General features: G+C 38.0%; 3 protein-coding genes and 1 long non-coding RNA gene across 4 annotated transcripts; all 4 read right to left on the minus strand.

Annotated features, from left to right (window-relative positions):
- Positions 1–8,861: 8,861 nt before the first annotated feature.
- LOC120535779 (C-C motif chemokine 3-like) lies at positions 8,862–33,698 on the minus strand. Its single transcript, XM_039763839.1, has 4 exons — positions 33,604–33,698; positions 32,937–33,054; positions 31,205–31,229; positions 8,862–9,546 (listed from the first exon to the last, which is right to left on the minus strand). Exons 1-4 carry the CDS (start codon positions 33,665–33,667, stop codon positions 9,472–9,474), a joined length of 282 nt encoding a protein of 93 aa, XP_039619773.1. The 5' UTR covers positions 33,668–33,698; the 3' UTR covers positions 8,862–9,471.
- LOC120535780 lies at positions 10,472–12,263 on the minus strand. Its single transcript, XR_005634971.1, has 3 exons — positions 12,161–12,263; positions 11,500–11,617; positions 10,472–10,483 (listed from the first exon to the last, which is right to left on the minus strand). It is a non-coding gene; the product is annotated as an uncharacterized LOC120535780 (long non-coding RNA).
- A 7,559-nt stretch (positions 33,699–41,257) lies between the features above and the next one.
- Positions 41,258–61,541, minus strand: LOC120535003 (C-C motif chemokine 3-like). Its single transcript, XM_039762510.1, has 5 exons — positions 61,503–61,541; positions 50,426–50,453; positions 44,255–44,326; positions 43,488–43,605; positions 41,258–41,930 (listed from the first exon to the last, which is right to left on the minus strand). The coding sequence occupies exons 1-5, from the start codon at positions 61,518–61,520 to the stop codon at positions 41,843–41,845; spliced, it is 324 nt and encodes a 107-aa protein (XP_039618444.1). The 5' UTR covers positions 61,521–61,541; the 3' UTR covers positions 41,258–41,842.
- Positions 61,542–82,780: 21,239 nt separating this feature from the next.
- LOC120535004 (C-C motif chemokine 5-like) lies at positions 82,781–87,516 on the minus strand. The gene is made up of 3 exons (XM_039762511.1): positions 87,270–87,516; positions 86,846–86,966; positions 82,781–83,829 (listed from the first exon to the last, which is right to left on the minus strand). Exons 1-3 carry the CDS (start codon positions 87,337–87,339, stop codon positions 83,718–83,720), a joined length of 303 nt encoding a protein of 100 aa, XP_039618445.1. The 5' UTR covers positions 87,340–87,516; the 3' UTR covers positions 82,781–83,717.
- Positions 87,517–144,179: the final 56,663 nt, after the last annotated feature.

The raw sequence follows: 144,179 nt of genomic DNA on the forward strand, positions 1-144,179 counted from the left end.
TACTGAACAAACCGATTTTTGTAAAGAGTTAAGATGGTACAGGAAAAAATAAACAAGGATTGCAAAAGCAATAGAATATCTGAATGTGAGGCATTGCTTTTAATATTGATATTAATGAGTGATGAATAACTAAATATAAAATATGATTTGGACAAAAGAGAACCCGCACCAGTTTTTTTTTTTTTTATAGTAGCCTTCTTCATTTTACAGGGCATCAAAATCCTAATATATTGACCCGGTCTGTGATAAAGCAGTGTAAGCTAGCAATGCAGCAAAGGCAGCTGTATGAGGCACAGTTGCCCAAAAATACTATGTGGATTTCAGAGCTCTCATCCAAGCCAGTACAAAAAAGATTTTCATATAAGATTGCTGCTTAAATATATTGTACAGCCGGCACTTCCGCCACGCTGGGCGTGGCCAAGTATGCCGGGAACACCAGGTGCTCATCCGGGTCAGCTATAAAAGGGGCCGCCTCCCTTCATTCAGGGCTGGAGTCGGGTGGAAGGAGGACGAAGCAGTGGAGAGTGGAGGCGGCCGAGAAAGGCATTGTGGCCAGGACTTTGTGTTTGGATTTGGGGTTTGTGCACGTGACTGGGTCTGTGTGACCAATGAACTGGGGTCTTTGTGACCATAATTATTCTTGTAAATATTGTAAATAAACGTGTGGTGGTTGAAAACAACATGTCCGCCTGTCTGTGCCGGGTGCGTTCACATCTGGCGTAGCCGGCAGGATGCTCCGCCTGTTTCAAGGCGGAGACCTGCTCAAAAAATATTGTTGTGGGACGGCCCGGTGCAGCAGGGACCCCACCCACGCACACGCGGGTGCTGCGTGCACACAGCCCCGCTGGGTAAAGGAACCCCACGGACCGCCAGGGTCCGCAGGAGGGCCGTTATTCCCTGATGCGGGCGGGCGGCGTGCATTGGAGGAGTGCAGCGGCTCACGATCGCGCTGTTGCTGGAGGCGCCGGGGCGGCATGGCGTCCAGAGAGGCCACGCCGAGGACGCTTCCTCGGTTAGACGGGACCTGGGAGGTGAGTTCCCTGCCTATCGGCAGCCGGCCCTTGGGGGCCGGGCGTGTGTTTTGTTTTCCAGGCAGGGACCTCCGGATCCGCGTCAGTGGCGGGCGATGCTGGTTTGCGGGCTCCGGTAGGGGCGGCAGCCGCGAGGGCTGCGGAGGAAGAGACGCTGCAGCTCGAAAGGTGCTGGCAACAGCAAGGCTGCCGGCAAGCACGCCGCCGCCGCAGAAGGAGCCAAGATGGCCGCGACCAGAAGTCCCTCCCCTGACAGGCACGCGATTGGACGGTGTGTCTTGTGTGCCCGCCGATGACTGCAGAGAGGCGGGACCAAGGAATGTCCATCACGGGCAGGGGAGACCCGATTGGGCCGGAGGAAAGGCCCACAGGAAGTGGCGGCGTGGAGGCTGACAGACAGGTAGGCTCCGTCGGTTAACTTCCTGTCTTTGCCGGCTGCTCTGGCGGAGCTGGGCGTCCCTTCAGCCCGTGGAGCAGCGTGTATTACAGATGCTACGTGCCCTCCGGGCTGAGGTGCTGGAACTGGAGAGGAAGGCGCCGCGGCGCTGAAACGTTTCGATCGACAACGGGACGGCGCGACGCTGGAATCTCCAGCCGGAGAGGTACGGCGGAGACGGTGAGTACAGCCGACTCCATAGCATGCGGGAGGGTCTGTTGAAAAAGGCTGTGATGATAACGATCAGTTCCGAGTAAGCAGCCCTCCGACAGGAGGTGCGGCGCCGCGGGCTGTATGCGCGGCGAGGGGGGAGTCCGAGAGGACGCTGAATGGACACGGGCTGCTAAGTGCCCGGGTCCTAGCGCCTCCGCCCGAGTCGGCTGCGTCTTGCGCCGCACTATAGGGACGCAGACGGGACAGAGGCGCCTTTTATTCCATAAGGAGTCTCAAACCGTCATGGCGTCCCAGAGTGAACGGAGGAATAAGAGGCTGGGTGCCGATTCCTCCGATATGTTGCGGACGCAGACGGAAAGGGGCTCGTGTTGGTTATCGGAGTCGCATATCGTCAAGGCGTCCGAAAGTGAAGGGAGGATTAAGCGGCTGGGTGCCGCCTCCTCCAATACAGTGAGACGCGTTGCTGGGTGCACGCGTGCGGCTGGCCGCCCTCTGAGGGAGCAGAGGGAATCCCTGAGGCCGGCGGTGAGAGAGCAGGCGGTGCCGACAGTTCGCTTATCGAGAGGGACACGGAAGCGCGGAGAGGGTGCCGATCAGGCAAGTGCCGGGGTGCCGGTTGGAGGGGGGAACGCTGCCCGTGCGTGGCACGAGCTGGGTGCTTTGGCAGCGGTTCTGCCCCTGTATTCTCTTTTGTAGGGACGGACCCCGGGCGAGTTGAAGGAACCCCTTCGTGGCGGAACAGCCCTCTGATGTCGGGCCGTCTGCAGAATGATCTCTCTGCCGGTGCGCAGGTGCGCTCACAGCTGGAGGAGCCAACGGGGGAACAAGTGGCTCGGAACAAAGGGGCGTGGAGGTCCCGGAGGGGGTGCCTACCGAGGAGGCCCCGGGGTGCCGGTAAAAGGGGGGAGCACAACCTGTGCGGGCGCAGGGATGCACCATGGGTTGGTGCTCAGATTGTGTCTCCGCCCCTGTCCCTGCTAGGAGTGCGGGGCCGGACCCCGGCTATCCTCGAGTGGGACCCGTTTCGGGGCTCTGCTGCCCTCGCGGGACGGGTCGCTCTTTCCCACGAGTGGTCTTCGCTGGCTGTGGGGCACTGTCAGGGATGCCAGGGGCCATGACCCGCCGGGACGCCAGGAGGGACGGAAGAGGGTCAGAGCCCTGCCTGGACCACGTGGGGTTTGCCTTCCGGGTTGCTTTGGGGCCACGGGTCAAGGGCATGGAAGCCCTTCCCTGTAGGGAGCCCGTGGTCACCGCCAGGAGGCGCCCAATGCCTTGGGGACTTGTTTCCCCAGCACTCCTGCCACACCAGGAAGTGCTGGGGGGAAGATTTATGACGGCGCCCGGAGAGCAGCCGGGAGGACAGCCGGCACTTCCGCCACGCTGGGGCGTGGCCAACGAAGGTATGCCGGGAACACCAGGTGCTCATCCGGGTCAGCTATAAAAGGGGCCGCCTCCCTTCATTCAGGGCTGGAGTCGGGTGGAAGGAGGACGAAGCAGTGGAGAGTGGAGGCGCCCAAGAAAGGCATTGTGGCCAGGACTTTGTGTTTGGATTTGGGGTTTGTGCACGTGACTGGGTCTGTGTGACCAATGAACTGGGGTCTTTGTGACCATAATTATTCTTGTAAATATTGTAAATAAACGTGTGGTGGTTGAAAAACAACATGTCCGCCTGTCTGTGCCCGCGTGCCGTTCACAATATTTGGACTGGATGCATTATTAATTATGCAGCTGATAGTTTTAGAAGTATAAGGTTGTAGAAGGAAGATTTCCAAAAGTAAAGAAACAGAGAGTCACAAGATTTTGAACTTAAAACTATGGGCTTACTTTTCAGTAATTGTGCCAAAAGAGAATTATCTCTGCTGGAAAGAGAAGATATAAGAGAAGAAAAACTTGTGGTGTAAAATGTAATTTAATGGAGAAAACAGAAGGTAGTGTGACACCTCTAGACACCTTAACTTAAAGTGGGGGTCGTTGGGACTACTTCAACTACCGTCAACGTGCAGCATCCACCTGAAATTATTTATTAGGTGCTGAAGTGGTGAAAGAGAAAGTTAGCAAAAGAGCAAAAGAGAGACAGGGAATGATGGGGAAGCTAGAATGACCAGGCCACCCTACTCTTTTTGAAAAATGCCCAGGGATCTTTCATGACTAGAGAGTTTCAGGACCTCGGTTTTACATCTCATCTGAAGGACAGCTCCATTTTGACAGCACAGTGTCCCTGTCCCTGCTCTGGGGCATATGGATCCACGTTCAAACCACAAGGTAAGGGCTCCCTGCTGGTGTCACCCACACCTTTGCGTTAAAAGGCAGGTTTAGTCTTAGTAGACAGAGAAGGAGAAAAGTTTAAAAGAGCATGCTGATTAAAAGAAAATGAGGAGGATGGAATCGAAAATGTGGGCCTCAGCGATTGAAACATTTTGAGTTCCGAGTCTTCAAAAATCTCACCAAGGGCAATGATGCCATACTCTACCCAGCCCAGGAATGAAATACGGTTACCTTATGTAAACTGACTGGGCTTATTAAAAATGGGAGTATGTGAATGCAGACTTTGGGTGGGGACTACGTGTTTATCTACAGTACTTTGCGAAAAACTGTGTCCATGTTACAGTTTAATAGGCCTTAATCATTGCATTGTTGTTTTCATTTCACAAAGGTAAAGGAAATAAAGGGAAGTAGGAACCTTCACAGAGTCAGAATTGATTTTAATTAACTCTTCCAGAACAGAAGGAACTTCTGACAAAATAACGGATCATGAAGCAGTGATGCGTTAAACTGCCAGTTAGCTGCATGGGTTGGTAGAGAAGGAATAAAGTTTGGACAAGGCACATTTGAGGTCTATAAAAAATAATGAGACCAGCCAGGCAGATAGAGATAAGACAAGTGAGAGAGACACACAAAACTAAAGTCTAGTCTTAAGTGAGAGTATTGTTGAGAAGAGTAAAATGAGAATTCTGTAGCAGAGGGATTGAGCAACGAAAAGGAGTCAGTCAAGTTGAAGTCAGCTACAAATTCTGCAACGTGCCCGGGTGAAGTGAGGGGCATGTTGATGCAGTGAGGAGCAGAGTTTATCTAATAATGAATTCATGTAAGAACTGCATCCACACCAAGAATTAGTTCATAACCTTCAAGGCTTAGAAGTTGGTTATTTACAGAAGTAAAAAAGAGAGACTGTCAATGGCTTGGAGTGTGGATATCAACTATTTTTATGGTTTGGCTGGTCCCTCAAAGATCAAATGCCAAATGCCACCAATAGTCATATTCACCATTATCTTTCAATCCAACCCTTTTTAAATACATTTCCTAACCTTTAAAAATTGTTTTCCCTCAGGTGAAGGCTGAATTCTTGTTTTGTTAGATTTTGTATTTTCTCTGTTTTCTTTTTTCTTTCTAGAATGACTTTGAAGTAATTTATTGTATAAGTTCTGTAGATGTTACTTTAATGAAATGAGGGTGACATGTGGGTTCCGACATCCTCTAATAGGAATTATGCTCACAGCCTATCACCATGTAGCTTAATTGGCATGCCACAATGGGAAGCGCTGCCATTGGTGCCCTGTGCTCTTCACAGATGAGAGCAGGTTGACACTGAGCACATGTGACCGACATGAAAGACTCTGTGGTGAATGTTATGCAGTCTGCAACATCATCTAGCATGACTGGTTTGGCAATGGATCAGTGATGGTCTAAGGGAGGCATATCCTTGGAGGGTTACACAGACCCCCACATGCTAGGCAATAGTATCCTGACTGCTGTTAGGTATCAGTATGAGATCTTCAGAGTCATTGTCAGATCTTTTGCTGATGCAGTGGGCCCTGGGTTCCTCCTGGTGCAGGACAATGCTTGGTGTCATGTGGCCAGAGTATGTAGGCAGTTTCTGGATGACAAAAGCATTGATGCCATTGACAGACCCCCAAGTTTCCCAGAACTGAATCCAATTGAGGACCTCTGGGACATTATATATTAATGCATCAAACGCCACCAAACAGCACCGCAGACTGTCCAGGAGTTCACTGATGCCCTGACTAAGGTATGGGAGGAAATCCCCCAGGACACCATCCATCATCTCGTCAGAAGCATACCCAGATGCTGTTGGGAGTGCATACAAGTACGTGGGAGCCATTACGTACTACTGAGGCGCATTATGCGTTGCAGTGATGAAATTCATGGAAGTTGGATCAGCCTTTGATTTGAATTTTTGACTTTGATGTTCAGTGTGATGTTGAATCCAGCCTAAATGCTTTGGTGATTTTGGTTTCCTTTGATTGTTGTTACATCATTTTGTGCTCAACGGGTTACATAGTATTACTCAGTAAAGATTTTCCACTTCAAAATTTCATTCATTGAGATCCAACGTATGATTTAAGTGATCCCTTCATTTTTTGGGTACCTTATTTTATTATGTAAAGTGCTTTAAGTAGTGTAAAAAGCGTTATATAAATGTAAAGAATCATTAATTCTTATTATTAAAATCCAGAATGTGACAAGACGAGATGTGTATTGTCTTCTTTTACATTTTCCAGTTTTCCTTCTTCACCATATACTGGAATTTTCACTATTAGTCCTTTTTCAAGATGGGAATAAAAGAAATTCTTTGGCTTCTTAAATTCTCAAACACCTTTCCAACAAGCCTTACCATGTTTTCTGAAGATTATGTTTTCTGCCTCACTCCTCACTGTCTCGTACAATGCGGCCTCAGAGAGCTTAAACAACTCGGTACATCCACATAAAAAACGACAAGGGGTGAGCGAGCTATCTTGAAGGCTTTTGCTGGATGTACTTCGTTGTAAACTGAAATATATACAAAAGAAACATACAGGCATTTACATGTGTACAATCAAAGACAATAAAGAATGATTTACAAAGCAATACATAGCAGACAGTGTACATTAAACAATAAAGCTTTAAAAGACACTTACAAGGCGTGATTTCCACGGTTGGATCAAGACGAAGAGAAGCACGTAGACAGAGGTTTAAATTGCTGTGTACCACAACTAACCAGACACAGGGGTTTATATACCCTAAGAATTCACTGCCGATCCACATTAGACAGGCCTCCTCACTGCCTAATTTTAAGTCTGCTCTTAAGACTTACCTTTTTGGTTTGGCGTTTGATCCTGTGAGCAGTTGATTTTACTCTGTGTAAACTCTGTTTAGTTGTTTTTACTATGTTTTAATTTATTTTATTTATTGTATTATATCTACTTATTTATTAGTTTGTTTTGTTTAAAATTCATTTTAGTCTATGTTCAGCACTTTGTTCAGTGGCTGTTGTAGGTAAAGTGCTTTATAAATAAAGTTGACTTGACGTGACTTGACTAAGGATATGTTTTGGACGTGACCGAAACAAGAGATAAAGGGGTGCCTACGTGAGACACATGGGGTGTATTGTAGTCAAATGTTTATTATGGGACCTACGTGCTTTACGTGAGTTTCATAGACTTTTATAGTACCACTGTGAGTGTGGGACGTGACTGACTGGTGTGTTAATAAATGACAAGATGAAGGGGGAGCACAGTTCAACAAATAACAGTCTCAACTAGCAAGATGTGTGGCAGAACATTATGCTTGAAGTGGTGGAGCAAGCTGCGTGAGAGTTGATTATTACTATTAAATATGATTTTCACTTTTTGATTACATAATGATTATATTGAATGACTTCTGTCCTTGTTAACTGCTTTTGTGTTTAGCTCTTTAAGAAAACGTTTAAATTAAAGTCTCTTGGTCTGTGACCCAGTCCTGCTGCCACTTTAGCACAAGATTAAGCATTAATTAGAGAACCAGTATAATCTAGCCTAGCAAAATCCTGACTCCAAGAGTCCTGTTTATCAATAACTAGCAAGGACATGAGAAATTAAATTAATCACACACTTCTGTAATTTTCAAGTTTATTTAAGAAGTGTTACCACCATCTATAACTCATTTATCTGTTTCCATGTACTGAGGGGCACCATGTTTGCGTCAATAAAGATATTCTTCCCATCTTGAACTGACTTAGTAATTTAACTTTGGCACTGTAATGTCAAAATTAATATATGAATAACATAAGGCAAAGGAGTGGCAATGCCACATATGGGATGTGGGACTAGAAAAGTTCAATCTCAGGGAAAATTAACCAAAATTGACAAATTCAATGTTTATCAATCCCAAAACATCTACCCACCCAGCAGTACCCAGGGAATTCTATAATAATATAGTGAAATTTTCATGTCTGTGGTGGAATTATCTGTATACCTAATGTTAGTGTTGACCATTAGCACCACAGATATACTCTTAGGTCCTCATCCAATACCAGAAGGAATAGTTTAGTCAAAGATAACAGTAATGGCAAGGGCCACAATAGAATAGTAAGACAGTAAAAGCAATGGAAACTGTTTAGTTGCAGCAGGCCCTGAAGACTGCCATAATTAAAACTCACACAATAGTACACTATGTAGTCAGCTGTTCTAACGTGTGTGTGTATGTTTGAGAGAGAGACATTGAAATCGGGAGTCTTTAGTTTTTATTTAAAAGTTAACCATGACAGGGAATTTCTAGCGTTGGTTGATAGTTCAGTTCTTCATTTGGAAGCCATGTAAAGAAAAAACACGAAAACTGCAGCAGTTTTATTTAATATTGGTAATTATTAGGAAGGTGTTATTGTTTTAATATTATATCACTATAATAAAGACATTCAGTTTTATGATTTTACTTGTCAAAATTAAGAGTTAGAAATCCCCTGAAACTTTAGATTTAATAACTGGAGCAAAATCTGAATGCTACATAGTCCTGATTATGTTTTGTGACTCTTGACACCAGACGGCAGGAAATAGGAGACCAGTTATAAAATGTTACAGCAAACCTCGTTATGGCCTTAATGTGTGTATTTTACATTAAAATAAAATACTATTTGTTGTCTGATACAGTCTCTAAACTATTTGTTTCTTTGTCAATTGACTATTGACAAAAATATTATTCTATTTGTTCTTGCCATTATGACCCTTTAAATACTGAATTTATTTCACATATTTCATCAAATCACTATTACAGTTCTGCGGTGGGTTGGCACCCTGCCCAGGATTGGTTCCTGCCTTGTGCCCTGTGTTGGCTGGGATTGGCTCCAGCAGACCCCCGTGACCCTGTATTCGGATTCAGCGGGTTAGAAACTGGATGGACTATTACAGTTTGAAATATTATGGACAATTTTGATCATCTACTGAATAAATTCAGAGAACTAATCAATCTTTGTTAAAGTGACTGTTTATTAAAAGAGAAACTTTACTGTATGTAGTGAACTTTACAGTAAGAGATTCATATACTGTAAAACAAAAATACTTCAGAAAATTCAAATTCATAATATTACAAAGTAGCAGTGGTAATAATAACAAGATGATGGAAAATAGAATAAAGCAATACATTTAATTTAAATTAAGTAAGAATAAATTGAAAATTAAAAATGAGACACACATTACAGTATCATACAGTTTGTTGAATTCAAAATTTAATATAAAAAATCATTAAAGGTTATTATCCTTTACATTTTAAAGCAATTCATATGCTCTTATACCCTAACTATAAATAGGATTTAAAGTGTCTGTACATTTACATGGCATATCTGTGTAACAGAAAGAATTTTGCATTTACATAAATGTAAGACAACAAAGAGTGGATCACTGATCCCAAAGAAGATTCTTATTCTCTTTTCTACAGATGTTTATTTACTCCCATCACAACAGCCATTGGATTTTGTTTTGGTGCCTCCATCATGCAGCCTTTTGATTAGTCTTTCACAGGATTATACGATTTTGTAAAATATCTGAGGGTTTCCTGTCTAAATCTCCATCTTCCTCATCATTAATTTTTGTTTTGTGATGTAGTAAATTCTTCAATGCGTTTCTTTACCCATTCTTCATTTGGCTTTGCACAAATGTTGAGAAGCAAAACATATTAAAATATTTATCATTCAGCCATATGAAAAATAGATTTAGTGCTATGTTAAAATCCGTAAAACAAATAAAACAGAATAGAAATAATCTTCACATATAGAACAAACTAGATAACTAATTTTGCTTACAAACCCACACTGAGAACAAGAATCTTTAGTGAGTGTGTGTAGTTGTACAGAGGGGGGTCACATCACTTGAACTGTGAGGACCCGCTTTAAAACTTTGCACAGCCTTCCAGGGTGCCAGCTGACATTGTTACCTTTGCCTGGTGTGTATTAATAAAATATTTTTACTAACTTTAATTATATCTCTGTCTTCAGTCACAAGAAATGACACTAGAGAAAAAGTGTCCACAGTTTTCTGGCGCCCAACGTGGGGCAGGAGACGGCCGGCTGACTCCTCGAGCGGGAGATCTCAGCGATCTGTCTTCTTGAAGCAGACTGCCGCTACAGTGTACACCGGCAGCAGAGTAAGCAGCTCCGATAAAAGTTAGGACTGCCCTGTCCTGAGACGACTCCTGCGTGAGGAGTCCCCGGTCTCCTTCTGGTACAACCACGGTGACTGAGAAGGATTTTCCTGACAGAGCTGACTAACACCCAGGCTGGGGTAAGTAACCCGGAGGTTTCCGTAAAAAGATAAGCTGGGGGCGGGCTTGCTGTAGAGTATAAAAGTGACCGGGAATAGTAAATGGAAAAGAAATACCTTGTTTTAGGTCACTCCTGTTGGGAAAGATAGTATAGAACACTATCCTCTGGGAATTAAAAAAGGGGGATTTAGGACGGGATCCGGTGCGTGGCACACCCATAAACCCGGACAAATCTATTGGACAGAGGATAGAGCATAGAATAGAGCAACTTCAATGCTACGTTCTCTGGCATTGAAGTTAAAATTTAATTCCTTGTTAAATGTTAGTGTGAAATCTGAAACACAGAAAAATGTTCAGTAGAAGCAAAACATATTAAAATATTTATCATTCAGCCATATGAAAATAGATTTAGTGCTATGTTAAAATCCAAAGCAAATAAAACAGAATAGAAATAATCTTCACATATAGAACAAACTAGATAACTAATTTTGCTTACAAACCCACACTGAGAACAGGAATGAGTGAGTGTGTGTAGTTGTACAGAGGGGGTCACATCACTTGAACTGTGAGGACAAAACTTTGCACAGCCTTCCAGGGTGCCAGCTGACATTGAAAGAGCAACTTCAATGCTACGTTCTCTGGCATTGAAGTTAAAATTTAATTCAGTTCAATTTAATTCAATACAGTAAGCTTGAATGATTAAGGTGAAATTCGACTGAACAACACACTCAACACACTCCCCATAGGCTAGCTATGTAGCCTGTTAACAGTTTGTTTGGTTAATTGTATATATCTTAAGGCTCCAGTTACCCTATTAATTACATTTCTCATGGGAATTAATATTTCTGTGATGACCCATCTAATGCAAATGTTGCTTTGCCCACATCTGCTGTCAGTGGATGAAATTCACTAGACCCTTTCAAAACTAATTCTTAGCATCTCACTGTTCATAGTCTATTTTTATTTTATTTAGTTTTGCACTTTTCTTAGCTTCTTAAAATAATATTATGTTTAAGGTAAACACCTCCATCTGTTTATCATCAAATTCCAGAGATTTAAGATCCAAACTATGCAATGCTTCTTGTTTTTTGTTTTTAAATAATGCACATATTTTTAATCATATAATATGATCCATCTTAGTTATTCATGAAGATAACTTTATATTTCTCTCTATCTTTTGTTATTAGATCATGTATCAATGATCCTAAATAACAACTAAGTCTTAAAATCTCTAATAATAAGTGCAACAACAATTCCACCTGATTTACATATCTAATAAATAAAATGCTTCTATTGTACAATATTGAAATAAATTGCAGAACAGTACAATTGCACATCCAATATACTTACATCACTCCAGCTATAGGACATTGGTCACTTGTTACTTCAAAACGTTCAATTGTTCTTATCGGTAGTGGTTTGGTTATGAACTTAAAGCAGCATTCTTTAGGAGTGTGTACTGCTTGACCTGTAAAGAAAGCAGGGAAAAAATCAGATTACTTTATATACTGAAAGTACTTAATGTATAAAGTTGAATGTGTGTGTTTGTGTGTATGTATAACTAATATGCAAATCCACCCTGTTGAATCTATGTCAACTGGAATTTCAGTAATAACTATTGTAATAGTGCTATAGAATTTTTAATAATATGGTGGAATAAAAGGTACAGTTTAGAATAACATTGAAAGTAATACATTAACAATTTCAGTTTCTCAGCTTTGGTTTCAATGTGAAAAATTATTCACTTTTGGTACACCATTTTACTGACCTATTAACATAAGAAACAGTGTAGTAAAAAAATTAATGCATTTTGAGATGATGATTGTGCAGAAATAAACAGTAAATCTGCATTTTTATTTCTCTTTTTTTGTTAAGACATGTTACAACTGCAGTTATACCAATAAAATAAAAAGATAAAATGAATTAAACACTGGCTCATATTTAGATTAATACTACTAACATCTGACACTGTGCCAGACCACAAGTCATTGCAAAGCCCAGGCTGACTTACTTGCTTTGATTTCCTGTGCCATGCACAGCAGTGCAATGACAATGGTGAACAGAGTGCTTTTCATTTTCAGAACTTCAGCTGTTAGGAGATCCTTGCTGATGGTGTTAGCTGTTTTCTGTCTCAAGTGGGAGCACGGCCACTATTTAAGAGCACGAGAGGGAACTTCCACATGTTACATAAAGAATATTCTTGGAATAAAGCTTTCAAGGAAAGAAAGCAGTTGGAGAAGAAGCAGAAAGAGAAAGTTACAGATTTCCAATGTACTCACAGTTCTTTATTTTCTCTAAATAAATTTCTCTGAAAACGGACATAAACAGAAATGCTTAGTTAAAATGAATTTTAATAACAATACTCACTGCCTATATATATATATATATATATATATATATATATATATATATATATATATATACTGTATATATATATATACTGTATATATATACAGTACAGGCCAAAAGTTTGGACACACCTCCTCATTCAATGTGTTTTCTTTATTTTCATGACCATTTACATTGGTAGATTCTCACTGAAGGCATCAAAACTATGAATGAACACATGTGGAGTTATGTACTTAACAAAAAAAGGTGAAATAACTGAAAACATGTTTTATATTCTAGTTTCTTCAAAATAGCCACCCTTTGCTCTGATTACTGCTTTACACACTCTTGGCATTCTCTCGATGAGCTTCAACAGGTAGTCACCTGAAATTAAACCAAGATCCCCAAGCCACCAGATGAAGCCCTCCATGCAATGTGGAGATGCCCCAAATTTCAGCAAGGCAACATGGACTATGGAGTGTTAATACACAGCCCTGCTGGATGTCAGGGCTGCCAGGGGACTCTGTAGGGAGGCACAGAGATGTTTGTTTTCCATACAGCCCCAAAGTACATCCCAGTTACATGGTTGGAAGAAATAAAGTGCTTCCAGGCTGATTGGTTATTGATTTATTGTTTATTATTGTGTTTATGAGTATAGTGGAGTGGAGGGTGCTTTGTGCACATTATTGTTCAAATAAATTTAATATCTGGACTTTTACCTGGTGTCTGGCATCTGGTCTAAGGGTTCAAGAGGACGACAGCGCCCCCTATCTGTAACAGTGACGTAGCCGGCAGGATTCTCTGGCCGTCAGTTTGGCAGAGCACCTGTATAAAAAAAATTCTGTGGACAGAGAACCCCAAGAAGACAGCGTTAAGTCACACAGAACAATCACCAAAACCCACCTTTACCAAGTCTGTAATAGGTAAAAAGAAGACAAAGCAAAGTGCCAGCACATGCGGTGGTCTAGGACTCAATCTTGCCTGTGCTCAAGACGGGCTATGGAGTGGCTATGCGTTTCAGGAGAAGTGTCCGGAAGAAGACGACTGCTACGAGGTATGTGCCGGGAGCGAACTTGAAAACCTTTTTGAAATAACGCATTTTGTCCCGTGTTCATACCTCATAGAGATGCATCCGGAGGCTCTGCGGGAAGCAGGAGACACTCCCGAAGATGGTGGTGAGCTCTCATTAGAGCCGACAAGAATAAAGATGGACTTCCGCATGTTGGGTGCCGGCGAGGAACACGTGACCTGCCCTGAAGGACTCTGGGAAGGAGAAGGTCAGTGTACCACTGCGGACGACTTCACCCATAAGAAGATGGACTTGGGCTTTCCGATGGAGAAGGGGGAGGCAAGCGAAACACCGCTCACCCCACGAGAAGGTAAGGAGGGCCGGGAAATGCCTGGTCAGTTTGCAGACAAATTAATAAAGGCAAACCGCAGCCCGCCAAAGATGGCAACCTGGTCCTCAGCCAAAGAGAACTTCAGTTCCCAGAAGCCTTCATGCAACCCAAAAGAGCACATACCTGAAGTAGACGTGCTCATTGGCTCCCGGCTGGATGGCAAGGCAAGTGATAGTTTAAGCATGCCTCCGGCCGAAATATCCAGTGTTATGGACTTGCGCGAGCTGGAAAAATTAATCCAGCCCGTAAGTAGTTTTCCACAGATTTTAATGGCCATAAAGAAGATCATCGAGGAACTGGGAGAGACGGCTGAAATGCCTTTGAGGAAGGTAAACGAGTACCTGTGGAGGATCAGTCGAGAGCCTCCAGTATTAAATAATGGGACGGTACAGGTAAGCGAGACCTGTACCGTACATAATAGAGGGGCGCAGAGTGACACAGGCCCGTGGTTAATCCATAGCGGGTGCCAAGATAGCTGCGAGCCCTACAAGGGAGTTTGGAACCTTAACAGAGCAGTCGGGGGAAGGGTCGATCAAGCCGGAGCAGCTGGATGGTGCTGCCTCCCGGAGCGACGCAATTCTGAAGACCCGACCCATATTATGTCTAAATCTAAAGGAGTGCAGACAGGAAAGGGTCTCTCTTTATCACATAGAGAGACTCAGACTGTGGAAAAGCCCCAGAGCAAAAAGGGGATCCCAATTGAGAAACGGGGGTCTCCTGATAAAATAAAAAAGGGAGCTGAAAGCTCAAGGGCGGCTGGTGAACCCTCCTTAGAGGAAAAAGGGGCGGGCCAGAATTTCCGAGGTGCTTAGAGTCTCGCAGAGGGATACAAACCGGGGGGCGGCGGCTCTGCTACGAATGCTGCCAGCCAGGCCATATATGGCGAAGTTGTCCGAGGAGGACAGGGGATCAAAGAACTCATTTTTATAATGTTCCTCCTAGGTTCTCACGGGCATGTTTATGACAGTGCCAAGGCCTAATCAATGGATCCACTTGGAGAAAGATGTCCCTCGCCGGGCTGGCCGCTCCGAATCATGGTTCTTCGCTGGGGGGGAGTATTGTGGACTATGGCCCGCAGTTTATCCTGGCCAAAACCCCCAAGCCGCCAGATGGAGCCCTCCCTGCAACGTGGAGATACCTTGAATTCCAGCAAGGCATCATGGACTATGGAGTTTTAATACACAGCCCTGCTGGATAACGTCAGGGCTGTCAGGGGAGATTGCAGGGAGGCACAGAGATATTTGTTTTCCATACAGCCCGGAAGTACCTCTGGGCTGACGAAGAAAAGGAGTTTTTACCTGACCCGGAAGTGCTGGATAATCAAATGGACTGAGGGGTCAAGGAATATAAGAGACTGTGGGAGATCCCAGACGGGCGAGCTGAGTTGGGAGGAAGGGAACAATGCATCTGGGAGTGGAGGATTGGTTATTGATTTATTGTTTATTATTGTGTTTATGAGTATAGTGGAGTGGAGAGTGCTTTGTGCACATTATTGTTCAAATAAATTTAATATTTGGACTTTTACCTGGTGTCTGGCATCTGGTCTGAGGGTTCAAGGGGACAACAGCGCCCTCTATCTCTCACTATATATATATATACTTTTGGAAAAATGTTTATTCAGTGGTGAACTGCCTAAATGCATATGTCATGTCTACAAAGAAGTCTGGTTACTCCAAGATGATCTTGTTGTTGTGTGAACATTGATAGACTGCCATCCCTTCCATAAGTAGTTCTCTCTTATACTTGATGCTACCAGCACAGACTGTGTGTCCTTTGCAACTTAACTTTCACAATGAGGTTTTATGATTAAATGGAGGAGCGAAAGATCAGAGTTTTGTTAAATGTTATTATTTAAGTTTAAATTGTAATATTGACTACCTGAGAATGGGCTTCCAAGAGCAGAAGGGCATGGTATGGGACAGAGAGTGAGCCCATTATAAGCCATACATGAGAAGGATAACTCTGGTAAATGGATGAAGATCAACAGAAACTCATCAGGGCAGTAAGAACAAAATAAGAACGATATTAGGGAAGGTTCAAAGGAAGCTCAATGAGCTCTAACAGGATGGACTTGTTTTTTTTTTAATTTTATTTTTTGCATTGCATCCTTCACTGAGCAATGTGACAAGTTCTCAGGTATCCTGGAAGTATAAACTTTACAAATTACTAAGTAAAATTTTTTTTGCATATAAAGACACTAATTTGTTACAACACACAGAAAACAAATAAGAAATTGATTAACATACATGGAAATCAAGAATAGTTGTCCAGTATTTCATTGTTTGAACTACAGTATGACCAGTTGGCAACAGAGGAGAGGAAAATAAAAACTCCAGACAGCAGCACACCTGGGGCCTCACGTATAAACGGTGCGTATGAACAAAAGTGTTGCGTACTCCTGTTTACACGCTCAAATCGCGATGTATAAAACCTAAATTTGGCATAAAGCAATGCACATTTTCACACCAGCTAAATGCTTGGTGTATGCAAGTTCTCCGCTCGGTTTAGCAAACTGGCGGCACCCAGTGTCAAAGCAGTGCTTTTGTTCCAGTGTGGTTTCCCTTTCTTTTTAGATCCACATCCCTGACGCGGCTTTACACTGAAATTAACTGCATCTATATATATAATTCACTAAAGCAAGACACCCATGGAAAGGCAAGACACCCATGGAAAGCACGCCGGAAGGGGCGTGGATTCACTAAGCCGCCGAAAACTCGGACTCCACCAACTCCAAGACCATTGGATACGATGACAACTCGCAGAGCCACGGCCACCAACCCAGACGCGGTGACACAGAAAAAACGGCATCATTTATATTCGTCTGTCGTAGAGGCCACATGCACCTCTGACCAACGCTGACTGTTCATAGAGGCATGTTTCTCACAGAGGTGAATCGCCATATTCAGCGTGTAAAACGGTTTGCGAGGGGGTATCCCATGGGATCCTTAAAACATTCCTTTACAACTAAGGTTAAAACACAATGAAGTGAGCAGTCTTTAAAAAAACGAGTTTTCGGTTATGACGCACAACCGCGTGCACCATAGCAAACTGTTTTACACGCTACATACAGCAAATCGCATCCGTGACAAACAAGTGTCTTCTTAGATGCTCCTGCACTTTGTACACACCCCACTCCCACCTCGCTACCATCGTGGTCAGGTGTCTTGGTGGATTATATATAGAAAGGCAGCCAAAACCGCACAGAGCAATGAAAAGTCTACGTGAGTCACAGGTGCATCTGGATTGTGCAAAGGCGACAACGACTCGAGTGATGAGTTGGAGGTGGGCACATGAGAAGGCAGTGCATACTGAATGAGAAATCACCACACTAGCATGACGGAGGGAGCAGAATGGACTTCCTTCTCCTCTCCTCCCGTTCCACCCTCCGCGCCTGAGCGTCACACGGATGATTGTATGTTGGTTCATTCCGTGCATTGTTACAATGTTGCTTTTCTTGCTGATTTATTACATTACAGATTTTTCAAATGTTAATTTTCTCCCTGTGCTTAAAAATCATTAAAAAACCAGCCTGATTATGCGGTGTATGGTACGCCACGGGTTGGCTAGTATTGTTTATTACTTTAAGGCATCTGATTGTAATTAACCTGCAACAATATAATGGTCCATGGAATGGCCAAACTATTTCAAATACCACAGCTGCTTTAGCGTTGTTGAAATGAAATGCAGCAAAATACATTTGTTACATTATACAGATAAAATGTTAACATCATTTAAATAATCTATATAATTAAAAATTAAACATGTGAGAACACGGTGGCGTAGCACTAGCAACGATCTGGTGCCCCATTCAGGGATTGTTCCTGTCTAGCGCTGTATTCTTGCTGGGGCTGGCGTGACACTGGAAGGATAGATGGACAGAATAATTAAACTTCTACTATGAGGATATTTCAATGTTCCTTAAAAGTTTTGAAGAATCAGAGTTCTAAGCTTACAGGTTGCTTAACATCTACTGTATTACAGAGCTGATTGTGTGGCGATTGGTTACTTGGAGAAAGAAAAGGAAGGACAGGAATTGGAGATTAGTGCATTCGAAAGAGACAGTACTGCTGCAATAAATTATTTCTTCGAAGGTCACGCAGCAAGCATCTTGCAGAAGGCAGGAACAAACTCTGGACAGGGTGCCAGCTCGTCACTATTACTGCGCCACCGTGTTCCCATGTTTAATAACATGCTTTAACTACTATCATCATGAAAATGATATCAAGTATATATCTCCATATTTTAATTATTCAGAGAGCTGTAATATCACAAATGTAATGGATTCTGTGTCCTGTCAGAGGAAGAGAAAGCCCATTTAAGAAGCACGTAGTGATTCACACACATAGAAGAACACATACAAAACAAAGCATTTAACGTGTTACTTTAGTTACGATGGTATTTGAGAAACTAGTAAATTAAACGATTTAAAGATGAAGTTTATGATGTTCAACTTTAATGACAAAATAAACTATGTGATTAAAGTGGAAATTTTGAGATTAAAGTTGACATTTCAAGTTTTGTTCTCATTGTGTCCCTAATTTTTTTCCTTTTCTCTGTACCCTAATAAGCTTTCATATGACACTCAGATGGTGGGCTACGACTCGCCTTTTTCTTTTTTATTTCCGGCACTGTGTGACTTTGTGAACTTGAGCTTCTGAGTTTCTCCAACAGTCTATGTCACTCGATCAACTTCCTTTTGTTGTTTATACCACTGTTTAAACCAACAAATAGTACATTTTTACTTGCCTCCACTTGGAATTCACTGAAATTCTTCTATTTTTCCCCATGCTTTTGCCATTGCCTTTTTAGCTTAAGGGCTATTTATATTGATTTGCATATTCAAAGAGGCATAATTCAGAGAGGAGTTTGGGTGGGGCAGCAGGCGTGTGCACATGCGCTACTTTTCAAGTACAATACCACAGCTTCCGTGGTGTAGCGGTAAGATCTGCTGACTTATAACCCAGAGGTCGTGAGTTCAAAACTGCCTCCCCGGCAAATTTACTGTTTTCAGTAGTGAGCTGCTCTTATTGTTAATATTATACAATAAAAACATACATTTGATTTTTGTCTGTAACAGCTGGTGTAAATTTATAGAACTTGTAAAAGTTAGCATTTTTTTTCACTTTTATTCTCTCAGTCGCGATCACGATACAACACCAAAACCCCGCCCAGTATGGAGGAATATTTCGGACAAAATGAAATAAATAAATAAATGCTTAAATAAATAAAAGTACTGTGAAATGTGAGCATAAATAAATAAATGTGTCATGAAATGAGAGCCTTAATAAATAAATATGTCATGAAATGAGAGTATAAATAAATGTTTCACGAAATATGTTTTTCGTTGCTTATTTATTTATTTCATTTTGTCCGTAACATTCCTGCAAACCGTCATGAAATACGCTTGAAATAAAACTGTCACTTTCACTCATCAAAGTTGAGAGGGTGGGCTCTAACACGCCCTCTAGTTACTGATTGGTGAATCGATAGCACAAGAGTTAATTAGAAAAATGCTTACTACTGCCGATGAAATGGATTCTGCCGAAGATATTACGTATTTCAGAGAGAATTGAAGATTTATCGGAAGAAATTAGAATGTTGGCGGCCCTTTTAGACTCCGATATAGATGAAACTGTTTTTGAAATTATCGAAGAACAGGTGGAACAGACTCTACTACACTCCAGTTCAGGTGATGCAGTACCCTGCTCTGGACGTCCATCCTTTGACATTCCAGCTGAGTCAATAGAACACCTTCTGTTATGCGGTTTAAAATTACAACAGATTGCAGATCTTTATGATGTATCAGAGAAGACGATCACAAGGCGAATGAGCCAGTTTGATATACGGTAAGCTGCAACAGCTCTATTAGTTTAGGTACTTTGACATGGAATGCCCAAAGCAGCTCCACCTAATATTTTGAACTGAACAACTTTACCACTGATCAGAGCTGTACAGTTGTTTGAAAAAGTAGCTGCGAATATGCAACTGACTTTTTACCCGTAAAACAAGGGTCAAATACTCAGTTCTAAAAGGGCCGCCAACATTGTAATTTCTTCCGATAAATCTTCAATTCTCTCTCTGAAATACGTAATATCTTCGGCAGAATCCATTTAATCGGCAGTAGTAAGCATTTTTCTAATTAATTCTTGTGCTATCGATTCACCAATCAGTAACTAGAGGGCGTGTTAGAGCCCACCCTCTCAACTTTGACGAGTAAAAGTGACAGTTTTATTTCAAGCCGTATTTCATGACGGTTTGCAGGAATGTTACAGACAAAATGAAATAAATAAATAAGCAACGAAAAACATATTTCGTGACACATTTATTTATTTATGCTCTCATTTCATGACATATTTATTTATCAAGGCTCTCATTTCATGACACATTTATTTATTTATGCTCACATTTCACAGTACTTTTATTTATTTACGCATTTATTTATTTATTTCATTTTGTCCGAAATATTCCTCCATAGACCAGATCTGACGCGGTTGCTTTTTATCTGAAACTGAGAATAACTGTAGATGTGAGTGGTGTTTTGAGACAACAGAACTGGAAATTCTCTGATCTGGAGGGATAAAAGCTGACACACAAATGCTGGTGAATCTGCCTCCTTCGTATCTCACGGTCACTTGAATTTTTATCTTTTTATTCAGTTTTATTGAGTGTTCCTACTCACGCTGAATTAGTATGCACCTTATGGTCCATGATATCAAAGCCGCACTAACAAAAAAATAGAGACATACTGTAGGTATATATGATATTTGGAATAACTCATTTTATGACATGTATAGTACATTTCAGAAAACATTGTGGCACTGATGCAACATTATTCATATTATTCATATTGTCACAGATGTCCGGGGACACTGCATGGCCGGGACGCCTGGATAGTCAACGACTTGGACAATGGTACTCATCGGCCACGAGAGGGCAGCCGCCCGGGGCTATTTGGGGGCCACAGGGACGGAGCTGGGACGCTCTTTATGAGAGGACGTGGCCACCGCCAGGGGGCGCCCGGACAGTTAGAGAAGCCTGTGGAAGTGCTGCCAGAAGTAATTCCGAGGACACCCGGAGTGCTTCCAGGTGCTTCCTGAGGAGCTTGTGGCGGAAGCACCAACTGTGTAGCTGGAAGTCCTCCGGGTGTTCTTGCTCCTTTTCCCCCCAGCACTTCCTGGTGTGGCGGAAGTGCTGAAGTCCAGGGCTCCTAAGGCACTGGGGCGCCCCCTGGCGGTGACCACGGGCCCCTACAGGGTTGAGCTTCCAAGCCCCCAACCCGTGGCCCCCAAAGCAACCAGGGTGGTGGACCCCGCGTGATCCCAGATGGGCGCACGCCCACTTCCGGTCCCACAAGGCGTCCCGGCCGGGTCATCGCCCCTGGCATCCTTGACAATATTCATTTGCATGCCTTTCTGCACTTGTAATCAGTGACCGTGTTTTTTTTCTGATCTTGCCAGTGTCCACATTTTGGTGCACATTACTGTTTCTTTTGTACTCCAGGACATGCAGAGAAAAGAACAGTACAGAGAGGTCAGTTCTGCGCTATATGCAATCATCATATTCAAATGTTAACAGTTCCCACACACCCAAGGACCGTCCTTTCTACGTTTACGACATGTGTACCTGTTGCAATGTACACACTTCTCTCTATGCTGTGGCTTCTATTACACATCTGAAAAAAAGAGACAATATATGTGACATTTTGAAGAAATCATTTTATGACCTGAATAGTACCAATCACAAAACATCGTTGCACTAATGCAATATTATTTATCTGCAGGGAGAAAAATAAAATATGTGGGTAGCGACAGTGCCCCCTCTCACCTTGGTGGGTTATCACATCATGCTAACACACATGCGTGACATCACATATACTAATTACTTAAAATATAGACAAATCAATTTATGATGCAAATTTCAAATGAAGAATACCACAGTATGTACCTACTATAAAGAGCACTCTTACTTGATATCACTCAAAGTAAGAAAGAATACAGAATACAGTGAAACATGGATCAGTAGTAGGGCTGCCAGATTAGAAAATTAGAAACAACACTCTTAAAATCTCTCTATATTACTATATATATAAATTTATACATGCCCCCTACACACCCAGACCAATATATTATATAAAAGTACATATATAAGTTAAAAACATAAAGCAAGGATTTTAAGGGGTTATGAGGAAAACAAAAGTAAAATCATCTGAAAATTATTTACTGAAAGTGCAATTGCATACATCACAGTTTGTTTCAAAACAGCTTCTGCCTTTATTGATAAATGTCCATTCTGGAATATTCATCATGAAATTTCCGCTTATGTTTTGGCATCTTGGGATGGATGGATGGATTAGTTTTTAAGTTAGAAAAAAAGTGGGCCGTGGCAAGTAGTAACAACACACTTGGTTGACAGTGTATGTTGCAATGCTAACACAGAACTACACAGCAGTGCGGCTGGAGAGCAAAACAGTAACAGTGTCGCTGTCCTCAGCCAACCATAGCAACTGAACAAGTTACAAACAGGCAGCAAACACTAGTTTCCTTGTTACATTTGGATTATTTTCATCAAGAGAATCTGAGAAAAGAAAGTATAATTACTTATAAAGTTACAACTAAGTACCATAAGAAGGTAGTAAAAATATATTTTTATTCCGAATTTTGAAATGAACTAAATACGGAACATTTGGGTGTCCCTGAAAGGGCAGTATGGGACAGGTGACAAAATTATCAATTATGGGACATGTCCTGTATATAAGGCATGTCTGGCAACCCTAATCAGTAGTGACAGTGCAGCAGTATTAAATGAAATAGCACTTCTGAATTACAATTGTGTTCATTTGGTTTGCCAAGTTAAAAAAAAAAGCGGTAGTTTAGTGAGTATTTTCTCAAGTCGTTTAAAATGTAAAGATACTAGTTTTGGCACTTTCATTTCCTTTGAGTATCTTGCTGTAGTTATTCAAGCAGTGTCACAGTCTCTCGTATTGAACGTTTATAGACCCCCAAAATATAATGAGTCCTTTTAAAAGCAGTAGTCAACTTAATAATAACTAATTATGATAGGTTCCTAAATGTAGGGGATTTCAGTTTTCATGTGGATATTTAGTGTGACCCCAAAGCAAGATAATTTATTAACATCTAAGAAAGTAAGTAAACAAAGTTTATTTATAAAGCACCTTTTGCAGACAAGTCACAATGCTCTATACCATAAAAGAGAAAAAGAAAAAGAATAAGATGAAGTTATACCACACATAGACAAACTGAGGTACACCTTAGAATAAAATCTAACAAATACATTAGGTAAATTAAAATAAAAAAAACAGAAATAAATCCATCCATCCATTTTCTAACCCGCTGAATCCAAATACAGGGTCACGGGGGTCTGCTGGAGCCAATCCCAGCCAACACAGGGCACAAGGCAGGAACCAATCCTGGGCAGGGTGCCAACCCACCGCAGAAACAGAAATAAATTCAAAATAAAATTAACAACAATTAGATCCTAAGCAAAAGCCTGACTAAACAAGTAGGTTTTCAACTGTTTTTTTAAAAAAGTCCACAGAGTCAGCCATACGAATGTGAAGACTGAGATTCTTCCAAATCTGCGATGCAAAAAATTGAGTTTTGGAGTGATATGAATAACTACACTGACTCTTCCGGATCAAATCCATTTGAAGAAAGCTGCCCTTTTTGCTCTGTACTTGCCACGCTCAAATGCAGACATTGAATGGCTCTTCAGTCAAATGAGTGATGTCAAGTCAAAGTTAAGAAACAGAATGTCATTGGACACTGTCAATTCTATACTTCTGTTGCTGTATGGAGTGAAGCTGGCTCTTGACACCTCTAACCAACACAAACTATTGCATGAAGTTCTACAGCAGTTTGGCACCACAGCAGCTTTAAGGTCACTCCATTCTCTTCAACTGGTTCCAGTTCAGTGACAACTACACCATCCTCTTCTGCTGGTTTCAGCTCACTGGCAATGTAGTTGGACAGTGAAGATGAAGAGCATTTCCTTGCCTGTCTATGACCATATTTACAAGTGCAAAATTTTTTGAGTGTTTTACTAAAGTTTCTCATTAATAAGAATACAGTAGTTAATTGTTAAATGAAAAAAAGTAAAACTTTGTTATATTTTAAAATAAGAAAATTATATGGTCATAAAAAATGGTCATGTTTACATTACATTTACAAAAAGAAAATAGGCCTATGTGATGATAAATCAAATCTAAACTAACAAATCTAGGATTATATTTTTTCAAAGAGACAGTTCATTTGTATAATTAATTTCATTTTAGTTCATTTGGGCAATTTCACATTTTTGCATGATGGTGTCATCACGTGATGACATCATGCCATCTAGCAACTTTAAGTACAAATCGACCTGCCAATAGCAACTTCCTCTGAAGATTTGTTAGCGACACTGTTCCAAATGTCAATTCACGATTAGCAGAGTTAGCAGCAATGGCCCGTGAGTGATCTGTTTCACCGTGGTGCACGCCCATCAAAGCAGCAGTGAAACAGAGACGTGTACCTCTTGGGATCACAGCTGCCTCATGTACAGATCCAGAATTCTTGGCTGAAATTCCAGCCCTGTAATCACCTGTACAGTTTATGATGACATAAATAAACGTTTTTATTGCAATTTGTAATTATTCTTTTTATAATGTATTATTTATGTGTAAAACATACACACATGCACCACCCACTGATGACCCCAGACACACACACACACATGCACAAAACATTCATCTGAAGAACTGTTTGCTAGGTTACTTACATCATCTCACAGGAAAACAAAACAGGAAAAGCAAATTGAGTTGGATTATCTTATAATCAAAGTGTAGGTCATCTTATGCATGAAAAGTTAACACCTTCTATATTATTTGAACAATGTGAGCAATTAGTTCAGTTGCATCAGTGGATGATGCAAGTATTTAAATTTTACACATAAATAATTCTCATAAAAAACAAGGACAAGTTACAATAAACAGGTTTATTCATCTCTGCATAAATTATGTACAGGCGATTACAGGGCTAGGGTTTCTTTTTTTTTTTTTAACCAGCCTGTCAGTAACACAGATGACACATGCATATGTAATGTATGTGTAGTTGTGCTGTCATCATTCATGGCTTTTTTTTTTAAATATATATATATTTATTTTTCTTTTAAATAGGTTTGTTATAGTCACAGACAGGACCAGGGGAAAACAAAAACAAAAGAAAAAGGAAGAAAGTGGGGAAAGAGTCAGATGGTGGACAATGGAAGAAAAGATAAAAAGGAGGATAGAGAGAGGAGGAGACAAAACAAAACACCGACAATCTGCTTCAATACCTGTTGAGAGGAGAAAAAAAAAAAACAAAAAAAGAAACAGGCAAAAACACAGCAACCAACATCTGTATCAATCACAGTGATTAATAAATATTAAATGTTATTGAACAGCACATAGTACTAATATTACAGGATAGGATTAGAGGGAGCCACTAGGCAAGACAGTGTGTGTCTGTGATTACCTGATTATACACACATGTTCACCTGTGTGCACACCCGTATATGTGAGCGCACTTGTATTCATAAGGTTCTTCCATGTAAATGTCTAATAGTGTAATAGTGTGTGTGGGGAACAGCAGCCCTGCTACCCAGGACCCGAAGCAGATATGTAGGAGACCCATGCCCCAGACATCCAGAGAAACTCCCGGACACAGGAGTCCTAGGTGGATCCACGCAGGGATGACTGCAGCCCCCACTCAGAAAAGAGCAGAGGAGAGCCCCGGAGGAAGGTCATCCAGCAGCCACTGTGCCAAAGCCCTGGGGGGCCATGGTGGCGAGCCCGCGGGCCCCGTCGGCAGTCGGCCGCACCAGGGAGGACCGGGCCCTGTGCCCCGGGATCCAAGAGCCCCCCGCCCACCAGCAGGGGCCTGACACAGCTGTGAGGTCCAGGTCCCGCCAAGCAATCGCTGGGAGTGAGCCAGCACCCACCCGAGTATCCAGCCCAGGACATCGAGAACCGCCAACACAACAGCGGTAGGGGGGATCATCCACCGGCTGGGGTTGGGAGAGTAAGGCCCCCTCCCCTGAGGGAGCTGGCGATGTTTTGAGTGAGGTGGAGTCTAAGATCTGACCTGACACAAAGACATAGACATACAGGCACACGTATAGGGCTAGGGTTTCAACTGAGCATTCTGGGATCTGTGCATGAGGAAACCTCAATCCTAGAAACAGTAAGTGGCTGGCATCTCCATTTTACTGCTGCTTCGATAGGCACGCACCACGGGAGTACTCATAGTCCAGTTATGCAGATTATTTCAATACATTAATGATTACATTTTCTTAGAATCAGCGATTGTGTCTTTGTTTATAAATCTTCAACAAGGTACTTCACAGGTAAATTCCAGGAATAGTATGGGGGACTCCTGTATAGCATGGGGGTGTGCGTTATTTCTGTTTTCAAAATGCTATTTCTGTTGAGAAGTTTATTTCCATTTTAGCTTTCGTGGATTTTGTGCTCTCAGTTTTTGTCAATTTCACAATCCATCTTTTTAATGCTGTCACTTTTTACCCTCTGTATTTTTATTGTTAATTTCATGGTCTCACTTTTTCTTAGTTTCACATTCTCACTTTTTAATGTTAACTTCATGCTCTGGATATGTATTCTTAATTATATGACTGAATTTTTATTGCTAACTTCACACTCTCTTTTGTTCATTTTACATGCTCACTTTTTAATGTTAATTTCATACTCTCATCTTTTATTCTTAATCTGAACCTCTCACTATTTGTTAATTACTAGGCTGACCCGCCTTTTAAGTTGACCACTTCTTAAGGCAATTCAATATGTAGATCAATTTGATATTTTATACAAACTCATTAATTTGGTTATATTACATTTAAGCGGTATTACTTTAATACTCGTAGTTTCTGTTATTTTTGTGATGAAATTTAAACTTTTTTTCTATATTGAGGTCGCCCTTTTGAACCCCCGTGATATTTACGACGCGGTGTGGCATTTGTACTCCATCAACATTAATTATTTCCAGAGACGTAATTTTGTCTATTTTTCCAGCGCATCGCACACAAAAGCAAGGGAACGATGGGAGCGCCAGAACTCTGCTCACAGCATGTCACTTCGTACCGCAAGCTGCAAGTAGTAAGTCTGTGATAAGTGGAATACCGCTACGCTTTCCACTCACGGGATGGAAGGACAATTCCGACAGCTTTTATATAGTAAGAAAGAAGAAGAAGATATCACACAGTCTGGAGTAGAAAATCATCTTTTACCTGGAAAAACGAAACTACAAATCCCATCGTGCATTGCAAAATGGACAGGGTGTGTGTGAAACTCCGCGCCTGCGTAGCACTCACGGGACGGAAGGACAATCCCGACCGCTTTTATATAAAAGGATGTGCTCTCACATGTTAATGTTAATTTCACATTCTTTTCTTTGCTTTTCTATTTTGCTCTTTGAAACAGCAGTTTTTCAGAATTTAAATGACTAAATAAACAGTTTATTCTTGTTACGTTTCAATCAGGTTTTATAACAAATCAAAGTACAGAAACTGAACTACTTAAAATAGTAAATGACTTGCTGGTTAGTGCAGATAGAGGCTGCCTATCTGTTCTTGGTATACTAGACCTAAATATAGCATTTGATACCATAGACCATAATATTCTAGTAAATATCCAATGTTTGAATAGGAGGGCATAAACTGGTTACAGTCTTATTTAGCTGGTAGAAAATGATTTGTTCGCTGTGGTGATTATAGTTCAGTAATCTATGATATTGTTTATGATGTACCACAAGAATCTATTCTTAAACCACTATTATTTTCAATCTTCATACTCCCATTTGGCCAGATGATCTCAAAAAAAAAAGTGAATGTTTCAATCTTTGTGCTCCTATTAGGTGAGATTATCTCAAAACACAAGGTGGACTACCACATCCATCCAGATGACATGCAGCTTTACTTATCTATATCATCTGAAATCCTGAAGCTTTTTGCTCTCCAAACCGAATGTGTATCTTGTATTTCTGAATTGATGAGTAGTAATTTTCTTAAGATAAATAAGGAAAACACTGAAATCTTAATTGTTAATAAAATTAGAAATAAACTTGGTCCCGTAGCATTAAAAGTTAAGTCAGAAGTAATGAATTTAGATGTAATCATGAACTTTTGACCTAAACTTTAAATCACATATTAATTCTATTACTAAAATTACATTAAAAATACATTTTTCCATTTCAGGAACATTATAAAAGTTAGACATAACATTGCAAAAGGCTGAGAAATTAATTCATGCTTTTGTTTTTAGTCAGCTAGATTACTGTAATGGATTCCTAACTGGTCTTCCTAAGAAAGTCACCAAAAGTTTGCAGTTACTTCAGAATGCAGTTGCAAGAATCATGAGCAGAAAAAGAAAATTTGAAAACATCTTACCAATTTTAGCATGATTTCTCAGGTTACATGTGTCCTTTAGAATTGACTTTATAATACTACTAATGGTATTTAAAGACTTAATTAATCTTGCTTCTTCCCATATTTTGGTGTCTCTATTCCCCTAATTTCAAGATTGTAACCTTAGATTTTCTAATAGTAATCTGCTTATTATTTCAAGAGCCAAGCATTAAATAGAGTAGTGAGGAAGCCTTTTCTGTTATGCACCAAAAATATAGAATACTTAAAAAAAAGAGAGAGATACACCAGGCTAACATTTTGGTTCTTTTTAAAAATCTCCTAAAAACACATTTTCATAATTTGGCTTTTTTGTAGCTACATTTTAGTTCTATCTATACTAATAAAAGGCAAAGCCCTCACTGACTGACTGACTGACTGACTGACTGACTGACTGACTCACTCACTCACTCACTCACTCACTCACTCACTCACTCATCACTAATTCTCCAACTTCCCGTGTAGGTAGAAGGCTGAAATGTGGCAGGCTCATTCCTTACAGCTTACTTACAAAAGTTAAGAAGGTTTCATTTTGAAATTCTACACGTAACGGTCATAACGGTCGACTACGTCTGCCATGATGAACTTTCTTATTTATGGCCCGATCTTCATGAAATTTGGTAGGCGGCTTCCCTGCGCTAACAGAAACCGACGTACGCACTTATTTTGGTGGTATGACGCCACTGTCGGCCACCATATTGAACTTTCCAACGTCACTAATTCTCCAACTTCCCGTGTAGGTAGAAGGCTGAAATTTGGCAGGCTCATTCCTTACAGCTTACTTACAAAAGTTAAGCAGGTTTCGTTTCAAAATTCTACATGTAATGGTCATAATGGTCGACAACGTCCGCCATGTTGAACTTTCTTATTTATGGCCCCATCTTCACGAAATTTGGTAGGCGGTTTCCCTGTGCTAACCGAAACCAATGCACATACTTATTTTGGTGGTATGACGCCACTGTCGGCCGCCATATTGAATTTTCCAACGGTCTTTGTTACTCATGCGGCCATCTTCAAGAAATTTGGTACGCGGGTTCCGAACGCTAACTAAATCCTACTTACGTACTTATATACGTCCATAGCCTGCGGCTCGGTCACTGTGTTGTTGGCTGCCTGCCTATATAAGGCCGTCCATCACTCCGGTCTCTATATTCCCTTCCTTGCTTCTCCATGGGATTCACGTCTCCCTGCTGATAACTGCAGCCTTTTTATTTAATCCACGGCTTCTCTGCTGTTTTATTGTTCATTTATTATGATTATAGTTATTGTGTAGGTATTTCAGACTTATTTTACATTGTTCAGGTACCCATTTCCATTATCATTCCAACCGTACCCCTATTAACATGTCTTTCGAGGTGATCACCATCGATCAAAGAACTGTCACTTACCGAGTGGTTTCCATGCCCGGATATGGCACCTGCCTTTTCCATTCTCTTTGTTACATATTGCACGGCCATATTAGGTTCATTCTTGATATCTGGAGGAACTGTGTCTTATGTATTGAATGACTGGGATAGGTTCAAGATGTGGACTGATGATGGTATAGGAAATAATTATACTACACAGGAGCACTAGAAGAGTGAAATGCTTAAGCCCTTCACCTATGGTTCTGCATGTGAGTTGATGGCTGCCGCCCAATTGTTCGGTTGTCGCTTTCAAGTGTCCTGAAATGGCCAAATATTTTACACCTTTCGACAACCGCCAATGCCTCTTAAACATCTTAGATTCACAGGGGACAATTTCAGTAGTGGACACTTTGATGTTTATGAATGTTTAAACTCTCAAAAGCTGGATGTGAAGTTATCGATGAAACCGGTTGTATGCTTACAATGCTTGACAGATGCCGAATGTCACTTCAACACAAGTCCTGCAAATACTGTCGTAATTGAAACAAACCATGAAACTCAAACTGATTATGACAGCAGCAATCCAAGCTGTGAGATTTGAAACAAGATTACTTTTCAAATGGCAAACTGTACATTGCATGCTCAAGAGTAAGCTCAGCGCACAGCTTGGTCATATTACAACCGGAAGGCCGAACTGACAATGTGGTATACAAAGATATCCTTAAGAAATAATTATTGGTATATTTTCCCTCAGTTTAAAAAGGTTTAATTTTCTTCTTAATAAAAATTTTAAGGCAGTACTTCGCTGCTGCGAAGCGCGGGTATTTTGCTAGTCCTTAATAAACTAGATATGCATAGAATAATTATACTCTTCAGTGAATCTACAATTATTATTAATCTTTACTTTTCTTTGTTTTCTTTTCTGGTTCTTCTTGTGGTGGTGTTCTGTGCCACCACCTCCTGATCAAAGTCCTATGCAGCAGTCTTTGATGTTTGATTTAAACCAGATACCCCAACTTGTCCCAAGATCCACTTCATCAAATACTCTTAGAAAAAGCTTAAACAAATATTAAAGAACTGCTTATGAAATGTATGTTAATTAGAATGGCCAGTAAGGACTGGACAGTCTTTTGGCCTGGAGCCCCTACCAATTTTGTTTTTTTCACCAGTTGATTGGATTTTTTTTTTCTGTGTCCACCCTGGTCACTTGACCTTATCATTGGACTCACATTTCGAGAACTTTGCATTTGCATAAATTTAGGACAACAAAGAGTGGATCGCTGATCTAAATGAAGATTCTTATTCTCTTTTCTACAGATGTTTATTTACTCCCATCACAACAGCCATTGGATTTTGTTTTGGTGCCTCCATCATGCAGCCTTTTGATTAGCCTTTCACAGGATTATACGATTTTGTAAAATATCTGAGGGTTTCCTGTCTAAATCTCCATCTTCCTCATCATTAATTCTTGTTTTGTGATGTAGTAAATTCTTCAATCCATTTCTTTACCCATTCTTCATTTGGCTTTGCACAAATGTTGAGACCCCTTTTAGTGTGAAATCTGAAACACAGAAAAATGTTCAGTAGAAGCAAAACATATTAAAATATTTATCATTCAGCCATATGAAAAATAGATTTAGTGCTATGTTAAAATCCGTAAAACAAATAAAATAGAATAGAAATAATCTTCACATATAGAACAAACTAGATAACTAATTTTGCTTACAAACGCACACTGAGAACAGGAATCTTTAGTGAGTGTGTGTAGTTGTACAGAGGGGGGTCACATCACTTGAACTGTGAGGACCCGCTTTAAAACTTTGCACAGCCTTCCAGGGTGCCAGCTGACATTGAAAGAGCAACTTCAATGCTACGTTCTCTGGCACTGAAGTTCAAATTCAATTCAGTTCAATTTAATTCAATACAGTAAGCTTTAATAATTAAGGTGAAATTCAGTTGAATAACACACTCCCCAAAGGCTAGCTATGTAGTCTGTTAACAGTTTGTTTGGTTAATTGTATATATCTTAAGGCTCCAGTTACCCTATTAATTACATTTCTCATGGGAATTAATATTTCTGTGATGACCCATCTAATGCAAATGCTGCTTTGCCCACATCTGCTGTCAGTGGAACAAATTCATATTCCCTCTTTATCACTAGACCCTTTCAAAACTTATTCTTAGCATCTCATGGCTCATTGTCCATTTTTATTTTATTTAGTTTTGCATTTTTATTGGCTTCTTAAAATAACATTAAATTAATAAATATTAAATAGCCATATACTGTACACTTGCTATAAAGTCTTCAGGCCATCATTTAAGTATATCTTCTAGGAGGTCCAGGTGCCCTAGTGTTCTTTCCTTGTGCTTTTCCCTCCATTTTCTGAACTTGCTTATTTAAATTCTGGGTTATCCTTTGTCCCATTGTTGTGTTATACTGAGATGTTCTTCATTCTTACTGGCCTCAAAGTTTTTGCAGATCTGCAGATTGCTTTCTACTCCAGGTTTCTTTAAGGAAAACACCTCCATTTATTTATCATTCCAGAGGATTAACTTTCAAGCCTTATTTCATTTTTTTAAATAATACAAGTACAGTATTTTAATTTTTATTTTATGTAAAGTTGGACAGTTTAACATCTGTGGCAGAGCGACGGGCATTAAGCAAACTCCTGTCAATCATGAATAATCCACTGCATCCACTGAACAGTGTCATCTCCAGGCAGAGGAGTAGCTTCAGTGACAGACTAAGGAGATCGTTCCTCTTCAATTCAATTCAATTCCACCCGGGGGAGTAAATGCTAACATTAATTTTCTTTTTCTTTTTTTTTTCATTTTTTTCATTTTTATTACTATTTAATTTAATATTGTTTCTTTGTATCAGTATACTGCTGCTGGATTATGTGAATTTTCCCTTGGGATTAATAAAGTATCTATCTATCTATCTATCTATCTATCTATCTATCTATCTATCTATCTATCTATCTATATATCTATCTATCTATCTATCTATTTTAAATCTTATAATATGCTCCATCTTAGTTATTTTGAATTAGAAATTCAAATTCACAATGATAACTTTATGATATCTCTCTGTTATGTTATTAAATCATGTATCAATGATCCTAAATAACAACTAAGTCTTAAAATCTCTAATAATAAGTGCAACAACAATTCCACCTGATTTACATGTCTAATAAATAAAATGTTTCTATTGTACAATATTGAAATAAATTGCAGAACAGTAAAATTGCACATCCAACATACTTACATCACTCCAGCTATAGGACATTGGTCACTTGTTACTTCAAAACGTTCAATTGTTCTTATCGGTAGTGGTTTGGTTGTGAACCTAAAGCAGCATTCTTTAGGAGTGTGTACTGGCTCACCTGTAAAGAAAGCAGTGAAAAAATCAGATTACTTTATATACTGGAAGTACTTAATATATAAAGCTGAATGTGCGTGTGTGTGTTTGTGTGTATGTATGTCTGATATGCAAACCCACCCTGGTGAATCTATGTCAACTGGAATTTCAGTAATGATTATTGTAATAGTGCTATAGAATTTTTAATAATATGGTGGAATAAAAGGCATATTTTGGAATAATATTGAAAGAAATACATTAACAATTTCAGTTTCTCAGCTTTGGTTTCAATATGAATAATTATTCACTTTTGGTGCACCATTTTACTGACCTATTAACATAAGAAACAGTGTAGTAAAAAAAATGAATACATTTTGAGATGATGATTGTGCAGAAATAAACAGTAAATCTGCATTTTTATTTCTCTTTTTTTGTTAAGACATGTTACAACTGCAGTTATACCAATAAAATAAAAAGATAAAATGAATTAACACTGGCTCATATTTAGATTAATACTACTAACATCTGACGCTGTGCCAGAGCACAAGTCATCGCAAAGCCCAGGCTGACTTACTTGCTTTGATTTCCTGTGCCATGCACAGCAGTGCAGTGACAATGGGGAACAGAATGCTTTTCATTTTCAGAACTTCAGCTGTTAGGAGATCTTTGCTGATGGTGTTAGCTGTTTTTTGTCTCAAGTGGGAGCACAAGAGAGAACTTCCACATGTTACATAAAAAAATATTCTTGGAACAAAGCTTTCAAGGAAAGAAATCAGTTGGAGGGGAAGCAGAAAGAGAAAGTTATAGATTTCCAATGTACTCACAGTTCTTTATTTTCTCTAAACAATTTTCTCTTAAAACAGAAATAAACAGAAATGCTTATTTAAAATTAATTTTAATAATAATGCTCACTGCCTGTATACACACACACATATATATATATATATACAGTATATACTGTATATATATATATATATAGTCATATGAATAAGTTTGGGAACCCTTCTCAGCCTACATAATAATTTACTCTACTCTCAGTGGTATGTCTTTCTTTTCCTAGGGACATTTGAGTACTGGGGTGTTTTCCGAACAAAGATTTTAAGTGAAGCAGTATTTAGTTGTATAAAATTAAATCAAATGTGAAAAACTGGCTGTGCAAAAATTTGGGTATCTTTGTAATTTTGCTGATTTGAATGCATGCAACTGGTCAATATTGATTACTTGCAGCATCAAATTGATTGGACTAGCTCATTAAGCCTTGAACTTCATCAATCATGAGAAAAGGTGGTCAATTGCAAGGTTTGCTTCCCTTTGACTCTCCTCTGAAGAGTGACAGCATGGGATCAACTCTCAAAAGATCTGAAAACAAAGATTGTTCAGTATCATGGTTAGGGGAAGGCTACAAAAAGCTATCTCAGAGGTTTAAACTGTCAGTTTCAACTGTAAGGATTGTAATCAGGAAATGGAAGGCCACAGACACAGTTGCTGTTAAACCCAGGTCTGGCAGGCCAAGAAAAATACAGGAGCGGCATACACGCAGGATTGTGAGAATAGTTACAGACAACCAAAGTGCTTTGGACTGATGAGACAAAAATTGAGTTATTTGGTCATAACAAAAAGCACTTTGCATGGTGGAAGAAGAACACTGCATTCAAAAAAAAAACACCTGCTACCTACTGTCAAATTTGGTGGAGGTTCCATCATGCTGTGGGAGAAGTACAATGTTCTGGAATGGTGGCAGTCCCCTGACTTGAATATCATCGAAGATCTATGGGATGATCTAAAGCAGGCTGTGCATGCTTGGCAGCCATCAAATGTGACTGAACTGAAAAGATTTTGTATATAGGAATAGTCAAAAATACCTCCATCCAGAATCCAGACACTCATCAAAGGCTGTTGGGGTGCCCAAATCTATGCACTTGTCTAATTTTGTTATGATGCATATTGCATATTTTCTGTTAATCCAATAAACTTAATGTCACTGCTGAAATACTATTGTTTCCATAAGGCATATTGTATTTTAAAAGGAAGTTGCAACTTTGAAAGCTTAGCAATGATAAACAAAAATCCAAAGAATTAAGAGGGGTTCCCAAACATTTTCAAATTACTGTATATATTATTTATGTGTAAAACATACACACATGCACCACCCACTGATGACCCCAGACACACACGCACACACCATTCATCTGAAGAACTGTTTGCTAGGTGTATTGCATCATCTCACAGGAAACCAAAACAGTAATTTACTGGGACTTTGTTCACTTACACCTATCAGGACTACCAAGTATTCCAATAATGTGACATATTCTAGACACAAACAATACTCTAAATAGGAAGGTGAGGAGAACAAACACAAACTAGAAAGAATACAAATACAAATGTCACTGCTTTTATCCTTGCAACATCAGGGGAGCTCCAACTGACAAGGAGCAAATCCTGTGCCTGGTTTTTAGATTTTGCACTTTGAGATGAATCGTCTTACAACAGCAACAGTGCAGCTTATCCTTCCCATGAAACGTTAACACCTTCTATATTACTTGAACAATGTGTGCAATTAGTTCGGTGGCATCAGTGGATGATGAATGTTTGTAAATTTTACACATAAGTAATCTCTCTATTATAAAAAAAAAAACAAAACTTGGGAAGAGACATGATCTTTTGAAGAGAGACAGGTTAGAAGAGAGAAGTACTCATAGTCCAGTTATGCAGATAACTTCAATACATTGATAATTTTATTTTTTTTTTACAATCAGCGATTGTGTCTTTGTTTATAAATATTCAACAAGCTACTTAACAGGTGAATTCCAGGAACAGTATGGGGGAATCTTGTAAAGCATAAGGGTGTGTGTTATTTCTGTTTTCAAAATGCTATTTCCGTTGTAAAGTTTATTTTCATTTTAGTTTTTGTGAATTTGTGTCAGTTTTTGTTGATTTCACAATCCATCTTTTTAATGCTCTCACTTTTTACCATCTGTATTTTTATTGTAAATTTCATTGTCTCACTTTTTATCTTAGTTTCATGTTCTCACTTTGTAATGTTAACTTCACCCTCTGGAGGAGTATTTTTAATTTTATGCCTGAATTTATATTACTAAATTCACACTCTCATTTTTTTGTTTATTTTACATGCTCTCTTTTTAATGTTAATTTCATATTCTAATTTTTTTATTCTTAATCTGAATCTGTCAGTATTTGTTCATTTTATGCTCTCATGTGTTAATGTTAATTTCAATTTTTTTTTTGCTTTTGTATTTTTGTCTTTAAAAACAACAGTTTTTCAGCATTCAAATGACTAAATAAACAGTTTATTCTTGACAAGTTTCAATTAGGTTTTATAACAAATCAAAGTACAGAAACTGAACTGCTTAAAATAGTAATTGACTTGCTGGTTAGTGCAGACAGAGACCGCATATCTGTTCTTGGTATACTAGACCTAAATATAGCATTTGACACGACAGACCATAGTATTCTAGTAAATCTCCAATGTTTGAATAGGAGGGCACAGTCATAAACTGGTTACAGTCTTATTTAGCAGGTAGAAAATTATTTGTTCACAGTGGTGATTATAGTTCAGTAATCTATGATATTGTTTATGATGTACCACAAGAATCTATTCTTAAACTACTGTTATTTTCAATCTTCATACACCCATTAGGCCAGTTGATCTCAAAAAAGAAAGTGAATGTTTCAATCTTCGTGCTCCCATTAGGTGAGCACAAGGTGGACTACCACATCCATTCAGATGACATGCAGCTTTATTTATCTATAGCACCTGAAACCCTGTGCTCTCTAAACTCAATGTCTGTCTTGTATTTCTGAATTGATGAGTAGTAATTTCCTTAAGATCCATCCATCCATCCATTATCCAACCCGCTATATCCTAACTACAGGTTCATGGGGGTCTGCTGGAGCCAATCCCAGCCAACACAGGGCACAAGGCATTAAACAAACCCCAGGCAGGGCACACACACACTAGGGACAATTTAGGATCACCAATACACCTAACCTGCATGTCTTTGGACTGTGGGAGGAAACTGGAGCACCCGGAGGAAACCCATGCAGACACGAGGAGAACATGCAAACTCCACACAGGGAGGACCCAGGAAGCAAACCAAGGTCTCCTTACTGCGAGGCAGCAGTGTTACCACTGCACCACCGTGCCATTTCCGTAAGATACATAAGGATAAACACTGAAATCTTATTTGTTAAGAGGGTATTAGAAATAAACTTGGTCCCATAACATTAAAAGTTAAGTCTGAAGTAATGAATTTAGGTGTAATCATGGATGATTGACCTAAACTTTAAATCACATATTAATTCTATTACTAAAACTTCATTTTTCCATTTCAGGAACATTTCAAAAGTTAAAAACAACATTGCAAAAGGCTGAGAAATTAATTCATGCTTTTGTTTTTAGTCAGCTAGACTACTGTAACACATTCCTAACTGGTCTACCTAAGAAAGTCATCAAAAGTTTATAGTTAGTTCAGAATGCAGCAACAAGAATCATGGCCAGAAAAAGAAAACTGGAGCACATCTCACCAGTTTCAGCATGATTTCTAAGGTTACCTGCAACCATCCATCCATCCATTGTCCACCACTTATCCGAAGTCGGATCGCGGGGGCAGTAGTCTAAGCAGGGAAGCCCAGACTTCCTTCTACCCGGCCACTTCCTCCAGCTCCTCTGGGGGGACCCTGAGGTGTTCCCAGGCCAGGCGGGAGATATAGTCCCTACAGCGTGTCCTGGGTCCACCCCTTGGCCTTCTCCCAGTGGGACATGCCTGGAACACCCCCCTACTGTAGGTAGGCGTCCAGGGGACATTCTGACCAGATGTCAGAACCACCTCAACTGACTCCTCTCAATGTGGAAGAGCAGCGACTCTACTCCAAGTCCTCACCCTATCTCTAAGGTAAAATACAGCCACCCTGCGGCGAAAACTCAAACTCAGGTTACCTGTGTCTTTTAGAATTGATTTTAAAATACTACTAAAGGTATTTAAAGCCAAAATAATCTTACTCCTTCCCATATTTTGGTGTGTCTATCTCCCTATATTCCAGATTGTAACCTTAGATATTCTAATAGTGGTCTGCTTATTATTTTAAGAGCCAAGCATTAAATAAAGTGGTGTGGCAGCCTTTTCTGTTATGCACCAAAAACATAGAATACTTTAAAAAAAAAAAAAAGAGAGATACGCCAGGCTAACATTTTGGTTCTTTTTAAAAATCTCCTAAAAACACACTTTTATAATTTGCCTTTTGTGTAGCTACATTTTAGTTCTATCCTTAGTAAACTAGGTATCCATAGAATTCTCATACTCTTCAATGAATCTACAATCATTATTAATCTTTACTTTTCTTTGTTTTCTTTTCTGGTTCTTCTTGTGGTGATATTCTGTGCCACCTCCTGATCAAAGTCCTGTGCAGCAGTCTGTGATGTTTGATTTAAAGTGGATACCCCAACTTGCCACAAGATCCACTGCATCAAATACTCTGAGACAAAGCCTTAAAAAATATTAAAGAACTGCTTATGAAATGTATGTTAATTAGAATGTCCAGTGGGGGCTGGATAGACTTTTGGCCTGGAGCCCCTACCAATTTTTTTTTATCGTGTCCACCCTGGTCACTTGACCTTATCATTGGACTCACATTTGGAGATTTAAGAAAAATATTTATTTAAGGACTAAATATCTCTTAATTGTTTATTTATTTTATGCGTGTGTGCATTATTTATTTTTGCATTCTTTTCTCTCATTATTGTTGTTAATTTTAATTAGTTTTTTTCATTCTTTTAAATGTTTCTTAGACATTTTGCACTTTGAGCTACTTCACAGTCATTTTCTAACCCGTTTAGTCCTTAATAGGGTCACAGGGATCTGCTGGAGCCTAACCCAGCCAGCAAAGGACGCAAGGCAGGAACAAACCCTGGATATAACGCCAGTCCATTGCAGGGCAAACACACATCAACACTAAAACCCCAACCACACAATAGGGCCAATTTAGGAAATTGCAATCCACTGAATTACATAGTTTATATGAAAATGTCCTATGGGAATATGTTATTGTTTTTGTAGAAGCTAGAAGCTACCATGTGGTTCACAAATTATACTTTTCTTTTAATATTGCTTTACATACTTCTGTCTTCTGATGTATTGTTGAGGTGCTGGTTTAGATATCATTAAATGTTTACTGTGTATTTCAGAATTTACAGTGCATCCAGAAAGTATTCACAGCGCATCACTTTTTCCACATTTTGTTATGTTACAGCCTTTTTCCAAAATGGATTAAATTCATTTTTTTCCTCAGAATTCAACACACAATGCCCCATAATGACAACATGAAAAAATTTTACTTGAGGTTTTTGCAAATTTATTAAAAATAAAAAAACTGAGAAATCACATATACATAAGTATTCAAAGCTTTTGCTCAATACTTTGTCGATGCACCTTTGGCAGCACAGCCTCAAGTCTCTATGATGCCACAAGCTTGGCACACCTGTTCTTGGCCAGTTTCGCCCATTCCTCTTTGCAGCACCTCTCAAGCTCCATCAGGTTGGATGGGAAGCGTCGGTGCACAGCCATTTTAAAATCTGTCCAGAGGTGTTCAATCAGATTCAATTCTGGGTTCTGGCTGGGCCACTCAAGGACATTCAAAGAGTTGTCCTGACGCCACTCCTTTGATATCTTGGCTGTGTGCTTAGGGTCGTTGTCCTGCTCAAAGATGAACCGTCGCCCCAGTCTGAGGTCAAGAGCGCTCTGGAGCAGGTTTTCATCCAGGATGTCTCTGTACATTGCTGCAGTCATCTTTCCCTTTATCCTGACTAGTCTCCCAGTTCCTGCCACTGAAAAACATCCCCACAACATGATGCTGCCACCACCATGCTTCACTGTAGGGATGGTATTAGCCTGGTGATGAGCGGTGCCTGGTTTCCTCCAAACGTGACGCCTGGCATTCACACTAAAGAGTTCAATCTCTGTCTTATCAGACCAGGGAATTTTGTTTCTCATGGTCTGAGAGTCCTTCAGGTGCCTTTTGGCAAACTCCAGGCGGGCTGCCATGTGCCTTTTACTAAGGAGTGGCTTCCGTCTGGCCACTCTACCATACAGGCCTGATTGGTGGATTGCTGCAGAGATGGATGTCCTTCTGGAATGTTCTCCTCTCTCCACAGAGGACCTCTGGAGCTCTGACAGAGTGACCATCGGGTTCTTGGTCACCTCCCTGACTAAGGCCCTTCTCCCCCGATCGCTCAGTTTAGATGGCCAGCCAGCTCTAGGAAGAATCCTGGTGGTTTCGAACTTCTTCCACTTACGGATGATGGAGGCCTCTGTGCTCATTGGGACCTTCAAAGAAGCAGAAATTTTTCTGTAACCTTCCCCAGATTTGTGCCTCGAGACAATCCTGTCTCGGCGGTCTACAGACAATTCCTTTGATTTCATGCTTGGTTTGTGCTCTGACATGAACTGTCAACTGTAGGTCCTTATATAGACAGGTGTGTGCCTTTCCACATCATGTCCAATCAACTGAATTTACCACAGGTGGACTCCAATTAAGCTGCAGAAACATCTCAAGGATGATCAGGGGAAACAGGATGCACCTGAGCTCAATTTTGAGCTTCAAGGCAAAGGCTGTGAATACTTATGTACATGTGCTTTCTCCATTTTTTATTTTTAATAAATTTGCAAAAATCTCAAGTAAACTTTTTTCACGTTGTCATTATGGGGTGTTGTGTGTAGAATTCTGAGGAAAAAAATGAATTTAATCCATTTTGGAAAAAGGCTGTAACATAACAAAATGTGGAAAAAGTGATGCGCTGTGAATACTTTCCGGATGCACTGTATATGGATTGTATGTCCAAGTATTTTATGAAAGAAAACAATAGGACAGTAGACATGTTTAACAGCAAGTCATTATTTGTGATATGTGGCTTAACTTCTGATCAAATGCAATGCCTCGGTTTCTTTTGGCAAAGGGGAGAATTTAGAGCAGGAGAGACTGTGGCTTTTGGCATTTGGCCAGTGTATTTTCCTAGTGAATTTCGTAACACTCCACACTTTATACAGTTATGTTTTGTAACTTCTTATTGCTTTATCCCACAAATTTCTCCCCTTTAAAACCCCCTTTTGAAAACTGAATTTATTGAACTTTGATCAAATCACTATTACATTTTGAATTGGTATGAAGTATTTTTACTATCTACTTAATAAATCAACTCAAAATTCCAATCGGTGTTAAAGTGAATTTATTTATTAATAAATAAATCTTAATGATATGACCTTTAAATTATGGATCCATAGAAAACAAATATAATGCCACAATTTAAAACTCACACAAATAGCTGCCTGTAATAGTAACAATACCAGGAAGAAATAAATGAGAATAAAAAATATAGAATAAAACAATTTAATTTAAATACAGTAAGAGTAAATTGAAAATGAAAATTAAGATGGACATTACAACATCATAAACCTTTCAATAAAATGGAAGTCATTATGGATCCTTTATGGTTTCACATTATTTTAAAGCATTTTACATGCTATCACAATCAAACTATAAAGAAGATGCAAACTGTCTGCACATTTACATGGCTTAACTGTGTAACAGAAAGAACTTTACAATTAAAATACACGTAGGAACACAAAGAGTGGATCTCTGATCTCAATGAAGATTTTTGTTCTCTTTTCTCCAGAGAATGTGTTTCTCCCTTACAACAGTCTTTGGATTTTATTTTGCCCACCTTTTGTTAATTCTTTCTCAAGATTATAAAATTTTATAAAATGTGTCATTGTTTCTTATTTAACTCTCCATCTTCCTCTTCATTCCTTCTTATTAGGTTCTGTGAGTTTCTTTACCCATTCGTCATGTTGTTTTGCACAAATTTGGTAACCCTTTTTAGTGTAAAATCTGGAAAAGTAGCACAAACATAGGTGGAAAGTGTTAAAATATTCTTTTCTGAAAAACAGAATAAGAGTTATAATGAAAAAAACTAAATAGAATGAAAGTAATCTTTACCTCTAAAATATACGACTTAATTAATCTGCTTATGAAGCCTCATTCAGAAAAAGAAGTTTAAGTGAGAGTGTGCGTTCTTTTACAGAGTAGGTCCCATCACTTTAACTGAGAAGACCCATTGAAAAGATTTGCGCTGCCTTTTAGTGCTCCAGCTAAGAGTCCAACACCAGCAGCTGAACATTTAAAATGCACACAGCCTTTATATAGACTTGCTGAGGCATCGCTTAAAGATCAAGGGGAAACTTTATTGAACTACACTCTCAACACACTCCCCAAAAGTGACCTGTATAGCCTGTTAACAGTCATTTGGTTAATTTTATCTATCATAAGGCTGCTTTTAACCATAATTTTTATATTTGCCATGGATATGAACTGTTCAATGAAGACTAAACTGACTCTGAATCTGCTTTATTAGTTTCTGCTTTCAGCAGAGCAAATGCATATTCTGCCTTTTTGATTAGATCCTTACAAAACTCTTTTTACCATCTCAATATGACTAATTTATTTATCTTATTTTGTTTTCTATTTTATTATTGCTGGTTTCTTAAAGCACCTTGTGATACTATTTGTTGGAAACAGATGCTGTATGATATTAAAATTGATTAACTGAACACATAATCTAAAGTTATGATGAACTGTCTTGAGACCACCAAGTCTATTTGGTTTGATTGAAATGTGTTGTCGTTGACCAAGTAGATAATGTTTTACAGTGTATTTGACAAGGCCGTCAGTTCAGTTCGGTCCAATAACACATTATGCCACCAGACCAAGTATTTAACTGCTTGTTTAACATCAATATAGTATATAAATATTGATCTGTTTTATTCTGTAAATGTTTCATATTCATCCAAAATAATAATCTACTGTATTAAATAGGCCTATGCTATATTATCCATTTGCCCTTTCCCGCATTTTTAAACTTGTTTATTTCAGTTTAGGGCGGAGAGGCTATACTGTATATTGCCCATGAATGTGTCCTCCTCAGTCGTTTCTCAATGTCAATGTTTTGCAGATTATCATATTGCTTTCTTCTCATGGTTTGCTCAAGGCAAACACCTTCATCTCTTTATCAGATTCCAGAGATTTTACTTCCAAACATTTTACAAGTTTTTCATGGGATGCATCCCACAATGCTGTTTTCAAGCAATAGATCCTTTAGTTTGTATTTTGCAATCTAGGCGTTTGGAATCTTACAATGTAATCCATTTTAATATACAGAATATTCAGAATAAGAATTTAAAATATATAATGATTACTTTACAATATTGCTCACCATTTATTTCTTGTTTGGTGATTTATTAATGACCAAAAATCACTAAGAAGTCTTAAAGTCTCCAATAATAATATCAACAATTCCCCTATTTTGCATATCTAAAAAATTGTGTTTTGTAATGTACAATAATTAAAATAAATTGCAGGGCAGTAATATTTCAGTTCCAATATACTTACGTGACTCCAGCTAGAGGACATTGCTTATTTGTTACTTCAAAACGTTCAATGATATTTTTAGGCAGTTGTTTAGTGGTGAATTTAAAGCAGCACTGTTGAGGAGTGTTTACTGATTGAGCTGGAAAAAAGCAGGGAAAAGGTTTGATTACTTTATGTGTGTATTAATAATAAATACTGTGCTAATTAGTAAATACTTACATACTTTATAGTTTATAAAGATAATATAATATCATATTAAGTAAATGTTTTGGATATGCATTCCCTTGCACAATGTACAAAACTAACAGTACATTGTGCATTTGTGAGAGACAATAAATTAGACTTTCAGTATTATTTATTATAATTATGCTACAGAAATTAAATTAAATGGTAAAATAAATACGGAGAGTTCATTAAAAAGTAATAACAATAATGGAACATGTTAATAATTGCAATTCTTTTGCTTAAGTTTCCATGTCAACAATTAATTATTGCTGTATTCGCTTATTGATCCATTAGCATAAGGAGAAGTCTAATAAGATGCTTTGCAATAAGGAATGACAATACAGAAATGAATAGAAGATCTGCATTCTTCATTCCTCCTTTCATAATAACACCTGTCACAGTGTGTGTTTATACTAAAAGATAAAAGAGGCAAATAAAGTACACAACGTTTGAAAGTTAGCTTAATTCTTCTAAAACATACATTGTACAAGAGCTCAAGTATGGAGCACATGCATTAGCCTCATGATGATAAAACATTTTAAAGCAAACTCAGACAAACTTACTTGCTTTGACTTCCAGCACCATGTAGAACAGCACAATAACAATGGTGAACACAAAGATTTTCATTTCAGAATCTGTAAAGTGAGGAGAATGTTACTGACAGTGCTAGTTATGTTCTGTCTCCAGTGGAAGCACAGCCAGTATTTAAAAACACGAGAGGGAAATTCCACATTTTGCTTAATGAATGTTCTTGGAAGAAGACTTTTAAGGAATGGTATCACTCTGAGAGGAAGTAGAGAGGGAAAGTTACAAACTTCCTTCATACTCACAGCTCTGATATATTTGATCTAAACAATCTTACCTGAAATGTGCATAGATACTATTTTTTAGTTGTTATTAAACAAATGACAGATGATGGTTAAGGGTTGGTGATATCTATAAATCTTTAAGACAAAGCTAAAAGTATGCCACATTAATTACTGTAGTTGTCAAGGGAATAAACAAATGAAATCATTATTTTGTGTGAGTCATTCATCTCCACCTATCATGGCAGTGTAGTAGTTAGTGCTGCTGCTTCTAGGAATTGGGGTCAAATTCTGTCTTGGTTGCAATCTGGACAGAATTTACATGTTGCAATGTCTATGCAGCTCTTTTGTTTTTTTTTATTCTCATTGTTTTCAGGTTTTTTGGCTTAACTATCATATCCCAAATATAATTGTTGAGTTTGGCGATTATAAACTGGTCTGGCATTAATGTGACCTGTGACTGACTAGCACCTAGTCCAGAATGGATCGTGATTTGTGGTGGATGCTACTAGGACAGACTGTGGGTTCTTTTAGCCCTGTCTTTGACTATAAGGGTTTGAGGACAGATGGAAAAACAACAGACCTCCAATTTCTTGAATTCAATTTTTTTAAAAATGAAATTTTAAAACTGATGGGCTGGCATGATATAAGATAGAGGTAGGGCCTTAGGCTTATGCCAAAAGACAATATCATTGACCAGCAGCTATTCATTTCTTATATTGTTGATGGACATCAGATTGCCAATGATTTAAACCACATGATTGAACCCATCATAAATTCCTCACTTACTCTGGGCACATGTGGCCTTAGCAGAAAAATACAAATCTGATTATATTTTCCCTTATAAAACGGGGTCAGTGTGGTGGATGCACCATTTTATGCACTCTCTGTGTTTTTACTGATAATGAAGAAGCCATATGCAGAATATTATTAAGAGAATACAGGACAGCCAGAATGTTTCATAATGCTGGTTATTGTAGGTCTTTTCAAAGCAAGAGTGTAGCATTTGGTCTTGATTCATGAATGAAGTCAAAACAACAACGAGACTAATGGGATAAAATCCTGCTTGGATTGTTCTTTGATCATGACTGTCTTTCTATTCACTGTATGTGGCAAATACCACTTTATGTATTTGCTGACTCTAGCAATCTCTGCTTAGAGTTAAAGATATGAGATTTTCTAAATGTATACCTGTTGAAAAGTGTGTTGCAGTATCATGGTGTTATGGGATACAAAATCTGTAAATTTTGTTCTGTATTTTTGTTATATTTTGCTCAAAACAACAACAGATGACCTACATTCAGGACAAATCAAAGCATATCCTCTTCCTAGTTGTACCTCACTTTTAAAACAGCTGTTCCATAAAGAAAGGAAGACATGCTGGTGCCTAAGACTATTAATTAGTTTATAACATGGGCATCTGGGAAAAAAGTAGCTAAATTATTTTACAGCCTGAGAAAGGAAGAAATGCCAATACGTCAGGCAACATCAAAAAAGTTTTATTGTTTGGGAAAACGGACATTGAATTTATTCATTATATTGGCAGACAGCCAATTAGAATATCTAACAATCTTGCAAAACCTCCCGGTAGAATTTTATAATAAATATGCTTTGTCTGAGGAGCAATATAGGAGGGAGGAAGAAGAAGGGATGAAGACATCAGGAGAAGGGAACAGAACGACGTCAGAAGTGGGCGCTGACAACATGCGGCCATTTCCATCTGATTATCAGAAAAGCATCTTATGAACAACTACAAGTATTAGATCACAAGCCGCCTGTGACATTCATCCTTGTCATCTTTACTTTTTCATTAGCTTTTTCTAAACACTATATATATCCAGACTTTACTATCAGTCCTATTATCTATTATTCTTTATTCTACTGATATTATTATTCCTGTAATAAATACCACGCTGCTTTCAACTTTCTATTCTTTGTCTTAATGTCTAGAGTGATTGAAGTAATAAGGTAGATTTCTTTGAACACCTGGTGCAGCCGGAGATTTGCCATATGCTTTGTGCTGCGAGGTTTATTAAGGGCTGAGGGTGAGAGCTCCACCCAAAAGTAGGGAACAGTACATAAAGTAAGTAAATGGCCTATAGTCAAGGATGCTGAGCGTTTGTGTGTTTAAATGTATTCTTGGAGACCAAAAGTTTATTTAGGTCTGAGATTACTTTAAAACATTGTATGTTCTTCGTGCCGATAATCTCTTGAAGTGTTGAAAGAGTGACAGACTGTGTTAATCCTAAGGCACTTGTGTGGTTTAAAGGGCTAGAGGTTAACCAGCTGTGTGTTTGTTATTCATTGGGCACTGAGTTTCTCTGTGTATGAGTATATAGATAGATACTTCATTAATCCCAAGGGGAAATTCACATAATCCAGCAGCAGTATACTGATACAAAAAAAACAAACAAACAAAAAAAAAAAAATTAAATTAAAGAGTAATAAAAATGCATGTATAAACTGAAAATAACTTTGAATAATGTTCGCGTTTACCCCCCCTGGGTGGAGATGAAGAGTCGCATGGTGTGGGGGAGGAACGATCTCCTCAGTCTGTCAGTGGAGCAGGACTGTCACTGAAGCTACTCCTCTGCCTGGAGATGACACTGTTCAGTGGATGCAGTGCATTCTCCATGATTGACAGGATCTTGCTTAGTGCCCATCGCTGTGCCACAGATGTTAAACTGTCCAGCTTCATTTCTACAATAGAGCCTGCCTTCCTAACAAGTTTGTCCAGGTGTGAGGCGTCCTTCATCTTTATGCTAAGTATGTGTGTGTTAATCTTAAGGTGTAACAGTAGATCAACCTGGTAACGAATCTGATAAGTACACTTACCCCTAGGTAAAGGGTAAGTAGAGGGGAATATGATAATACACATGGTATCTTTCAACTTGCTCTGGGTTTAACAGCTTATCCAGTCTACTTGGAATAAGCAAACCATCAGTAAGATGAATTTGGGGAGTGTGTGGTGCTCCCCATCACTGCCTCAAAAGAATTTGATATGGACCATCACAACCATAATGGGTACTATTTCATTTTAATCAAGGCTATAATTGATCATCTTCTGTTCTGTAAATTTGACGTTTGGAAGAAGTTGAAGGCTGATGTATGTCGCTTAGCAAGAAAAATGTTTACTTTGATTTATAAGTAAAGCAAACATTTATTTGCATAAATAATATGAAATGGCTATGGTACTTTGTGCCGGTCTATATTTTTGTCAATCTTTGCTTTTCTATAGTAAACAAGGTTGTATGGCAAAAAGCAATGATGATACACCTTTTTAATTAAAAGAGTAATAATATTGTCAATGGTGATTTCTAAGTGGATTATTGACAAACCTGAGAATTCTACACATCACCCAACTCTATTATTCCTCATCGTAGGCTGTACATGAGAGGGAATCACACTAGATAGTAGCATTGGGCAAGGCAAAGGCCCATCCAGGGGCAGTAAGTCCTGAATAAAGAAGTTAGTGTCAGAGGCTGACAAGAGACAAAGTGAACTCTTGACAGGATTGACTCTTCTGTACATTACAAACAGACTGTCTTGCTTTTTAAATTAGGAAGTTGTATTGTAGAGTGCAAAGACAAGCGTTTAGGATGGCAACAGGACTGCTCACTGTAGAACTATACTTAGGGACTCCAGAAACAGTTCTGAGCATTACCCAGAATTTAAATGCTACCTGAGGTTTTTAAATATAATCTCTCAGAAACCCAGGGAATCAAGTATCAAAGGTGGGACACACTGCAATGGAAGGAGAAATAACCAAACTACAAAATAGAGAGACAGCAGAAGGAACTTGGCAAAGTACATTAATGTGATGTTGGGAAATGAAAATGTGATACCCCCTCAACCTGGACAGACTGTGTAAAACCTTTGACTGTATAGTAGAAATTAGATTTGTTTTATCAATTTCTTTTGACAATATTCTGTGTTCAAATCTCCATTGCAAATTACTGTCGAAATTCTATTAATCAGTTTTTGACAAAATTTCAATTGAAGGAAACTGAAGTAAAATGTAATAACAAACTTTACTGGAAGTTGCAGGAAATTCTGCTTTAGTTTTGCTATAGCTTCACAAACTTCTGTTTTCTCATGGTTGTTTTTTTATTAGAACGTGCTTATCTATATGCAATTCAAACATTAAATATTTTTCTGTGAATTACTATTTTTACTTGGTAGTATCTCCAAGCATCTTACACAAGAATCAATAAGATGGGTAACGTTTAAAATTGATCGCTTTGTTTACAAGGACTGTATGCATTTTTTTCTAAAGCAATATTAGAGATGCATGGTATTTTTGAGCTGCACATGACCATGATCTTTTTTTTTAAAGAACTTAATAATAAATTACAATTTACTCAATGAATAACTCATGTGAGGGTGGCGCAGTGGTAGCACTGCTGCCTTGCAGTTAGGAAACCCGGGTTCGCTTCCCGGGTCCTCCCTGCGTGGAGTTTGCATGTTCTCCCGTGTCTGTGTGGGTTTCCTCTGGGTGCTCCGGTTTCCTCCCACAGTCCAAAGACATGCAGGTTTGGTGCATTGGAGATTCTAAATTGTGCTTTGTGTGTGTGCCCTGTGGTGGGCTGGTGCCCTGCCCTGGGGTTTGCTTCCTGCCTTGCCCCCTGTGTTGGCTGGGATTGGCTCCGTGACCCTCTAGTTAGGTTATAGCGAGTTAGATAATGGATGGATAACTCATGTGATGATTTTGCCACATACGAATATAATTTAAACTAACAGTTAAATTCCATCCATCCATCCAAACCCCAGGCAGGGCGCCAGCCCTCTGCAGCAGTTAAATTCCATTTCAGATAATTTGTATGCTGTATAAAGTTCCTGATCAAGTTTGAAGAGGGTACGAAATATGAATAATTTATTATCCTCACATTTCAGCAGTCGTGATGGTTTTCTGGCCTGTAGAAAAGACAACCAACAGATAGACACAAGGTCCAATTGTTCTTCTTTTGTACAAGAATTCTTTTATATGAAAAATATTCCTTTTGTAGAGAGGGTGTTCCGTGCTATCTGTATGCTCTTCAATTATATACTTTTATGATAAAAAGATACTTGTAAAACTCTATTTATCATATATAGATTTTATCTTTCATTTTTTCTTTTTCCCTTGATTTTCATTGACAACTACTGGCTTCAAAGACACAGAGAGCAGTTAAGGTGATGCCAGAAATCTACATTAAATTGTTCTGATATTGTACTGTCTGGGATGATAATAGTAAATAAGGGTTATAGCAGTAAACAAGAATAAAGATCCAATTAACATTCTTGGTTAATCACAGGATCAGAATGCAAAAACATATGTCAGTATGGTGTGCTGGCCAAAGAATGCTGACAAATATGGGCAATTAATGTACAGGAATTGAATTTAATGGATTCTTATACCAGCAACACATGCTTTGCAAGTTATTAGTTCTTTGTTTTGTGCCTTGTGTTAAAAGCTGTAAATTTCCTTTGCATTTGTGGGCTGTAAATATTGCACAAATGAGCCCACGGTTTTCTATGCTAATAAAAAAGAAGATGAAACCAAAAGCCATAAAGCTATCAAAATACAATATCAGATGTAATTAAAGTATACACAGACACAGTGAGAACATATGTCTTTAGGCTGCTCTGATTTTATAGGGTGAATATTTTGTGTGCCAGTGATGCTTTCCTTTGAGGTGAGAGAGCTCAGGGTGAGGAGTGTTTAGTCAGTCCAAAGATCCACAAATAAGGTGAATTGTCAGTGCTAAATTGGCTGTGATGTGTATGTGTGATCATCCAGTAGTCACACCCCTGAAATCCACCCCTACCTGCAAAAAGCACCCAGAAGACCCAAAGCAGGCCTCCTGCATTCTGCAAAAAATGAAAGAAAGGAGAAAACATTAAAAGTAGGCAGACAAGCTACCTCCCAACTGTTCCCCCGTCACCTACCTCTGCCTGCAGTTTTCATTGAAATCTCCTAAAAGAAAAAAAACATAACTGTAGATAAACCAAAACCCAAAAGTAAACCGCAGAGGAAGGCTTGTAACACCATGAGGGACATGACCCACCACTGCCACAACATATGTAAAAGGTGAAAAATCCTCATAATTACAATGAATTAAAAGAGTACAAAGCACAAATAAACACCCAGCATTGAACAGAATAGATCTGTTAGCAAAAATGAGTGGGCACTGAAAGCAATGATTTTAGAGATAACCGAACCAGACATGCTGCAGATTCAGACCAGCACATTATATACACAGCAAGGCACAGATGATGTGAAGAAATTCAGAGGTACAGTGAGAAAAAATCAGTTTTAATTAAGTTATCCACAGTATCTAATGTTTCTGAGAAATCAAAAGTAACATGAGTATTTCCGATGGTAAGTTTCAACAGGTTAAAACAGAGCAATGTGATGCTGGCTTCTCTTGGTTTCCATAAGGATGGGAGATATAGTCATACTATGCTCTGCAAAGATGGACCTAAAGTCCTGACAGAAACAAATCCTGGAGCCTTTAGCGATAACTGGGCACAAAAACAAACCATAAATGTCACCATGTCTTCTTCACTGAAAGACAAAAAATCAAGTCTTGACATCCAATTGAACTAAACAAGTAAAAAGTCCCCAGTGACATCTTCCCCTTTCAGTAGCATGTCCGTCCATCCCTTCTGGTCTTTACTTCCAGGTCTAATCTCCTTTTCCTCCCCAACCGGGAACTCTATCTGCCTGTTATGAGCCTCCCTTCCGGGTAAGAAGGCATCCCCTCTTCTGGCAGGGATGCTCATCTAGCCCATGTGGCATCTACATCTGAATAACTTTAAATAATAGCATTGTGTCATTTTATCATGTTTAGTGTTCTCATTTGTCCTTGTGCACTTGCAGTACTTTGTGTCTTGCAACTTTAAAGAAGAGCAATTTGTCACTTTGCAATGTTTTCTCTGTAACATTTCATATGTTGTGTGCCTTAATAATTAAATATAAGAATATATAGTGTTAAAAGTGTTTTAAAAAAATTAGCTAATGTCAATAAAGTGTTTAGCATGTTTCTCTTTGGTTATATATTGTCTTGCTACTAAATATTTGTTTCCATCTTTATATACTGTAAGTAGTATTGTTTGGGATACAGCGCTTCTTCATGCTTCATGAAAACTGCATGCCTTTCATAAAGCAAATTATTTTACTTCGAGTCCTGTTAATTGTTAGATTGGTTTTCATATTCTTTTTTCAATAACTGGGCTGGGTTTCCAGAAAACTCCATAGCATTAATAATGACATTAACTCATACTTAAATGCATATGTTGCAAAAAAGTTGGTTCCCAAAACTCTTCGTAACTAAAGTAGTATATTAAAGTTGTTTGTTAAAGTTGTTCATCTGGCCCAACTCATATGTTAATCCTGAATTCCTGCACTAACTGGCTACCTCCTGCAGTACCTAATAAACAAACATTGGCCGTCAATCAGAGCTTCACAAAGCAACTACATACTGCAACAAATAGCTGGAAAAGCTAAAGGCACTGCAAAAAGAAAAAAAGAACCAAAAACAGGAAATAAAAAGCACTTCTATAAGTTAAATATATATGTACATATATATGTACATGTAGAGTAATACACTAATGCATTCCCTTAGTGGGAACCAATCAATGCCTTCTGACAAATATAAAAGAACAAATCCCAGTTTAATCAAGTATTATAAAAAAGACAATGAGGCTTTATTTCCTTTATGAAAAATGCAAGAATCCTTGTCCTGAACCGGAGACACCAACTGGGATGCCAACTTAAAAATATCTGTCCCTCTATCCTTTCTGGATCCATTTCTGATCTTTTACTGTCTGCACCTATTCCCCCAACACTAGATAGTCTTGTTGACCACTAAATCTCAGCCCTTCATTCAGCATTAGATAAAACAGCTCCTTTAAAACATTAGGTCTCCTTTAAACGTTCAGCTCCTTGGTATAACTCAGAATTGCGATCTATGAAAGCAGCTGGCCGACGCCTTGAGAGAATGTCACATAAGACTGGCCTCACCATGCACATCCAGGCTTTCTCTGACTACCAAAGAGCTTACAGAGAAGCACTAACTGCTGCTAAGAACACCCACTATGGCAGAATAATAGAAAGTGGCCACGATAACCCAAGGGTTTTGTTTTCTGTAGTTAATAAACTACTTGAACCCACATCTGGCCCAACTACCTCCTCTACTGAAGTCTGCGAGGAATTCCTATACTTTTTACGTAACAAAATTAAAGATGTAAATTAAACCAACATAAATATATCATCTGTTTATATCTCTCCCTGTTTTCCCACTCCATCCTGCTCCTTCTCTAAGTTTTCGCCAGTCACATCTGCATTTGTTAATAACCTGCTTTGTAAAATGAGGCCAACTAATAAACTACTAAACTAAATCCTGCCTTCATGCCATAATCCCGACTGCTACAACAATAATAAACTCATCCCTTAACACTGGCTCTGTGCCACTTATTTTTAAAATGGCTTCTGTAACCCCAATGTTAAAAAAGTCTGGTCTTGATGCTGACAGACTTAACAATTTCCGTCCTATTTCCCACTTACCTTTCCTGTCAAAAGCTCTTGAGTGTGTTGTAGCCTCCCAGCTCACCAATTACTTAACCACTAATAACTTGATGGAACCCTTTCAATCTGGTTTCAGGGCGCGGCACAGCTGTGAAACTGCTCTGCTATGGGTGACCAATGATTTGCTTATGGCAGCAGACTCTGGACAAACCAGCATATTAATTCTTTTAGACCTCAGTGCAGCATCTGACACTGTCAGACATGACATTCTACTGTCCAGAATGGAGAACATGCTGGGTATCTCTGACACTACCCTCCAGTGGTTCAAGTCTTATATGACTGATAAGCAAGAGTTTGTTAGTCTTGGCAACAGCAGATCCAGCTCGGCGCCAGTCACATAAGGAGTTCCTCAGGGCTCTGTCCTCGGCCCTCTTCTCTTCTGTATTTATATGCTTCCCCTTGGCCATATTATTTGTAGCTATGGACTGGGCTATCATCTTTATGCAGAAGATACTCAACTCTACTTCAATGTTAAAAGTGGAACTTCATCAGAGCTTTCTCAGCTCACAACCTGCCTTAGTGAAATTAAAACCTGAATGGGACTAAAATGCAACTTAATAAAATGAGCTCCTTCCCAGTCAATCTTGGCGGTGATCTCATCAGACCTGCCTCTAAGAATCTTGGTGTTATTTTTGATTCCTCCCTCTCTTATTCCGCCCACATAAATCACATTAAGAAACTTTCTTACTTTCACAGCCGTAGCATATCCCGAATTCGCTCCTTCCTCTCCTTTTCTAATGCTGTGAAACATGTCCATTCTTTTATCACATCCCGCATAGATTATTGTAACTCGCTGCTGGCAGGTGCCCCTTCTAATCTTATATCACAGCTCCAGCTTATTCAAAACTCAGCTGCAAGAGCCCTTACGCGAACCAGCAGCAGCGAGCACATCAAACTCAATCTAATATAAAATCCTACTAATAACCTACAAAGCCTTAAATAACCTCATGCCAAACTACATCAGTGACCTTCTCCATCACTATGTGCCTGCCTGCCCACTAAGGTCCTCTGATTCTGGCAATCTTGTTGTGCCCCACACTAATCTACACTCCATGGGTGACAGGGCCTTCAGCTGTATAGCGCTCAGACTCTGGAATTACCTACCAAAATTAATTAAATCAGCTGACTCCATGAATTCTTTTAAAAAACAACTCAAAACTCATCTGTTCAGGAAGGCTTTTAGCTCTACTTGACTTTATTACCCTTCTCTCAGTTTACCTCTCTGTCAAGATGCTCATGTAACCTGTATGTGTGTGCTAATCATAACCATCAGTTATGTTGTCTGTTAGGCTTTTCTCTGAATTTACTGTCTTAATCTTCTTTATTTATTTATTTGGTTTGTACAATGCTATATACTGCATACCCTGCCGTTCTCTCTTATATTCTGTAAGTGCCTTGAGCATAGGAAAGGCTCTATATAAATAAAATGTATTATTAACTTCATCCACACGCAGCTGACTTGTGTGGGGTAATGCAGTGGTACAAGCACAATTAAACCCACTCAATCACCTAAGTGATGGTGCAGTATTGGAGACATACAGGTTGCTAAGAGCCAAATTAATGGCACTTCTATAGCTGGTGAAGGAAGACCTGTCCAGACTCACCCATCATGCTGAGATATATTGCCAGTAGACTGTTGGAGATGCTTAAGCCAGTTGTGTGCATGGCAATAAATAGGGTCACCAGGCTTCTTCTTTGAAGTGGTGCTTATAAGTTACTTTGTGTTTCACATAATGGCCAACATGCTGCTGTTAGATAGATAGATAGATAGATAGATAGATAGATAGATAGATAGATAGATAGATAGATAGATAGATAGATAGATAGATAGATAGATAGATAGATAGATAGATAGATAGATAGATAGATAAAGATAACGCCTAAGATGCATGCTGGTTCAGTAAACTACTGGTTGGTCTAACTGAGTTAAAAAGTGATAGAATATTGTTGTGGTCTGCATCATTGCCCCCACTCTGTGTTTTTCTCTATTCACAGACAAGTAGTTCTCCTCCATCCACTCCTTTAATCCAGAGACACAAATAATGAAGGACAGCATTAGAGAAACAGCATTTGTTCTAAAAGAAATGTGCAGTTAGCTATCGCCAGCATATGAGTGAAAAATAATGCTATTTTTTCTAATGATAGCTCCCAATGAAAGTGAAGTAAATTAGAGTGAAAACAGTAAAGGTCAGTGTACTGAGCATTGTGGGACTCCATGTTTATTTTCTGAATATAACATAAACTATTATTTTACTTTGCAGTTATTATTTTGTGGTTCTACTGTATTAACAAAAGCATAATGGAATGAGGCACTTTGCAAAATATAAAGACACAATATCACAAACAACTAAAACATGAATAAATTAGGAGATTATGACAGTGTGGAAACATTTAATAGTTTTGCATTTTCAATTCCTCTTTTTACAGTGACAACTAATGAAATATATACTATACTAAGGCCAAAAAAATGTAATATATAAACACACTAGCTCAATCTTTGCTGACTATAGAAAATAATGGCTGACAGTTGCAAACTTTGTACTTGCAGTTCTGCAGTATTTCCTTTAACCAATATTCCCTGAAAACTTAAATGAGTGGAAATGAGGTTCTCTGGTACTAGTTTTTAAGAATGAAATGAAATGTGCAATTCAATATTTAAATATTTCTTGTTGCGGAAATGTTAATCATTTACTCAGATGTTCATATCTACAAGGGAATGATAAAAACTGAATGGAGTAGCTAAGTTATCAGAAGAATAAATTTCTTAATTAATGTATTTGTGGGAATCATGCAGTGTAATATGGATGATTCAATAAATTCCACAGATCACTATAGTTAACTCAAAAGTTTGAGAGTAATGTACAGGTTTAAGGTAAGGAAGACAAGTTTTTTATGTAACGGAAATGGTAAATAAATACTTTGGATTTTACTAAAGGAGCAGCAATGAATTGGATGCCAGAGTGCTTGACATCATTAATGAAACAGCAGTCCAGCACATTCAGGCATACATCCACACTCATACAGTGTGCCCAGTTAATCTAATATTTGACTTCTGAAGAAAATAAACATGTTTCTAGAACACAGTTGGTACTAGAGGGAATATGTGCTCGTGTTTGAAGTAAGACAAGAAACAAGAGGTTGAAATCCACTGTCACTGCTTTACAATGAACTGAATCGTTCTGAAAGAGATACTGAAATGTCAATACTTTTCAAACAAGTAAATATTTAAGATATTAACAAAAAACTAGTTTATTTTATATGCTTTGTGCTGAAATATTTGATCATAAAAATCAGTTTTTAGGGCCAGTATTTTTTTTCCGTTTGCCTTTAATATAATATCTTCTGCATTACTTTTATTAAAAACAATCTAATTCATTGCTGTTTGTATCATGCTTTAATCATACATCATATTATTTTCTTTATTTTTCATTGTCAGCTTTATTTAATTATTTTAATTGGAGATGATGAAAGAACATTGGGCGGCTGTGGTGAAGGATATGGATCAGTAATCAAACGGCCCTAACTTTATTACTGCTGTGGTAGTTGTACTCTTAAATGAGGCACCCAATTCAGATTATTTTAAAGATTAATATTTTAGCTTCATTCTATAGACTTTGTTAAGAATGCAAATGCTTTTTCAGTATAACTTTAAGATAATTTTCAAATATTTTCTTCTTGTCAAAATCCAAATTACAGATGTGCAAGAAGTTGTGGGTACTATATTTTGCTATTAACACCTCTGCCACAAACGGTTTCAGACATTTTCAGTAGCAGACTGCACTACCTTGTAAAACCACTAGGTGGAGCAATGAGAGTTTGAAACTGGGTGCGTAGAATTTGAGCTGCTACAAAAAGACGTTATTGAATCCTCACCAAGGCTACACTGCTTAGATTTTTATTGATTTCAATCTGTTATTATATTGTAGCTTGTGATTGTAATCTGCATTTTTCTCTTCTCTTCTTTCTCTCTCTTGAGAACCTGTTACGGGTTCCAAAGGTTTCATCTTTTTACTGTCGTCCTTTGATTCCTTTTATACTGTAGAGTTCGGTTGATTTTTGGGGTAGCATATATAATCCTTGTTTTTTTAATTGCTAAGGTAGTCTTGACATGTTTATCATAATAAAATTGTGATTATAAAAAAAATCTAAATTACTATTCTGCTTATGTGTAAGAAAGCATGGGGCATAGAAGAGTATCTCTTCCATAATTTAAAATACAATATCTACTTGGGTTTCACTTATATACCTCCATTGTACTAGGGAGTTGGAAAATCTTACTCAGATCTCCATATAGGGCTGTGCAAGGAGGCTCCATACGAGAGAAGTAGAAACAGGTGGGTCACGGATGTAAGCATAAGGGATGTGGTGCGCACTGTTCAGGCACATTAACCCAGAGTTGGAGGTGTTCAACTGTTTTCATGACCATGTGGAGCTGGGTGGTGATAGGCAGAGATGAGGAGAGAGAGAACAGTATTAACAGTGAGAGACTTAATAATTATTAAAAAAAAAAAAAAAATCAAGTATTCTCTAAGGACAAAGAGTTTCAAATGATGTTTTGCCTCCCAGGTGCACAGGTAGGAGAATTCTCAAGAAGAATTTATAGGTTCCTGAACAGAGCAGGGTGTTAGATACAGTTGCCTTAGTCCATATTGGAACAAATGATGTACATAAGGGCGTGCTACCAGTTCTGTAATTTAAGTTTAAAGAGTAAGCTTCAAAGCTGAGGAGTAGCTCTGCTCATGTCACACTCCACTCCAGGTAAGTGATAGGAGATTGGAAGGTTTAATGCATAATACAAATCTTGATGATGAACAGAGTGGAATAGGTTTGTGGCACATTGGAGCTCCTTCTGGAAAAGATGGGATCAGTCAAGCTATGACAGGTTACATTTGAACTGGAGGTTCACCAATGTAAAGGAGAGGTACATAAGTATGTTGGACAAGAATTGTTTAAAATATGGAATGTGGGACAGGGAGTTTAAGACAGGTCAGATTTATAACTTAACAAAGAGGGATACATATTAGTATAAGTAAAAATATAAAAAGTAATTTGGAAACTTTATAAATGGCTGAGCACAGGAACAGGAGTTTTTGGATGCAATCAGTGACTGTTTTTAACACAGTATGTTAAAACAACAGCGACAGGGAATGCCTGTCTAGATTTAGCATTTTGTAATAAGCAGGACAGAATTCGGGGAGTTGATGTGTCTGAACCATTAGGAACCAGTAACCATTACATAACACATTTGTATAAGCCAATGGAAATTATGCTTAAGCTTTATAACACACTAGTGAGGCTTTACCTGGGGTACAGTATTCAGTTTTGGTCTCCTTATTACTAAAAAGACATAGCAGTGCTAGAGAAAGTCCAAAGAAGAGCAAGAAGGTTGATTCCACGAGTGAAAGTTTTGAACTCTGGGTAAAGAGTAAAGGAGTCAAACGTTTTCAGTTCAGGAACAAAGAGAAAGTTATATGATTGAAGCATTTAAAATTATGAAAGGATCAGTAAGGTGGATCTTGGTTATTAATTCTTTAACAAGATCATGGGGACAGGTGGAAACTTGTTAAATTTAGACTTTGCACAAATGTTACATTTTTTTTCTTTATGACAAAAATGACAGACACATGAAATAAACTGCCAAGTAGTATAGTTAAATGTTATTTTAGAAAATCTAAGCAAATAGAATGGGCAACCTTTGTTGGGCTAAATGGCCTGATCTCATCATAATTGTTCAATTATTTAGATTTTCAAAATTATGCTTGTTCCATTTGCTGTAATGCAAAATAAGGTGTCACCAATAAAATAACATAAATGAATATTTCCTGACCTGCTTAATCCAGTCTATGGTAACTGGTGGGGCACAGAGCCTATCCTGAAAGCATCAAGTGCAAGTCAGGAACCAGCAAGGAACAAGGGAACCAGTCTATCACAGTTCGTAATCACATACATTCCCACAAGACCAATTTAAAGCACCCAATTATGAAATTAATCCAATTTAGTTTTTTTGGGGGTAATTGGGCACAGCCAATGGACAGTATCAGACACAAGGCAGAAAATCATTGGCAAGTACTGTTACATCTTACTAGTTAAGTTAAAGCAGATGTCTTTATGGATTTAGGAAGAAAACCAAATGTAGGTAAGGGGAGAACACACAAATGTAACATATACAATGATTGGGTATGGGATTTAGATCAAAGATAGAATTGATATCTGCAGGTTTTGTGAAGATAGATTTGATATCTGCAGGTTTCAGATTTCCAGGATGTCATTCCAGGACAGTCATTCACTGTTCAAAGGTGAAAAAAATCTGTCACTACAAAGGTAATACAATTTTAAAAACTTGTTATTAAAGCATGTGAGACAGAGCAACATTGTGCATGCCATTTCTGTTTTATGATGTAAGAGGCTAACTTTGGAGCAGATTGGTTGAAAGTCAATGCTTGTCCTGGAAAGACAACCTTCATGTTATTATAAGAACAATAAGGAAAATGTAAGTTAAAAATCACATTATTGAATTGAAACCACAGTCTTTTGGTCAAATTAACTTAGATTATAAAGATGTTACTCCTGTTTTCCTCCCACAGTATTTTAGATAATTACGCTAAATTTGCTTAATCATAGGAACATACAGTACATGAATATACCTGTGATGCAGTTGTGTCCTACTCAGGACTAGTTTGTGCCATTGTGCTGCTGGGATAAGCTGGAGCCCCAATAACCTTTGTGTTTTTTGTTGTTGTTTCCAGTTTCCTCCTTTGTAATGTGGCACCACAGGATTATCATTTGTAATGCTCGGTTTGTGAGAATTGTGCCATTACATGGCATCTGGAAGCATTGCTTTGTTGACTATTACAAAGCATGTGCATGTATATCTGAATATTGGAATTTCATAGTTCTCTACATGCACATGTGACTGCTATCAAATTAATGTATGTTTTACATTTATTGTTTATAGTTTTAGTAATCAGAAGTGGAGTAAAATTAACATCATTAAAATTTTAATATGTGTGGCCCAGTATGGATTAGCAGGTCTGGTTAAATTCTGCATGCTACTAAAAGCATTTTGCCAGCTAGATTTATATTTTAACAATTCTGTAGCAGTTGATCATTTCAGAATATGCAACTTGGCACCAACATACAGCAGTTTTGGTGGCTGCTTAAATTATACTGTATATCTCCGGCTATAAATTGAACAGTGTATTCTAGCATCCTAATATTTAAAATGGCATAAATTCAGATTGCAGAGAAATGTTGATGTACCATGGTTATAAAGGGGTAGTACCTACATTGTGTTGCATTTTCATCGATCCCAAATTAGATTGTCTCTAAGAGATATCCAAATTAGTATAAGCTTTTTTACTTCAGTTTATTCCCACTTTAATCTGTGACGAACAAACATGCTTTATGGAGTGAATTCCAGCACTTCTGGGATAAGGTTTGACTGTGACTCTGAAACAGAAGCCAATTTCTTGAAAAATCAATACAAAATGATGACTAATTTATATGGCACACAGGTAGCACGATGGACATGTGCAACACTAATCAGTTCCAGCACTATCTATCTATCTATCTATCTATCTATCTATCTATCTATCTATCTATCTATCTATCTATCTATCTATCTATCTATCTATCTATCTATCTATCTATCTATCTTAAAGAGAAAAGCCAAGCAAAATGCCACCTTATATTGGCTAACTAAAAAGATTACAATATGCAAGCTTTCAAGGCAACTCAGGACCCTCCTTCAGGCCAATTTGTAATCTTTTTAGTTAGCCAATATAAGGTGGCATTTTGCTTGGCTTTTCCATTATTAATGGCTAACACAGTACAACACCTTAGTACTATATCTATCTTAAACATAATCTTATGACTGTCACTTTATTTAGGAAGAGATATGACATATTCTGCAGAAAAAAAGTGTCCTCTTTCCAAAGTACGCAAACTATTATCTTATTATACATCAAGTTTCATTTCCTTCAGCTAGGTTTGCGTTGTCGTTAGATGAAAGGCTAATATTTAACCATTACTGGAAACTTACTTACGAGGATTAAACTTTTTCTATTTACAGTAGTTCAATGTATATTGCTTAATGACAGAACAAAATTAAAGAATTATGTGCGCAGCATGTTTTGAAACCAACTGCAAATAACCATTAAGCAGTAGCATCTTCTAAACTCTTAATTATCAACCATTGAAGACATTACATTTTTATTGTTTTTAAAAATTAAATAAAGGATGTTTTACAAAATATTATACTTAATATTTGTCATCTTTCACAAAAATAGATAATTTGTTTCACTGCTATTGGATGTAGCATGCTTTCTTTTGTTTGAGGTTTGGTTGTAATCTCAAAATGCTAAAAGTTTTTTCATTATCCATAGCCCGGAGATTACATTTAAACTACTGTACAAGATTAATTAATTTGGCACTGACCAGATTGCAGAAGGTCATCTCGCTGTTTCATTGTTGGCTTTCTTCATTCTTTAACCAGAAGCAGGAAGTACAGGGGTGTAAGATATGTGGTGTAATCTTTAAGATAAATTTGGGTCTGTAGAAATTTTGTCGCTTTTAAAATATGAGGACATTTTCATAGGGTGTGCTAAATTGCTTGTTCCGTTTTAATTTTTGGACTGGATTAGCTATTTACTGTTCTACCTCTGCTTTAAAATCCTCCCAATATCACTTCTTAGTGACCCCGCTAACAAAAAGCTGCCTCTGGCATCAAGTATCACCCATTAAATATAGTGGCATGCAATAATTTCCAAAAATAAAATAAAGTAAAACAAGAGTGCCACCATAGGTGTGGAAAAATATAGTAATGAAGGTGGTACTTTTACCACTGGAGATGTCCGATTTCGAAGCAGCAGAAGAGACAGACTATCTGAGTGTTCATCCTGAAGCCTTTGAGGCAAGGAGTATAGGCAGCTCTTTCAGTGTGGTGTGATTTTAAATCATGTGAATGTGACTTTACCTGTAAAATGATGGAAGAATGGCAGATGGACAAGTGCTTGTAGCTTGTGGTATGTGAATATAAGAGGAAGCCAGTCCTGGGGGAAAAGCAAAGCAACCACAGGCATAAAATATGGACTGTTGTGGGGGCCTTTCCAACTTCAGCAAATACCCTTTGAGTGCAGTGGCATTCTCTCTTTGTATATTAAAGGATTACATATATTATTATTTCTAAATATCTTCTTTTAAAAATCTCTGTATGTGCCATTCATTTTGTCATGCTCTGAACAAGTATAAACATTGGATAATTAAACGCACGGCCCTCCGTACGTTGGACCTATTCGGCCACTGTAACTGAAGCTTGTTTTTTGGAACATCTGCATAAACTTTTTTTTGACATAAGCAGTAGCATTACTGGATTGAAAGTTCTGGCGTGGCCAAGCCAGAATTTAACTTTATGTGTATGGACTTCACTAACTTTAACATTAACTTACCTAACTAACGTAATAATATCTGTCACCGTCTTTCTAATGACTAGTGAGATTTTTAAGTTCATGCTCCTCAACAATCACAAAAAAACAGTCTGGTCTGTACTAATTGGCATCAGATTCTTGCTACTGTCGTCAACTGACAAAATATAGCAATACAGATTTAAACATAAAGTAAACTGAAAGCCACTCAACTGAAAGCTGTCTAGAAAAATTTAATATAAAAATAAAATAGAAACTGATTATATTGAAACAACAGCACCTCAAGTTTAGAATCACATGGCTTTCAGAGAAAAAGGAAAAGCCATGATAATATGGCCAGAAAACACAAACTATACACAAACATAACTCGAAGATGTGACTTAGGGATGTTGCTTTAGCAGAACTAACCGCTGTGGAGAGAGGTTTCTGCTGGACTGCGCAAGGTGGGCAAACAATTGAAGAAATTGTTTTCTACATTCATGACTGTTCTTTCTGGACCAGGACTCCAAGCTTCTTTGAAACATCATACTGCTGGCTTCTTTTCCACAAAGTGGAAGGAGCACACATAGGCTTCCCTGGTTTATTTATTTATTTATTCATTTATTTATTTTAGTGCCATCAGGAAGTTCTCCTTAGTGGTGGGTGACAACTAAAATGCTACTAAGCTTCATCAGTGTAATATGAGGGGTGCTCAATAATTTATCTACCTGAGTTTGAAATAAAAGCATGTTGTGATAAGTCTCAGGGTTGCTCATGCACAGTTGTGGTTCGGTGCGAGTCTAACATTACAAGAGACATGAGGTCAGGAGAGTCCTCGTGCAAATCAAATAAGTTTCTTTATGACAATGTGCCAGTTCACATGTTATGTCAATCACAGGCTGCCATCCAAGAATTGGTAGGTTCCTGCGGCTGAACCATCCACCCTGCAGTCCTGACCTGGCTCCCTCATATTATTTCATTTTCTGAGTTTTCAAAAAATCTCTCAGTGGACAGCGGTTTTCAAGTAATGAAGACGTCAAGACAGCTGTGACGTCCTGGTTTGAAGGTCAAACAAGATTTTCTTTTAAAGGGGTTAAAGTCATTGCAGGAAAAGTGGATGAAGTATATGGAGCTATAAGGGGACTATATTGAAAAATAAAACAAAATTTTTTTGAAAACTCTTTTCTTTTCTACTGAGGTAGATAAATTATTGAACACCTCTCATATCATGTCCTAAATGCATTTGTGACATTGATATGCTGTATTTTTTTAATTACTGTATCCACCTTTAAGGGAGCAAATGTTGCTGGACTTTCCATACACCATACTGGCTTACTCTGTATAGACTTCTCTAGAAAGTGCTTGACCCAAGCTTGCAAATGCAAATGTCTGATTAAAAGAAAAAGGTGTTCCTCAATTTAAAGCTGAGAATAAGGGGAGTGAAACTGAAGCAATCAAACCATCACAGAATTGGAAAGTTCCAGTTGCTCGTGTCCATACACATCCAAGGATAAATCCAGAATACTACAGTGTCATTAGAGCTCATCACATGAGCTGGGAGGCTTCAGCACTAGGCTCAAAGCCAATTTTTCAAACTACATAAAGCAGCATTTTTCTATATAAGTAATTAATTTGAGCATATTATGAAAAAGTGGAAGGCTGTGGTAGCACTGCTGTCTCTCAGTAAGGAGACCAGAGTCTCTGTCCTACATCTGCCCTGCATAGTGCTTGCATGTTCTCCCTATGTCTGCGTGGGTTTCCTTCGTGTGCTCCGGTTTAATTGGCCTTGGTGTGTGTGCGTGTGCATGGCTGTGTATTTGAACTGTGATAGACTGGCACCCTGTCCAGGGTTTGTTACTGCCTTGTGCCCTTTAATAGCTGGGATAGGGAACAGTCCCCACCATGACCCTGGTCTGGATTAAGTGTGTTATAAAATGAAGTGCAAATAAAATGAAACAATAGGAAACAAATTGCTTAAAAAGACAAAATGTAGATCCTCATTCTATATTATTTTGAATTTGCTCTGACAATCAACACTCATGTGTGTGGTGTGATGGTGCCCCATGGCCCAAATGTCCTGGATTCCAATGCAGTGCACATTTGTTGTCTGTGTGGAGACTGCATGTTTCCTGTGTCATTTCCTCCTGGCACCAAAATTTTCTTCCTACATCAGAGGTTTTAGTAATTGATGATCCCAAACAGACCATTTGTGTGTGTGTTTGGGTGTGCGGGTGTGTGTGTGTGTGGGTGGGGGCTGCAATGGACTGGAATCCTGTCTGTGGTGGATTCCCACCCTGCACCTAGTACTTCTGGGATCTAGCCTAACTTCTCATTCACCCTGGAATGAATTAAGCAATGTATTCAAACCTCATATGTGACATTTGTGACATTGTTGCTGAGCTGCTACATAATTCATTTGCTACTGCTATTTTAGGTTGTCAATTATAGAAAACATCATCAAGAAATAGACCATCGCACACATTTGATAAGAAACATACAGTACATGCTTTAACAGGAAAGAGTCACAATCCTCAGTGCCTCCCTGTGCAGTGCACTCAAAACAAAATTATCTGCCACTAAATACCACATCACATTTCAACATATGACCAGTTGTGGAATGTTTAATATGACTGTAAATAAAGACTTCACAGTGCAATTACAAGAAAGCTGACAGAGGCCAAAGGAAATACAAGAAAAAAACCTACACACACACTCAACTCATGAAACGGTCACAGTTTAGCAAGTACATTTTATTTAGCAATGCTGCTCATGAGGTGTTGGGTGGAACTGCAACTACAGCTAGTTTCTCAGTAATCTGAGTGATCTGTCTCCACCCATCCACCCAATTTCCTAATCTGCTTTTCCAAGGCAGAACTTATTCTAGCAATCATCAATATTTGTAACTCCAAATAAAACAAATCCATAAGAAAATTACCAAAAGTGTGATTAATAAAGTATCTATCTATCTATCTATCTATCTATCTATCTATCTATCTATCTATCTATCTATCTATCTATCTATCTATCTAAAAGGTTCCCACAGGCAATAAGCAAAATTAAACCATGATATGTGTCTAGTAATCAGCCAGTATTAACTTTATGCAGTGTTCTACACAGCAGGAAAACCAATTCTGAATTCCAATATGATTAATTTATGGTTACTTTCAAAAAGCCAGTTATTACTGTGTCCCCATACCGTAATACAAGTCATAATTATGGTTAACACCTGCTTAAAGTGATTTATCTTTGTATTCTTTTTTTTTTCAATAGGTGAGGCATGCATTTTTTGACGTGTACTTGCCCAAATCTTTTTTAGGATCTTAAAATTACAATATAACCTAACAAAAGAAGCACACATACAGTAATTATGGCAGCAAGCATACAAAAATAAACATTCCATTTTTTTAATTATTAATTAAAAAAATTATTTAATTTTCTTAAGTTAAACAAGAAAGCAGCAACTGTAAACGTGGGAATATGTCATAAAATTACAATCAAGATAAGGAATAAAACAACAATCAAAAAAGGGGCCTACCTCCATCCTGTGCCACTAAAAACGCACCTCGTAAAAAGGGTCCCTAAAGGAACAAAAGTCATTAATGCATGTGCAGAGCTGGGGCAGGAGAATCACAATTAATTTACCAATTCCAAAAGCACAGGAGAGATGCAACAAAAAGGACACATTTGAAATTAAAACTGGGAACGTCATGCTGACCATCAGAAAACCAGCTCCCTACCAGATGAACTGTGAATTCATTATATTGAAGACAGATGATCTGTTCATTCATGCTGCGGAGAGTTCAAATAAGACAAGGTTAATTTAAAAGGACTTCCAGAAATTTAGTGAGTGAGGGAGAGAATCAAGGAATTTGAAAAAAGAGTGTGGGACTAATTTAGTAATGTTTTGATCCAGCAAGTCATTTTAAGAGCAGAGAGATCCACGAGAAGGAATGTGTGAGGCAAAAGGTAATGTTAACAGAGAGAATGGAAGACATGCAGTCAGACACAACAGGACAAAAACTCAGAAACTGGTAAGGTAAAGGCATTACAGGTAATTCCTTGCCTATCGCAGACGTTACGTTCCAGACCCATCAGTGATAGGTTAAAATCCATGATATAGAAGGACGTTTGGGAGCCATCGTAGGGCTTAAAACAAAATGAAAAGTACACAAAAAGTTTGCTCACAACAATCGGACCATAAGCAAGGTACGCGATACTCAGAGAACTGAGATGCATTGGGGACCCACGCTCGCTGTTCTTGCGAGATTACACCACATTAGCAGCAGCCAATCAGAGCCCAAGAGAATGAAAAATCCGACTCAGATTGTTTGTCTCCTCTTTCAGCCAATAACGGGCCTTGTAAGAAATCATCTGGGTACTGTAACGCTTTGTCTACCATAGTGTACGTATATTTAATGATTTACTGTATTGCTTAAATGTTCATTATTTTATATACATATTGACTTTTTACTGCATTTTAGTCAATATTTACAGTTATTTTATACAGTAGTTCTTATAAATTATAATACATATTGTTCTAACGAACTCTTGTCTAGAATGCATAGTGACAAATAAAAAGCGTATGTACATTTCGTTATGAATTGCGACTCTACGTATTCATGTACGTGGCAGTATGTTTTATGATTTACTAGTGTATTGCTTAAATGTTACGTATACGTCAGTTATTATAAATTATAATACTGTTCTAACAAACTTTTGTCTAGCACATGTAGTGACTGCTGAAAACTGTATGCTTTGTTATGAAATGGCTGCAAGGTGCACTACAATTAGGATGTACTTACTGAATTTTTACTCCATTTTTATTTCTGTACAGTACAGGTATATATATGTTATAATTACAGTAATACATTGTTGTTATTAATAGTTTAGCATAGAAAAATGCTTATTTCAACATAAAAAGTTGTCAAAAACCCATAAAAAAGATGACTATAAAACCGCAGATTTCTGCGATAGAAAATTAAATATGTTTCACAAAAAAATCCGCGATATAGTGGGGGAGCAACTAGCTGAACCGCGATATAGCTGGGGATCACTCTATACAAGTAAGCTTAATTGATTAGATTAATTTTTGATTGAACTTTCTGACATGTTGAGTTTTTAGAGGACGCAGAGATTTTATTAGTTATAGTCTCCCAAGAGATGGGACAGAAAAAGGGAGGCCATGCTTACAGACTAAAAATAAAAATGCCTTATGAAAGGACACCATTGGCTTTAAGTTTTGGAGATAGCAACAATGAAAATTTATAAAAGAGGAGGGAAGAGAGTAAAAAGGGTATTGAAGCATCATTTGCCTTATGAGCTGATCAGAACTGGAGATAGAAGAGGAAAGAAGAACAGAAAACCTTGTCCTCAGTAATTGGAATGTATAAGTCTGCAGTCCTCATAAATGTCACCAAGTGTCACAATATCTTGTCATGCCCGAGGTAGGAATAAGATGGATTTGTTACCAATATATAATGTAGCATTATTAAAGTTGGGGCGTGTGGTGCCAAACAGAAGAAAAGTCTAGTTATTTCTCAACGTTTTCTTTTCCAGGAACTATGAGATTTGAACTAAGAGAACATGACTTTAGCCTCTTTAGTAAAGAACACAGACCATATTCAATTCAATAAGAAACCAGGACAGTAGGTTGACGGGAGAGATTCACCAGCTCCATATTGGCCAAAGTGTAAACAACCAATGTTATAGATGTAAATGGGACCTCCCACACACATAATATTCAACAAATCACAAATTAGAATAGAGTACCACATGGAGGGCCTCTTGTCATTGCAAAGAAAGATAGAGACAACTTACATCCAATATGCAATTGATGGGTGATAGGCAGTGCACTAACAAAATTACAATGCAGGACTACATTCATTCTGATAATGGAACAAAATTACTATGGAAGAAGAGACCATGAAGAAAAAGATCCCTTAACACTGACACAGCAGTAATTGGATATTACATTGTTCTGGAAGAAAGGAGAGATTTTTTTTCCAAGCATTCAAACAAAGTAGTCAACAGGGCACATGGCAGAAACAGGCTAGTGTCATAGGAACTGAACAAAGTGAAGGCAAGAGGGAGTACTAGTGATAAAAAACAAAAATATAATCCGCAAATAAGGAAGAAATTTGTAATAGGAACCAAAAGTAGAAAAATTAGGGTCATGGCTATCCGTTGATCCAACGATGAAACTATCCACCCATTTGTCCATCTCTGTCACTTCTCCTCCTGTGTGTATGCAGCCCAATTTGGGAAAGGCAGACCCAGTGGCATGATGGGCAGGGGAATGTCCCCCAGGCACAGTGGGTTGGTGTTGTTGGTGATGTCTTGCCACTTTCTTCTCTTGTTGATGGGTCAATTGTTGTTCAAAGTGACAGACTCCTTCAATTACAGTCTGTCTCCAAAGCACACGATTCCCAGAAAATGTCTCTAGCTGCCTATGTAGAAAGGAGTAGGCCTTGATTGAATGCTTCAGGTAGTCCTTTCAGCGTTTCTTCTGACTACCCTGAGATGCAAAAAAAAAGGATGAGGAAGATAGATGGAAGGGAGGTTGCACAATCTTCAATCATACCGCTTCACTGTAAGAATTCACATGGAAAACCGAGTGCAGGAAGATGACAGACAGCAGGAAGTTGCACCAGTCTGGATGGACTTTTGTCAGGGGTTAATTGATCATGCAAACCGGTCCGCCATGTTAAGGTACTGACTCAGTGGAGGGTGAAAAATAGACATGATCAAGTCTAGATTGTGAAGAATGACTGCAAAGGGTTAAAGTGAGATATTAAAAAGTAAGGGGGTAGAGGATGGTCTAACTGGCACCTCTTTGAATCTGGAGGGGTTAAGAAATAGTTATGTTGGTAAGAATTACCACCATGAGAGGGAGTATAGCATCTTAATCATTTTAATATAACTTACATTAAAATCTAATACAAAAACTTACAGGTAAATTCCAATTATTGCAGTCAAAGCTTCTTCTGCATCAAACACCAGTAGAATGATGGGTTGAGAAGGGAAGGAGCCCACATCTATTATATATAGGAGATAGTAAACACTCTTATTTATTATTATTTAAAATCATCTATTCATTTATTTTATTACCCACTTTTTCTAAAATGGGATCTTGGGGAGATTCAAGAACAATAAAAATTTTTCATTTCAAAAATAAAGTACAAATCAGCTGTTCAGAACTAGTAAAGACCAAAAATCTGCACACGAGTTACATTAGTAATAGACAGATTTTAAGATGGCCAAAAACTTTAGCCTTTTCAAATGGAAATCAAAGCAGTAGTAATAAGTAAGAATAAATTAATGTTATGTTTTCTCCTTGTGCCATGCCTACTATCACAAGAATAATAATGATAGCAACAAGATATAATGCAGGCGCAGATACTTAAAAAACAGACACCGTAGAGTAATATTAGTTACTGTAATGCATTTTTTTTCTGATAGGTCAAACGGTTCTCAAGTCTCATAGAAGTCAATACAGAACAGAATGACAAAAAGCATAGTAACAATGACAAAGTATAATTACATTACTCATGAGCGTAAGTCTCTTAGTCATCTTTCACCTGCTCCCTGTGTGGGAGTGAATTAGAAAGTTGTGAACTTTTTAACGCATACACACAATGTCAATCCTCTCACATCCTGAAATGCACACCAAAGGGATTACAGTAAATTTATCTGTAGATTGTGGACAGAAAAAACACAGATAAAGAAAAGTGGTGTATGACATAATTTACCAATACATGGCTTCTGAACGCAACCATTTTAGGTTCGGCTTTGGAACTCTAAAACATCTCTTTGTGGGCCTGTGGAAGTCAGGAATATAATATTAAACTACATTGATCTTTAAAACTGATGCTGTGCTCTGAATCCCAAACAACTTACGAAAAGACAAAGTATATCATAGTCAACAAAAAATAAAATAAAAAAAAGTTAGCTAACAGAAAGTTGAAGTATGCTATGACATGTCCTTTATGTATATCTTAAATAAAACCTCTGACTACCTTGCAATTACAAAATATTTTAATTATTTTCTTTAATGATGCACATATCCCAAACTATCTCAAGCAAGAAATTAATGTTAGTCAACAGTCATTCAACCATGTCTAACATGATACACTAGGTGGCACCATAGCATGTAATTGTTGGGAGTTTGGTGCTCTGACGTTTATGGTGCCTTTTTTGATGGAAATTTGTTTAGACACTTAAGCAGGATGACTATAGTTAAAATTTGTTTTTATTATTTTATTGCAGTCAAATATATTAATAAATATTCATGTTAGTCAGTACTAAGTCATCAAAGCCTTTAGCTATTTCACAGCATTGCCATCTCTGACATTCCTTTATTTTACATAGTCACTTGCAGCAACAAGTATCAGCTACTGCTGACAGTCATTTACATGAGATACTGAGAATCACAACATCATGCATCTTTTATAATATCAGGGTAAAATGGCTACAGTTTATTCAGTGTCAATGTTGTGCTATTTCAAATAAACTGGACAGTAACTAGTTCCCTTTTCTTTACCTAAAAGATAGCTGCTGAAGGAAGAGTAATGACATGTCTTTTATGCAGCAAAAAAGGGTTTGGCTTTTAGCACAAACTGCATGCAAACTGTATTTTGACTTCACATATGTCGAAATGCACAGAAGGTTATTTTAAAATATCTTGAATTGTATGTCAGATATCTCAAAATGTATGATGTTAGTTTAAAATTTATTAAGATGCTTTTGAAAAACCTCAAAATGATCTGATTATTATTTCAAGATATCTAAATATTATTATCAATATGCCTTAAAAATTCTTTTCAGGTATCTTTATATCGATTCAGATTTGAGATTAGATATCTCCGATTCTTTCCCTGATATAAAATGTGTTACTTTCATGCCTTTTATAATATTTCAAGTTTGATTTCTAAATTCCAGAATACATTTAAGATGTCTTTAAAAATTCAGGAAGTTATTTCTGTATATCATTTTGAGATCTCTAAAATACAGTTTACGATATTGCAAAATCATTTTACACAACTCTATAAATATAACTTCCTGTCCATTGTGAGATAACGTAAAAGCAATTAAGATACAGTATCTAAAAATGTCTTTTTTTTAGTTCCCTTAAGCACATTTTTAGATCTTAAAACAGATAGAAACTGCCATTGAAAATACAGCACTTTAATAAAAAGTAATTTAGCAGTTATCATAAAATGTGTAGGAGGTCAATGTGAAAAATCTCAAAAATAATTTGTCAAATATTGAAATGCTCAGGGGGTTATTCTGAAATCTTAGGCTTCAACACAATCTCCAGAAACAGCAGTTGATAAAATTGATGAAATTTAAACTCAGTATCAAGGAATCATGCTGTTTACTTTGCATTATTATGTAAAGTATATCACGTTTGAATAAAATCCATCAAGAGATGTCATGTACTCTAAGATGAGCAGACACTTAACTTGAAATGTGGGAAATTAGTTTGCAATTAATTATTTGACATCTCAGACTTTGTGGAAGGAGTGTCGACTGTATCAAGATGTTTACTTACCTCGGAAGCGACATTCATGTCTCTGGTGACTCTTCCTGTGAAGTCAGTAGATGGATTGGGAGAGCATGGGTGGTCATGAGGTCGCTGGAAAGGGGTGTGTGGTGCTCCCGATATCTATGCAATAGGGCAAATGTCCAAGTCTTTAGAGTCCTGGTGCTTCCTGTTTTGCTATATGGTTGCGAGACATGGACGCTATCCAGTGACTTGAGACGAAGACTGGACTCCCTTGGTCCTGTATCACTTCAGAAAATTCTTGGGTACCGCTGGTTTGACGTTGTGTCGAATGAGTGGTTGTTCATGGAGTCCCGAATGAGGAACATTACCTGCATTGTGAGGGAGCGTCAGTTATGGCACTATGGCCATGTGGCGCAATTCCTCTAAGAGTTTTATTCTAAGTTGCATGTTTCACAAAATACTGCTTGTGTGAACAGCCGACACAATAAATGTATTTAGCTATTCAGAATGTTGTGAACCATTTTGAACAAGAATTTTCTCCTTTAAGTTTTGTAAGCATACTGCAAATATTCATTGTTTGTTTCCATTATAAAAATGTATGATGAACAGGAGAGAAAATGTACTTTAATGATAATTCTACAACGGATGATTGATTTTGCTTATCTCAGTATTAGGCCTTAATCTCCTGTTGTTACCTTAATCTTATGTTGTTACCCTAGGCCACCTATTTTGCAATTTCTAGTCTTTCTCTTTACTATGGGTTATCTATTATTAAGCAAACAACATTTATTTATAAAGCATGTTTTCATACAAAAAATGTAGCTCAAAGTGTTTTACATAATGAAGAATAGAAAAATAAAAGACATAGTAAGAAATTAAAATAAGTCAACATTAAATAACATAGAATAAGAGTAAGGTCCAATGGCCAGGGAGGACAGGAAAAAAAAAAACTCCAGACGGCTGGAGACAAAAATAAAATCTGTAGGGATTGTAGACCATCAGACCGCCCAGTATTAGACAATACTTTCAAGACACTCCAATAAAGAGAGCTGCTAAAGTTGTGAATTAATCACAATTTGTTGGTGAGATGGCTCAGATCAATGGAAAACACAAGCTGGTATGCTGATATTACGCTGTTCTATACATTATGTGACCAAACATTTGGACACCTCACCATCACATATTTATTATATGAGCATGTTGGACATATTCCAAAACTTTAATATGGAGTTGCAATTTGCAGCTACAGTAGCCCCACTCTTCTGGGAAGGCTTTCCACAATATTTTGGAGTGTGTCTGTGGCTGAACCTTATAGTTCACTGGGCTTATGCGTTCCTCCTCAACCACCGGATCCAGCAATTTAAACTGAAATTTATAAGTGTCATACGGAATCAAAACAAGTACCAAATCACCCTTTTTGAATTCTCAAAGTTTGTTTTTCCTGTCATAATTACATTTTTGTGCCTCTTGGTGCTCCACCACGATAGAGGACCATTTAGAAATTTGTTCTTGGAGCAAAACAACCCGATGAATGAATCAGTGTGAACCCCCATCCATTCTTCCCAAAAAATGCCCAATACCTCTTGTGGCCACCTGCCAAATAACAGTTCGAATGGGCTTAAGCTGGTAGATGCCCGAGGAGATTCCTGAACAGCGAACAGAAGAAAGGACAACAAGATGTCCCAGGAGGTTGGGTCATCATGAGCCACCCGTGAAATCATCTGTTTTAAAGTCTTATTAAATGGTTCAGTCAGGCCATTCCTCTAAGGATGATAAACAGTGGTGCTCAATTATTTGATTGCAAGGCTATTGCTAGCACTGCACAATTAATTGAAAATTAATTGAAACCATCAATTAAAACCTCTAATCAGTGGATCTTGCCCATGTCAGTTATTTTGTTCTTTTTATTCTGTTAGTACCTTTTTTTAATTCTGTTAATATTTTTCCAATGTGTGCTCATGTACTGCCCCCTAAAAAACATACTACCGTATGTGTTGTCACATGACTCCGCCCATCCAGCTTGCAACAGGGAAGCAACATGGAAGAGAATTCAAGCATCATGCAACTCTCACCAAAGAAAAATGCTGTGTCCGTTGTTTGAACACAATTTGGTGTTACTGTAGAAGACACTGAATAAAAAGAAGTGAAACATCAACACTGTGGAAGAACAGTTTCAGTGACCAAAGGTAATACAACCAATCTGTTTCAACGCTTGGACCACAATCATGTTATCAAATGTCAACAGTGCATGGCTCAAAAACAGTAAGAGACTGACAAGCACCCAGCAACAAGTATTTCCACAGTGCAGCTGCCAATGACATAAGCATTTACAAATTCAACAATACAAAAAGAACATTGAAAGAAATAACTGACACCATTGCCTACTACATCATAAAGGATATGACTCCCATAGCTACAGTAGCTATAATTTATTTTGTTTGCAAGAAGTGCGACCTATTCATTTTCTACCTCTTTTATGGAACTTGATTTTTACATTAAAACTAAAATGTGATTTTTTTCATAAGACATTTCATTTCAAGTTATGTGTGCTTTGATTTCAGTTCTCCAAATTGTTCAGTAAATAACCGTAAATACTTCATCTCTGTGTGCTTTCTTCAATTATTTTAAAATCACAAAGATAACATATGCACTCTTTCATTAGGAAAAAATCCCAGGTTTAACAGTTGAGCATATTTACAGTACAAACCTTGTCAGTGAACTATGAGAGTAAAATAAAAAGCAAAAAAAAAAAAATAAATTAACCATTCATTAATCATAATTAAGGTAAAATGTTAAATTAATAATGATATTGATTTAAGGTCATATCGGCCGGCCCTAGCTTTTGCATAGCTGTTTCATGATGCAGGAAGTAAAGGGTGTACCCTGGTCAGTTTAAATCTTGTGAGGAATGCCAATACGAGTTAACATTTCTTACAGAGCCTTAGCAACAGTCTGGGTGTTAGCCTTCTGCAAAGCGGCCACCTCAGAATACCTTGTTTCATAATCAACTAACACGAGCATATACTGGTAACCATTCTTACTCTTGGGAAGTGGACCAACAATGTCTAACCCAACTCTCTTGAAAGGGACTTCCAAAATAAGCATTAATGGGAGCGGAGCCCTAGCGAGTCTATGAGTGGAAACAGCTTGACAGTCGGGGCAAGACTTACGAAATTGCTCCACATCTTTACCCATATTTAGCCAATAAAAGCATTTCGAAATGCGATTCCTCATCTTCTCCATACCAAGATGACCTCCCAAGACGTGTGTGAGCAATTTTTAACATCGTCTCTTGGTGACCACTTGGGATCACCAACTTTTCAACTAGTCCACCTCCGATGCGATCAAAAACCACCTGATACTAGAAGAAACTATTCTTAATAAAAAAAGTGTGGAGTTTTGAAACTTAGGCCCTACCACTCCTCGTTGTAACAGTCATCTGCGACATGTGCTTGTTCAAATGCAAAAACCTAAGCTGTGGCCAATTCATTGCAAACACTCAAACTCCTTCTTTGTGTTTGACCCTGTGTCCTCAGAACCTGATGGACCAGTCCTAGACTCAGTCTGGATGTCAGCCCCTGCTTCCCTAGCCAATATTTCCCCGGAGCCCGAAGCAGCAGCCCCATCTGAGGAAGCTGAAGGAGTTAGCACCCCCATTGTGAAGTGTCCTCCAACTGTCCTAGACACTCAGGTGTGGGATCATCCCCACCATCACTGTTCAAATCAGGTTCAGTCTCCAATCTGGCAAGCCCCTCTCTTTCTACCAAGGAAGGAGATGCTTTGCAGGTGGCCAAGACCCTCAGGAAAAGGGCATTCTTCCTCCTAACTAAGAAAGGCCAGGGTGAAGAGTCTGATACGGCAGTCCAGACTTTTAAGTTCCTTTGCTTGCATTTCAGCAGGAGTAGTACAGTCTCATACTCTTTAACATCTCCATGAACATGCTCCGTGCTTGCATAGAGTGCCTGCTGGAGCAAATCGCGTTGGATGATGCAGAGATCACTACCACAGTCCAACAGGGGACAACTAAACCAACCAAAACCTTAAAGTTGTCCTTTTTCATGAATTCAGATCAAAAGAACAAATAGCCTTCCTTCAAAAGCGAGGAGACAGAAAGTGAGCACGTGGCCAGGTTAACAATCCCAGCTTCAACTGATGAGCGAACAACACATTACACTATGAGTCTGCAATTTGGAGTTGAACAGGCAGCAGGCATCCAATTCCTGCCCATTTTAGTGCACAGTGCAGTTGGTGATTTGTTGGGGTTTCAAAAGTCTCACACTATTCAGCCTAAAGAGCTTTCATGAGTAGAGTGACTGATGTTGGATGAGAATGTTGGATGTTGGTCCACAATCTGCTTTCCAGTTCATCCCAAAGGTGAGCTGAGGTCAGGGCTCTGTGCAGGCGACTCAAGTTTCTTCATACCAACCTAGTCACATCATGTCTTTATGGACCTGGCTTTGTGTACGGGGCAAAATCATGCTGGAACAGAAACTTCACTAAACTGTTGCCACAAAGTTGAAAGTGCTTTATTTTATTTATTTTTTGTTGCTGTAACTTTAACTGTATCCTTTACTGTACCCATGGGACTTAGTCCAAACCCTGGAAAACAGTCTCATGCCATTAAACCTCCTCCACTAAATTTGACAGTAAGCACTATGTAGTCTGGAAGGTGGTGTTCTCCTGTCACCTACCAAACTCAGGATCATCCATCAGACTGCCAGATAGTGAAGCGTGATTAATCACTCCAGAAAACACATTTCCATGTTGACCTTGGGTTTGTGTGCTGCTGTTTGGCCATCAAAACCCATTTTGTTAAAGGTACTGATTCACAGTTCCTGTACTGATGTTGCTTCCAGAGGCAGTTTGTAACTACATTGTGAGTACTGCAGCATAGGATAAGCAATATGTAAGCTCTATGCACTTCACCACTCAGGTGCCTCACTCTATGAGTTTGCATGATCTGCCATCTACTTCAAAATTGCAGTTGACTGGGGCAGATCTTGCAATGCAGAAATGTCAGTACTGTCTTCAGACAAAGGTCTAATCCTATGACAGTGCCAAGTTCAAAGTCCCTTAGCTCTTGAGTATGACTCTTTCTACCTGCTAATGTTTGTCAATGGAGGTTACATGCTTATTATGCTTGATTTTTGTGCCCCTGATAACAATGGGTGCATCTGAGACACATGGACTCAGTAATTTGGAGGGGTGCCCATCTAGTCTTTAACCCAGGTAGATCAAAGCATTATGCATTGTGAGTAATAAATGGCAATAACAAGATTCCTGGGTTAAAGATATACCAGGTGATATACAGAAAAGTAGTTTCTAATTGTGGAATACAGGCTGACATGGGCTTTGTGAAATATCTGCCTGTTGTGATAATTGCCATATTAACTTATAAGGACTTGTTTCAATTGACATACACGTGCTTGGGAGATAAATTCGGGGCTCATTTAATAGTAATTCCACTCAAGAATCAAAGGTTGACACTGTTGCATAATGCCTCAGACTCTCCTTTCTCTTCTAGACTTGACAACTGGAAATGGAGAGATGAATGACATAACTTCTAGGTTCTGGTCCCCTGAGCCCACCTCTTCTGCCTTGCATGCCTCGTAACAGGTTCCTCTGCCACTTTGCCCAAGGGTTCTCCAAATGTTTATATTTGTATTTTCATTCATACCAATCAATCCACAATGTTGCCAACAACTTCTAGTGTATAGATAGATGGGAGCAGAACTTTTTCACCGATTGCTGAATAGTACGTTGTACAGGAACACTTGCAATGAGATATTGTTCCATAAACCTTTAATGTGTGAACTTGATGGAGCCTGCACGAACATCGAAGCACACAGATAACAGAACTAACACAGTGAAACAAAATGCACATGGGGGCTTTCTGGCTGACTTCACCTGAAAAAGTTACTGTGAGAGAGGCCACTTTTTTCAGTGCCATCTTTACTACAGTATAGGAATATTTATTTGTTGAGAATTTCCTCACTGTTATTTCTGTAATTGTATTGTTTCCTTTCACTATGCAATAGAAATGTGCATAGAGTGTCGGATTTTTTTTTTTTTAATTTAAAAGATGCATTTAAGCAAAATGTTATGCCCCATCTGGAAGGCATCAAAGAAGACATTTCCAATTGACATATACAAACATTTATACTTAGCTGAAAAGATTGAGGCAGTAAAAATGTATACTTATGAAAATTTCCTAAAAATGTTCCATATATTTCTATTTATTTATTACACTTTTCTCTAGATGCAGCATGTTGTCACACTAATTAGTGTTATTGCCTTGAAAACTTTTTGTGTTCAGTGCCTGTGCCATAACCAATGTAGAATTTGCATGTTCTCCCTTCAGTTTTCTCTGCATATCAAAGTATGTTAGATTAATTAACCACTCTAGACTGGTCTGATGTGTGTGTGTGTGTGTGTGTATGTCTGTGGCCTATAATGGACAGACTTTGGGGTTTGTTCATGTCTTGAGCTCAATGGACCCAGGATAGCCTTTGGATCCCAATGTCCCTGAACTGCATTATTGGGTTAGAAAATGGATCAATAGAATTTTCTTTTAAAACTGTAGGGGATGTTAAATTCTAATTTATTATTTTAATAAGAATGACCTTACTTGAGAACCCATTCATCTCAGAAATCAAAGATAGAAAATTGGAACATCAAGACATTTTCCATGGTAGCAAAAGCTCAAACTGTTGTTTTATGTCCCAAATTATGTATATCTTATCTTGTAAGTCCATGAATTAGAAAGCAAATTCAAGTAATTCTTCTACACTAAATCCTTCTCTGAGTAAGATGAAGGATATATTGAAGATAGAGAGACTATAGAACCTGAACATTTGACTGAAAAATACATAACTTCAAAGCATGTAATTAGACAGTCATAAAATGAATCTTTTTTCAAAGCTTTGGGGGCAAGGAAAATAACAGCAAACTGATGTAATTAAGCAATCCATCTGTTTAGAACGTATTTATTTTGTCATAGAGTGTCTTTCTGTTTTATAAACACTTTCTTTTGAAAAGTGATTTTGAGTTTTTGGGTGGTTGTTTGGGTGCACTGGACTTGTACTACCAACTCTCAAAGCACTATGTGAAATAAAAAGGTTGGTCACATAGATGCTCTCATTTCTTTTTTTAAATAACCTGAATAATCCTAATTTAAAGGGTTCAAGGGAGTTATTATTGATAACCTATTGTTAACTGCTGTTCATTGCACAATTAGAAACAAAGTATGTGTTCCTCCTTCATTGAAATATGTTGCATGACATTTATCTGAAAGAACAGAATCAAGATCTAACACAGAAGATAGCTCCAAATTATTCAAACAGTTCTGAGAGTAATACAACTTACTGCTAAAACATTTGTTGTTACTGGTAAAGTAGACTGTAGAGTTTTGTTCACCATAAAATACACTTGTTTCCCGGCAAATAAAGCAGTCATTTCAAAATACGAGTATGTCTGAGTTTACAAGATGCCTCATACTTAGACTGCATAAGACAATGCTGGGAAGAAGAGCTTACTTTCACATTTATAGACTGTGAGTGAAAGGTCATTGCCCAAGGACACACTCTGCCCTATATGTATACATATCTATATACACTATGCTATATGTGGATTATATTATATTATATTATATAACTATATATATATATATTATATTATATGTGGATTAACAAAATTTAAAATGACATACCATACTCACCTCCACCCAGTTTTAGACTCCACTTATAAGAGACAAATCCAGGCTCCAGGCTCCAGGCTCCAGCCTCAATTGACTATAAGATTAAATTTTGTCATCGACCCTCTCATCACTGAAATTGCCCTAATCAGTTATGTTATATTTTGTGTTATGCACTGGCTCTCGACATCTTAGTATTTCTTGACCTCAGTGCTACCTTTGACATGGCCTGTCACATCTTTCTAATTGACTTGAGGAAAAAGTCGCCCCACTGTCTGGTACAGTGCTTGATTGGCTTAAATTCTATTTTTAAGACCTTGCTTGGTTTGTTCTCCTAGGTAATAATACATTTCACTCAGTCCCAGTACTTTGTTGTGTTCCCCTGGGTTTGATGATACTGAAATCTAAACTGTTGTAAAACCTAAGTATATTTTAACCACTACTGTCCTTGTCAGTTGCTTCCAAGTAATAAAGCCATGGATGCAACACAGTTCCTAAATGTAAACTATTTAGAGACTAAGATTATTTTAATTGGCATGCAATCATCTTTACACTAAGATAACCATTTTAATCTTTTAGTTTGTAGCACTAAGATATCAACTACCACCTATGCACATCACCTTGGAGTCCTTTTTGACAGTCAGTTGACATTTGAGGCACACATTAAAAACATTACTGAAATTTCCTTCCTTCACCTTTGTAGTATTGCAGGACTTTGGCCATTTCTCTGACAGTTTGCTTCTGAAAGGCTTGTTCATGTCCATTACTTCCAGATATGACTGCAGTAAAGTGCTTGTTTTGGACTACCTGCTAGATCCTTTCAGAAGCCCAGGTACCACTGAAGATGCCATATCCTGGCAGCCAGTGTGGTATAGTAGTTAAGGCTTTAGACCTTGTCCTTTATACTCTGAAGTTGTGAATTTAAATCCCACTACTAACACTGTCTGACCATGGTCAAGTGACTTTGTCTGCCTGTGCTCCAACTTGAAAGTACAAAATGTAACCTATTGTATCTTAAATGTTGTAAGTCACCTTGGATAAACACATCAGCCAAATAAGTAAATAGTAATAATATCCTCAATTTGCTCCTTTCTTATTTGGACCAAAAAAAATCACTGCTTGAGCTAGAATGCTGTTCATAGCTCAGCATTTATCACCATCATTCCTCAGAGTCTCTTAGTGTCTGTTCAGAAGGTCATATGAGAGCTACACTTTCCTGTGAAACTGAATCCTGACCATTCAGAAAGAAAGACCTCAGAGAGTCAGCATCTGTAACATCATCTCCAGCTCCATCATACTTAGCAATGGTCCACACCTCTTCACTTTGCTGACTCATGGCTGAACACCTGTGTACAGCTCTACCACCATCATTAAATTTGCTGATGACAAAACAGCAGTGAATTTCTTTCACAAGAGGGATGAGACACCTAACAGAATGAACATACAACAAATTGGCAAACTGGGGCAAGTGCAATAATCTGCCTCTTAATGTGGACAAGACGAAAGACCTGATAGCTGGCTTCAGGAAGTTCCTATACAAGGTCTTTTTCATGGAATTCATCAAGAGCACCGGATTCCGTTTTGTGCACCAGGCAGCTAATCTCACCTAAACAATTAACATGACTTCCATAGCCAAGAAGGCACAGCAGAATCCCCACTTCCTTCAGTGACTGTGGTAGGCAAGCTTACTTTCCCCCATTTTCACCACATTCTACAGGGGCACCATCAAGAGCATTCTGACCATTTGTGTCACTGTCTGGTCTAACCCCGATCTACAGGGGAAGAACTCTAACCCTGATTTACAATGGAACCAGTCAGGACTACAGACTCTCCTGATACACTACATGGCAGCATTCCTCTGTCAGGATTCCTGCCTGTAGTCCAATGGGGCTGCCTTGTAGGGTTCTGTGGGGCAGCCAGTGGGAGCTGTCAGGGTTAATGATCCCTAATTTGTGGGGTTTTTGTTTAACCCCAAAGTACTTCCAATGGGCTATGCCTCAGCAACATAAGTATTCCCGGGTCCAAGACAAACGGATCCACTTGACCTCTTTGAAGCTAGTTGAAGTCAAGTGGAAGAAGGACAAAGCTCACTTGGTGGAGTGGAAGGAGAGAAAAAAAAAAGAAGAAGAATTGTGTTGTGGTTATACCAACGTCAAAGCCTTTTGTAAAGTATCTGTCGAAATAACCTTTTTTAATTGTACGAGACTTGTGTCGTGGTATTTGTGTCCTGGGTTTGGAGTGCTACAATGCCCCATAGTGGTTACAACGTACTGTGTATATGTTACACCTAGAGAACATTATTTTGTCCATTGTATGCTGCAACACTGTGTTTGGATGGTATAACAATAAAGCCACTTGACTTAATTTGACATGACAGTATGTGCAAAAATGTGCTGCCTGGGTTTTTACTCAAACCTCATTGTATTGTCATATCACCCTTGTACTGTCACAACTACACTGGCTCATTGTTTATGCATGCATTATTTTAAGAACTCTTCCCCTAATATACAATGCAGCCCATGGGACATCCCCTTGCTTAAAAACAGCACTTCTTCTAGTATGTGAAATTGTTGGCTACAGCAACCTGTTTGCGACTGAGCGGCTGGACCAATTGGCCCTGCAGTGTTCTCTATACTCCTGGGTACACATGTAAAACCTGAGTTTTGGTGATGAGATCTGTATTAAAATTAGAAACACCTGTTATTTTTATTGTTGCATTATCAGTTTAATAGCACATTTTACTAGCTAAGGCCAGACAACAAATGCCAGATTTTGAGTCTATATGGCTATATTTTGTAAGAGGAATATGTCAGTAGGTATCACAATGATCTGTTGCTAGTTTTGACAGAGTATGGAGTAGTACCCCGTTGTTTTTTTGACCTTTTGTGACATATTTTGTGACAAAAACAGTGCATGTGTCACTAATCATTAGCAAAAGAGGGATGGATATTATTAGTTAGGAGCAGTAAGTTAATGTTTATGCTATAGAATTCTGCACACATATGGGAAAATATTTGTATGTCTCCACCAGAATTTTTCTGACAAAAATGGTACTGATTATGTGATTTAAAGTTATTAGTCAATGGAACAATCAATCGTTCTTTAATTTTATTTATTTTACTTTATTAAGTATTTCCCATGTAATAATTACTAATACAAAGCCATAGCAAAAATATCAAAGCCTTACAGTAACACAATCATCAGAAAGTGGGTGTAAGCAGGTAGGTTTATCATTGTCAGTGATATTGTTTAAAAAAAAAAAATTATAAAAATAACAGTAATTATTTAATAACAGTTATCAATACAATATTCTGTTTTATGTTCCAAATTAACTCTTGAAGTTCCAATATACCACTTAGCCTTTTTGCTGTTTAGTCTGTATTTTTACATTCATGGTGGCTTTATATATTATCATGCTGATGTTCGGTACTTTACATTTGGTGTCCCAGTGAAAAGTTTTTTCACATATATCTTAATAAAAAGGTGCAAGATAATCAAAAGTCATAAAATAGGCTTAATAACTAAAACAATGAACAATGTTCAGTACTTTACATTTGGTGTCCTAGTGAAAAGTTTTTTTTACATCTATCTTAATAAAAAGTTGCAAGATAATCAATAGTCATAAAATAGGCTAAATAACTAAAACAATGAACAGTATTTAAGAGTTTAGTTGAGGTATAACAACTTCAGCACAAAGTATTAAAAAGCTTATAACTGGATTTTCCTTTCTAATTTACACTTTGGCAAACAAAGAAAGAAGTTTTTCTAAACATACTGTAAATAACAGCTTAACTGAAAGTACAGATTATTGAAGCTGTTTGATTTAGACCAATAGTTTAACTTCTCTGACAGAAAATTGTGGTGGTTTATTTAGATACTTATTTTGCAGTCATAAAAGAATATTAAAGAGAACAGTGGTTTCATTTTCCAGCCATTACATATCTGTGTTTAAATAGAAATATTTGTTGTAGTTGTTTTCAGTTTTCCTTTAATTCCAGATATGAAAGACAAGAGGTAATGACAGCCTTAGTGCTTGTCAGGAAATGTCTATTTTACAATCGAATTGATGTCTTCCTGCCAAGGCCATCAAAGTATTTAATGTATTCCAGCACCCACTTCTCTTCAGGATTTGCACAGATCTCTCGATTCTTGCGTGTGGTGAATCTGTAAGAAGGTACAACAAAATATATAAGAAATAATTGGATGTTATTGTTCATTCACTAACCAAGGAGTCAGGTCAACAAACAATTGAATATTTCAGCAAAATCCTAAATTTCAGTCGATGATATCCCAAATGACTGATTACATCATTAAATAAGCAAAAGGAAAGGTCAGTGGTTGTTACTGATGCCCAAACCCTGTATTCATGGAGTTTCTATGTTCTCCACATGTTCTATGTGGAAGACTTACTTTAGGTCAATTCTAATCAGAGTGGTAACTCTGAAGCTAAGGACTTGCACTGATATTTGGGTGGTTGCTGGTTTGAATCCCTGTTACTGCCAAAATAGATCCTACTCTGCTGGGCCCCTGACGAAGGACTTTAACCTGCAATGGCTCCAGAGGTGCTATACAATGGCTGACCTGTGCTCTGACTCCAAGGGGTATGCGAAAACATTTTATAAGGCGAAATAAAGAACAAAAATAAATAAATAAATAAAATTCATCCCTCAACCCAATGAAATGTGCATGTTAGGTTGATTGGAAACCAAACCTTATACTAGCTCCTTAAGTGTGTGTGTGTGTGTATTGTTATACCCTGCAAAGAGATTAACACACCAGGCTCTTTACCATGAATTATCCTAGTGAATGAAAAGATGGACACCTTTGGAATGTTTCATTAAGGGAAATAGAAAAGAGGACATAGAATCTTCATATCCAAAGAGAAAAGAACATATAGCAAGATAAAATGAGACAACAGTGCTAACCACTACAAACCTGACTAAACCTCCCTGACTAGCATTCTATATGATAACTTTATGTTGGTGTAGTAACTCTGCATTTTAGGTAAGATATTGTTTTTAAGGCTAGTCAAGTGAGAGACTTTTTTAAGAATTTGATTTTGTGTCTTTTTATTTTATTTGTTTAAAGTATGGCATTATAGTTTGTTTTTCATTTCTTGATTATTGTTTTATTACTTTTCACTATAGAAGAATATCTAGTGAAACTATGTTCATAGGTCCTTATAGAAGTAAATTACTAAATCATGGTTTATGGAAACTCCATTCAAGTCCTTATAAAAACAAATTACTAATTCATGGTTTATTCAAATTTCATTCAGAGAAAGTTAAAGTGTACTGTTAGTCTTGTGCTTTTACTCCTGACAAAATGTACGTCTGCTGTCCTCACGTTTATTTTTTTACACTGCTGATCTTATACTGTACAAGCACATCACGTTTTACAGGAAATGAAACAAACACAGCAAACCCTACTCCTCTTCAAGTACGCCAGCACAAAACCGCGCACAGCACCCCAGTGAAAACAACATCTCGTGCAGCACCAATGAACTGTTTTGACAGCCAGTAATTTAACCGAGCTGTTTGGTGAGATGAGCACACAGGATGCTTTGCACCGTGCAGCTTTGTTTCTAAAGGGCTTTAAGACTTTCTGCTCTCTGAAGTTAGTCATGCCTTATCATTTTACTAAGAAAGTTTTGTGCACAAAAAAAGCTATATTTTATAAATAGTACAAAAAGAAATAATATTGCTACTGAATTAGAAATGTTACATGGTTTACATGCTAGCTTTACATGCACTCCATGGCAAACCTTTCTACACAGCACTGAAAAATGAAATACATAAAATCCATCCATCCATCCATTGTCTAACCCGCTGAATCCGAATACAGGGTCGCGGGGGTCTGCTGGAGCCAATCCCAGCCAACACAGGGCACAAGGCACGAACCAATCCTGGGCAGGGTGCCAACCCACCGCAGTACATAAAATCTGAACCCAAAATATTGAGCTCCTAGTGTGGAAGACTAACTCAACAAGAGCTCAATTTACAATAGTTTAAAGAAACATAATCTGCTGATGTATCTGACTTACAGGAAATACAGGGTATGTTTAACCATAATCAAGTTAAAAGTCAAGTTAACCATTCGATTTCATGAAACTACTGTCTCACCAATTTCAATTAAATGATTACTGTATATGATTATAGATTTACAAGAAACAGATATCCAGTTTATGGCTATTCTGACAAACATCTGCCGTGCTCAAAGTGAAATTCTCCCTTTACATGTGCAAGTCTCATTATTAGCATTACAGAAATGCAAAATTGTCATCGGCCTTGGATTCAGAAAAAAAATAAAGATGTTACTAGGTTTATATTCATTTAATTTTTCTTTCATTGTAAAAACACAACAGAGTTTGCTACTTTGTTGAAGTTGCACTGTCCCTGCTGTTTATGAAGGCTGCAGAGTTCATACATCTTTATCTGAGTTAAATTTTGACAGACAGATAGATTTTTAGCCAGGCTCAAGGTAGACATTCATTATAGACTGGGACATCAGATCACTCAAAGGCTCATCTTCACTTTTACAGAGTTGTCATTTAAGTTGTAAAACATTTATGAAATATTGCTTGTTTTTGGAGACCAACCAAGAAAAGCTTGGAAATTAAATATCCCTGGGCATCCTTTGTAAAGAGTAGTTTGTGTCCCAATTACCTGGCTAAACTGCACACCTCAGCCTAGTCATTCTAGCCCCCTAATCATCCCCTGTCTCTAAGTGGCTAACTATCTCACACCCCTTCACCACCTAACAACTAATGTGTGGTGAATGAGCACCCTGGTGCCAAAATGGTTGCCATTGCATCATCCACGTGGATTCTACACATTAGTGGTGGTTGAAGTCGCTCTCCACTCACTATGTAAAAGTGCTTTGTGTAATTAGAACGTAATAATTATTCACGTGAGGACAATTTAGAGTCAGTAATCAACCTAACACTCACACCTTTTTAATGTGAATAAAATACAAAGACACAGAGAAAACAATATGTAGAAAGGTGGATGTAAATCAAACCCTTGCCTTAGAACTGTAAACCACTGTACCACGCCACATATTCATCAAAATTTATAACATGAAAAACAAAACATATTTCACAAAGTTCACACATAAGTTAACCTTAACATTAATCTAAGTTTAAGTTACTAGTAACTTCCAATTTAAAAAATATACTTACAGAACTGCTTGGTTTGGGCACTGTGAGCTTGTCGTGTAGTAACCTGTGAGGCGACCTCGTGGAACTGGTTTAGAAATAAATTCGAAGCAGCATTTTTTTGGACTGTTTGCAATATTGAATCCTGAAGAAAGAACAATTGTGAAATGTTATGTTCTATCTATTTGTACTTGAACAGAGCTGTGCAAATACATTATACAAAACCTACATCCCTTCTAATTTTCAACTCCAGAAAAAAAAGACGGCTGTCAACATTCTACATATATATTTTAAGATCTGTTGTCTGAGATTTGATATCAAGTAAATATTAGAATACAGTTATCAGCAATGCTAAGGAGACCAGAATCAAACTTTTTTCAATATTCATTAAACATATTTCAGTGTTTTCTTTCTCCTATCAATATAAGTTCAATGTATGTTTCCTTACCCTCACTGAGAGACACAATGCCAAGTACAACAAGTGTCCCAACCAGGACCAATAAGTGCCGGGAGCTCATCTTCTAGTGTGAGTGGTGTCTGCCTGTCTGACACACATCAGGTCCTCAGTCTCATTTATAATGGATTGCTTTGACAGTGCATTCTATGGAATTCCCAGAGTGAGAGGTGGTAGAAACTCTGGGGGTTTCATTCTCTTAGTCTAACATCCCCTGCTATTAGTCATCAGGGAAGACATTTCAAAGTGTAAACGTGGCAGTGTATTATACTGTATTTAACCTTAGCCAATGTTATGCATTTTAAGTTACTGAATGTTTAAAAAAAATTCTTGTAAAACTTTCACTATCACATATCTGCTTTCAAAATAACTGTGGTTCAACTGTTAAAGTATATACACATGATATTTTTAGAATATTCAAATCTTTTTCCTTCCTGGGGAAGGCACATTACTATGTCACTTATTTTATGCACTTAGCTTTAAAATGCATACATGCATATCATATGTAAATGACTATTAAAATAGAATCAAAATGAGTAACAGAATTATCACTCAGAAAGAACCTTTGAAATGAGCAGGGGATCTCCCTATGTGTAGCTGTCCAGTTACTTGGGAGAAAGCTAAGAAAATGGTAGGATAAATAATACGAAGACTATCTATATTCATATAACAGTATTAGAAATTGCCATATTTACATAAAAGTTGCATTCCTTGATATAGTGGTACTTGCTGTTTCATATCTTTAGAGTCTTCAGTTCAGATCCATGGGTACATATGAAACTTGTGGGAAACCAGACCACATTGCTAAATGTGATGCACCTTAGATGTACAGTTCTATGGCAGTTACTCAAAAAGCATACACCTTGGTCATGGATACATTCTTGTTCAGAGGCTCTCATGTTTCTGAATGACTAACTCACCTCTCTACTTGTGCTGGCACAATTCAATCTTTCTAGCCCCATATTTTCTACCTGTGACTTTACCATTACGGTCATGGATGTAGTGCTGTCCAAGCTGCACAAAAGCACTGAGGGATCCATTGTGTTTACCATCTGATGCATTGGCCCTAGACAAGAACAATACCTACTAGGTGAGCACTCGGCACTGGCATGCTTCTGTCTATCTGTGAACATTCGAAGGCTGATAGTCACTGGGCACAGACCTCATAGGATTTACTGCTGGTCAGAGAAACTAATTTTGTAGTGGCTGACCTGCTATCCTGGACTTCATACAAATGCGCCATTCAGTATCTGAAGAAAAAGAGTGTCAACAGGATCCCCAATTGATTTATGCACATGCATATTGACCCCTCAGCTCATGGACATTGCTATTAAAGATGTATCCTAAGCACAGGTTATACAGTCAGAAGCTAAGCCATACTACCAAGACCCATTGTGTTGTATTAAAAGTTTGAATACTGAAAACAATGTCAATGCCTGCCTTTTCAGTGGGATGATTGACTGTACAGCCAAGCACCCAGTACAGACTCTAGTGTGACCATAATGGCTTTGTGAACAAGTAATGCTGGGTAACTTTAAACCACTTAATGCAGTTCTGCACAAATTGACTGACTTTTGGAAGTGTTTTTTTGCCACTTATGTTTGCACGGCTCTGTACATTGCTGACCACCTAAGACATCTGTTATATTCTTAGATGAATGGGAGAAGTAGAAAAAAAACTGTACCAAACCCTGAAAATAACATTGACATTCATTTTATTGATTTGTGTGAATTGCTGTTCTTCTTTGTACCTTCTTATATTTCAGAGTTTTCCATCACCACACCTGACAGCTCTCCCACATCTTTCCTATTAAGGCATGAACTCCTCCAATCCCAGTCTGCTTTTATTCCTCCAGTACTGGCAAAGCACAATCTCCAGTCACCTACACAGAAGGAAAGTGCATTTCAAGCAGACATTTTAAATGAGATCTCATAACATAAACACACATAAATATAAAAGCACATATTAAAACAATAAGGTATAAAATAGCAAGTAACACAAAAGTAAAACCAGTTGAAAACCAAACCAAATAATCAAATCTAACAGTGTGTATGCAAACAGATTGGTAACATTAATTGGTTAGGCTTCAACTCTTATCAACTTAATTTAGCATATTTGATAAAGTGAGTTTTAAGGTAGCACAGTAGGTCAGTGGTTCTCAAACTGTGGGGCGGACCCCCTGGGGGGCGCGAAGTAACAAAATGGGGGCACGAAGATGTGAAAAAAAGAAAACAAGAATCAAAAATACGAAAAATACATCTATTGAAACCAAACCAAATTAACAAACTACATTCTGATACTAGAAAAATAAATACAGAGTTAGATAAATGTCAATAAAAGTTAAGTAGGTATAATAAAATATGCATCTATGATATATCATTAATTATAAAAGCACAAATTGGTATTAGTGGGCTCCTTTCAAAAAAACGTTTAGGGGCGCGTGATTAAAACTGTTATGAAAACTCAGGTCGCAAATACTTAAAGGTTGAGAAACTCTGCAGTAGGTCATACTGACTCCTCGCAGACCCAACATCATGGGTTTCAATCATGTGGATGCGTGGAGTTTGCATGTTTGTATATATTGACCATCTACATGCTTAAAGATCTGTAGATTAGGTTAACTGTCCATTTTAAATTTACCCAATTGTGGGTGTGTGCATGAGTTGGTGCCCTGTCCAGAGCTAGTTCCTGTTATGTTATTTTATGTTACATTTTCTTAGGTAAGCAGGATTAAAAGGGAAGTCAGAAGTAAAAATAATGGAATCTGATCATTCATATCACTCACTTTAAGTCTAGTTTTCCTTTTAAACAGTTGAAATGAAATTATGCGGCAAATGTTACACTCCACTACAGATTACCCACTTCAGTCACTTAAATAATACATGCCTACATTAAAGTTGATACGATTAACCTAGTATCTACAGGTAGTAGTGAAAGACAGTGGTGTGAAAAACTATTTGCCCCCTTCCTGATTTCTTATTCTTTTGCATGTTTGTCACACAAAATGTTTCTGATCATCAAACACATTTAGCCATTAGTCAAATATAACACAAGTAAACACAAAATGCAGTTTTTAAATGATGGTTTTTATTATTTAGGGAGAAAAAAAAATCCAAACCTACATGGCCCTGTGTGAAAAAGTAATTGCCCCCTGAACCTAATAACTGGTTGGGCCACCCTTAGCAGCAATAACTGCAATCAAGCGTTTGCGATAACTTTGCAATGAGTCTTTTACAGCGCTCTGGAGGAATTTTGGCCCACTCATCTTTGCAGAATTGTTGTAATTCAGCTTTATTTGAGGGTTTTCTAGCATGAACCGCCTTTTTAAGGTCATGCCATAGCATCTCAATTGGATTCAGGTCAGGACTTTAACTAGGCCACTCCAAAGTCTTCATTTTGTTTTTCTTCAGCCATTCAGAGGTGGATTTGCTGGTGTGTTTTGAGTCATTGTCCTGTTGCAGCACCCAAGATCGCTTCAGCTTGAGTTGACGAACAGATGGCCGGACATTCTCCTTCAGGATTTTTTGGTAGACAGTAGAATTCATGGTTCCATCTATCACAGCAAGCCTTCCAGGTCCTGAAGCAGCAAAATAACCCCAGACCATCACACTACCACCACCATATTTTATTGTTGGTATGATGTTCTTTTTCTGAAATGCTGTGTTCCTTTTATGCCAGATGTAACGGTACATTTGCCTTCCAAAAAGTTTTTTGTCTCATCAGTCCACAAGGTATTTTCCCAAAAGTCTTGGCAATCATTGAGATGTTTCTTAGCAAAATTGAGACAAGCCCTAATGTTCTTTTTGCTTAACAGTGGTTTGCGTCTTGGAAATCTGCCATGCAGGCCGTTTTTGCCGAGTCTCTTTCTTATGGTGGAGTCGTGAACACTGACCTTAATTGAGGCAAGTGAGGCCTGCAGTTCTTTAGACGTTGTCCTGGGGTCTTTTGTGACCTCTCAGATGAGTCGTCTCTGCGCTCTTGGGGTAATTTTGGTTGGCTGGCCACTCCTGGGAAGGTTCACCACTGTTCCATGTTTTTGCCATTTGTGGATAATGGCTCTCACTGTGGTTCGCTGGAGTCCCAAAGCTTTAGAAATGGCTTTATAACCTTTACCAGACTGATAGATCTCAATTACTTCTGTTCTCATTTGTTCCTGAATTTCTTTGGATCTTGGCATGATGTCTAGCTTTTGAGGTGCTTTTGGTCTACTTCTCTGTGTCAGGCAGCTCCTATTTAAGTGATTTCTTGATTGAAACAGGTGTGGCAGTAATCAGGCCTGGGGGTGGCTACGGAAATTGAACTCAGGTGTGATACACCACAGTTAGGTTATTTTTAACAAGGGGCAATTACTTTTCACAGGGCCATGTAGGTTTGGATTTTTTCTCCCTAAATAATAAAAACCATCATTTAAAAACTGCATTTTGTGTTTACTTGTGTTATATATGACTAATGGTTAAATGTGTTTGATGATCAGAAACATTTTGTGTGACAAACATGCAAAAGAATAAGAAATCAGGAAGGGGGCAAATAGTTTTTCACACCACTGTAATTGTTTGAAGAAGGCCAAAATTTCCATTCTGTGAAGATATTAATGAAATCCAGCACTTACAAATGTTTTCTAATACTATATTAGAGAAGGAAGCCCAAATTGCATGTATTATTTCATTTATGTCTTTTCTATGTGGTGGAGGTTTGGAAGAGCAGACACACATGCTGGTTTAGTCTGTAGGTTTGTTTTAATTAAATCTGTAATGAATTCACCTGAGAATATAGTAAATCCCCCATGCTGATTGTTACATATGAAAGGAACATACAATTCAAACATTTAGGTCCAGACTAAGATGGAGTGTACAGGTATAGTTATTAATCACTATTTCCAGGGACAGAAGTGATGACAAGTTGTATGTTTAGGTAATCTTACCAACACCATTATTCATTTGGGAAGCAGACTACAAAGATGTACAGGTTGTATGATTTCAATTCCATCTCCACTATGTCAAGAAGAACTGACAGAGATCATTCACAAAATGGTAACAATGATGAGGAGAATTTTTGTATCATATTGCTTCCGTACTCTTGCTTTTATTGCTGCTCTCCTGGGAAACAGATAGAACTTATGTTTTGCTTTTGAATGAAGGGTGATTTGCTTGTCACTGGGAAATTTTAAAAGAAAAAAATAAATAAACATGGCCTGTCCTTCGGATGAGACATAAAACCAAAGTCCTGACTCTCTGTGGTCATTAAAGATCTCTGGGTATCCTTGATTAAAAGTTGGGTGTATCCTGATGACCAGGCTAAATTGACCACCATAGCCTAGTCCTTCTGGCAACCTAATCATCTCATGTCTCTAATTGACTGACTCTCTCACAACTTCACCACCTAACAGCTAATGTGTGGTGATTGTACTAACGTAGAAATGGCTGCTGTCACATCATGCAGGTGGCTACTACACATTAGTGGTGGTTGAAGTGGCTCTCCTCTCAATAACCACTTTGAGTAGAGAGAACAGCACAATATAAATGTAAAGAATTATTATTATTATTATTATATTTTCAAAAACCTAAAGAGAAGCTACACACTAATAAGATTGGGTATTGTTGGATTACCCATAAAATAGATTAGAACAGGAGACAGAATAACCATTTTACAGTGCCCATCTATCAATTTCCCACAACCTCCTTGGTCCACCTCTAGACCTCAGAGACTTCAGATTATCCTGTCATCAACTGCTGCATGGAAAGAACACAGCACTGGATTGGGCACCGAGTTAAACCAAGACACACACCCACACATACCAACACTCAGTCTCACCAGGTCATTTTAAATTTGCCAGTCAACTTAACCTGAGCTATGTGAGGGGGAATCTAAATATCAGACACATCTCAAGTAGAAATTATAAAATATTCCAGAGACTGTAATTAGACAGGGAATGAAGGACGATTTCATCTGTCTTTATGGCCACAGAGCTACTGTAACAACTGCATATAGGACATTGCAGCAAGTTTGAGAAGAACAGGCCATTCAGGCCAATAAGCTATTGACCTAATTTCTCCAAAATAACTTTGAGTCACACCATCATTTGACTCTAGAATTCTGTAACTTGTAATGGATAACTAATACAAAATGACTTACTGCAGACTGGAGAGACAATTTAAAATGGAGAACATTTCAAAGACAGAAATAAGAGTAAATTGATATCCATATTATGTAAAGACATTTAAAGTTACTTTAGTGGGTGGTAATTAAGTTGTAAGAAACTGATGGATGCTTTTTACTCAAAAGATTTAAATTTTATTTTAGCTGAATTCATCTGAAATGTAGGTGTTATCTTTCCTGTGGATTTGACTTTCAGTTATCATATTTCTGACCTTTCTAAAACTACTTTCACCAATACAGTATATAAGGTGATTTCTTAAATTATAAGCATTTGGAAAGCTATTTAATTTGTTTGTTGCAAGTGTGATTGTATTATTTTGACTTAAGACCTTTCAAATGTATCATAGTTAATTTCATATTTAATTCAAAACACAGCAACACTAATCATAACTACACCAAAAAAGTATGATCATTTAATTTCAGTTCATAAATCATTTGACTTGTTTCCAATTAACTTCATGACTGATTTTAAAATCCTCTTTCTCACATATACAGTCATAAATGGTTATGCAATTAGACTACAGTTGCATTAATTATGTATATTACACATCATACACATGAACAATGTTTTTATGACTTACAGTGTTAAGCTATTTTCATGCCTGTCAGACAGAGAATTCGTAAAAAGTGCAAATGCAGTATGGACAATGTAAAAAAGAGATATGCAATTTATACAAAATCAGAATATAACATGTTTTCTTTTTACAATATAAGAAGAGTTTTGAAACATTCCATGCTCAAAAAATTTTGAAGTGTCGCCATCATCATTAGGGAAAACTATTCTGATAGTGCGCAAAAACTACAGTGAAGCCAATGAATACCCACAGATGTGCTGCCAGTCTCCTGTGAATTATGTGATGTGTCTTTGTTTATCAATGGCTTCAGAGAAAGTAGCTGAATGCTCTTGATTGATATTGATGACTTTGTGATTTTCTGTTTTTTTTCTTGTTTTTTGAGATGTAACATTAATTAATAGACATACCTGTATATTGTTGGCTGCCTTGCAGTTAGGAGACCCAGGTTCACTTCCTGGGTCCACCCTGCGTGGAGTTTGCATGTTCTCCCCGTGTCTGCGTGGGTTTTCTTCCGGGTACTCCTGTTTCCTCCCACAGTCTGAAGACATGCAGGTTAGGTGCATTGGCAATCCTAAATTGTCCCTAGTGTGTGTGCTTGGTGTGTGGGTGTGTGTGCCCTACGGTGGGCTGGCGCCCTGCCTGGGGTTTGTTTCCTGCCTTGCGCCCTGCGTTGGATGGGATTGGCTCCAGTCAACCCCTGTGACCCTGTAGTTAGGATATAGCGGGTTGGATAATGGTTGGATGGATGGGTAATGTTGGCTTCAGTTTATGTTTAATTAGATTCTACCTTGTTCTGTGTGGGTTTTAACAAATCTGCATTTATATGTGTACAAGTTGTGTATTTAGTCATTAGTATAATCTATACTTGTATTTTAACTAAGAATTTCTCAGAGTGGTGCACTCAATGAAGAGTGCTATACAAAAAATAAGTTGTATTGTATTGTATTGTAACATTATTTGCATTCAGGACTAATTCTCTCATTGCAGCTGATGCTGCCAACATAGCTTGGACCCCCATCGCTTCATAGAGTGTAAAGTGGGTTTGTTAATCAATGCATGAATAGATGCAATTTTTTGCAAAGCAATCTGTAATATATTTCTGTCTTACAAAAAATTTAGTTTTGCTCTGCTGCCAAGCTATTATGCCAACAGAGATAAATAATTGACTGGTATTTACACATAAATATTACATCAATGTTTAAAAAGGAACCTATCACAAGCCTTGCATAATGTGTGCTCCAGTAAAGGGTGTTGCAGCATCCTCAGTATTAAACTGTATCAATGTATCAGGAAAATTGAAGTGTCTGGTGAACCCACAACACACATGGAGAAAATGCAAATTCCACATGGACAATGGACAGTTGAGGGATTTAAAGCTAGATTTGTGAGATGGCAATGATCATCACTGCAATGTCTGCTACCACACCTAGTTATAGGGCAAGATCACAGAGTTGTATATGCTTGCAATTTTTCTTTTTTGAGATGTAGTAAATACATTGCTTAAACCATGAATATCAATGAATCACATTATGTTAAGATACTGAATTTTAGATTTCCTTTTTTCTCTAGCTATAAAAGAAGCAGAAGATACCTCCTCAGCTTGATTATTTTGCAGTTTCATTTGATGAGAAAATGAAGTGCCTTCAAAAACATATTTTATGTAAGTCTAATGCTATGTCTAAATTTTGTGTCCTTGAAAGTTGCTTCCAATTAGTAATGCTCTATTGAGTTCTAGGACTTTTTATGTGAGCGACTTCTTCATATTATGATGAGTAATAGTACAGCAGGGAAAAACAAAATGAAGCAGAAGCAAGTCCCCTCAAGTTACGGCACACCGGTCCAATCCCCCACCCACACAGCACAGGTGGCCAAGGAGCAGACAACTGCAACAAAGTATAACCATCCACCCAATCAAAATGAATTTTTCTTTTAGTTTAAGGATGAACAAATTTAAATATGTTTAAAGATAACTTATTTATGCTATTATGTGCTGTGGAATGTTACTTTTAAAAGAATCTTACTTATAGATAGATAGATAGATAGATAGATAGATAGATAGATAGATAGATAGATAGATAGATAGATAGATAGATAGATAGATAGATAGATAGATAGATACTTTATTAATCCCAAGGGGAAATTCACATAATCCAGCAGCAGTATACTGATACAAAGAAACAATATTAAATTAAATAGTAATAAAAATGAAAAGAATTAAAATAAAATTAATGTTCGCATTTACTCCCCCGGGTGGAATTGAAGAGTCGCATAGTGTGGGGGAGGAACGATCTCTTTAGTCTGTCAGTGAAACAGGACAGTGACAAAAGTCTGTCACTGAAGCTACTCCTCTGTCTGGAGATGACACTGTTAAGTGGATGCAGTGGATTCTTCATAATTGACAGGAGTTTGCTTAGTGCCCGTCGCTCTGCCGCAGATGTTAAACTGTCCAACTTTAATCCTACAATGGAGCCTGCCTTCTTAACAAGTTTGTTATCACCAGTGACATTATTAGTTAGAAAAATAGTCATTAATACAGTATGTTAAATCATTTTTAATAAACTTTAATTTGTTAACAGTGTGTTACTTTTTCTATGTATAAAAACACATTTCATTGGCTTGCATTTGTTCTTAAATTCTGAACATTTCAACATTTAACAAAACTGACCGGAAACAAAGCAAGATTTGATCATTTTCGTGTGTTTTATAAAATCTGTATTTCCCATGGATCCTAACCTGAGATGGACACACTCCTCATGTGGCTGGGACTTGTCTGAGGGGGCGGAAATACCAAAAGAACACAGCTATGAAAAGCAGCCCCCTGAGCAGCAAATGGAGGGAGCACAGAGACAGCACTTGGAGAGCACTGTGTGACTCCTGGCTGCTAAAGCCCATTGGATTCTTGCCTTCATGCTGCAATGATGATCATTGGCCCACTGTGGTCCTAAACTGGACCAATTAAATGTACTTCTTAGCGCATGCAGGATTAAATGCATACCTATAACTTTTGTTCAGTTCTTTTCACTTGATTGTACACTACACATGTGCTTAACCACTTCCTCACTAGCTGTCACTAGACAGATGAATGAAACATCCAGTTTATATGTTTTATATGCTGCTGAAATAAATGATGTCCCTGTCAATAATATCACAACTTACATATTTGCCATCCTTCCACAACTAAATGTAGTATTTCATCTTGTGAGGTCTTGTGTCTTGATTATCTCCAGCTGTATAGTAGCAAAGGGTGCAGCAACACCCTATCAGCACATGCCCGTTCGGTACTAATTGTGATGTCTCACCAATGTCAAATATCAACAGATAACAATCCGTAATTGCTAATTGCATGAGCCATATTAAACTTCAAAAAGCTCAACAACACTGGACTCTTGTCAGATAAAGAATCACCTTACTATATGTCCACAATTCCACTTCAATCCTCTATTTCCATAGCAAAAAAAGACATCTGAATGCCAGCTGTGAATACATTTAGTATAAATGTGATAAAATATTTTTTTCACTCTGAGAATTATAGATAAATGCAATCAGAAGGCTGCTTGGAAGCCTCCAAATTCCAGATGATGAGACTAGATTGAGAGATTACAATACAATTCAAATGTTTTAATAATTAATGTTAACTGACTCTGCAGGCATTAAATAGACTCTAAATATTTACTGTTAATTTATGTTTAATAAATAATTTACATTCATTTTTAAAATATCTTTAAAGATAAATTTAAAATATTAGAAAATCATGTAATAATGAAGCACTGTGGAGCAGAGTGATTTCCAGAGTCCCAAAAATATTTGGGATGTCAGCTAATCCATCCCCAAACGCAACTTAAATTGGGAAATAACTGAAACTTTCAAGCATCAAGGAAATAAACAGTTACATGGGGTGAAAAAACACAAAATATCGATTGTAGCAAAAAGAAGGGCTCTAACTTGGTAGTCTGTTCTGTACAGAATTTGGGTTACAAGTAAGTTAGGGCAGAGTGGTGGCTCTGAGGCTAAGGATCTGCGCTGATATTCCGAAGGTTGCTGGTTCGAATCCCCATCACTGTCAAAGGAGTTCCTAATCTGCTGGGATTCAATTGCTCCAGGGGTGCTGTACAATGGCTGACCCTGCTTTCTGACCCCAAGGGGTATGAGAAAACTAACAAATTCCTAATACAAGAAATTGTACAAGGCAAAATAAAGAACAAAAAAAAATGTCATCTTCTGAGAACAGCTGGTATTATATGTTCTGGACTGGAAGAACGGGGTTTGTGGAGTCAATGGGGTGTAGTCAGTTAGTTTTCTGGGGTGTCTTTACTGAACTGCTGAGGAAAGAGACTAGACAGTTAGTGACAGTGCCCCCAATACTTTGGGGTAATACCACATACCTGAATAGAGCCAGAAAGGTGGTACATTACAGCACCCATTTAAATACTTGAACTTTATTGACAGACAATGTAATTTCTAGGAATTTCTCTTGGTGTTAGATTCATATACATAACAACAGTAAGTCCTATTAACTGCACAATGCATTATGTGTATATACAGCAGGAAGTGAATAATACTATATCATACAAAACACTGATATGTAAAACAATTTGACAACATAAAATTGTACACATGATCAGTAACATACACAGTAGAGTAGGTCTTTATAAATTAAACATAATTTAGATTGGAAGAAGGCATTTGAAGATCAGGAAGAGACGCAAATGTACAACAGACTGCTTTGCAGCAGAGTGACTGTAGTAGGTAGGAAAAGCTTTATGTGGTGAGTTGTTCTTACTCTTAGTGACCAACAGTGTTTTGTGACGGCACTAACTGAATGTGATGGTTATCTGAGTGAGTGGGATCTTTGGTTATATTTCCTGCATGTTTCCTACCCCATGATGTATACAAGTGCTCGTTAAAGTACGGCTTCAGTCCTATCATCTTTTCTGCTGTCCCAATGACATGTTGCAGTTTTTATTTTAATGTGCAGATGCATTTCCTTAATAAACAGTTATGGAGAAGTTAAGGATGCTTTCATTGCTCTACTAAACTAAGCCAGCACTGATTCAGACAGGTCAAACTTTTTATTCGGCTGAAAAATAACCTAACTTGCTAAGCATTTGTGCTGGCAGAATTTTTATTTTCATCCCAGACTGTGACTGATAGTGGTACTTAAACATTTTAAAGATTGCACCCTGTTAAAAGTGGCACACTTTTTAACCTGGGAAGTAGGAGGAAAACAGCTAATTATAAAAATCTACAACCATTTAAACCATTTTTAGAGCATTCAGGTAGAGACTGTTGAAGATGAACAAATTGGCCCCCTGGTCCACCTCCCTCTGACGTGGCACCTTGTACCTGTCTGTGGTCAGGCCAAGAAGGGTTCCATTGTTGGCAAACTTTTATTAGTTTTACGGAAAGGTCTTTTAAAGTGCACTAATTGGTGGAGAGAGAAACAAAGGAGAGGAGTCAGAACACCCAAAGGACCCTGTCCTCAGGGTCAATGACCCTGACTGGTGTTTGCCCAACTATATTGTCTGACATCTGCTTATCAGGAAGTCCAAAGATCCAGAGACTTGAGGCATAGTGCAATATCATACTGAGATGTTTGCTGTTGAGATGCTATGGTATGATTGTGTTAAAAGTTAAGTTAAAATACACAAATAACACCCTGGAATGCATAGCTGGAAAACCTGGATTCTGCAAGGTATAGTGGAGTGCCCTGTTAACTGCATCTTCAACTGACTTCATTGCATGGTAAGCAAAATATAGTGGATCTAGAAGAGAATCTTTTACAGAATTGTAGAGTTAGGTTAGGTTAAGTAGACATTATTGGCCCAGAGGGATTTTTTTAGAGGAAAATAGAGGAACAATAAGCAATAACATAGGATACTGTTACACAGATACAAGAAAATAAGCAAGACACAGAATATGACAGTAAATGTTATTATCACTACTGACATCAACAAGATTTCTACAAAAAAGAATAATTGCTTTTAACAGTTGTGAAGATTCAGCCTGCACACAGACAGACACTGAGACAAATGTCCCAAAACACACATTTACTCTTCTTTTTGTTTTTATACAGCATTGTACAGCACCAACAGCCACAATAGCGCAGTCCTTTCCTTCTCTAAAGTCACCTCCACTCCTCTATGCAAGCTTAGTCCTCCTCCTCCTCCTGATGCTTCTGCTCTTCTGTCCACATATCCAGGTCTGACAGAGAATTCTTTTTCACCTAGTAGATAAGGGAAACACAGCACTCCCTCTGTTCTGAGCACACCCAACAGGGCTGCAATATGGCAGAACTGGCGGTAAGTTTCTGGGGGACAAAAAGAATAATTGCTTTTAACAGTTGTGAAGATTCAGCCTGCACACAGACAGACACTGAGACAAATGTCCCAAAAACACACATTTACTCTTCTTTTTGCCTTTTATACAGCATTGTACACAATGCACCAACAGCCACAATAGCGCAGTCCTTTCCTTCTCTACCATCTTCTTTTCTTCAGTCACCTCCACTCCTCTATTTGCAAGCTTAGTCCTCCTCCTCCTCCTGACCCAGGTTCCCTCCTGGGTTTTCCTCAGTACTTTATATATTCTCCAAACCAGAAATGCTTCTGCTCTTCTGTCCACATTACCTGCCAGCATTTCCAGGTCTGACAGAGAATTCAAGTTTTTCATCAGCCTGGGATTCTGTCCTCGTGACTTCCTAGTACTTCCAGGCTATAAGGGAAACACAGCACTCCCTCTGTTCTACGGCACCCAACAGGGCTGAGGTACCAAACTCCAAGTCCCAGCATGCCCTGTTGGAATCTGTGGCACCGCTTCTGCCCTTCTCCACCCTCTTGGTGGAGGCAATGTCCAAGAGTAGCTGCCTTCCCCCATCCTTCCATTCTGCCAGACGTCTCTTACACAGCACACAGTAGTAATTCGAAATTCAACAGTACCCCTAAAACTCCTAGAATTTAAAATGCTTAAGGCTCTGGTAATAAGTGGGAGCTTAAATCTACAGCCTTATGGCAACAACTGAAATGTAGAAAAAAGAAGATGGCTACTGTCAGACAAAATTGAATTGCCTTTCTTTCTAACTTGTTTGTAAATTGAAATATCTTTTAAAATGTTCTTTGTTGGTTGAACTTGGTGACAATATGTTTCTGGATCTTCATTTTGTGTGATATTTTTATGAAATTATTTGGCTAATATCCTCACTGGTGCTGGTGGCTTAATACATTGTGCAATACAATGTCTCTTCCTTGCTACCTCATGTAAAGTTTACTGAATGCCATCTCTGTCCTCGGTTCCCCCCTAACACTGCAGTCACACTCCAACCGTCCAAAATTTCTTCAATGCTGCTCCAGTGACATTTGCTTTACCATGTCCACTTGCTGATCATTCATGCCAACAGCTATACCTCACACTTGAGGTCAAAGACAACATTATCTGCATTGACTTTTCCCAACTCTATGTGCTGCATCCAAAGCAATGAATTTAATGGAGCAGAGGAGCAGGTTTTATAAGTGCTGCTCTTTAACTGCTTGGTCATCTCTCTTTCACTTTATCTTATTTTATGTGTCTCTCACTCTCACACACACATCCTCTGCTTGGCTCTGCTTTTTCAGATAGCATGTCTCTGTCTCTCCCAAGTCTGTGTAATCCCACAAATTTTACATAGATAGAGTATTGTAACAACATACACACACTGACTTTGAGAAACCTGAATTGGCATTTTACTTCAAACCAACAAAGCAACAACTCCAGATATGGGCTAAACCTTCCTGTTGTTTAAGCCACAGGAAACACCTGGTAAACCCCTTTTCAAGGTGAGAAATGTATAGTTTTTGTTGTGGGTTCAAATAACACAGTAACACATTATTTGGAAAACAGTAACTTTTTATTTGAACAATCGTAGATATGTACAACAACGTCTGCAAATGCACCAAATCCTACTACTGATACCTGTATGTAAACTAATTCAGACTCTACTATTAGCTCTCAAGTTCACAGATCAACATCAACTATCATTACAAGAAGTGTCTTAACCAATAAGTCTTGCTCTCACCTCACCTCGCACCTCATTCCTCCATAAGAAGAATATCCTCCCTGGCGCCAGCTCCACCCATATTCTCATCTCTTCAATCTTGTACCTGGACCTGTCTGATGGCCTCAGCAGCCAACCAGCTGCTACACTATATACTGTAATTATGAAGAACATTTTGTTAAAAATTAAGTATCTTTTGATGAGTTTGCATAAATGTGGCAGTTTAAAAACAGAGTAGATAACTCTAGTTCAAAGCATTACTATGCCAATTTCTATCAATATTTCAAATTAATCATCTGAAGAAATACAGACACTATACAAAATTCATTCTAAGACACTTGCATTATTGTAGATCTGATAGCAATCACATTTTGTTTTTTGCGTAATAGTTAAATAATTAAAGTGTAGCCAGCAGGATTGACTAATTATACATAATTTATGATTTTCATTTGAATATATGATCTAATCTGTAATTGTAAATGTTATCTGTCATATGAATTAATAATGATCTGTATATACAGTATTTTAGTTACAAGATGTATCTGTACAAAAAAATGCAGTTAGCAGTAGAATGAAACAATTACAATGTAAAATATGATTAAATGTTTTACATTAAAATTGTAAAACAGTTTTAACATTATTATATTTTATAAAAATTACAGAAACAGATTTAAATCTTTTGTTTTTCTTTTCTCCTTTCAGGCCTCTTTCATGAACAACCAGTTCATAAACTTTTTTCTGTCATGTAGTGTATAGACAACAGAAGAGATAAAAGGATTTCGGAGTCAGGTCTTATCTTCGTTGGTTAAAAACAAATACAGTAAGTATGTCAGTTCATAAAAAAGAAGATTTTATTGTGAAGCTAAGAATCCCTTCTATTTTATGAAAAGGTAATGAATAATACATACCTAGTTCCTGTCTTTTTATAAGATGACAGTAGCTATATAACAGACCTTAACTTGGACTGAAATCTTTCAGGCAACGGCAAGACATTCCTAGCGACCAGGCCAGCATAACAACCAGGAAATGATAAAAATGCCATGTGGCAGGTAAACTAAAAGAAGGGGCACAAATATTAAACTTAATTTCTACAAAGCTGTGAAGAAGTATTAAAAGAACAAGGACAAGAAGAATCCGAGATTATGAATCTGTCAACAGGGAATGTCTCCAGTGCTAGCCCTCCATTGTTCCCTGGTTTATTTCCACCACATTTTTTCTGAAGATTAAAGAAGTCAGCTGTATGGAAAATGCTAATAAAAACAAAAAAGAATGATTTGTAAATTCTGTCCACCCTGTACTATATTGAAAACACTATATATGTTTTGTAAATATGTAAAGCACTATATACTGTATATATTTTATTTTGTGAATTTCATTGTTTTTTTGAAAATATACTCAAATATACGTCAAATTACGAATACAACATGTTACAAAAAAGTTGAGACAGTGGAGTATTCACCACTGTGAAACATGACCATTTCTTTTGGAAACACGTATTAAGTATTTGGCACTGAAGACATGAGTTGGTTAAATTCAGTAAGTGGATTTTTTCCCTATTCATCCATTATGCTGGTCTTCTGCTGTGCCACTGTATGGGGCCTTCATTGTCTTCTTTTGAGCTACATAATGCATCACACGTTCTCACCCAGAGACATGTCAGGAATGCATACAACCCAGTCTAGTACTTGCACACTCTGATTATACAGCCATGTACTTGTAATCCAGACAGAATGGGGTGTGGCATTTTCCTGCTGGAAAATGCAGGGATGTCCCTGAAAAAGGCAGTGTTTAGATGGCAGCATATGTTGCTCCAAATTTTACATATATATTTTTCTACATTAATGATGCTCTCACAGACCCTCAAGTTACCCATGGCAGGGGCTATAACACATTCCCATACCATGACAGAGACTGACCAAACCAGAAAAGCCGGTGGCACTTCTGGACAGTGTTGATGTATGGCTTCTTCTTGCATAGTTGACTGACTAGGGAATGGTGATTATGGACAAAGGTTTACCAAAGAATTCCCAAGCTCATGTCATTATTTCCAGTACAGATGCCTGATGGTTTTAACACATTGACATCTGAGGGTCAAAGGTTATGCGCATTTTGAATTACTGTTCGGCCTTGCCCATTACACACACAGAGTTTACTGGATTATTTGAATCTTTTAATTATATTGTGCACTGCAAAGGGTGGAATGCTCAAAATCCTACATTTGAGGAATTGTTCTCAAAATGCTGGATTATTCATTGACATACAGTATATGTTGGCAAACTCATAAGCCTCAAGCCTAGGCTTTTTTTGAAGGCTCCTTATAACACAATTGCCTCTCCTGTTTCACATCACCTTATTATTTTCACCTGTCACATCATTATTAATCCTGAACTGAACACACCCTTGTTCATCTTATTCTACAAGCTTGTTATTAAATGGCAATCTGTTACTTCCAGGATAGTAAGGAAGTGCAGCCTGTAGGCCAAAATTGCTCTGAAAGTCTGCTGTCAAATGACATTCTAGGAAATGTCACAAAGTCACAAAGTGATGATATTGAAGGACTTAGTTACTGCATCACCGACTATATCAACACAGTGGTGCTTGAAAGTTTGTGAACCCTTTAGAATTTCCTAGATTTCTACATAAATATGACCTAAAACATTATCAGATTTTCACTCAAGTCCTAAAAGTAGATAAAGAGAAACCAGTTAAACAAATGAGACAAAAATATTATACTTGGTCATTAATTTATTGAGGAAAATGATTGAATATTACATATTTATGAGTGGTAAAAGTATGTGAACCTCTAGGCTTAGAAGTTAGTTTGAAGGTGAAATTAGAGTCAGGTGTTTTCAATCAATGGGATGACAATCAGGTGTGAGTGGGAACCCTGTGTTATTTAAAGAACAGGTATCTATGAAAGTCTGCTCTTCCACATGTTTGTGTAAATGTATCATGGCATGAACAAAGGAGATTTCTGAGGACCTCAGAAAAAGAGTTGTTGATGCTTATCAGGCTGGAAAAGGTTACAAAACCATCTCCTAAAGAGTTTGGACTCCACCAATCCACAGTCAGACAGATTGTGTACAAATGGAGGAAATTTAAGACCATTGTTACCCTCCCCGGGTGTGGTCGACCAACAAAGATCACTCCAAGAGCAAGGAGTGTAATAGTTGTCGAGGTCACAAAGGACCCCAGGGTAAATTCTAAGCAACTGAAGGCCTCTCTCACATTGTCTAATGTTCATGTTCATGAGTCCACCATCAGGAGAACACTGAACAACAATGGTGTGCATGGCAGGCTTGCAAGGAGAAAGCTACTGCTCTTCAAAAAAAAATTGCTGTTCGTCTGCAGTTTGTAAAGATCACGTGGACAAACCAGAAGGCTATTGGAAGAATGTTTTGTGGATGGATGAGACCAAAATAGAACTTTTTGGTTTAAATGAAAAGCGATATGTTTGGAGAAAGGAAGACACTGTATTACAACATAAGAACCTTATCCAATCTGTGAAACATGGTGGTGGTAGTATTATGGTCTAGGCCTGTTTTGCTGCATGTGGGCCAGGACTGCTTGCCTTCATTGACGGAACAATGAATTCTGAATTATATCAGAGAATTCTAAAGGAAAATGTCAGGACATCTGTCCATGAACTGAATCTCAAGAGAAGGTGGGTCATGCAGCAAGACAAAGACCCTAAGCACACAAGTGGTTCTACCAAATAATGGTTAAAGAAGAATAAAGTTAATGTTTTGGAATGGCCAAGTCAAAGTCCTGACCTTAATCCAATCGAAATGTTGTAGAAGGACCTGAAGCGAGCAGTTAATGTGAGGAAAGCCACCAACATCCCAGAGTTGAAGCTGTTCTGTACGGAGGAATGGGCTAAAATTCCTCCAAGCCGGTGTGCAGGAATGATCAAAAGTTACTGGAAACGTTTAGTTGCAGTTATTGCTGCAAAGGAGGTCACAAAAGACACTGAAAGCAAAGGTTCACATACTTTTGCCACTCACAAATATGTGATATAATATATAATATTATAAGTATAATATTTTTGTCTCATTTGTTTAACTGGTTTCTCTTTATCTACTTTTAGCACTTGAGTGAAAATCTGATGATGTTTCAGGTCATATTTATGCAGAAATATAGAAAATTCTAAAGGGTTCACAAACTTTCAAGCACCACTGTATGTGTCAGCACTGTGGTATCCTGAAAGACAGTGTATTGCTTTCCAAATAACAAATCTCTAAAATACTAAGGAACTAAAAAGTCTCCTGAATGAGAAAAAGACAGCATTCAAATCTGATGACAAAGAGGCTCCAAAGGATGTTCAGTTAGTGCTGAAGGAAAAGCAGATAGAAGGATATAAAGCTTACAAAGCTAAAATAAAAAAAAAGCAAACTCACTCAGCATAAAATGAAAGATGACTGGGATAGACTGGGCCTAGAAGGGGATATAAACAAAGCTGATGCACTAAACTGTTGCTGTAATAGATCCTACTATGTCAACTATGTCATCTCTTGACCAACTGCAGTTTGCCTATAGGACAAAGATTGGAGTGAAGGATGCAATTATCTACCAGCTCCACAAGAAGCTGTTGTTCTCACCTGGACAAAGCTGGTAGCACTATAAGGATTATGTTCTTTGATTTCTTCAGTGCCTCCAGTACTATCCAGCTATCACTGTTAAGAGGTAAGCTCAGAGATATGCAGGTGGATGATCCTATGGTGTCCTGGATAATGTACTGTCTGTAGAGGGTAGGGAATCCATTCCATGTATTGAATTGTTATTGTGCCATAAAGGTTATTCAGTTATGCAAGGTACAACAACATATATTTTATATATAAAGTATACTCAATATATATATAATAATCAGTCCTAAATGTGGTGGACATGTGGAGTTCCGCCATCTTTTATTCTTTCCTTCCATTGTCTTTTTAATTATTCTTGTTTCTTGTTTTATCAACATTGCAGTGCTCCTTTGCAGTACAGTGAATGAGAGCCATAGAAAACAATCAATTTCACTGGTGTGCTGTGGATTACCTCTTGTGGAGAAAATACAAGTAAATTCAGAACACAAACTAGGCCTTAGGAAGCACTATTTTTTTAGAGATTTTTGTGACGGCAAAACAGCATGCAATGTTAATTTTAGCATCAATGTTGTGAAAATGTGAATGTAAAGCCTCAGTACTTGTAAACAAAATACAAGAAAATGGGATAATGCACAAAAAATAAACACTGAATAATGTCCCCCACTTATTCTATAATGAAAATGATAATCAAAATGTAATAAAGGCACTATATAAATATTTAAAGTATTTATAATAACTACATTTAAAGAAGGGAGGAAAAATAAATCGAGTATTGACTGTTCATACCTTTACAGACAAACCTATAAAAGACAATACAACAACAGTTGCCATATTCAATGCTTGCAAGTGATCATAAATAAGACTAATGGAACTTAATAGTTCTTTTTCAGTTTTGAAATTCTACATACTTACATGGTGTTAGATGGAATCAGCCATGATTTGCTGTACATGTAACTTTGGTCATTTTAAATGCTTCCTTTAATAAGAAGATCGGTAGAACCCAGGATTATTATCCAGTTAATCATTTAGTCATACCTGTGAGCAAACGTTGCTGCAATCAGCTCTGGCATTCTTTGACCCTGAATTAGATTATATCAGTTTGAGAATGAGTATTTCTGCAATGTCATTTACTGTATCTATATGTAAAATATTTAGAGGACCAAGGTAAACTTTTGATGTTTGAATTCCATTGTCTGACTCTCTGTTGCTGTATTTGAAAGACTGAATTAACAAAATAGATTAAATATTTACTGTTAATATTTGCACAATTCTGTACTGTAATACTAGCACTAAAACTAAAATTATAACATTCTTTCATGATGCTGTATAGAAACCAAAACGTTTTCAGACATAAGAAAGAGTAGTTTTGTCAATGTAAACTGTATTCCTTACCTTGCTGTAACCTTAAATGATGGCAGAAAAGCTGATTAATGTACTTGTGTAATGCGGTTACAGAAACACCCCCTATCTTCCTTAGTTAATGTCACATTTATTTTATCAAAATATCACAAAGCAGCATTTCACTTAACATTGCTTGCTGACTTCCTCATGGGTTTCCCCTTTCAGACAGCATATGTCTCATTTCTGTTTTTCTGCAGAAGATAATCAAAATAAATTTACATATGTTTTGCTACATTGACCCATAGTGTTTTTGTTGTGATAAAATAGCACAAAACACCCCGCTATAATAATCTGTTGTCATTAATGCTGGATTTCCTATCCAGCAAAGAAAATCTTACATATGAAAATGACAAGTACTGTGTAATTGTTTTAGGCAGGTATGAAAAAATGCTGTAAAGTAAGAATGTTTTCACAAATATAAAATCGAAATGTTTATTTTTATCAATTTACAAAATGCTAAGTGAGCTAAGAGTAGAAAAATCTAAATCCAATCAATATTTTGTGTAATTACCCTTTACCTTTAAATCAGCATCAGTTCTTATAGGTACATTTGAACAAAGTCAGAGATTTTGTAGTCAGGTGTATGATTAACCAATTAGATTAACCTGTTAGATTGCATTTACAATATGTCTGTTATTACTTCCTTCATGAATCTCCTGGGCTATTGGAAGTTAAAGTGTAGTGTCATGTTCAAGAATGCCCTTTGACCAGTGCTGTTTAGGCATGACATATGTTCATCAAACTTTAGCTTTTCAATTTAGCTTTTGGGCTAGGTCAAAGTTTATACTGGTTTTTGTCAGATATGTGTAGAGCAACTTTCTCCAGTTCTCTTTACTGTAGGATGTAAACTTTGTATGCAACGATTTAGATTTTGCCACACTCATGCATTTGGGAGACTGTTTACGGGGTCAAATGCATGTAGTTACCCACCGAACCAGGGGTTGGCAATGCCCTCTAACCAGTGACGTGTGGTGAGGTTCAGCTGGTGAGGCACTGACTTTTTCAGAGTGAGATTTTCAAATACATGAACCCAAAAGAGTAGCTTATTCACTATTCAACTGGCAACATGCACATTGACTACTGGTTATGTTTCATATCTCATCAGCTTTCCTTACACAAACCTAAGTAAGGTACATACTGTATTTGGAACAGAAACAACGTTACATTTATAGTGGCGAGAGAGCGCGGAGAGAGCGCATTTGCTCTGCATCCTCCATGTGTTGTAAATTTGCTGTTGCAATTCTACAATTCATACACATACAGCACAAATGAAAGTATAGAGTGGTTTATAAAAAAATTGGATTTCAATTTTGACCTTAATTGAAATGTTTATTTGTTTTTAAAAGCTGTTAATTCTGATGCTTTAATCAAGTTTAATACAGACTGTTCAACAAAAGGATAACAAGAAAAACAAAACAATATCTTATTTAACACTAGAATTACCAAAGCTTACGAAAAAAATCTTGTAAACCCGGCCCACCTTAAATCCGTTCGCACCTCTCCATCAGCGTCTTTTGTCTTGTGTCGATAAGCACAAGCAGCCTGGTATCAACAACAACAACAACATTTATTTATATAGCACATTTTCATACAAACAGTAGCTCAAAGTGCTTTACATAATAAAGAATAGAAAAATAAAAGACACAATAAGAAAACAAAATAAATCAACATTAATTAACATCGAATAAGAGTAAGGTTCAATGGCCAGGGGGGACAGAAAAAACGAAAAAACTCCAGACGGCTGGAGAAAAAATAAGTATCCCGCCCACCGCCGCAGTTCAATTTCCACACAATTTTCTCAGTTCCACACTATATACAGTTATAAAATTAAAATGTTAACAGTTCCCACACAACCAAGTGTGATACCATGAGTTTCATGGAGACACGGGTAACGAACCTCCCGGTGCTGGGGATATGGTGGTAATGGAAGCCAGTGTATGCTTTGGGGGCGCGTATTCACCTGTTTCACTAGGAGTGGGTTATAAGAAAAGTCAGGGAAAAAAAAGAAAAAGCGAATGAAGAGTTTTATTAAACATACCATCTCGGAGGGCTTTGTGCACATTGTACTTGTTCGGTTTTGGTTTTTTTTTTCCATTCTCCAAACGAAGAGCCATCATCAGTTTTAAACATGGCGCACTGTCTGTACTGTTCTGCGAGACCTTGTGGGTAGATAGAAGATCAAGTATTGGGGGGTGCCGTAAGTGTCAGGTTTGTTTTGATGGGAAAGTGTGGGTTTATTGGTGATGTCTTGTGATTTCAGGGTTGTTAATATTATAAAAGTATCTGTTAAGGGTGGTAACATTTGTTTTGATTTAGTTTTTCTCACTATTGGGATTTGTATAAAGTGATTGTATCCCAAACCCCCAAGGAAAATAATGGAGATGCCTTGGTGAAGCATATCATTAGATGGGCTGGTTTTAGGTATAAAAGCTTTTAGGTTAAAGGCTGAATAGACAGGGGTAGGGGGGCAGAAACCGGACTGCAGAGAAGTGGTAGACAAGAGTGTTGAAAAACTAAGAGCACAGTAGAGAGAGAATGTGTGGCTCAGTGGCTAGTGAGTTCTCGGTATATGTAAAAAAATGACAACCCCAGTAAGTCAGTGATGGCCCCTGATTTGTTTTTTTTTTTGAGGGAGTCTTATTGGTTCTGTTTAGAGGTTGGGCTGCAACAGGGCCTATATTTTTTTTTTGGACGTTGTAATTTTTTTTTATTTCTTTTCACTGTATATATAATATGGTTGGACCCTAAGAGCGATTGAAAAGGATTGTATGCAATAAACTGTTGCACTTTTAACATCTTGACATCTTAGTATGTTTTATTTTTTCTTTTTCATCTACGGTCCTGAATATATGCATCACTGCAGTTGCCAGTTAGTTACGACTTCAAGGCTGCACTTCCTACATTACGACATGTGTATAATGTGTGAAGCATGAAGTCCAATATCAAATAAACACTTTCACAAAAGGTACAAGTAAAACCGAACAAGTGCTCTTTTATTCAAGAATATAACCGAAGAAAAAAGAAAGCAGGTTACGGTAGGCTGCTGATACAACAGCTTGCGTGGTGCCATGTTAAGAACTGCTGATTACCAATCAAGAGGTAACGGTTTCGATATAAGCTGCTTCCCAAATTTACCTTTTTGAGTAGGGAGCTGCTGTTATTGTTAGTGATATACAATAAAAACATACATTTCATTTGTGTCTGCAACAGCCAGTGTAAAGTTATCGTACTTGTCAAAGTTAGCATTTTATTTTTCAGTTTTAATCTCATACTCACGTTCACACTCCCATAAGATTGCCCCGCCCCCCCAACCCCCAATCTGACGCTGTCGATGAATAAGAGGAGCTTGTTTTTTTATGTGGCACTTTAGTGCCACTTTGCATGAGTTCAGTTTTGTTGCAATTTAATTTTAATAATGTTAATTAATATATAGCATAATTCAGTGTGGGCGGCACGGTGGCGCAGTGGTAGCGCTGCTGCCTCGCAGTTAGGAGACCTGGGTTCGCTTCCCGGGTCCTCCCTGCGTGGAGTTTGCATGTTCTCTGACTTCTCTGAAGTGGCTGGGGAGCGAAGCGAGCAGGGGGAACCCCCTAGTATACATACATATATATATATATATATATATACGATATATATATATATATATATATATATATATATATATATATATATATATATATATATATATATATATATATATACACTGCCCTAAAGGATTATTAGGAACACCATACTAATACGGTGTTTGACCCCCTTTCGCCTTCAGAACTACCTTAATTCTACGTGGCATTGATTCAACAAGGTGCTGAAAGCATTCTTTAGAAATGTTGGCCCATATTGATAGGATAGCATCTTGCAGTTGATGGAGATTTGTGGGATGCACATCCAGGGCACGAAGCTCCCGTTCCACCACATCCCAAAGATGCCCTATTGGGTTGAGATCTGGTGACTGTGGGGGCCATTTTAGTACAGTGAACTCATTGTCATGTTCAAGAAACCAATTTGAAATGATTTGAGCTTTGTGACGTGGTGCATTATCCTGCTGGAAGTAGCCATCAGAGAATGGGTACATGATGGTCATGAAGGGATGGACATGGTCAGAAACAGTACTCAGGTAGCCCGTGGCATTTAAACGATGCTCAATTGGCACTAAGGGGCCTAAAGTGTGCCAAGAAAACACCCCCCACACCATTACACCACCACCAGCAGCCTGCACAGTGGTAACAAGGCATGATGGATCCATGTTCTCATTCTGTTTACGCCCAATTCTGACTCTACCATTTGAATGTCTCAACAGAAATCGAGACTCATCAGACCAGGCAACATTTTTCCAGTCTTTAACTGTCCAATTATGGTGAGCTTGTGCAAATTGTAGCCTCTTTTTCCTATTTGTAGTGGAGATGAGTGGTACCCGATGGGGTCTTCTGCTGTTGTAGCCCATCCGCTTTAAGGTTGTGCATGTTGTGGCTTCACAAATGCTTTGCTGCATACCTCGGTTGTAACGAGTAGTTATTTCAGTCAAAGTTGCTCTTCTATCAGCTTGAATCAGTCGGCCCATTCTCCTCTGACCTCTAGCATCAACAAGGCATTTTACCCACAGGACTGCCGATACTGGATGTTTTTCCCTTTTCACACCATTCTTTGTAAACCCTAGAAATGGTTGTGCGTGAAAATCCCAGTAACTGAGCAGATTGTGAAATACTCAGACCGGCCCGTCTGGCACCAACAACCATGCCACGCTCAAAATTGCTTAAATCACCTTTCTTTCCCATTCTGACATTCAGTTTGGAGTTCTGGAGATTGTCTTGACCAGGACCACACCCCTAAATGCATTGAAGCAACTGCCATGTGATTGGTTGATTAGATAATTGCATTAATGAGAAATTGAACAGGTGTTCCTAATAATCCTTTAGGTGAGTGTATATATATATATATATATATATATATATATATATATATATATATATATATATATATATATATATATATATATATATTATTAAAAGAACAGACAGACCACAATACAATTTTGGGGTTCCATTCTAGTAACCCCATATAATTGAGTGAATGAAAAACAAAAGAAAGCATGCAATAATTGTGGGGATGTCTTTTCAGAAACAAGTTCATAACTGAACTGATCTAAGATGGCAGATCTTCCGGCTTTGAGGAATTCTGACAGGAAGAGGTGGGTCCAGGTGGACAGACACTGGAAGTAATGACTGGTGGTGGAGAAGCCATTAGTCTTCTGGTCTGCAGAGGGTGGAAGAGAACAGACACCATTCCACAGTGCCAAACCCTGGAATGGCGGGTTAGTATCATTACCAGAGCCCTGATGCTGTACCTATATGTACTAGCATATAGATATACAGTGTACTAGAGGGTTCTGCCCCCTGCTCACTTAGCTCGCCAAACCCCAGGCAAGACATGGCTTTACTTTTTTATTGAGTGTAGATTAGAGAGAGCGAGTTGGAACCATACTCTGATAGCACATTGCTGCACACACCACAAGACAAACCACCTGGATTGGGACCTGAGTGCAGTGGGTGACACCTCAGCAACACACTGGAACAGTGTGAGTTTTTTTACAGTGGCTGGAGTGCCAAGCCTGCCACCAACCCCCAAGTTTACCCTGTAAATTGGAGGACCTGCTTTCAGGGCTGGATGCAGATTAACGTCATACCCAGGACGAAGCAATTGCAGGGTTAATTAAGGGCCATGCTCAAGGGCCTAACAGAGTCGAGTCACTTCTGGAATTTACAGGATTCAAACCGGCAAACTTCCGATTGCTGGCGCAGATCCTTACCTCAGAGCCACCACTTCATCCCTTGGAGTGTAGATTGATGGGAGAAATAGCAAATTTAAACAGAATAAGGTGTACAGAAAATGAAGGCCCCTGAATACATTCTTAATTCACTGTATTATGAATATATATTGATAGATAGATGGAGAGATAGATACTTTATTAATCCCAAGGGATTACTGTGATGATATCAAACCAGCATCTCACTAATGGAATCTTTCTTGTAAAAATGGACAACACTTTCTGCGGATGAATTCAACATTATGATGTAGTATAATACAATAATAGTGCATTCTATCAAGTAGAATGATTTATGCTATTTAGTTTGTTTATTATTAAAACCTGTGAAGAGTTACAAGATTGGCAAGTGGGTGCAATCAGTGTGGGAAAGGGCAGAAAAGTGTCTCATAGGAAACCTCACCTTGTTTTGGGAAATTGAAGACAAGAGGACCATAGTGATAGTGAGAAACCTATTCTGGGAGAGATTGTGTCATTTGCCTATGAGTCATTTAATTTCATTCTGGGTACATAATTATTTGCAATCAAATGAAACACTTATCATTTCTATGTAGTAACCAGTGCTTTGAAATAGATTCAAAAATACATAGTAAAAAATTGTAAATCAAAGAAAGAAAACAGAAGACATTAAACTTTAACAGCAGGGTAAACAAAATGAATAAAGATATGGCAAAACCTGTAATACAAAAATATGTAAAATATGTTTCAAAGGAAACACACCACATGAAAATTATGACACAGATCAGGTAGGAAGCCGGCAGAAATTGTCCACATATTCCCTTAAACTTGCTCTGAATTGTTCCCATTATGGCTGATGTTAAAACTTGAGCTGAACATAGAGGATCAGTGTTACTGCATGGAACATGTAAATTTAATTAAATAATTATTTCCAAGTGGCATTCATGACAGAGCTTCTGTATTTGTGCAGCACATTTCCCTAAACTTGCAGGGATGAGGGTGCTATCTGCCAAGAATTGTATGTATATGATGCAAAACTGTTCTAAATCACTCAATTTAATAACTGATATGAGTATAATGTTTTACTTTTGTTTTAAGATAACATTCTGTTTATTGGTTGCATATAGTTTTGATTTTAATAATTGCCTTCCCTCATTTGTAAAATGACAAAACTTGAGGCTTCAGCTATCATGTATTGCCTGACTTTCCATGACGTGTACAAAAAAACAAAAAAAGGTCTTGAAATTAACTTTGAACTTCCTTGTTACAGATCAGCACATTTCAGCCGAATAATCATGGAAAGAACAGCAACCTCAGTTGTATCCTTGGTTAACCACAAGTACTTCACTTCTTTCAAGTTTCAGCCTGGCAGTATTTCATGAATCTCTCAGCTGAAGCTTTTAACCTTTTGTTGCTTATGGCAGATATGGTTATTGCTGATTTTATGAATAATGACATATTACAATTAGATGACATCATCTTCTCATTTAGAAAATAACGGTTAATGTGTAAAGGCATACATTGGGTTAGAATTACCACCTCACAGTGCTTAGAGACTAATTTCAGTTGTGGGGTAAAACAGATCAAAACCTAATAATAATATAATTCTTTACATTTATATAATGCTTTTCTAACTCCTCAAAGTGCTTTAGTGAGTGGGGAACCATTTTTGCGCCATATGCTCACCACCCGTTAGCTGTTAGGTGGTGAGAGATAGTTAGCCGGTTAGAGATGGAATAATAAGGGGGCCAGAAGGACTAGACCATGGATGCAATTTAGCCTAGACATCGGGAAATAATCTGCTGTTTATGAAGGATGACCACAGAGAATCAAAACCTTTGTTTTACATCTCATCTGAAGGATGGCATGTTTTTTTTACAATACAGTGTCCCCATCACTACACCGGGGCATTGGGATCAACACTCAGACTACAGGGAAAGTACCCCCTGCTAGTCTCACCAGCACCTCTTCCAGCAGCAACCTTAGCTTTTCCTGGATGGTCTCCCATCTAAGTACTGGCTGGGCCTGAACATGCTTAGCTTCAGGTGGATGACCTGTTCTTAAATACATGTGATGTAGTTGCTATGTATATATGCTGTGGAATGCAAGGTAACTGCTATTTAAAAAAAAAAGCAGATAAAAACTGAGAATGCTAAGAATTCTAATGCCAAGAGGTTTTTTTTTTTAATGTATGGCCTGTTCAATTCCCATAACTCATTAACTGTTCTCCTCTTGTAGAAAGATGTCATTGCATCTATACTTTGACACACTAGTCTTCCCATCCAAGGCCATATATTCTAAAGTTTATGAACTATGTAAAGTATTTTGAAGGACGCCAGAGGAAATCTGTTTAACAATGGTCACTGTTTTTTATTCCACCCTTACTGTAGTGGTCCGACTGCACAAGTGAGGACAGGTGAAGTTCCCAGCGTTATGGCTTAGACAAAACTATCAAAAAAGAGAATGAGCTTTTAAACCAGGAAATGAAAGTAGGTTGGAAAACAAATTGAGAGTCATTACCAGGAGGACAGAAAAATCAAAAGTAAAAATGGCAAAAATGAAAAGCAAACTCATGGTCTGAAAGAACACACCGGAGAATCAGAATAAAATAACAAAATAATAAACATACAGAGCAAAAAAAAAAATCAGCAAAGTTATAAATAAGGCATATTCAAAACACTGGGTCCTGAAGAAAGCAAAGAAAGTTGGGCTTAATTCTTTCTTATTGCATCCACATTGCATTAATATCACACACAGCTGACTGCATTTACTATGACAACTCAAACAGGCTGTTTCGGCTGTTGACAATTTCTGCTCTGCCTGTGTCTTTCCTTTGTAATGGCACCTTCAGGCTTCTACATCTCAGGATATGCGGCATTGTTTTGGGATGTCTGTCCCTAAATATGTATTGTGCTGGACGTCTGGTGCACTTACCTGGTCAGGACGCCTTTGGAATGAAAGGACTGGGGGAGAGAGTGTGCATGGGGCACCATCTCCCCCAGATTGCTAGATGGCAGTCCCCCTGGGTTTCAGCGGTGCCTCTGATTCTCAGATGGCACCATGGGAAATGGAGTTCTTCAAGTAAGCCATGTTGGGCTCCATTGGTGTCACCAGGGGTGCTCTGGGGATTGTGGAATCCTACTTTTTTGGGCTTCTGCCTCACCAGAAAGTACTTCCAGACCCTGCTAATGAGCCACCAGAAGTACTCCAGGGTGCAGCATAAAAGGAGCCAGTTTCCACTGCTCAATGATCCAGAATCAAAAAGGAGAAGACGAAGACATCGGTTTGTGCTCTTTGTGTTGTACTGTGCTTTGTACTGTGCTGGTTGGTGGGAAACAATTTGGGGAGGGTTTCTCACAGCAAAATAAGATTTGCTGGACTTGTGCCTTTGTTTGTGTGTATTGGATTTGGGGAGATGGAGCACCCTCTGTTTGCCAGAGTATGTTGGGTGACGTCTTGCTGGCAGTACCTTCATTTCACAGTTTAATATATGCCAGATCATGTTCTGTTCAGTGTCATCATACTGTCGCTCTTGTACGACTGACCATGTCGATGGTTATTATCATATTACGCGCAAGTGACACATTTTATCCACGTATGATAGGTCGACTTCCAGGCGCCAGGTGGAATACATATTTAGTCACCCTCCTGTGTGGAATTTTTTGGCCAGTCCTCGCAGGGTTTCACACACAATGCAGTAGGGGGAATAAGAGGGTGTCAGGTCTTCATTAATTATTTTTTTATTATTCTGGTTTCACACATTATACGCTTCATGTCTACATTTTGTCAATTATTACTAAAACACGAAAAACATTTCTTTTTTAATGATGTGTTTACATAGATTGTTCTAGACACGGAACACACATGAAATGCATGTATTCCAAATAACAATATATTACTTACCCTATACAACTCCAGGCAACTCACATGCAGGTAAACAGACTTGAGCTGAGAGAACTTTCTGCCCTTTCTGCATTGGTGAGTGAAAAGGGTTAGCAGGCTGCTTGCTGCTTTTTTTCCATTTATTTATCAGTTTTCCAATTAACAGCAACATACATACACAAATACATAAAAACGCCAAAGGTATCAACAAACATATTAGTGTGGACTATCAGACATGAACAATAATCCTATAATGCCTAAACCCCATATCCCACCCATGGGCCCACAAAAAAGATAAACAGATAAAATAGATAATGAATAATTAAATAATTAAACAACAAAAAAAGTAATAAAAAAAAAACTACCAAAAAACTATAAAATACACAGGATGTTACAAAAAATAAGTAAATAAATAAATAATTAAAAAAAATAACAGTAATAAAATAAAATAGAAAATAAGTAAATAAAGTTCAATCAAGTGCAATTGTTTCCAAAGATCTAGAATAAGAAACAAAAGGTTGCCAGACCTTTAGAAACCCATCAGCTCTCCCTCTCAGTCTAAACTTGAATTTTTCAAGTTTTAAAAAGAACATAAGATCCTTCAGCCAGCGGGCAATAGTCAGGGGATGCGGAGCCTTCCAGGACAATAATATTCTACGTTGTGCTAACAGTGACGTAAAAGCAACTGCATCCAATTGTGTACTATTAAGAGATGTAACAGGATCTCCAGGAACCCCAAATATAGTGATCAAAGGACAAGGTTACAGTCGGATTCCAAAAACATGAGAAATAATGTCAAAATAAAATGTCCAGTATAACTGGATTTTGGGGCAAAAAAAAAACACGTGGCTTAAATTGCAGGGAAAGGAGCTACATCGGTCACATAGGTCAGGAACATTGGGATAAATTTTAGATAGTTTAGACTTTGACCAATGTAGCCTATGTACTACTTTAAACTGAATAAGAGAAAGCCTTGCACAAGATGAAGAAGTACGAATCTCCTTAACTACACTATCCCAGTAGCCTTCTCTGAAGTCCAGACCCAACTCCTGTTCCCAATTTGAAATAGTTTTACTGTATTGTCAGAATAACTGTCCATTGAAAGAACAGTATTATATATTTGCGAGGTAAGAGCTTTCTTATATAGAGAAAATTTGAATAAGTCTTCCCAAGACTGTTTAGGTGGGTGAATGGGAAAGTCGGGGAAAATAGTGGAAGCACAGTGTCTAACATGAAAATAACAAAATAAATTAAATGAGGGCAGACCATATAGGGATGACATATCCGTAAAGTTAAGAAAGATATTATCCTTATTAATATTGGAAAAACATTTAATGCCCGTTTTATCCCATAAATTAAACGTACAGTCTAAAAGGGAAGGGGGAAAAATATGATTGTTACATAGTGGGGCAAGAACAGAAGCAAAAAAAGATTTGAATTGGTGTCGAAATTGATGCAATGTCTTAAGAAAGTTAAGTAAAACAGGATTATCTGTATATTGAGTAAAGGATACAGGGAGGGGTGAAAATAATAAAGCGGAGATGGAGGTCGAAAAACATGATTGAGCTTCTAGCTGACACCAAAATGCCTGAGGATCTTTTAGCCAATAAATGTATTTTTGAATGTTAGCTACCCAATAATAAAACATCAAATTGGGAAAAGACAGACCTCCACTGAATCGGCACTTTTGTAATAATGACTTGCAAATTTTGGGAGACTTACCTCTCCATATAAATGAAGAGATCATTTGATCAATAGATTTAAAAAAAGATTTAGGTAAGAACAAAGGAATGCACTGGAAAAGGTATAAAAATTTGGGTAAAACATTTATTTTCACTATATTAATCCTGCCCAATAGAGATACCGGCAAATTAGCCCATCTTTGAAAAGCTGACCTTACATGAGACAGTAAAGGAGTGAAACTAGCAGCCCGTAGAGCTTTAGGTGAACTAGTCACATTCACTCCCAAGTACTTGAAACCAGTTTAACTCAGATGGAAAGGAAGGTCAGTCTGTCTGAGCTGCTGCACAGCTTTGTTTATATGCAAGCATTCACTCTTTTGAATGTTAAGTCTACATCCAGAGAAGAAACCAAAATCTTTTAGTATTGCCATAATATAAGTTAGGGAATTAGTAGGGTTTGTGAGATACAGAAGTAAATCATCTGCATATAAGGCCACTCTGTGTTCTGTATTTCCACGAGTCACGCCTTGAAACAGAGAGGAAGTCCTGAGAGTTATCGAAAGTGGCTCTATAGCTAAAGAAAAATGTAAGGGGGAAAGAGGACAGCCTTGATGTGTGCCACGTGATAGAGGAAAAAAGTCTGATTTTATGTTATTGGTACAAACAGAAGCTGGGGGGGAAATATACAAGAGACGAATCCAAGAAATAAATCTATCGCCAAAGCCAAATTTCTTCAGGACTGTAAAAAGGTACTCCCACTCTACTCTATCAAATGCCTTTTCAGCATCTAATGAAATGACCACTTCAGGGAGAATACTATGATGTTTGGAATACAATATAGGTGTGAATGTTAAAAAAGGAGTGCCTTCCTTTGATAAAACCTGTCTGTTCATCCAAAATAATAGATGGGAGGACTCCTTCTATGTGAGGGGCTAACAGCTTGGCCAGAATTTTCATATCCACGTTAAGAAGGCTTATGGGTCTGTAAGAAGTACAAAAAGTAACTGTGAGATAGAGGCCTGTCTCGGCGTCATGGGGAGAAAACCTTGCTCTAATGACTTCTCAAAAACAGACAAGAGTAATGGGGCTAATTTGGGATAAAATTTCTTATAAAAATCTGAGGAGAATCAGTCAGGACCAGGGGATTTACCAGATTGTAAGGATTTAATCGAAGATATGACCTCATCCAAATTAAGGGGGACATCAATTTTAACTGCTTTAATGGCCTCAACTGTGGGGACAACTACACTGTCAAGAAACTGCTGCATATTTCCCGAGTTGGGAGGAAACTCTGATGTGTAAAGACTGGTATAAAATGCCTTAAAAACAGAATTAATTTCAGTTGGGTCAGACGTCAAAGTACCTGATGTATTTTTTATTTGCATAATGTGACAGGAAGAAGTATGATGCCTTAGTTGATGAGCTAACAAACGAGAAGTTTTCTCTCCGTATTCATATTAGTTACCACGAGACTGTAATAACAGCTGCTCCGCCTCACCCGTTAACATGAAGTCAAACTCAAATTGCAAGTTAAGACGCTGCTTATACTGTATACTTTTGGAGAAGGCTTCTGGGCATACTGGCGATCAAGTTTAAAAATTTCTGTAGATAAATCTTTTAGTCTGGATTTCTTAGATCTGGACAAATAAGACGCATATGAGACAATTTTGCCTCTTAAGTAAGCCTCGAGAGTCGGAATTTGAGATGGTGTCTGACTTATTCATAATTAAAAAGTCATCAATGGAAGCAGAAATATATTCACAAAATTCAGATCTGAGAGAAGCAAGGAATTGAGCCTCCAAGTGGGTCGAGCTGTATGGTAGGTGGACAAAGCAACGTCTATAGCCAAAGGTGCATGATCTGAGATAACAATTGGGAGATATTTCAAATTATGGATTTTTGAAATTAAAGAGTCAATAATAAAAAAAATTGTCTATACGAGAGTATGTGTGATGAACATGAGAAAAAAAAGAATATTCTCTGGCTTGTGGATTATGAAATCTCCATGGATCAATGTATCCATTTTGAGTCATAAAGTCTAAAAATTACTTTGACATGGCAGATGGGACTTTTATGCTGGAGGCAGATCTATCTAGAACCGGATAAATAACGCAGTTTAAATCCCCCCCAAAGATCAAAATGTGTGTATTCAAATTGGGGATCATCCTCAAAAGGTTATTAGCAAATTGGGCATTGTCAAAGTTTAGGGCATAAACATTCACCAAGATAATAGGATTGTGCAGGATAGTCCCTACAATAATTAAAAATCTGACATTTTTGTTTGTTATCATCTTAGAAAGTGACAACTGTATTTTATTACTAATTAAGATTGCAACACCTCTTGCTCTGGAATCAAAACTGGAATGAAAGATGTGACCTATCCATGGCGTTTTAAGTCTTTTCTGATCCTTAATGCGCAAATGAGTCTCCTGAAGAAAAATAACATCTGCTTTAAGACGCTTTAAATGAGTGAGAACTCTAGATCTCTTGACTGGACCATTCATGCCCTTCACATTCCAGGACAGAAACCTAATCGGGATCCCCATAATATTATTGTCAACCATATTGTTTTTTTCCAAGCAACGTTACTGTACAGCTATAGTACCGAATTGGCAGGAAAGGGTAGAGCAAACATTGCAACATATTAAGCACAGACATTGTGAAGGACACAACACACAGCAATCCAAATAAAACCAAGTAAATGAAAAGAAGCAAAAAAACAAGCAAAAAACACATAAACACGGACCAGAACCCATCTCACCCACTTAGTCCCCTTCCCCAAATAAAAAAAACAGCAGCATAGTCCAAACATCTAGAACCTGCTATCTGGGACTCCCACCACACTATCCACATAACATTATAAAAAAAGAAAAGAAAAAAGTAACCTCACACAGTAAGATGAACACACCAGTCTAGAGAATAAAAGAAACACCTCAAAACCAGCAAAATGTCCTCAATGATTAATTAAAGCCATTAATCCAGTGTCATATAAAAATGAGGCCTGCAGCCGTGCAGATAAAGGATCATTGAGGTGAAAAATAATTACTAATCTCTGCACAAATCTTGCACAAATTTGTCGGCGTCTAACGCAGATTGCAGCCACTTTCTCTCTCCGGTTGGCAAAATGATGCGCAGTTTAGCTGGATAAAGGAGTGCAGGCCGGAATCCCCTCTTGTATAGCTCCCCCATGGAATCCTTGAACTCCGCGCGCTGCCTTAGCACTTCGGGGGTATAGTCCTCGTAAAACCGAATCTTATGGCCGTTGTAGACCAGGTCATCTCTCTTACGTGCCTCGCGAATCACCAGGGGCCTCATGTATAAACGGTGCATACGCACAGAAATGTTGCGTAAGAACTTTTACACGTTCAAATCGTGATGTATAAAACCTACACTTGGCGTAAAGCCACGCACTTTTCCATGGTACCTCATACCTTGTCGTACGCAAGTTCTCCGCTCGGTTTTGCAGACTGGCGGCACCCAGCGTCAAAGCAGTGCTACTGTTCCTGTGTGGTTACTCTTTATTTTCCTGACACGGCTTTATAAATACACTGAAACTATCCGCATATTGTTTACTAGCAAAATACCCGCGCTTCGCAGCGGCGAAGTACTGCCTTAAAATTTTTATTAAGAAGAAAATTAAACCTTTTTAAAGTGAGGGGAAATATACCAATAATTATTTGTTAAGGATCTCTTTGTATACCACATTGTGAGTTCGGCCCGTCGGTTGTAATATGACCAAGCTGTGCGCTAAGCTTACTCTTGAGCATGCAACGTACAGTTGGCCATGTGAACAGTAATCTTGTTTCAAATCTCACAGCTTGGATTGCTGCTGTCATAATCGGATTGAGTTTCATGGTTTGTTTCAATTACGACAGTATTTGTAGGACGTGTTGAAGAGACATTTCGTATCTGTCAAGCGTTGTAAGTATAAAACCGGTTTCATCGATAACTTCACATCCAGCTTTTAAGAGTTTAAACATTCATAAACATCAAAGTGTCCACTACTGAAACCGTCACCTGTGAATCTAAGCTGTTTAAGAGGCATTGGCGGTTGTCGAAAGGTGTAAAATACAAAGTATTTGGCCATTTCGGTACACTTGAAAGCGACAACCGAACAATTCAGCCATCAACTCACATGCAGATCCATAGGTGAAGGGCTTAAGCATTTATCTCTTATAGTGCTCCTGTGTAGTATAATTATCTCCTGTACCGTCATCAGTCCACACCTTGAACCTGTCCCAGTCATTCAATACATAAGACACAATGTTCCTCCGGATATCAAGAGTGAGCCTGATATGGCTGTGCAATATGTAACAAACAGAATGGAAAAGGTAGGTGGCCATCTCTGGGCATGGAAACCACTCGGTAAGTGACAGTTCTTTGATCGATGGTGATCACCTCGATAGACATGTTAATGGGGGTACGGTTGGAATGATAAAGGAAATGGGTACCTAAACAATGTAAAGTAAGTCTAAAATACCTACACAATAACTATAATCGTAATAAATGAACAATAAAACAGCGGAGAAGCCGTGGATTAAATAAAAGGCTGTAGTTATCAGCAGGGAGACGTGAATCCCGTGGCGAAGCAAGGAAGGGAATGTAGAGACTGGAGCGACGGACGGCCTTATATAGGAAGGCAGCCAACAACGTGGGAGGCGTTGGGATGGGGGACCCAACGCCGCCTCACACGGTGACCAAGGTGCAGGCTATGGACGTATATATGTACATAAGTAGGATTTGTCAAGTTACAGTATTTCTAAATGTTTTTATCTTCCAGCCAAGACATCGGTCTTCAATTTCCACACAAGAAGGACATTCTATGTACCACAGGTAGTGCTTCGTAATTATCAGTTGAAAGGTTTTCTACGACACTCATTTTATATATTAGAACTTCACAAAAAGACTTTGACCAACAAGTCACAAACTAGGCCTCCATTGAGGCTGTCACTGACTTGTATCTTTCTTCAGCCCTGTGTTGTGTCAGTGGCATTATGGGGGCAGAGAATGGTGGTCTTAAAAACAAGTGTTTTGTGTGCTCTAACTGACTTATTAAATGGCAATTATTTCTGCTTCCAGCAATTCCAGACAAGATAGGAAAGAGCAAGGACTTTTCTCCCCCACCCTTCTTTTTCATTACTGAAGCATATGATAATGTTGAGTGAATTATTTATGCCAGTACAATTAATAGTATAAAATTTACTTTACTATTCCTAAAATGTAGGCAATGAATGGCTTCATAGAGTTGCTTTTGTGGAGTGTAACTTTTTGAGTGTTTTCCTTGTTCTTCAAAGATCATTTTTCTCTGTGGCAATAGGTAGCATTAACTGAATTTGCAGGTCAGCATATTTACGGTTACGTTTAGTTGTTAGCAAATTGTAATGTATATAAATTGTTGAAATGCTACATAATTTATTTGCAGAAATGCATAATACTTGATAATCTGTACTGCAGTGCCTAGTAGTATGGAAAGTGTGGTTCCCACAAAGGCACAGCCCTGTCAGGTACTGTGTGTAGTGAAATGATTCTTAAGGCTCAAATACAGCAAATGACTTAAAGGTAATGACTTTCTTTTTCCTTTTCAGTATCATTCAGAAATCAACCAATCTAGAATGGAGTGATTGTCTGCATCAGGTAAACACTTTCCATTATGTATAACTTTTTACATGTAGCATTTCTATTGCAATATGTTTGGGTGAATGTTTCAGCAGTTTTTAAAGCATGCTTATTAAACTGGGAACAATTAAATGACCTCTTATTTGAAATGATGAATTTGGCCTTCACAAGTGACAATGCTTTGGTAATTGGACTCTGAGGCAGTAGGGGGCGCTAGTGCTCCCTTGAACCCTCAGGTACAACTCCAGACAGCGGATAAAAGTCCAAGACTCTTTATTATATTATACAGTGCACCAAGCACCCTCCACACTATTCATAAAGTAAACCAAATCCAACACAACACTATAATTTTCTCTCCTCCTCGCCCAGACACTTGCTCCTCTACCTCCCAGCTCAGCTCAGTGTCTGGACTGAGGCATCGTCCTTTTATAGCCCATGACCCGGAGGTGTTCCTGTCCCAGCAGTCCACAGTTCCTTATTCCTTCCGGGTCAGGGCAATCAGTCTTTCACTTCAACCCGGGAGCACGTCGTTCCTTCCCGTTACATGACCGTGACGTACCCCCGGGTCATAAGGCACAAAAGAGCCCATAAGCCCCCTCACAGTGACTCCTGGTGGCCCACAAGGTATCCAGCAGGGCTGTGTATAAATACTACAAAGTCCAGAAGGACCTGCTGGACCTCGGGCCACTATCCTGCTGTCGGGAGGGCTCCTCCTGGCGGCCTGGGGGTGAGGACCGGCATGAGAAGCCGGCAGTCCTCCACAACTCTTTGACTTTCAGGAACTCACTTCAGTACAATTCCACCAGAATTGAAATGGGTCTTACAACAATGTATTAGTAAATAAAAATGTATGCTTTTCTCACTTCAGAGCACTTATTCATTTTTAATTATTTGTGCACTTTCTGAATGGTTCCTAACTAGACACGACATTCCCTTGAAGATGAACTGCTTTGGTTGTACACTGAAGTTTATTTTTTTCTTTTTCACTCTACCTCATGAATACAGGGAGTACAGCAGGGGCAAAAAGCTAGAGAAATCAATCGAGCTGAGCATTCCTATGACATGCATTGGTCATATTGGTGTTATTTCATAAGCCAATTTGACTGTTCTTTGAGTAAAAGTGGAGTTAATATATTGATATTCCTAATAAAGTACTTAACAGTATTTTTTTTTCTTTTTCATAAAAAAGTCTTCATTGATCCTAAACATCTTGACTACTTGTGACTGGCTGGATGCCAACAAAGACCGACTTGTTGGGACAGAACTTCGGCCAAGAATTCTGGAAATGGACAAGGATGAAGTTAGATACACAACTGAAAAATTAAAACAAAGGAGAGACGATGAAGATACTGAAGAAGTTGTGTCCACCTTGTTTATTTTTGACTGCCTGAAGGACATGAAATTTTTTCTTGATGAGATACGGGGCAAAAAAAATTCCCATCAGTTGCTACTGTTCTACAAATTAGATTTTTTTTTCAGCCTTCAAAATTTCAAAGGAACTACATGTGGCAGAAAGCCTACAGTGATGTCATTTTGTTCAGTGGATTTAATCAGTGATTCACTGTAAAGAAAAGTGGGGATGGACTGGTTTTCTGACCTGGTTCAATAGTTCATTGTCTACTGAAATGACCAATGTGATGGATGGAGGACATGGATGGATGTCCTAACTGGGATTGTGTGCTTTATTTCTTAAAAATAAATTAATATTTGAACCTGAATCTCTTGTGTGTGTTGTTGTGTCCGGGGTTTGGGTGCTAAAATGCCCCTCACAGGTTACACTCCCCTATGTGGTAGTTATAACAATGATCTTTGTGTTTTGATACATCACTTTAATTTTCAAAACATAGACTGTTGGCTTGCAAGGCCAAGGAGGTAATCTAATTAAAAGCATTACTTAATTGTGAATAAATCTGCAGCCCCTGGGACTGAATTTGAGAAACACTGTATGAACCAATGCCATGTTACAAATCAGGATTATACATATATATACAGTATGTATATATATATATATATATATATACTAGCAAAATACCCGCGCTTCGCAGTGGAGAAGTAGTGTGTTAAAGAAGCAATGAAAAAGAAAAGGAAACATTTTGAAAATAACGTAACATGATTGTCAATGTAATTGTTTTGTCACTGTTGTGAGTGATGAGTGTTGCTGTCATATATATATATATATATATATATATATATATATATTTACACACACACATAAACATATATATATACATATCTATACATATACACATAAATATACACACACACATATATACATACATATATATATATCTACATATATACACACAAATACATATATATATATATATACATACACACACACATATATAAACATATATACATATACATACATATCTACATATATACACACACAGCTATTTCGTATCAGTGCAATACGCTGTTTGTTAAAACGAATGACTACCGCTCTTACGTGCACGTCTGCGTGGATATTATGAACTATCGTATTTGTTCAAGTTCTATTTAAATTTTAAATAGAAGGAATTTTTATTTAGTTGACAGAAATATCTTTGGTAGGAATGGTAAAAACAGACAGGAATATTATTCCTGAATAAATCAACTCAAACCTTAAACAACTTATAATATTTTGCTCTCCATAAAAATATATCCTGTCTAAATTATACAAGTTAGAAATAAAGTAAACGTTAAAAGAACAAACATTCAAATTTCTTTACTCTTATGTAATTTTATATAAAAATAAACTTAGATTTTAAATATCCCAAAAGATTTTGCTCTCCATAAAAATATATCCTGTCAAAATTATACAAATTCAAATATGAACATGCTGCATAACAAAACCTGGAAATATAAATAAAATGTGTTCCTTTCAGCAATAACAAATCAAATCATTCAGTTGTCTTTGCTCATATGTCATTTTAGAGCTGGACGCCTGGCATCTTTTTTTGGCAACAAGTTCATTTATGTTTGGTGTGAGGTTCTGTGTTGTGGAGATTCTCAGGATGGATTGCAGGTGCTCATCAGTGAGGCGACTCCTGTGTGCTGTTTTGTTAGTCTTTATCACTGAGAAGAGCTTCTCACACAGATATGTGCTACCAAACATGCACAAGGTTCGAGCCGCATGTAGACGGACTTTTTTTGTTCTTCAAAGTCACCAAAGCGCCGTGCAAACTCAGTGCGCTCAGTTTATCAGCAAAGTGCGTATTTGGGAACACCGTAGTGAGGACTTGGTTTAACATTACTTGGCAACAGGGAAAGTGGGGCAAATTGCACTGGTGCATTTGTGTCTCCCATAAAAGCAGCTTCACTTGAAATCACTTTGTGATTGTGCACGGGTTAAAACGTCCGCTGAAGTGTCAGATTCTTATTTAATTCTTCTGCTTTCTGTATCTTCTGCATTGCATTCAGGTTACCCTGATGTTTTGTCTCATAGTGCCGTCTTAGATTAAATTCTGTAATTACAGCCACATTAGCTCCACAAATGAGACACACGGGTTCAGTAAACATATACTCAGCCTCCCAATTTTTAAAGGCTCTATTTTCAGAATCAACTTTTCTCTTCAGCATCGTGTGAGCTAGCTTCGCAATAACTTGCAGCATCATAAGCTAGACTTGATTAACGCGGTAAGTGTTGCAAGGCAGCTGAAGAGCTGCATTATGGGATCTGTAGTTTATTGTGTTACCAGCGCTTCATATACCCGGCCATTAATAACAATAATACAGTATATAAAATGATCTCGGGCGGATATAATTACACGCCGGGCGGATGTGGCCCGCGCCCTTGAGTTTGACACATATGGACTAAATAGAACTTGAAAAGATATATTTTTTCAAATGTGATCGCGCAATTCAGATAGAGTTGGCGCACTACAGCCTGCATGCCTCAATAAGTCATCCTCCCTCGCTCTTACTTTTTACCGCTCATCTAATGAATACACTGAGTATGGCTTTACCAAAAACAATCATTGATTGCGGATAAAGTATCCATTATTCGAGTATGTAGATCGGGATATATATATATATATATATATATATATATATATACCCGCGTATCGAGCGAGAAGTAGTGTGTTAAAAAGCTAGAAAAGAAAAGGGAACATTTTAAAAATAACGTAACATGACTGTCAATATACAGTATTTGTTTTGTGAGTGTTACTGAGTGTTGCTGTCATCAAGGATTTGATTATCATTATTTCTTTCAATCAGGTTCGTATTTGTAGGATGTGTTGTGTTCAAGTTACATTCCGTGTTTGTCAATCGTTGTAAAGATGACAGGTTTCATTCATCGATTCGTTTCTTACTGCATCAATAAACAGCTCGTCTTCTTCTTTATCTGAGACCTGACACACTGCATGCACGGTTTTTTTTACACTGTCTTCCTTTAGCGGGACATTGACTTTTTCCAACGTGTGCTTTGTTTCCGCAGTAGTTGGATTTATGAATATGCTTGTATGTATCAGACGCTTCATATTTTTGCTGCCTTTTCAATTGTGTAATTCGGTTTTGTTCAGCTCTTTGGAACTGTTGCTTTTATCTGTGCACTGCGCCAGTTCACGTGAGCCACTTGGTGTACATGCATCGAAGGTTCCCAGCTGTGCTGGTGCCATCTCGTGCTATGTCCATGGCTGTATTTAATGTTACCTTAGTCCTGGCACTTAAAACTTTCTCTCGCAGTTTCGCTGAGTTTGTGTCAAACACCACCCTGACCATCTCATCTTCCTCTCCATAAGCACAGTCCTTCACCCGTGAATATTTACCCGTGGCAGTTTGCTATTGGATTGCCGCTGACGGACGGCCTTATATGGGCAGGCACTAAATTACAAACGCCAGCGCAGCCTGTCTATGAACTTAATTTAAAGTGTAGGTTTACATCGTGCTTTGTTTCGAGTAGCAGAACTCATGAATATGGTTGTATATGTCACTCGCCGCTTCTTATTGTTTCGCTGCCTTCTCAATTATATAATGCATGTTTTCTTCAGCGCTTTTTGAGGTCTTCCTGGTTTTCTATGTACTGCGTGATTACGTGGGAGGCGTGATGATGTCACACGAAACTCCGCCCGGCGTTGAAGCTCATCTCCATTACAGTAAATGGAGAAAACTGCTTCCAGTTATGACCATTACGCGTAGAATTTCGATATAAAACCTGCCCAACTTTTGTAAGGAAGCTGTAAGGAATGAACCTGCCAAATTTCAGCCTTCCACCCACACGGGAAGTTGGAGAATTAGTGATGAGTCAGTGAGTGAGTGAGTGAGTGAGTGAGAGCTTTGCATTTTATTAGTATAGATATATATATATATATATATATATATAAATATATAATAACACATACATACATACACACACACACACATTATATATATATATATCTATATCTATATATCTAGTATCTATATCTATATATATATATCTATCTCTCTCTATATATGTATACTAGCAGAATACCCGCGCATTCGCAGCGGAGAAGTAGTGTGTTAAAGAAGTTATGAAAAGAAAAGCAAACATTTTAAAAATAACGTAAGATGATTGTTAATGTAATTGTTTTGTCATTGATATGATTGTTGTTGTCATATCTATCTATTTATATATATATATATATATATATATATATATATATATATATAGCAAAATAGCTGCGATTGGCAGCGGAGAAGTAAAAAGAAAAGGAAACATTTTAATAATAACGTAACATGATTGACAATGTAATTGTTTTGTAATTGTCATGAGTGTTGCTGGCATATATATATATATATATATATATATACACACACACACAGACACATATATAAACATATATATACATATAAACATACATATATATACATATACATATATATACACATACTGTATATACACACACACACATATATACATACTGTATATACAACATATACATATCTACATATATACTGTATATACACATATATATACAAATCTACATATATATATCTACATATATATATTAGGTGGGACTCGATTAAAAAATTAATCTAATTAATTAAAGGCTGTGTAAGAATTAATCTTGATTAATCATATGTAATCGCACGTAAATTTGCCCCAAATCGCAAATGTTTTTTTTTATTTAAAACGGTTTTAGTGGGCGACAGAATCAAATAATAGACATGGACATGAATATTGTAAACTGAAGCTGTTTTAATTTCTGAAAAAAGCTTTTAAACTGCATTTTTCAAAACAGAAACAAAAATATCATCCCTGGTTAAAATTGGGCAGACTTAAAAATAAAGTGGTAGTTTAAGTACTTTAAGTACATTTTCAGAATAGTATTGTCTTTAAATAATAATAACCAAAATTTCACCATAAAGTGCAGTTTTTCTTCTTAAAAAAATAAGTCAGAAACATAAAAGGTAATTTGACCAGCTTACTCTTTAAACTCTGAGTAACATTAGCCAAAATTATTTTGTACATTAGGCTAAAACAGTGTGATCATTGAACATGTTGTAATTAGATGTATTTAGAATTACTAACGGTGACGGAAGTCCAATGATCCCCAGTAAGAGCCACAAAGTCCGCTTTCTGTAATGCAACTAATTTTGCTTGCTTTTCAGTGTGCACAAAACCACGCTTTTATCAAGGCTTCGCTCGGGTAGTCGAAATGATCAGTCGTAGGAACGCTTTATTCCGACTGTAACATTTTTGTAGCTGTGATGTGTGCATCAGTGTAATGGATGTACCAGGAAATCATGCATTGACAAAAGTTCCCGTTTGCTTGAAATTGAAAGTGTGATTAAATGCGTTATTTTTTAACGCGTTATGGAGTACATGCATCGAAGCTTCTCAACTGTGCTTGTGCTAAGAAAGGGAAAATTTTAAAAATAGCGTAACATGATTCTGCGTTAACCTAATATTTTTTCATACGTCCCAAACCAAGGAGATGGTAAGGTAAAATGAATTGGGTAGCGCGCGTACATCCCCTCTCGGGAATCGAACCTCCAATGTCGGCGTTAGAGGCGAAGACTCTAAAATTGCGCCAGCGCTTGTCTATGCTAAAGTATGTATTGTAGATCGGGCTATAGATATACATTTATATATATACCCGTATCGCAGTGGAGAAGTAGAAGTTATGAAAAAGAAAAGGGAACATTTTAAAAATAACGTAACATGATTGTCAATATACAGTAATTGTTTTGTGAGTGTTACTGAGTGTTGCTGTCATCAAGGATTTGATTATCATTATTTCTTTCAATCAGGCTCGTATTTGTACGATGTGTTCAAGTTACATTCCGTGTTTGTCAATCGTTGTAAAGATAAGAGGTTTCATTCATCGATTAGTTCTTACTGCATCAATAAACAGCTCGTCTTCTTCTTTATCTGAGACCTGACACACTGCATGCACGGGTTTTTTACACTGTCTTCCTTTAGCGGGACATTGACTTTTCCACCGTGTGCTTTGTTTCCACAGTAGCTGCATTTATGAATATGCTTATCAGACGCTTCATATTTTTTGCTGCCTTTTCAATTGTGTAATTCGGTTTTTGTTCAGCGCTCTTTGGAACTGTTGCTTTTTATCTGTGCACTGCGTCAGTTCACGTGAGCCACTCGGTGTACTTGCATCGAATGTTCCCAGCTGTGCTGGTGCCATCTCGTGCTATGTCCATAGCTTTATTTAATGTTACCTTAGTCCTGGCACTTAAAACTTTCTCTGGCAGTTTCGCTGAGTTTGTGTCAAACACCACCCTGACCATCTCATCTTCCTCTCCATAAGCACAGTCTTTCACCCGTGAATATTTACCCGTGGCAGTTTGCTATTGGATTGCCGCTGACGGATGGCCTTATATGGGCAGGCACTAAATTACAAACGCCAGCGGCAGCCTGTCTATGAACTTAATTTAAAGTGTAGGTTTACATCGTGCTTTGTTTCCGAAGTAGCAGAACTCGCTTCTTATTGTTTCGCTGCCTTCTCAATTATATAATGCATGTTTTCTTGAGCGCTTTTTTGAGGTCTTCCTGGTTTTCTATGTACTGCGTGATTACGTGGGAGGCGTGCTGATGTCACACGAAACTCCGCCCACGGCGTTGAAGCTCATCTCCATTACAGTAAATGGAGAAAAACTGCTTCCAGTTATGACCATTACGCGTAGAATTTCGATATAAAACCTGTCCAACTTTTGTAAGGAAGTTGTAAGGAATCAACCTGCCAAATTTCAGCCTTCCACCCACACGGGAAGTTGGAGAATTAGTGATGAGTCAGTGAGTGAGTGAGTGAGTGAGTGAGTGAGTGAGTCAGTGAGTGAGTGAGTGAGTGAGTGAGTGAGTGAGGGCTTTGCCTTTTATTAGTATAGATACACATACATACACACACACACATTATATATATATCTATATATCTATTATCTATATATCTATCTATATATCTATATATATATATCTATATCTATATATGTATATATATATATATATAGCTATATATCTATATATATATATATATATATATCTCTCTGTATCTATATATCTATATGTATATCTATATCTATATCTATATATACACGCACACATACATATACACACACATACTGTATATATATACCCTTTGGGGTGCGAGCAACTGTTGCTGGGGTTGCCAGAATCCATCGAGGAAGAAAAATGAAAAACATTATTTGTACAAAATTTTAATTTATCTATCCATTCCTAAATAATTAAATGGGCAGGCTATTTCGTATCAGTGCAATACGCTGCTTGTTAAAACGGATGACTCCTGCTCTTATGTGCAGTTAGTGCTGCGTGGGTATTATGAACTATCATATCTGTTCTTCTATTTAAATCTATACTAATAAAAGGCAAAGCCCTCACTCACTCACTCACTCACTCACTCACTCACTGACTCATCACTAATTCTCCAACTTCCCGTGTAGGTAGAAGGCTGAAATTTGGCAGGCTCATTCCTTACAGCTTACTTACAAAAGTTGGGCAGGTTTCATTTCGAAATTCTACGCCTAATGGTCATAACTGGAAGGTATTTTTCTCCATTAACTGTAATGGAGTTGAGCTGGCAATGACGTGGGGGGGGCGGAGTTTCGTGTGACATCATCACGCCTCTCACGTAATCACGTGAACTGACTGTCAATGCAGTGCGTAGAAAACCAGGAAGACCACCAAAAAAGCCCTTAAGAAAACATGCATTATATAATTGAGAAGGCAGCGAAACAATAAGAAGCGAGCGAGTGACATATACTACCATATTCATGACTGCTGCTACCTCGGAAAGAAAGCAAGGTGTAAACCTAAACTTTAAATTAAGTTCATAGACAGGCTACCGCTGGCGTTTCACATGCCCACAGGTAATGCGGGATACAAGTTTAATGAGAGGACGCAGGATATAAACGAGAGTTTTGATCACTTTGTAACTAAGTTAAATTTGTAGGTGAAGGGGTGTGCTTATGCAAATTCCGAGAGTGTGTTTGTGGGGATTGACAGTTAAGGCGGGTGGGGGAGTCACGTCATCATCTCCCCTCCCATTCATCTCATTTGGATCTGAGCTGAGCTCTGCAGCTAACGCCGTCTTCCGAAGCAACTTGGTCAGACTGCCACCAAATACTCACAGAAAAATCCACAAGTTAATACACACGCTGTCTCTATAGAGTTTCTCCACACTGAATCCTCCAGGCACTACTTACAAAAGGTTACATTGACAATCGTGTTACGTTATTTTTAAAATCTTTCCTTTTCTTAGCACAAGCACAGCTGAGAAGCTTCGATGCATGTGCTCCATAACGCGTTAAAAATAATGCATTTAATCACACTTTGCATTACAAGCACAGGGAGCTTTTGTCAATGCATGATTTCCTGGTACACCGATTACTTTGATCAGCGCATTCCCGATTCATTTTACCCTCGCACCACCTTAGTTTGAGAAGAAGTATGAAAAAATATGAGGTTAACACAGAAAAACATCACCAATTCAAGCTTTATGAATAATCGATTCGCCATCAATAATTGTTTTGGTAAAGCCATCCTCCTTCCATTTTATAATTTTTCCCGCCACTAGCCGTGATTAAATGAACGGCAAATAAAGTAAGAGCAAAGCGAGGGTGACTTATTTAGGCAGGCATATATATGACAGCAACACTCATGACAATGTCAATCATGTTACGTTATTATTAAAATGTTTCCTTTTCTTTTTCATTACTTCTTTAACACACTACTTCTCCGCGTAGGGCGGGTATTTTGATATATATATATATATATACATATATATCATATAATATATGAATGACCTCCAAAGAGCTGAGACTTTTGATATCATGAACGTGTCGCAAAACTGTGGTCTCCTGCCCTGCAAAAGTCGAGCAGCCAGCGCGTGCATAGCTGTGCCGGCCTTTGAGACGCTGACTGCGCTTCTGCCTTAAGTCAAAGTGAGCACTTTTAATTTTTTTCATCCTCCCCCTGCGCTATAGCCCAGACAACTGCAAACACGGGACCCCTTTTCTACACCACGGCAAAATAATATTAAGGCGATTCACACTTTCTTTTGCACGTATACGATTATGAGGTTCTCACCCGGATTATGAAGACACGCAGAGTAGAGGACTGACAGTGCCATCACAGCCGATTAATGGCGAGGACGTCTCACCAGTCTACACAAGACCCACCGCGACTGTCCTCAAAAGGCGATCATAACGTCAGCGAACACATCTCTATACTATATAAAAGAAAAAGGCAACTTTCCTTTCTTTACAACTTTTTTCCTTTTATCCCAAACTACAGCCTTTCTCGCTTAACACTGCAGAGGACACAAAACTAATTTTCTTTAAATGCCGGTAAGGCACATTACCAGAGGCACAAATTTGAACGTTCACATAGAAAATGTCATTTCTATACCACAGCCGTCGTGTAGCGCCTTTCAAAAGGGATCTACTACCGAGAGATGATCCATATATATTTTAGCTGCTGTTAGTTACTTACCTGTTGTGTTACACAGTCTTTAAAATGTAGTTTACCTGAAACCACTCCAGTAGTGCTCAATGTACCTGTACTTCTTAAAACGTTAATGTTTTACTGTTTAATAACTTATAGACTATATTTTATTATTTCTCCCTTGCACTCAGTGACCAAAGCTATACACACATATATATAAAAGCTATACACACAAGTATATGTATGTGTATATATATGTATGTATGTGTGTATATATATATATATATATATACACACACACACACCCTATCTACATTATATATATATATATATATATATATATATATATATATATATACACACACACACACACATACATACATACGTATATACATACATACATACATACACACATATATATAACTTGTGTGTGTGTATGTATGTATGTGTGTGTTAATATGATGTAGATAGGTATGTATATATATATATATATATGTGTGTATATGTAGATATGTATATAGATATGTAGATATGAAGATATGTATGTATATATATGTGTATATATATGTATGTATGTATGTATGTATGTGTGTGTGTGTGTGTGTGTGTGTGTGTATATATATATATATATGAGCAGCAATCCAAGCTGTGAGAAAACAGTAAAAGGAGGCGTGTCAGACGTCGTGGTACATTTTCTGATGCAGCTAGACGAAAAAAACTTTGTGACGCTGCCGCCAAATACACAAAACAATTACTTTGACAATCATGTTATACTATTTTTAAAATGTTTCCTTTTCTTTTTCATAACTTCTTTAACACACTACTTCTCCGCTGCCAAGCGTGGGTATATATATATATATATATATATATATAGATAGAGATATATATATAGATAGATATGAGAACAACATATATATATATATAGATATATATATATATAGATATATATATATAGATAGAGAGATGAGAACAACACTCATATCAATGACAAAACAATTACATTAACAATCATGTTACGTTATTTTTAAAATTTTTCCTTTTCTTTTTCGTACCTTCTTTAACACACTACTTCTCCGCTGCGAAGCGCGGGTATTCTGCTAGTTTTAAATATAAGTAATTTTTATTTAGTCGACAGAAATATGTTTGGTAGGAATGTAAGTTAAATTTAGTCATCATTGCATAAATTTGTCTTCACCATAGAAATTTAAAGACTAAATTCAACTTACATTCCTACCAAAGATATTTATGTCGACTAAATAGAACGTACTTATATCCAAATAGAACTTGAAAAGATATATTTTTTTGAATCTGATCGTGCATTGTAGAGTGACTTGATGCGCACCACATCAAGCCTGCGAGCTATTGAGCTGTCGCCTGCCTGCCTCAATAAGTGACCCTCGCTTCGGTCTTACTTTTTTACTGTTCATTTAATCATGGGTAGTCGCGAAAAGATTAGAAAATGGAAGGAGGATTATACTGAGTAAGGCTTTACCAAAACAATTATTGATGGGGAATAAAGTATCCATTATTCATAAAGCTTCAATTGTTTTTCTGCATTAACCTCATATTTTTTCTTATTTCTTCTCAAACTAAGGGGGTGCGAGGTTAAAATGAATCGGGAAGCGCTGATTTATATATATTGAATATACAGTGGAACCTCAAGATACGAGTTTAATTCGTTCCAGCACTGAGCTTGTATAGTGAATTTCTTGTATCTAGAACAAAACTTCCCCATTGAAAATAATGGAAATCCAATTAATCCGTTCCGCACCCCCAAACATAAAAATCAATTTTCCTAACAAATAACACTGATAAGTGTGGATACACTTTGTCTGCTGAGCGTCATGTGATCATAACTGAGCTGATGGTTCTTCTCTCTTGTGCGTGTCTCTCTCTCCTTATCTCTCTTGCTCGCTCGCTCGCCTCTCTCTCTCTCTCTCTCATCTCTCTTGCTCGCTCGCTCGCGCACCCCTCTCTCTCTCTCTCATGTCTCTTGCTCGCGCGCCTCTCTCTCTCTCCTTATCTCCCTTGCTCGCTCGCTCGCGCGTCTTAGTGATGGGAACTCCGGCTCTTTTGGATCGGCTTCCTTTAAAGAGCCGACTCTTAAGGCTCCCAAATGGCTCTTTGTTTAGTATCACTTGGATGCTTATATTTTATCCTAATTAAGCAATTATGGTTTGTATATAAGAAATTTCTTATTTATTGTTTTCAGACATTACGTATTTTTATGCATTTTTTCATTACAAAAAATACACAGTTACTATTGTTTAACATTTTAATAAAAGCTTTAAATTAACAACTTAACACAAAACCATAGCAAACAAATTAAATAAAGTCCAAACTCAGCAACAATACAACACTATGACTCTTTGAATAAAAGTTTTTAGGCCAGGTTGGCATTCAGAAATGCCAGATGCCTCAGCTTAGAGGGGCTGATGTAGTTTCTCCTCTCCGTGATTATTTGTCCTGTTTTTGAGAAGACTCTTTCTGAGGGGAGCGATGTAACGAGAATGCAAAGTCTTCTTAACAGCAATGCAGCAGGAGTACTTGGCTCTTTTCCAGGGTCAGTGGATGGCAGGAGAGAGGGCACGCTCTCCTCCAGTTGCACAGATGGGTGGGAGGTTCTTATATGTCTGTGCAGGTTTGTTGTTGACCCTGCTCTAACGGATATTTTCATATTACAAATTCTGCACTTAGCTTTGCAGTTCCCAGTATCACTGAAATACAGACAGATGCTGCTTCTTTTTCAGCTTTCACTCATTTCTTCACTCTTCTTTTTTTCTTCACGATGCGCTTGCATTTAAATCTGGCTCCTCGTCTGTCGCAGCAACAGGTACACAGAGCGACAGTGTCGCGAACGACACATCACTAGCGCGCCTCTCTCTCTCTTCTCTTGAGGGTAGAGAAAAGCCAAGCAAAATAACACCTTTTATTGGCTAACTAAAAGATTACAATATGCAAGCTTCTGAGGCAACTCAGGCCCCTTCTTCAGGCAAGATGTAATCAAAGCTTGCATATTGTAATCTTTTTAGTTAGCTAATAAAAGGTGTCATTTTGCTTGGCTTTTCTCTACATTCATAATGGCTAACACAGTACAACACCCTAGTACTCCTCTTGAGGGCAATCGTCTCCTATTCTCCATCTGCATGTCCACAATATTTTTGGATAAGCTTATACGGCGAACTGCTACAGCGAAACAATGAAATCACAAGCGCACAAATGTGTAGATCCTCACGCTATGGGAGAACAAGGAGCACTGAGTGAGCTGACGGGCTGGCAGCGTCAGCTTGGGTGAATTCCCGAGTCGAGGTGGATTGGGAAACACGTCATGCATAACCACAGCCTGGCTCGTGGCTTGTTACGCGAGCCAATGCTTGTATTTAGATCCGAATTTTTCACTCATACTTTCCTCTTATCTTGAATTTCTCGTATACAGAGGTGATCGTATCTAGAGGTTCCACTGTATTGAAATAGTTTTACTGTCAAATAATGCAAACAATACGTACGTATTTTGCCCTAATTCTGGGCTCATTAGGCATACACACTCACTGCACCCCCTCGGGAATCGAACCTCGGACGTCAGCGCTAGAGGCGAAACCTCTCGTGTTGTGACACGGTGTGCGGTTCATTTATTTGACAGTATGTAGATCGGGATATATATATGCTTAGTTGGTGTTTGGGAGTGTTTACATGTGCTAAATGGAAAAGTAAATGAAAATGTAAGCAAGTATGCATTGTTGTGTCATTTAAATAAGGTAATAGTCATATGTAGAAATTTTATTGAGCCGTGAGACATGTGTTGTGTTTGTTCAAGTAGTATGATGCCAGCTTTTCCAATTCCAATTTTGGTGATTGCATATCTTCAGTCTCATCTACAAGAAACAGGAAGGGAACCTGCTAGGTAACAGCAAGGGGTGGGATTCTCATGTAGAAAGTTTTCTTGAGTATAAAATGCAGTATTGTGCTCAATGATGTGTCTTTTTGTGCAGAAAATATGCAGCATGGCACATTTCTAAAAAAAAAAGGCACAGTGCTCCTTTGCAGAAAAGTGAATTAGAGCAATAGAAAACAATCCATTTTACTGGTGTGCTGTGGATTACCTCTGTTAGGCATTTGTGGAGAAAATACAAGTAAATTCAGAGTATGAACTAGGCCTTAGGAAGCACTATTTTTTGAGAGATTTTTGTTACTGCAAAACAGCATGCAATGTTAATTGTAGCATCAAATAGAAGCAGAAAATGGGATAATGCACAAAAAATAAACATTGAATAATGGCCCCCACTTATTGTATAATGAAAATAATAATCAAAATGCAATAAAGGCACTATATAAATATTTAAATCATTTATAATAACTACATTTAAAGAAGGGAGGAAAAATAAATTGAGTATTGACTGTTCATACCTTTACAGGAAAACCTATAAAAGACAATACAACAACAGTTGCCATATTCAATGCTTGCAAGTGACCATAAATAAGACTAATGGAACTTAATAGTTTTCAGTTTTGAAATTCTACATACTTACATGGTGTTAGATGTAATCAGCCATGATTTTGCTGCACCTATAACTTTGCTCATTTTAAATACTTCCTTTAATAAGAAGCTCTGCAGAACCCAGGATTATTATCCAGTTAATCATTTAGTCATACCTGTGAGCAAATATTGCTGCAATCAGCTCTGGTATTCTTTGACCCTGAATTTGATTATATCAGTTTGAGAATGAGTATTTCTGAAATGTCATTTACTGTATCTATATGTAAAATATTTAGAGGACCAAGGTAAACTTTTGATGTTTGAATTCCATTGTCTGACTCTCTGTTGCTGTATTTGAAAGACTGAATTAAGAAAATAGACAGATTAAATATTTACTGTTAATATTTGCACAATCCTGGACTTTAATACTAGCACTAAAACTAAAATTCTAGCATTCTTTCATGATGCTGTATAGAAACCAAAAAGTTTTCAGACATAAGAAATAGTAGTTTTGTCAATGTTAACTTTATTTCCTTACCTTGCTGTGACCTTAAATGATGGCAGAAAAGCTGATTAATGTACTTGTGTAATGCGGTTACAGAAACACCCCCTATCTTCCTTAGTTAATGTCACATTTATTTTATCAACATATCACAAAGCAGAATTTCACTTAACATTGCTTGCTGACTTCCTCATGGGTTTCCCCTTTCAGACAACATATGTCTCATTTCTGTTTTTCTGCAGAAGATAATCAAAATAAACCTACGTATGTTTTGCTACGTTGACCCATAGTGTGTGTTTTTGTTGTGATAAAATAGCACAAAGCACCCCGCTATAATAGTCTGTTGTCATTAATGCTGGATTTCCTATCCAACAAAGAAATCTTACATATAAAAATGACAAGTACTGTGTAATTGTTTTAGGCAGGTGTGAAAAAATGCTGTAAAGTAAGAATGCTTTCACAAATATAAATTCTAAGTGTTTATTTTTATCAATTGTGGCATATGGCCGGCCATTTATCCCGGCCAATACCCCCACTCTGCCAGATGGAGCCCTCCCTGCGATGTGGAGAGGCCCCGAAGTCCAGCAGGGCATCTTGGACCTTGGAGTTTTCCTTCACAGCCCTGCTGGATACCATGGGGACCATCAGAGGACGCTGCAGGGAGGATCAAGGACTCGTATGTTCGATATAGCCCGGAAGTACTCTGTAGTTATGAGGATGGAAGAAATAAAGTACTTCCGGGCTGAAGAAAAGAAGAGTTTTATTCTGACCCAGAAGTGATAAGAATCACATGGACTGGGGGGATCGGAAATACTTCCGGGTCAGGGAATATAAAAGGACTATGGGAGATCCCAGCAGTTGAGCCGAGTTGGGAGGAAGGGAACAATGCGTCTGAGAGAGGAGGATTGAGTATTGTTATTGTTTATTGTATTGATTTATTAGTATAGTGGAGTGGAGGGTGCTTTGTGCACTGTATTGTCCAAATAAAAATAATTATTGGAGTTTTACCTGGTGTCTGGCGTCTGATCTGAGGGTTTAAGGGGATGACAGCGCCCTGTATCTGTCACACAATTTACAAAATGCAAAGTGAGCTAAGAGAAGAAAAATCTAAATCCAATCAATATTTTGTGTGATTACCCTTTACCTTCAAATCAGCATCAGTTCTTATGGGTACGTTTGAACAAAGTCAGAGATTTTGTAGGATTATAGTCGGGTGTATGATTAACCAGTTATACAAAACAGATGCTAATGATCATCATTTTCATATGTAAGTTGAAAAACAGTCATCAACTGAAACAGAACCAGCTGTTTAGGAGGCTTAAAACTGGTTGAGGTACAGCCAAACTCTGCTACCAAGGTTAAGTTGTGGAAGAAAGTTTCATGTCACAGGTCATACACCTTGTATTGTAGTAGTTTTATGTAGTTATACTACATTAGCAAGATCTCTTCCATGCAAAGATTTCGAAGCAGACTGGGGTTTCAAGATGTGCTGTTCAAGCTCTTTTCATGAAGCACAAAGAAATGGGCAATTCTGAGGACCGTAGATGCAGTGGTCAGCCAAAGAAACTTAGTACAGCAGATGAAAGACACATCATTCTTACTTCCCATTGAAATTGGAAGATGTCCAGCAGAGCCATCAGCTCAGAACTGGCAGAAAGCTGTGGGACCCAGTTACACCCATCTACTGTTCAGAGAAGTCTTGCCAGAAGAGGTCTTCATGTAAGAATTGTGGCCAAAAAGCCATACCTCTGACAAGAAAACAAGGCCAAGCAATTCAACTATGCACAAAAACATAAGAACTAGGGTGTAGAAAAATGAAAGTATGTGCTCTGGACTGATAAGTCAAAATGTTTATTTGGCTGTAGTAGAAGGGAGTTTGTTCGATTGAAAGGCTGGAGAGCAGTACAATAATCAGTTTCTGCAAGCAACAGTGAAGCAGAGTGGACTTTCCTTGCATGTCTGGGGCTTCATTTCTGCAAATGGAGTTGGTCAGGATGAATAGTGTACTCAGTGCTACGAAATACAATCTGACTTGTACATCATGCAATACCATCAATAAGGTGTTTGATTTGCTCAGGATTTATTCTACAACAAAACAATGACCAGAAACATACAGCCAATGTCATTAAGAACTATCTTCAGTAAAGAAGAACAAGGAGTCTTGGAAGTGATGGTATGGCCCACACAGAGCCCTGATCTCAACATCACTAAGTGTGTCTGGGATCACATGAGGAGACAGAAGTATCTGTGACAGCCTACATCCACAGAAGATCTATAGTTAGTTCTCCAAGTATTTGGAATAACCTACCTGCCAAGTTCCTTCAAAAACTGTATACCTAGAAGAACTGATGCTGCTTTGAATGGTGGTCGCACCAAATATTGATTTGATGTAAATTGTTCTTCTGTTCATTCACTTTGCATTGCTAATTGATAAAAATAAACTATTAACAACTCTATTTGTTAAAGCATTCTTAGTTTACAACATGTTTTCACACCTGCCTAAAACATTTGCATAATACCGTAGAGCTCTGAGCATTTTAAAAATTCTATTTAAGCATTAAAATATGGTGTATAATATTTTAGTGAATGTTCATTATGTAAGCATTCAGAATTTTCACTAAAGCTGCACACTGGTTAAGAGATAAGCACATTTATACTGTCATTCTCCATTTGTGAAAAGGGGCAATTGTATTTATTATTAGTACTACTACTGCTGCTAGCAGTATTACTGGTTACTCTTCTGAGGTTGGTTCTTACCTTGCATAGGGTGGAGTTGTGGCTCTGAGGCTAGGGCTCTGCACTGGCCTTCAGAAGGTTGCCGGTTCGAATCCCGTAAATGCCAAAAGGGACTCTGCTCTGTTGGGCCCTTGAACATGGCCCTTAACCTGCAGTTGCTGAGCGCTTTGAGTAGTGAGAAAAGCGCTATATAAATGCAAAGAATTACTGCACCACATGTGTCCAGGGTGGGCTCCAGCTCCCTATGACTCTGAATATTGGTTAAGAAGGTATATTATTGCAGGGTGAGTGGAACTCATCAAGTTTAGTTTTTGGATTGGCCTGCTTCAATAGCACACACTAAAAGATTTACATACACAGACTGGTGCTTGGTGAAGCATATCATTAGATGGGCTGGTTTTAGGTTATTTAAGGCTGAATAGACAGGAGGAGGGGGGTGGAAACCGGACTACAGAGAAGTGGTAGACGAGAGTGTTGAAAAACTGAAAGCACAGTAGAGAGTGATTGTGTGGCTCAGTGGTGGGCGAGTTCTGGGTATACGTAAAAAAATGACAACCCCAGTAAGTCAGTGATGACCCCTGATTTGTTTTTTTTTTGAGGGAGTCTTATCGGTTCTGTTTAGAGGTTGGGC

The sequence above is a fragment of the Polypterus senegalus genome, chromosome 9 (assembly GCF_016835505.1).
Source record: "Polypterus senegalus isolate Bchr_013 chromosome 9, ASM1683550v1, whole genome shotgun sequence".
In the NCBI taxonomy this organism is placed as follows: domain Eukaryota; kingdom Metazoa; phylum Chordata; class Cladistia; order Polypteriformes; family Polypteridae; genus Polypterus; species Polypterus senegalus.

Coding starts and splice junctions, on each gene's coding strand:
- LOC120535779 (XM_039763839.1), bottom strand. CDS start 33,667: ATGAAAAGCATTCTGTTCCCCATTGTCACTGCACTGCTGTGCATGGCA. Junction 33,055..33,603: donor GGCACAGGAAATCAAAGCAA/GTAAGTCAGCCT, acceptor CTTTCTTTACAG/GTGAGCCAGTACACACTCCT. Junction 31,230..32,936: donor TGTCCTATAGCTGGAGTGAT/GTAAGTATGTTG, acceptor TCTGTGTTTCAG/ATTTCACACTAAAAGGGGTC.
- LOC120535004 (XM_039762511.1), bottom strand. CDS start 87,339: ATGAGCTCCCGGCACTTATTGGTCCTGGTTGGGACACTTGTTGTACTT. Junction 86,967..87,269: donor CATTGTGTCTCTCAGTGAGG/GTAAGGAAACAT, acceptor TTCTTTCTTCAG/GATTCAATATTGCAAACAGT. Junction 83,830..86,845: donor TGCCCAAACCAAGCAGTTCT/GTAAGTATATTT, acceptor ACCTTCTTACAG/ATTCACCACACGCAAGAATC.
- LOC120535003 (XM_039762510.1), bottom strand. Junction 44,327..50,425: donor AATGAAAACTGCAGGCAGAG/GTAGGTGACGGG, acceptor CTCACTTTACAG/ATTCTGAAATGAAAATCTTT. Junction 43,606..44,254: donor GGTGCTGGAAGTCAAAGCAA/GTAAGTTTGTCT, acceptor GCTTTTTTCCAG/CTCAATCAGTAAACACTCCT.